We start from the raw sequence: 144,179 nt of genomic DNA, 5'->3' as shown, positions 1-144,179 counted from the left end.
TAGTCTCGAAGTACTTTGGGGAAAGTATATCAGTAAAAGCCAATGCTCTTTGATTGAATTTCACAAACACAAAGTTTGTGCAGATGTGGAAAGATCTCAGAAGGCAAACTGGAAGAAACTGCTTCACATTGTGTTAGTTGAGGGCAATGGCATCAATGAAAATATGTAATACATGTAGAGCAGGAAATGTTCATACCCAAGGTCAAGAGATGCAAAACAAAATAATAGATCAACTACATGGATTTGCAAAGATAATATATATATATAATAAATTATATAGATACATTTAACCATAGGGCATATGAAAATATGAGAGCTACAGTCAAGTGGGAAATTCAGATTGCCAAAGACAGATTGAGAAGGATATTGCTGATAATATTAAGACTGACCAAGAGATTTTATCAATACTTCAGTCACAAAAGACATGTTAAGTAGAAAGCTCAAAGTATGAGGAATAACAGTGGGATGTTAATTTATGTAGAGGAGGGCATAGCGGACCCTTAACTCTTATTTTGCGAAAATGTTCACCTGCAAATATGTTATAAATAAAGTTGCTTAAGCTGATACAAAGATCTTAGTAAGTCACGCCCTGCTTCAGCTGAAAAGGTCGAAAGTTAATAAATCTCAGTGTCGAACAACATATATTCAAGGGTACTTAAAGAAGTGTATGATTAAAAATACAAACACATAACATGAATATTTCAAAAGTCTGTGAAGATTGATGAAGTCTTTATGGACTTGAAATGCGCTAAAATTTTCCTGGTAGAAAAGAGGAGTGACAGCACTGACCCTTTTTAACTACTTACCAGTAAGCTTAACGTGTATCGTGGGTAAGATAAGAGAACCATTAATAAACATCGAGTTGGAAAAGCATACAATAAGAACAGGGAAGCAGCAAGCGGGAATAAATGATCCTTGGATGGTTGACTGCCAGTGACTACTGGTAGAATACGTACACAACGCTGGAAGAACTCAGCAGGCCAGGCAGCATTCGTGAGAAAATAGCCAAAGTTTCGGGCCGCGACCCTTCATCAGGAATGGGGGTGAGGAGCGGGTCAAAGCCCAGTAATAGAGGTAGGGGATGGTGTAGGGCCTAGAGGCGCCAGGTGGGAAACCAATCAGAGAAAAGATAAAGGGGGAAGGAGATAAGCATGAAATAACTGTATAGATAAAGAAGCAGAAATTTAAAAGTGGAGAGAGGCAGAGAGGGACCTGGGATAGGGGGAAGGGGAGGGGGAGGGAATTACCGGAAATTGGAGAATGTAATGTTCTTACCACCAGGCTGGACGCTACCTAGACGGTAGATGAGGTTTTGCTCCTCCAACCTGAGTTTGGCCTCACCATGGCAGCAGAAGAGTCCATGTATGGACATATCTAGATGGGAATGAGAGGCAGAGTTGAAGTGCGTGGCAACCGGAAGGTCCTGTCTATTGCGACGGACGGAGAGTAGGTGCTCGATGAAGCGGTCCCCCGATCTGCGTCGGGTCTCGCCGATGTAGAGGAGGCCGCACAGGGAGCACCGGATGCAATAGACGACTCCAGCAGACTCGCAGTTGAAGTGTTGCCTCACCTGGAAGGACGGTCTGGGGCCCGGAATGGTGGTAAGGGGGAAGGTGTGGGGACAGGTGCAGCATTTGCGCTTGCAGTGACTAGTGGTGTTCCGCAGGGATTGCTGTTGGGACCACTCCTTTTTTTGCTGTATGTAAGTGATTTAGATTATTTAAACGTTGGAAATATTTGGATTCGTTGCCAAGTTTGCAGTTGATCTGAAGATTGGTGGAGGGACAGGTAGTGTTGAAGATACAGGCAGGATGCAGAAGCACTTAGACAGATAGGAGAAAGGGCAATGAATTGTCATGCATTTGGTAGCGTTGATAAATATGCAGAATATTTTCTAAAAGGGGAGAAAATCCAAAAAAAAAATGGGAGGCAAAGGTATTTTGGAGTCATTGTGCGCAACGCCCTAAAGGTTAACTTGGAGTTTGAGTTGGTGGTGAGGAAGGCATGTGTAAAGTGAGTACTCATTTCAGAGGTCTATAATACCAGAGCAGGGATGTGATGCTCGGGCCTCACCTTGAGTATTGCGTACAGTTTTGTGCTCTTTATCCGAGAACTAATGTGCTGGCATTGGAGAGGGACCAGAAGAGGTTTACAGGGATGATTCCAGGAAGAAATGTCATAAGGGGGCATGAGACTGAACCCAAGTGGAGGACGCAGGCACTGAAGTACTAGGGGCAGGACGGGACAACTGAACGATCGACAAGATGTGGAGACTGTGGCGTGTGTGAGGAAAGTGGCTCCATCATGCAGGCGATGCTCTGTTCTGCATGCTGCCATCAAGAAGGAGTTACAGGACCCACAGCACCAGGTTCAGGAATAGCTATTACGCCTGAACGATCAGGCTTTGGAAGCAGAGGCGATAATGTCACTCAGCACAACAATGAACTCACATTCAAGGAATCCACAGCTCATGTTCTTGATAGTTACTGCAAATTTATTATCATTTCGCTTTGCTTTTTGTTTACTGACACACTTTATTCTCGCTGTTTTCTTTTCTACATTGGTATTTAGCCAGACTTTGATGTGTGCAGTTTTTCCACTGATTCCGTTGTGTTTCTTTGTGTTCACTATGCATGCCGCAACAAAATATATATGTTAACATTTGTACGTTGACAATACAGTTACTTTGAACATTGAACTTCAAATATTTTGTGGGGATAGGTGGAGTAAGAGAGAAATTTTCTCTTTGGCAGGAAGCAGGAAGAGAAATTACTTCATGGAAGTATACAAAATGATAGCAGGCTTCAAATGAAGGGACATCCAGAGAATGTTTCCCAAAGTGGAAGTCACTAAAAGAAGGACACGTAATTCTAAGGTGATTGGAGAAAAGTGTACGGGGTTGGGGATATTTGAGGTTCAATTTAAGCACAGAAACTGTGTGGAGTTTACAGCTGGGGATGGTGATAAAGGCAGTGATGCTTTAGGGACTATGAAGAGTCCTTGCACTGGGGCATGACCCCTGCAATTGATGAATTTCAGTGGGAAACCATTTTGAGAACAATCTTGAGGTAATTTGCTTAGCTTAGTGCAAGTTAATGATCACCTACCATCTTATATTTCATGCTCACCTTCTACAATCTTCTTATCCTGAACTTGCGTCTAATTTATTCCAGAGTTGTTAAAAAGACCTCAACCAGAAATATTACCAGTTTACTATTTTCCTGATGAGGATTTCCTCCAGCAGTTTGTGTGTGTTGTAAGCTAACGAGAAGTACGTTAGGCAGGACCTGGGGACAGTGGATACCGGGAGCATCTGTAACTCACAACTGACTTGTGAGAGTTATTGAGCTTAATGGTTCAAAACTCACAAACACGAGGAAATCTGCAGATGCTGGAAATTCAAACAACACACACACAAAATGCTACTGGAACGAAGCAGGTCGGGCAGCAGCCATTAGTCCTGACAAAGTAGCTTGGCCCGAAACGTCGACTGTACTTCCTCATATAGCTGCCTGGTCTGCTGCGTTCCACCAGCATTTGTGTGTGTTGGTTCAAAATTGAAATGATTTATAGAAACATAGAAACATCGAAAACCTACAGCACAATGCAGGCTCTTCGGCCTACAAAGTTGTGCCGGACACGTCCCTACCGTAGAAATTACTATGATTACCTTGAGCCCTCTATTTACTAAACTCCATGTACCTATCTAAAAGCCTTTTAAAAGACCCTCTCCTATCCGCCTCCAACACCGTTGACGGAATCCCATTCCACGCCCTCACCACTCTCTGAGTAAAAAAAAACTTACCTAGAGAGTTTATGTGAGGGGGAATGACGAGAATCCAGATCTAAGAACAATGCATGATCTGAGATGTTGCAAATGGAGTCAAAAAGGAAAAAGAACGATAACGAAAGTGAAAATTAGACAATGCCTTTGATGAACACGCAGCAATATTTCGATCAGGACAGGAACGGCGGCGTGAGAGCTGAATTCTGAAAGAAGGCAGTTTTTTAAAAATGTTTCTCCAAGCAAAAAAAGGGCGAGACTGCGCAGGCGCGTGTGAAGTAGACAGGACAACGCGGAGAGTTGAAAAAAAGACCACCGTATACAGCGGGCAGCGGAATGAGTGGCAGAAGGGTGTAGATCTTTTCCTCGATGCGCTTAGGCTGTAAACGGGAAGGGGCGAGTGCGAGGCATCGACTCTTTTTTCCCCTTGGCAAATCGGCCCGGACAGAAGGCGGAACAGCGGGCTCACTCATCTAACGGTACGAGCTAACGGTTTAAAAAGTTCGTGTGTTCGCCGAGGTAAGTGGGAGAGTAGACTTATTTTTTACTATTTCATTCCTGTAGAATTAGGTAGCATATCTGCAGGGTTTAGTGCTTATTTCACGGTGTCAGATGTGGCGATGCTGATGGCCACATCTGCGCCAGGTGCACCGTGATTCAGCTCTTCAGAGACCGTGTTAGGGATCTGGAGCTGCAGCTTAATACCCTACTGCTTATTAGGAAAAGTGAGGAGGTGATAGACAAGAGCTACAAGGAGGCAGTCATCCTTAGGCTACAGGGGTCAGAAACCTGGGTGACTGTCAGGAGAGGGAGGGGAAATTCCCGGATAGTGGAGAGCACCCCTGTGGCTACCACCCTGAACAACAAATATGTGGTTTTGGATGCTGCTGTGGGGGATGACCTGACAGGGGACGGTCTCGGCGACCGGGTCTCTGGCACTGTGCCTGGACCTGTTGTGCAGGAGTGAAAGAGGGAGAAGAGGAATGCAGTAGTCATAGGGGATTCCATAGTCAGGGGACAAACAGGAGATTCGGTGAGACTGACAGAGATGCCCACATGGTGTGTTGCCTCCCAGATGCCAGGGTACAGGATGTCTCGGATCGGTTCCAGAATATTCTGAAGGCAGAGGGCGAGCAGCCATCTGTCTTGGTACATGTTGGTACCAATGACAGAGATAGGAAAAGGGAGGAGGTCCTGAAGAGATATTTCTGGGTGTTAGGAAGGAAGTTGATCAGGAGCACCTCCCGGGTAGTAATCTCAGGATTATTACATATGCCACATGTTACCGAGGGCAGGAATAGTAGGATCCGGCATAATGAATGTCTGGCTGAGAGATTGGTGCAGTGGGCAGGGCTTCAGATTCTTAGCTCATTGGGATCTCTTCTGGAGGAAGTATGACCTGTTCAAAAAGGACGGGTTACACCTGAACCCGAAGGGGACCTATATCCTGGCGGGAGGGTTAAATAGAGCTGTTATGGAGGGTTTAAATTAATTTAGCAGCGGGATGAGAACAGGAATGATAGAGCAGAGGTGGCGGCAAACAGAAATAGATCTAATATAGTGAGCAGTAAATGATGTCAGAAAGGACAGGCAGGTGATGGTCAAATTTGCAGCCATTGGGATGAGTTGCAGTGCAATCAATCCAAAAAGTACCAAAAACTGGACTTAAGGTGTTATACGTAAATGCACGCAGCATAAGTAATAAGGTGGATGATCTTGTTGTACAGTTACAGATTGGCAGTTAAGATATTGTGGCCATCACTGAGACGTGGCTAAGGGATGGGATGGGAGCTGAACGTCCAAGGATACACGGTGTATCAGAAGGATAGGCAGGTAGGTAAAGGGAGTGTCGTGGCTTTAATGGTAAGAAATGATATTAAATCATTAGAAAGAGTTGACATTGGATCGGAAAGTACAGAATATTTATGGGTTAAGCTAAGAAATCGCAGAGGTTAAAGGTCCTTGATCGCAGTTATATAACAGGCTTCCAAACAGCTACAGTGATGCGAACTACAAATTATAACAGGAAATAGAAAAGGCTTGCCAGAAAGGCAGTGTTATGATAATTGTGGGGGATTTTAACATGAGAGTGGATTCAGAAAATTAGGACGGTACTGGATCTCAAGAGAGAGAATTTGTAGAATGTCTACGAAATGGCTTTTTAGAGCAGCTTGTTCTTGAACCCACTAGGGTATCGGGTGTACTGGATTGGGTATTGTGTAATTAACCAGAGGTGATTAGAGAGATAGTGGTGAAAGAACCCTTAGGAGGCAGTGAGCAGAACATGATTGAGTTCACTGTGAAATTTCAGAAAGAGAAACCGAAATCCAGTGTATTTCAGTGGAGTAAAGGAAATTACAGTGACATGAAAGAGGAACTGGCCAAAGTTAACTGGAAAGGGACACTAGCGGGAAGGACGGCAGAACAGCAGTGTCTGGAGTTTATACGAGAAGTGAAGACGGTGCAAGGCAGATATATTCCAAAAAAGAAGAACTTTTCGAATGGAAAAAGGATGCAACCGTGGCTGACAAGAGAAGTCAAAGCCAGATTAAAAGCAAAAATTAGTGGGAGGACAGGGGATTGGAAAGTTTCTTAAAAACTTACAAAATGGGACTAAGAAGGTCATTGAGGTAAAATATGAACTATGAAAGGAAGCTAGCAAACAATATCAAAGAGGGTACTAAAAGTTTTTTCAAGTATATAAAGAGTAAAAGACAGGTGAGAGAAGATATAGGACCGATAGCAAATGATGCTGGAGAAATTGTAATGGGATATGAGGAGATGGCGGAGGAACTGAACGAGTATTTTGCATCAGTCTTCACGGAGGAAGACATCAGCAATATACCGGACACTCAAGGGTGTCAGGGAAGTGAAATATGCGCAATCGCAATTACGACAGAGAAAGTACACAGGAAGCTGAATATTCTAAGGGTAGATAAATCTCCTGGAGCAGATGGAATGCAACCCTTGTGTTTTCTGAAGGAAGTAGCTGTGGAGATTGCGGAGGCATTAGCAATTATCTTTTAAAACTCGATAGACTCTGGCATGGTTACGGAGGACTAGAAAATTGCAAATGTCACTCCGCTATTTAAGAAGGGGGCAAGGAAGCAAAAAGGAAATTATGATTTCTTAGCTTGACATCGGTAGTTGGGAAGTTGTTGCAGTCGATTTCCAAGGATAAGGTTACGGAGGCATATGACAAGATAGGCAGAACTCAGCATGGCTTACTTAAAGGAAAATCCTGCCTGACAAAGCTAGTACAATTTTTGAGGAGATTACAAGAAGGCTAAACAAGGGAGATGCAGTGAATGTGTATTTGGATTTTCAGAAGGCCTTTGACAAGCTGCCGCACATGAGGCTATAAAACAAGATAAGAGCCCATGGAATTACAGGAAAGTTACATATGTGGATAGAGCGTTGGTTGATTGGCAGGAAACTGAGAGTGGGAATAAAGGGATCCCATTCTGGTTGGCTGCTGGTTGCCAGTGGTGTTCCACAAGGGTCGTTGTTGGGGCCGCTTCTTTTTACGTTGTATATTAACGATTTGGATTATGGAATAGTTGGCTTTGTGGCTAAGTTTGATAATGATACAAAGATAGGTGGAGGGGCCGGTAGTGCTGTGGAAACAGAGAGTCTGAAAAGAGAATTAGATAGTTTGAGTGAACGGTCATGCACTTTGGTAGAAGAAATAAACGGCCAGACTAATATTTAAATGGGGAGAGAATTCAAAGTCCAGAGATGCAACGGGACTTGGGAGTTCTCGTGCAGGATACCCTTAAGGTTAACCTCCAGTTTGAGTAGGTGGTGCAGAAGGCGAATGCAATGTTGGCATTTATTTCTGGAGGAATAGAGTATAGGAGCAGGGATGTAATGTTGAGGCTCTATAAGGCACTGGTATGACCTCACTTGGAATACTGTCTGCAGTTTTGGGCTCCTTATTTAAGAAAGGATATGCTGACATTGGAGATGGTTCAGAGAAGGTTCACTAGAATGATTCCGGGAATGAGAGGGTTAATATATGAGGAACGTTTCACCGCTCCTGGACTATTCTCCTTGGAGTTTAGAAGAATGAGGGGGGACATCATAGAAACATTTCGAATGTTGAACGGCATGAATAGAGTGGATGTGGCAAAATTTATTTCCTATCGTGGGGGAGTCTCGTACGAGAGGGCATAACTTAAGAATTGAAAGGCGCAATTTCAGAACAGAAATGTAAAGTTCTTTTCTTTAGCCAGAGGGTGGTGAATCTGTGAAATCTGTTGCCACGTGCGGCAGTGGAGGCCAGGTCAATGGGTTTACTTAAGGCAGAGATCGATGGTTATCTGAGTAGCCACGGCATCAAAGGTTATGGTGAGAAGGCGGGAAACGGAACGAAAGGGAAGATTGGATCAGCTCATGATGAAATGGAGATGCAGACTCGATGGGCCGCATGGCCGACTTCTGTTCCTTTGTCTTATGGTCTTCTGGTATAATATGCAATTTTAACAGATAATCTGCCGTGCTGAATGATGGCAGGAGAGAGGGAATGATTTTGCTGAGCAAGTCAGGAGGGAATACCTTGTACATACATCAGAAACATTAGTGGCAGTGCAGAGAAAGCAGAAATGTAGACACCTCAGTGGTCGAAGTGAAAGTATGTCTGGAGCCGGAATAAGTGACCAAATCACTAGATGAATATTTCATGTTCGTATTCACTAAATAGAACGTGATGGGGGAAATAATCATCACGAAGGATAGCCTTTATCAAATATCCTCTCAATCTGCCATGTTCTATTGAATAAAGTCCAAACCTCTTCAATCATTTCTCATATCTCAGTTCCTCCAGACCCGGCAACATCCTTGTCAAATTCCTCTATGCTCTTCCAACCGTATTTACATCTTTTCTGCAGGTAGGTCAGCTAAAACTGCGTACAAAAATGACAGATTACTCCAGGATCACCACGTGGTGAAGTGCCGGCCATTTTATCTGCCGCGGGAGATTTTAGCCATCATTTTGGTGGAGATGTACATTCCACCTCAGGGTCCAGACGATCTCTGCGATGTGATCAAAGACAGGAATAGTACATCCTGATGCCATCCCCGTCATTTCGCGGAGATTTGAACCAGGCCAGCTTGAAAAAGTCTCGAAATAATTATTACCTACAAATCATTTGTAGAATCAGAGGAGCTAACACCCTGGGCCACTGCCACACCACCATCAACATCGCTTACCGAGCTATCCCACGTCCACACTTTGGAATGTCTGATCACCTGGCCGTACGTCTTCTCCCTGAGCATCGGCAGACACCGAATACTGCAACAGCAGCAGTGAGGACCAAAAATATATGAACAAGTGAGGCGCAGGAGCACTTACAGCACAACTTTGATTCGGTGTATTCAGGGACTTATATTCAAGTGTGAGTGAGTACGGCACATCAGACACCGACTTCATTAAAACCTGTGCGGATGTCTGTGTGCCAACCAGAACTTACTATACACACCCCAGATCAAAAGCTGTGGATGTCCATGAGGCTCGTTACAGCTATGACATTTAAGTTTGACCACCCAGGTCTGTACGAATAAAGGAGGCATGAATTGCAGAGGGCTAATTCAAGAGCTAAGGAACAATTCCAAGGTTACAGGCGACATCGAATGCATGTCAATGCTGGCAGGGTTTGTACACCATTACTTCATATAAAGTTAATGTTCTGAAAACCAGAGCTGACGAATTGGCGGAGGTATTAAAGGACATTTTCAATCTCATTGCTATGGTTGGCAGCTCTCCCCCGCTTCCAAAGGGCTATAATTATACCAGTGTCCATGAAGAGCGGGGTGAACTCTCTTAATTACTGTTTTCACTAGCACTCTCATCTTAGGTGATGGAGTGCTTTGAGAGTTGGTCTATGGCTGAAACCAACACCTGATTCAGCAAGCACCTGGACCCACAGCAATTTGTCCATCACCCAATGCATCGCCAGTGCATTATAAAGATTTAACTATATATCCTTGCGTATATATTCTAGTCCTCATGAAATAAATGCATACATAGCATTTGCCTTCCTTTCAAACGACTCAGCCGACAAATTAACCCTCAGTGAATCCAGCACGAGGACTCCTAAGGGTCTTTGCAACTCAGAAATTTGACATTTCCCTCCATTTAGAAAATGGCCTTCGCTTTTATTATAACGTGTTGCACATTGATACACTTCCTATAATACTGTCAAAAAGAGTTCTGACTGACAATAAATTTTCTGTTGAAACTCGATGAAATTCATTGGAACTGGGGTGCTGAGAGCACACCAGTATTTGTCCACTGGAAGTCAGTTCTTCAACCCATTGATTTTGCATTGATTAACTACTTCTGTCACGATGTTGTGCATGTTATTGAGGGATAGTGCAGAGCATACCAGCACATCCGCATACAGGATATTCAACCGATTTTTATTGACAACCCTGCTTGTACAGTGTGTGAACTCCTGCCATGTCGGCGTGGCTAACTGAGTGAAAGAGGAATGACACTGTTAACTACCACTGCACTTGTATCAGTCCAGATAACTAATGAAAATACAATTGAGAAATAATACACATTATTGGAGAACATGTAAACTTTAATCGAACATTCGACCATTATGAGGACACTCATCAGTAGTATTCCAACATCAATCATTACCGAATATCTGTAAGTAAAACCATCAAGAGCAATTTCTGTACTTAACTGATATCCTGATATCTCCTCGAAATTCAACTTCTCTATTTCCCGTTTCATTCCAAGTTCATTTGGTGACGAACGTATCTCTTTCTCTCCTCCGTTGTCTCTGTCTATATTCAGAGGATGGAATAGATTGCCTTCATTTGATGCTGACTCTGAAGTGAACTACCTTTAGCTCTGGGTGCAAGGTGAAAGTGTTTGTCCAGCAGACTGAGGGGTCAACTGCTCCTTCACCGTCACCATAGTCGATTGGCTGAAATATAAGTCTAAGACTATCATCAACTCCATCCAGAGCATCCCATTGACGACGTGCGATAAGAACCTCATCTTCCAGAGAACATTAACTATCTACAAGTGGGTTCAAATGATGCCAACCTGAACTATTTGGAGCAGTCTGGATTTGATAGACTATTGGACTGGCTCTGTCCCTGACATGATATGTCCCTGCAAATCTCAGAGCTGTGATAGGCCCCGGCTGATGTATTGAGATCGTAACCTTCTGTCGCCTTTCCACCTCCCGATTTTTTATTCGCACGTCAACATCAGCTTTACTCTGCTGAGTTTTCTCTTCTAGTTTATGGTCTGCAATTTATTGGACTTCCTTTGAAGTGTTGATTAATTGCTGTAACCACTTGAACTTTACAATACCACCTGCTGTCTCGGTCGTGTACTGTGGACTGGTGACTCACAGTTTCGTCGCTGGCTCGTGCATTGAAATGCTGCGTTTCCCTGTGCTCACCCAGATGGCACGATTTCCAGCACTTTTGTCCCTCTAAGAGAAGAAAGATGAAGCAAAGTCATCAGCTTACAACTGGAAAATGCAAGACCATTTACACCGAGAGTCACAGATTTACATGGCACAAGAACCCGTCCACACCTTCTTCACCACGCTGTCTACGTGTGTCAGCACTTTCAGGGAACTCGTACTTACACCCCACAGCCCCTCTGTTCTACCACACTCCCTGTGTTTGGTATCCAGAAGGAAATAGAGAGCTCTGGGGCTTTCCTGTTGGGAGGTAGCGGTGCATACGGACTAAGTATCAGTAGTGGCAATAAGTTGATAGGGGCCAGGGAACTTGAAATCATTGGAAAGATTTTATTGTGTTGCTTGGATTTACAACATCTACTGATATTCGCTTGCTTGTGACTGGACAATGCCGTTTCTTTAAGACAGAGCGAATATAATAGCAAAGTGGAATCCAGGTGTAGAGCATTGGGTCTTTTTTGCGTAGAGCACGCCGCACTGGGACCATCAGATAGAGTAGATCAACCTGACAGGCACACAGGTGAAGTGTTACCTCAAATTGAAGGACTGTTTATGATCTACAATGGAGCTGAGGGTGGAAGTAAATGGGAGCGTATAGAACTTCACTTACCAGCAAGAAGTATTCGAGGAGGGAGATTAATGAGGAGAGGGTGTAAAGATAGGTAGGTAGGAAACGATTTAGTCAAGATAAATGTGCAAATTGGATGGTTATAAAAAAGGTCAGCTGCTGTGAATGTTTGGTGAGCCCTGACACCTGTCACAGTCAGTGTGTTTCTCGGGTCGGCTGTCACCTGACTGTGCGAGGGTAGATGGTGGTGGGTTTATAGGGATACCGACTGAAAGAGCTCTCCCCAGTGTGAACTCGCCGATGTTTGTTCAGTTGAGATGATCGACTGAATTCCTTCCCTCAGTCCGAGCAGCTGTACGACGTCTCCCCTGTGTGAATTCGCTGATGAACATTCAAGTTATATGAATGTGTGAATTCTTTCACACAATCTGAGCAGGTGAATGGTTTCTCTCCAGTGTGAACTAACTGATATGTCAGTAAGTGAGATGGCCGAGTGAATCTTTTCCCACAGTCTGAGCAACTGAATGGTCACTCCCCAGTGTGAACAAAATGGTGATTCAGAGCATGTGAATGGCCTGTTCCAGGTGTGAACTAATTTGTGAGTCAGTACATGAGATGACTGAATAAATCCCTTCCCACAGTCTGAGCAGGTGAATGGTCTCTCCCCAGTGTGAACTCTGATGTCTCTGTAGGCAGGAGGAGGGAGTGAATCCCTTCCCACAGTCTGAGAAGATAAGCAGCATCTTCTCAGTGTGAATTCGATGGTGCTCACTCGTTTGAGATGACTGCGTGAACCCTTTCTCAAGTTCAGAACAGGCGAATGGCTTCTCCCCGGTGTGAACTCACTGATGTTACTGTAATGTGGTTGAGTGTGTGAATGCCTTCCCGCCGTCCTTCTCACCATCTGAGCTGGCAATTTTTCGGATATATCTTTAGATTTAATTGAAGAATTAATTTCTTCTCAGAATCGGAGCAGGTGGAGCATCTCACTATGATGTCAACTTGATGATGTGTCTTCAGGCTGGATGACTGAACACAGAGCAGGTGAATGTCAGACATTTGAATCGCTTGTAGAATCAATGCAGTTGTAGAACAATTGCTGATTCTCAACAGCCTGGTTCCAGTGAATAGCACTGAGTTACAACAGAAAACTTCATTTCAGACACCACAATTTCCATTTTGGATGAGATACTTCTTCATCGCCAAAGATCGACAACAGATGTGTTGTTGTTGCAAAGAAAATATATGCTCACTCCTTAAATATCCGTTCAGAGACGTGCTGCTGTGTTTGAGATTCCAGTGCACAAGTGTTCTGGCTTTTTAAATCTGTAAACATATTTGCCAAAGATATCAGTGAGTGAACGACAATATTTCAGGTGAGATTTTAGTCTATCGTGAGCTCTAGCATCACAATGTTACAAAGTTTATCTCAAGTTGGAGACGAAGTTTTAGTAATGTACTGTAGATTTCTATGTATATCTATGAACTCCTCATCCTCTAACTGGGCAAGGATCAGACATTCTAACTGACTAGCAAACTCTCTGTATTCCTGTCTGCATGAAAATGGGCTATTTCTGCTTTCAATCAGTCTGTGACTTGGCTCAATTTGCCTCTGTCCTTTGGTGTTATTTCAAGTTAGGGTTATGTTCCAAAAGACTACACAGAGCCTTTGTGACTACATGTCTGATCCCGGAGATTTTCTAGTTCCTCGGATCACCTCTCACGATCTGATTGACAGTGATGAACCCATCGACGGCAATGCCAACAAATATGAAGGGGAGGACAGTAGTTATTCGAATGCGGCACATTTGTGATGTGAAAGCCACAAGTCACTTGTCATCGAGGACGAAGGTGTTTCATATCCTTATTTACTCAGAGAGAACTAAGACTGAGGGAAGGCTTATTTTCCATACAACACTAAATGAAATTTTCAGGTACTGGAATTTAGACTCTTCATCCCAGATTAACTGGGAACTATATTTTTGTTCCGAGTTCCTAATCTTCGGATTTACATAGCTGGAACTCGTCAGTGTGTGGGAGATACGTCTGCTCCCACCATTCCCTTCGCCTGTGCAGGGACAAGGATGGCCGCTTCAACCATGGCTGCCTCATTACCCAGAACGCCCAATGATCTGGAAACCTATCTACTCGCTGTCGAAGGAACCAGCGATGCGCATGCGCCGCAGGTGTTGCTGCAGCCCCAGCGCTCATCAGCGGAAAGATCCCTGGGGCCCGGGTACAGAGTGTATATTCTCTGATTACAAACGGAACGATTTGATCAGAAAATGCAGCAAATGTGAAGGTAGGTACATTCCAAAGATGTTTTCTGCTTATGGAAAGTCCTGCAATCATTGTGAAATGAAGCATCATTACATATGCCTCTTGAATTTCAGAACCTCGAGAAGGCTTACTGTGTCGTAATATTCTATGTTCTATCTAGTGTGTCGTCTTTAACTATTTAAGTCTAGTTGATTAAGTGCTTAAAGCTACGACGTCTTCCTTTTCCAGACTACTCTGAACGCGTCTGATAATATTGCAGGAGAATTTAACTACAATAGGCCTTCAATGACCGATGGTTGATGGTTGATATCGATAGTTTTGCTTGGAAGGGACTCGTCAAGTATTACGTAATGAGAAATTATCATTGGTGTTCAGACTACACTGGTCATGGTGTATGCAGGAAAGTATCTGGACAAACAGGAATATTAGCGATAGTCAGTATGTGCCAGTGCGTAGTAGGTAATGTCTAACCAATCTTACAGCTTTACAAGGAAGTTACCAGGAATGGTGTTGCAGGCAGGGCCGTGGATGCCGTCTACCGTGACTTCAGCAAGGAATTTGTAGGGTTCCGTATGGGAGGATGCTCGAGAAGGTCCAGTTGCTTGGCTTTCACGATGTGGTAGTAAATTGGATTAGACATTGGCTAAGTTGGGAAAGCTAGAGTGTGGTTGTTTCTCTAACTGGGGACCTGTGATGACTGGCGTGACACAGGGGTCGTTACTGTGTCCGTTGTTGTTTGTCATCTATATCAATGATCTGGATAATCGTGTCGTGAACTGGATCAGCAAATTTTCCGATGACACCATCGTTACAGGTGCAGCTGACAGCCAGGAAGATTACCGAAGCATGAAATGGGACCTGGATCAGCTGGAAAAATGGGCTGAAAAATGGCAGATCGTTAATCTCTGGGATATAGCTGACAAATATTTAGATGTTGCACTCTGGGAGGAATATCCAAAGTTGGTCTGATACAATGAGAAATGGGGCATCGAGGAGTATGATAGGACAGGTGAATCTAGGAATGGACGTCCAAAATTCAATTGGGGTTGCCGCACAGTTCGACAGGGTCGTAAAAATAGCTTTTTGCATGTTGGCCTTCATAGACCAAAGTAATGAGTACAGGAGTTGGAATATTATGTTGATGTTGTTTAAGATTTTATTGAGGCCTAATTTGGAAAATTGTTGCGGTTTGGCTCAAGTACCTACAGGACGTTTGTAAATAAGCTTGAAAGAATACAGAAAAAAAAACATTAAACGGCTATTAACGGAATTGGATGTTTTGAACTAAAAGGAAAGATTATGTATTTTGGCACTTTACCCCCTAGCGGGTAGATGACTGAGGGGAGATTTGATAGAGGTATACATCATTAAGAGGCGTATAGAGAGTATAAATGCAAGCAGGCTTTCTCCACTGATGTTGAGTGAGAATACAACTAGAGATCATGGGGGAAGGGTGAAATGTGAATTGTTTACGGGAAATACGAGGGGAAACTTTTTCACCCAGAGGGTCGTGAGAGTGTAGACAGTGTAACCAACGCAAATGGTAACTGAGATTCCAATTTGAACGTTTAAGAGATGATTGGATAAGTACATGGATGAGAGGGATATGGATGTCCGTGGTCCTGTTGCAGGTCGATGGGAGATGGGAGTTTAAATAATTCCTCACGGGCCTGACGGACTGAAGACCCTGTTTCTGTGCAGTGATTCCCTGTGGCTGTCTGACTGTATATCTGGGTTAGAAGTCTAGTGTCTCAGAGCAGCGACCAATCTAGAAAGTCGTTGACACTGTTCTATCCCTCTGTCCTTGAACACACTGAAGCATGGAGATTGCGTAAAATGGATGGTTATAGCACAGAGGACTATGTATTTTGGCACTTTACCTCTTTTGGAAGAGGACAGCGAGGCCTGAGAGGAAGTGCGGTGGCGGCCATTTTCAAATTGTCCAATTGCTTCTCAGATCGGAGTTCTGAGAGGCGGGACTGCGCAGGCGCGTGAAGGAGGCCCGGGAAGGAGGGAAGATATATAAAGAACGCCGCCTTAAGAAGCGGGCAGCTTCGTTTGCGGGCAGCGGAGTGAGCCGGGCGCAGAGTGTAGGACTTGGGCACAGAGGGCTTAGGCGGAAGAGGGCACAGTAGGCTTATCTTTTAGTTCTTGTATTTTCAGTTATTTGGGAGGTATGAATGTGAGGGCAGCTTGTTGTTCTCGGTGTCGGATGTGGGAGATCCTGGAGTCTCCGAGCCTCCCGGACGTCCACATCTGCGCCAGGTGCGCCGAACTGCAGCTCCTGAGGGACCGAGTTAGGGAACTGGAGCTGCAGCTCGATTACCTTCGCCTGGTCAGGGAGAGTGAGGAGGTGATAGAGAGGAGTTACAGGCAGGTGGTCACTCCGGGACCACGGGAGGCAGATAGGTGGGTTACAGTCAGAAAGGGGAAGAGGCAGGTACTAGAGAGTACCCCAGTGGCTGTACCCCTTGACAATAAGTACTCATGTTTGAGTACTGTTGGGGAGGACAGCCTACATGGTGGGAGGGACAGTGGCCGATCCTCCGGCACAGAGGACGGCCCTGTAGCTCAGAAGGGTAGGGTTAGAAGAAAGAGGTCCATAGTAATAGGGGACTCAATAGTCAGGGGCTCAGACAGGCGTTTCTGTGGAGGTGACCGGGAGTCCCGGATGGTAATTTGCCTCCCTGGTGCCAGGGTTCCGGACGTTTCTGATCGCGACCAAAATATCCTGAAGTGGGAGGGTGAAGAGCCAGAGGTCGTGGTACATGTAGGTACCAATGACATAGGAAGGAAAGGGGAAGAGGTCCTGAAACGAGAGTATAGGGAGTTAGGAAGGCAGTTAACAAGAAGGACCGCAAAGGTAGTAATCTCGGGATTACTGCCTGTGCCACGCGATAGTGAGAGTAGGAATAGAATTAGGTGGAGGATGAATGCGTGGCTGTGGGATTGGAGCAGGGGGCAGGGATTCAAGTTTCTGGATCATTGGGACCTCTTCTGGGGCAGGAGTGACCTGTTCAAGAAGGACGGGTTACACTTGAATCGTGGGGGGACCAATATCCTAGCGTGGAGGTTTGCTAGGGCTACAGGGCGGACTTTAAACTAGTAAGATGGGGGGGGGGGGGCGGGAGACTATTTGAGGAGACTATGGGAGAGGAGGTTAGTTCACCAGTGGAGCAAGTAAATAGACAGTGTGTGAGGGAGGAAAGGCAGGTGATGGAGACGGGATGCGCTCAGCCCGAAGATGTAGGGGAGAAGAAAGAAAACGATAATAAATTTGAATGCATTGTTAGTGATGGAAAGAGAGGAGGAGATGGAGAGTATCTTATATGTATCTATTTTAATGCTAGGAGCATTGTAAGAAAGGTGGATGAGCTTAAAGCGTGGATTGATACCTGGAATTATGATGTTGTAGCTATTAGTGAAACATGGTTGCAGGAAGGGTGTGATTGGCAACTAAATATTCCTGGATTTAGTTGCTTCCGGTGTGATAGAGCAGGAGGGGCCAGAGGAGGAGGTGTTGCATTGCTTGTCCGAGAAAATCTTATGGCGGTGCTTTGGAAGGATAGATTAGAGAGCTCCTCTAGGGAGGCCATTTGGGTGGAATTGAAGAATGGGAAAGGTGCAGTAACACTGATAGGAGTGTATTATAGGCCACCTAATGGGGCGCGTGAGTTGGAAGAGCAAATGTGTAAGGAGATGGCAGATATTTGTAGTAAACACAAGGTGGTGATTGTGGGAGATTTTAATTTTCCACACGTAGACTGGGAAGCTCATTCTGTAAAAGGGCTGGATGGTTTAGAGTTTGTGAAATGTGTGCAGGATAGTTTTTTGCAACAATACATAGAAGTACCGACTAGAGATGGGGCAGTGTTGGATCTCCTGTTAGGGAATGCGATAGGTCAGCTGACAGATGTATGTGTTGGGGAGCACTTCGGGTCCAGTGATCACAATAGCATTAGCTTCAATGTAATTATGGAGAAGGACAGGACTGGACCTAGAGTTGAGATTTTTGATTGGAGAAAGGTTAACTTTGAGGGGATACGAAGGGATTTAGAGAGAGTGGATTGGGTCAAGTTGTTTTATGGGAACGATGTAACAGAGAAATGGAGGTCATTTAAGGGTGAAATTATGAGGGTACAGAATCTTTATGTTCCTGTTAGGGTGAAAGGAAAGGTTAAAGGTTTGAAAGCACCATGGGTTTCAAGGGATATTAGAAATTTGGTTCAGAAAAAGAGGGATGTCTACAATAGATATAGGCAGCATGGAGTAAAGGAATTGCTCGAGGAATATAAAAAATGTAAAAGGAATCTTATGAAAGAGATTAGAAAAGCTAAAAGAAGATACGAGGTTGGTTTGGCAAATAAGGTGAAAGTAAATCCGAAAGGTTTCTACAGTTATATTAAAAGCGAGAGGGATAAAATTGGCCCCTTAGAGAATCAGAGTGGTCAGCTATGTGTGGAACCGAAGGAGATGGGAGAGATTTTGAATGATTTCTTCTCTTCGGTATTCACTAAGGAGAAGGATATTGAATTGTCTAAGCTGTGGGAAACAAGTAAGGAAGTTATGAAACCTATGACAATTAAAGAGGTAGAGGTACTGGCGCTTTTAAGAAATTTAAAAGTGGATAAATCTCCGGGTCCTGACAGGATGTTCCCCAGGACCTTGAGGGAAGTTTGTGTAGAAATAGCAGGAGCTCTGACGGAGATCTTTAATATGTCATTAGAAACGGGGATTGTGCCGGAGGATTGGCGTATTGCTCATGTGGTTCCATTGTTTAAAAAGGGTTCTAGAAGTAAGCCTAGCAATTATAGACCTGTCAGTTTGACATCAGTGGTGGGTAAATTAATGGAAAGTATTCTTAGATATAGTATTTATAATTATCTGGATAGACGGGATCTGATTAGAAGTAGCCAGCATGGATTTGTGCGTGGAAGGTCATGTTTGACAAACCTTATTGAATTTTTTGAAGAAGTTACGAGGAATGTTGACGAGGGTAAGGCAGTGGATGTAGTCTATATGGTCTTCAGCAAAGCCTTTGACAAAGATCCACATGGAAGGTTAGTTAAGAAGGTTCAGTCGTTAGGTATTAATGCTGGAGCAATAAAATGGATTCAACAGTGGCTAGATGGGAGATGCCAGAGAGTAGTGGTGGATAATTCTTTATTGGGATGGAGGCCGGTGGCTAGCGGGGTGCCTCAGGGATCTGTTTTGGGCCCAATGTTGTTTGTAATATACATAAATGATCTGGATGATGGGGTGGTAAATTGGATTAGTAAGTATGCCGATGATACTAAGGTAGGAGGTGTTGTGGATAATGAGGTGGATTTTCAAAGCTTGCAGGGAGATTTATGCCGGTTAGAAGAATGAGCTGAACGTTGGCTGATGGAGTTTAATGCTGAGCAGTGTGAGGTTCTACATTTTGGCAGGAATCATCCAAATAGAACATACAGAGTAAATGGTAGGGCATTGAGGAATGCAGAGGAACAGAGAGACCTAGGAATAACTGTGCATAGTTCCCTGAAAGTGGAGTCTCATGTAGATAGGGTGGTGAAGAGGGCTTTTGGAACGCTGGCCTTTATAAATCAAAGCATTGAGTACAGAAGTTGGGATGTAATGCTAAAGTTGTACAAGGCATTGGTAAGGCCAAATTTGGAATATTGTGTGCAGTTCTGGTCACCGAATTATAGGAAATATAGCAATAAATTAGAGAGAGTGCAGAGACGATTTAGTAGGATGTTACCTGGGTTTCAGCAATTAAGTTACAGAGAAAGGTTGAACAAGTTAGGTCTCTATTCATTGGAGCATAGAAGGTTGAGGGGGGATCTGATCGAGGTATTTAAAATTTTGAGAGGGATAGATAGAGTTGACGTGAACAGGCTGTTTCCATTGAGAGTAGGGGAGATTCAAACTAGAGGACATGATTTGAGAGTTAGAGGGCGGAAGTTTAAGGGAAACACGAGGGTGTATTTCTTTACTCAAGGAGTGATAGCTGTGTGGAATGAGCTTCCTGTAGAAGTAGTAGAGGCCAGTTCAGTTGTGTCATTTAAGGTAAAATTGGATAGGTATATGGACAGGAAAGGAATGGAGGGTTATGGGCTGTGTGCGGGTAGGTGGGACTAGGTGAGATTAAGGGTTCGGCACGGACTAGGAGGGCCAAGATGGCCTGTTTCCGTGCTGTGATTGTTATATGGTTATTTAGTTATATAGAATGGAAGCTTTACAAATTGTTTATTCTAAATTCTCCAGTTGCCTGCGATGTCTTTGAAGGAACACAAGTGTGAGCCCGGATATTTGCTTTGCCTTCGCTGTGTTTTTAGTTTGTGTAGTTTTGTATGGTTAATTTATTATTTATTTCAGAGGGAGATACGAATTCCACTCCGGCCATCTGGATTCAGGGTTAAATTGATCGAAACATGAGCGGATCTACACCCGTTACGATAAAACCGTGATTCAGAGGTAAGTTGGCATTAGGATCAATTTGTGTGTACTTGAATTGGGAATTTGAAATTGGCTGTTTCTTTTAATAAGGAGCAGAAGCTGCTGCTAAACACTTTCAAATGCCGGTTTTAAGTTGTAGGGTTCTATTGGAAAATATTGCTTTGACGTCATTGTAGCATCTGTCCTGCAATATGTAAATGGTGGGTCAGCTTAGATATCGTGCTGGTGCAGTCAATATCTCAGCGATTTGCTTATACTGTCTGTCATAATTCCATTAATTATCCAGCTACTGCTGGGTGATCAGATTAAATTGGTTATTTCCTCAGTCCTGTTTCTTGGAGCATGTAACTGCATTGTACAAATAGAGTTTAAAAATGTACCGGAATTCCGACCCCCCTTGCGGAACACTGCTGCCCGCTGTCTTACAGCCGGAATTCACTCTATGTACTACATCATCTGCCTTCTGTTCGGAAGCTAACTCTGAAGCAATGCAACCAGGTTTCCCAGGATCCCATGCCTCCTGTCTTTCTGAATGAGTCTACTTTGGGGAACTGATCAACCGCCTGATCAAAATTAATGCGCCCACATCGACTGTTCTGATTTCTCTGTTGGATTTATTTTCACTTTTTCACATAATTAAATCTGACTGAAATGACAATATGCCCCTCAAAAAGCCGTGTTGTCTCTCCTTAGTCAGGGTACGTTTCTCCAAATACTTATAAATTCCTTCTTCAATAATCTTTGCCAGTAGTTTACCCACTACTTATCTAAGACTCCATGGTCTATAATTCCAGGATGTATTGCTATTATCTTTCGTCAACAAATGAATAACATTTTCCACGCTCCAACCATCTAGTTCCACGTCCATAGCCAGCGAAGGCGCAAATATCCTGTCCCAAAGCTCGGCAATATCTTAGCTCGCTTTCCCAAGCCACCTGGACTATAGCCGTTCCAGCACCGGGAAATCACCTATCATAAAGTTTTCCAACTTTCCATCACATCCTCTTTTTTAGCGTTGCATGTTCGAGCTAATTTGCCTTTTGGTGCTGTGTTCACATTCATCAGTGTATTCAGTGAGGATCTGTACTGCCTCCTTGGTCTCCGAACACAAGTTTTCCTCTTTTACCTTTGATCAGCCCACACTCTCTCTGGTCATCCTCCTGATCCGCACTTACTTGAATGCAACTCGCCAAGGCATTCTCAAGTCCCTTTCTACCTCTTCTAAGTCCATTGTTAAATTCTTTCCTGACTATGTTGTGACTCCCCAAAGTCCTACCTGACCCTTTGCTCCTAAACATTAAGTATCTTTCTTTCTTCCTCTTGAAGGGTTGTTCCAATTTTCCTGTCGTCCAGGGTTACTTTACACTGTCATCCTTTCCCTGCATCCGTGAGACAATCCTATACTGAACTCGATGTCAGTGCGCCCTAAACAATCTCCTGATGTCTGTTGCGCATTTGCCTGAGTACATCATTTCCCAATGTACAATGTACAAAGTACCTGCCAGGTAGTACCATACTTCGCAAACCCCCAATAAATCATTCCGTGCTCCCTGGTCCTATCCCTGTACAAGATAAGTGTCAGTGAGTTCTGCCCTATCGTACCGACATGCTGACCCGCGGAGAGATCTGTCACCTGATCCGTTTCCTTTCCTAATATTAGATCTGGTATTGACTGCTCGCAAGGCTGTCTTTCTTCTTATAGTGACATGATTCCTTCCTAGACAGAATTGGCAAATTATGCTGCACCTAAACCTTTTACCCTGGGGAGGTGCCAAAGAATATAAGAAAAGTTTCAGTTGCGCGCGTCAATAATATGACACATGTCCACGTTTCTCTTCCGGATCGGTTAGTCACCGTTTCCGCTGCACTTTTTTTTTGTTAATTTGGTGCGCGGCTGTATAGAAGACTCCAAATGAGGTGATTGCGATCCCGCCCTTCATGTTTCTGTGTTAGCCTCACAGTCTATTAACAAATTAACTCTCCGCGTTGTCCTCCCTTCCTGCATCTGTGATACTATCCCTGGTTTGCCACTGTACTCCCTTTACATTCTCTTATCCGACACTGTCCAATTTTAACATCAAAAACCCGGAATTTCCTGAAGCCATTCCTGCCCTCATGGCAGTCGAGTGTCTGTGATACTTTGGAATATACTTCAACCAATGTGTCATTCACGCTAGCAGCATTGAACCCTTGTATTGCTACCTACCTGAATGTATGAAGTGACCAACCTTCTGCCAACTCTGCAATTTCCGGATGACCAGGTATATGATTGTTTGAATTGATGACATATTTGCCAACCCTGTTCATTGTAAAACGACCTTATGTGAAAACTCCATTGAATTCTCATTAGACGCAGGCGTTATCTACACAGATGGCCATTTAATGTAAATGCATACGTCATTCCACTCCTCAGCTCTTCTCTGAATTTCCTCTGTGTCAGTGTATAGATGCAAGTATTCGTGCACATGCTGAGAATTTGTAACATTAAACCAATTTGCTGTACGATGAATACTGGGGACGTCAAATATCTGTCCTGATAAAAATAGTTTTCCGCTTGCCATTTCATGGAATGAACTACATAGGGCATCCAAAATAATCTGAAATTAGCTGATATAGAAAACAGCAAAATAATCGACTTTCTGCGGTTTACCATCTCGGCATCTTTCTGGCTATCGCTGCTTTGCTGAAGCCTTCTGCGGACACTATTTGCCACAACGATATGTCTCACTGTTAACCCGTTAAACACTAATATTAAGCCGATTGGTAGCATTGGTGTGAAAATGCTCTCCAGTGATCCGTATCCACTCCACATGGGTGAAGTGGCGTATTCATACGTGCCGGTGCACCGCCACGGCGTGTTGTCAATGATGACATAAGGTTGAATAGCAAAGTAAAACGGGGCACATCTCCCGCAGCTCACAATAACCACAGCCACGATAACCACCCTTGCTGTTCTCTCGGTACAGTATCGCTCCCGCAGCTTTCGACAACATATTGCGATGAAGCGATCGAAGGTAAAACTGACCGTAAACCAAACAGAACAGTCCGTCGTTACAGCGACAAATACTAGTGTCAGAGCGCATACAGGAGTGATGAGCAGGGACCTGGAATAAATGTAGATATTGTTGGTCTGTTCCACTAAACCCACAATAATAACCACCACCAGATCCGCTGTGGCCATTCCAACCAGGTAACAGGTGATGCATTTGGAGAGTCCGCATTTTCCCCGAGATAGGATCACAATCGCCGTTAAATTAACTACAAGAAATTGGAGAAATAGATATATAAATATAATAAATGTATTGTTGGTCTGTTCCACTCAATCAACAACGATAACCACCATCAGATCCGCTGTTGCCATTCCAACCAGGTAACGGGTGATGCATTTTACCCGAGAGAGGATCATAATCGCCTTTAAATCAACTGCAAGAAATTTGGAAACAATATAGAAATATGGTCAGCAGCAATTCCCTGAATGCCCCCATTCTTCCGCTGCTATGCAGGGTATGGTTTGTTTGGAAGTGGAAAGCGGAAATCAAGGGTGTATGGTATCCGTCGCTGCACTCCGGCTGGAGGATCATGACGGATGGGAGTGTCAGTGGTTTGGCCACCTTCCGACAGTTTAAAGCGAGGCATCCCAGTTCCACGACTGACGTACGTTAGAACAATTGATCACCACAGCAAACAACACCATTTCCATTATTAGAAGTGAAAGAGCTGACGGGATTAATTGTAGTGGTGTCAAACTGGCATCAAGGAGATATAATGCACGAATTCACATTTACTGACTTACAGAAGAACAGACGTACGTGTCGAAAATAGACTGGACTGTTACTTAAATATGCTGCCACGTCGTTATAGGGTCTAAGTGTCTGCACTGACAGAGACTCGGTCCTAAAAAAGCGAAGGCCAGCATCACTTCGGAAAGCCTAGCGAGGTGAAATTATGAAACATTGACGATATCGGCACAAACTTAATAGACAAAAGAAGAAAACACTGCTATCGAAATATGGATAGTGAAAATAAAACCACTGAATGCTTTTCTCCTCCATTCCGGAAACAGTATTCTGCCGATGGTAGCATCTGTGCTTAGTATCAGTCTGGATACCGCAGCCGAGTAAAGAGGATCCCAGACTACAAGATTCTTAATATTACCTGCCTCATTGCACAGGACCAGATAGAACCATAGAACCATAAAATATTACAGCACAGAAACAGGCCTTTTGGCCCTTCTTGGCTGTGCCGAACCATTTTTCTGCCTAGTCCCACTGACCAGCACCTGGCCCATATCCCTCCCCACACCTCTCACCCATGTACCTGTCCAAGATTTTCTGAAATGTTAAAAGTGCGCCCGCTTTCATCTTTATCTGGCAGCTCATTCCACAGTACCACCGCTCTCTGCGTGAAGACCCCCCCATGTTCTCTTTAAACTTTTCCCCCTTCACCCTTAACTCATGACCTCTGTTTTTTGTTTTCTCCTCTGTCCTCAGTGGAAAATGACTGTTTGCATTCGCTCTATCTATAACCATCAAGTCTCCCCTCATTCCTCTACGCTCCGGGGAATAAATTTCTAAACTATTCAACCTTTCTCTGTAACTCAGTTTCACCAGTCCCGGCAACATCTTTGTAAACCTTTTCTCACTTATTCAACCTTATTAACATCCTTCCTGTAATTCGGGGACCAAAACTGCATACAATACTCCAAATTCTACCTCACCGATGACTTATACAACCTCACCATAACATTCCAACTCTTATAGTTAATGCTTTGATTTATAAAGGCCAATGTACCGAAAGCTCACTTTACTACCCTATCTACCTGTGATACTACTTTTAGGGAATTTTATATCTCTATTCCTAGGTCTCTCAGTTCTACTGAACTCCTCGGTGTCCTACCTTGTTTTTTCCTTCCAAAGTGCAACACTTGTCTGTGTTAATCTCCTTCCGCCATTTTTAGCCATTTTTTCCCGTCTGGTCCAGATCCCTCTGCAAACTTTGAAAACCTTCCTCACTGTCCGCTACACCTCCAATCTTTGTATCATCAGCAACTTTGCTGATCCAATTTGCCACATTATCATCCAGATCATTGATATCGATGACAAATAACAATGGACCCAGCACTGATCCCTGTGGCACACCAATAGTCACAGGCCTCCACTCAGATAAGCAATACTCCACTACCACTTTCTGACTTTTTCCATTGAGCCAATGTCTAATCCAGTTTACCACCTCACCATATATACCTAGCGACTGAATCTTCCTAACTAACCTCTCATTCAGGACCTTGCCAAAGGCCTTACTGAAGTCCATGTAGACAACTTCCACTGTCTTCCCTTAATCCACTTTCTTAGTAACCTCCTCGAAAAATTCCAATATATTTGTTAAACATGACCTACCACGCACAAAAACGTGTTGACTCTCCCTAATAAGTCCCTGTTTATCTAAATACCTGTAGATCCTACCTCTTAGTATTCCTTCCAGTAATTTACCTGCTACCAACGTCAAACTTACCGGCCTATAATTTCCCAGATTACTCTTAGAACCCTTTTAAACATCGGAACAACATGAGCTATCCTCCAAACCTAAACGCCTCACCCGTAGAAACGACATTTTAAATATATCTGCCAAGGCCACTGCAATTTCAACAATAGTCTCCTTCAAGTTCCGAGAGAATACCCTGTCAGGTCCTATGGATTTATCTACTTTGATTTGTTTCAGAAATGCAAGCACCTCTTCCTCTTCAATCTGTATAGTTTCCATGACCTCACTACCTGTTTGCCTTATTTCCATTGACTCCATGCCATTTCCTTAGTAAATACAGACGCATTTAAAATCCCGCCCCCCCCATTTCTTTTGGTTCCATACATAGCCGACCACACTCATCTTCAAGAGTACCAATTTTATCCCTTACTACCCTTTTACGCTTAATATACCTGTAGAAGCTCTTTGGATTGTCCTTCACCTTGACTATCAAAGCTACCTCATTCTAATTTTAGCCCTCCTGATTCCTATCTTAAGTTTCTCTTGCACTGTTTATACCCCTCAAGTATCCTATTTGCACACTGTTTCCTATAAATGTCATATATCTCTCTCTTCCTCTTTATCAGAGTTCCAATACCCCGAGTGAACCAAGGTTCCTTATTTTTATTCACCTTGCCTTTAATCCTGACAAAATCTTGGGAAAAAACCTTGCCCAGGCTTGCGCCCTGGAAACTATCCAGTGCGCAAATCCATGGACTACCGAGACTAACGGAGGCCTACTACTACTACTACTAATCCTGATAGGAACATACAAACTCTGCACTCTCAAAATTTCTCCTTTGAAGGCCTCCCACTTACCAACAACATCTTTTTCCAACCAACCTGTCCCAATCCACGCTTTCTAGATCCTTTCTCATTTCTTCAATTTTGGCCCTTTTCCAGTTTAGAACCTCAACCCGAGCACCAGGTCTATTTTCATCCATGATCAAGCTAAAACTAATTGTCATGGTCCGGTCCATGAAATGCGCATTTCGGTTCATGGTCCAGTACGTATCCCTTATTCCAGGTTTTCTGATTTTCTCCAGTTTCTGTTGAGGCAGCCGATTCTCGTTTGGGTTGGCTTCATAAATAGGCTCAGGATTCAGCCTCTGGCGGCTGGATTTTTCCTGTCCAATCCCCTTGTCTATATCCCTTCCCTTCACCTTCCTCCTGGAGCCTTGCCTCGTCTCACCTTGCCTTCCTGCAGCCTCGCCTTGCCTCACCTGGAGCTTTGTCTTGCCTCGCCTTGCCTCGCCTTGCCACTCCTGGAGCCTTGCCTTGCCTCGCATTGCCTCGCCTGGAGCCTCACCTTGCCTTGTTTTGCCTCGCCTGGAGCTTTGTCTCACCTGCAACCCTTGGCTTCATTGCTCTCAAGTTCAACCACCGGAGCAAGATAAGGAACTGTATTTCGTTGTTTTGAACTGTCTCTTTATCCACGTCTAGCTAGGTTGGTCCGACCGTTTGCCGCTACCTTGCGTTGGGTACCATCTTTGTGTCCTCACCTTCGCTACGTTAGTCCGGCCTTCTGCCGCTGTCTTGTGTTGGGAACCGTCTCGTCGTATTCTACATTCTGTGTAATGAGTCCCGGCCATACATCCTGTTTCCAAGGAGGGGTCCCGGCTCTGTTCCATGTTCCTATTCTTCCTTGACCAACGCTCTGCGTTCCTGTCTCTTCGTCGACCAAGTCAAGACTTTGGGGTCTTGTCCAGTCCTAGCTACGTCCAAGAACCTTGTCCTGTCCAATCCACGGTTTTGTGTTCTCGTCTTGTCCATGTGCCTTGCCCAGCTCTGGAGTACCTTGCCCAGCCCGGTGCTGGGGTTCCCTCGTCCTGTGCTAGCGTTCCCTTGTCCTGTCCAGAAGTCTCACGACCAGTCCTGTTGCCTCTCTTCGTCCTGTAGCCACGTCTTGTCCTCGCTTAGATCCGGGGTCCGAGCCCGAGTCAAGACCCAGGTTCTGGTCCTTGTCCAGTCTATGGTTCGGAGTCCAAGCCCAGGTTCCTAGTTCTCAGTTCCCTGTCCTGTTTGGGCTATCCAAGTCAAGTCCTAGCCCAGCCCGGAATCCTTGTCTCGTCCAGGGCCTGTGCCATTTCCAGCGTCCTTTCTTCCCCACTTTCCTTGTTTCCTTCTCACGCCTTGTCCTGCTCCTGGTAGTTCAGTGTCTGCGTCTTGCATTTGGGTCCGTTCCCGACACCCTCCTTATGACACTAATTGTGTTATGATCACTGGGACCAAGGTTTTACCTTAAACTCACTTCCGTGACCTGTCCTAACTCTTTTCCTAATAGGAGATCTAATATTGCATCCTCTCTAGTAGGTACCTCTATATATTGATTTAGAAAACTTTCCTGAACAAACTTTACAAACTCTAACCCATCTAGACCATTAACAGTATGGGAGTCCCAATCAATACGAGGAAAATTAAAATCCCCTACTATCACAACTTTATGTTTCTTGCAGTTGTCTGCTATATCTCTGCAGATTTGCTCCTCCAATTCTCGCTGACTATTGTTTGGTCAAAAATAAAACCCAATAATGTAGTCACACCTTTCCTGTTTCTCAGCTCCGTCCATATGGCCTCGGTAGACAAGCCCTCTAATCTGTCCTGCCTGAGCACTGCTGTAACAGTTTTCCCTGACTAGTAAATCCACCTCAACCCCCACCCTTCATCCCTCTGCGTATATCACGTCCGAAACATCGGATCTAAAATAGCATTTTCCCTTGTAGGTTCACTAACATGCTACTCAAGAACGCCGCCACGGATGCATTCTATGAAGTACTCCAAAAGACTCCCTCGACCGACCTGGTTCACCCAATCTTTGTGGAAGTTATAATCCCTCATGACCACTGCCGTTCCGTTCTTACAAGCCTCAATTATCTCTTAGTTAATCGCGTCTGCCACTGCAATATTTTATAGGTTGTCTGTAGATTTGTTCCCAGTGATGTTTTCCCTTTACTATTCTTAGTCTCAACCCAGATGGACTCAAGATTCTGCTCCGTAGATCTCAAATCCTCTCTCACATTCACCATGATCTCATCCTTAATTAAGAGAGCCACCCCACAGTTTCTCCTCATCTCCGTCCTAAATCTTCTCCACCGAATCCCCTAGTTCTAGTCTCACCTACCAATGGAAACAACTTTCCCACTTCTATCTCATCTGTCTCTTTCAAAATTCAGTATGTTTCTAAAGATTTCCATTCACTCTTCTGAATTCGGGTGAATTCGGGTATAGTCCCACGCGACTCAATCTCTCATCATTGTTTAACCAGTTCATCCCTGGAATCAACCCAGTCAATCGAGGAGCAAGAAGGCTACAAGTGAACGGCTGATATCCGGAGCGAAGGCAGTCTTTACGACTAGAGGTAAAACTGAGGCAAGATTGCGCATGCGCGTGGCGTCCGCCAGTTGAGCGCGAAAGTTTAAAAAGAATAACGCCATATCCAGCGGGCAGCTTTCGGAGCGGGCAGCGGAGTGACGGTGATAGGGCTTTGGCACAAAGGGCTTAGGCGGTAACGGGACGAGGCAAGGTAGGTTTACCTGTGTTAATTGTGGAAAGAAAGTGTGTGTGTGAGGCCAGTTTCTTGTGCTCGGCGGCAGATGTGGGAGGTCGTGGAGTCTCCCAGCCCCCCGGACGGCCATGACGCCATCAAATGTGTCGAGCTGCAGCTCCTAAAGGACCGAGTTAGGGAACTGAGGGTGCAGCTCGATGACTTTTGTCTGGTCATTGAGAGCGAGGAGCGACGGAAAGGAATTATAGGCAGGTGGTCACACCGGAGCCACGGGAGACAGACAAGTGGGTCACAGTCAGGAGAGGGAAGGGGAAGAGTCAGGTGCTAGAGAGTACCCCTGTGGCTGTCCCCCTATACAATACGTACTCCTGTTTGAGTACTGTTGGAAGGAACAGACTACCAGGGGGAAGAAATAGTGGCCGGGCTTCTGACACAAAATCCGGCCCTGTGTTTCAGAAGGATGGGGAAAGGAAGAGGAAGGCAGTAGTGATAGGTGACTCTATAGTTAAGGGGTCAGATAGGCGATTCTGTGAATGCAGGAAAAAAACTCGGATGGTAGCTTGCCTTCCAAGTGTCAGGGTCCGGGATGTTTCAGATCGCGTCCAAGATATCCTGCAGTGGGAGGCAGAATAGCCAGAGGTCGTGGTACATATTGTTACCAATGACATATGTAAAGGGGGATTTCTTCTCTTTCTTTTGTTATTGCGTATGTTAATCAAAATGGCTGTTTTGTTAAAAGTAGGACTGCTTCTTTGTTGCGAGAGGGTGCTGGAAGTTTGTTTGGTTTAAAATTTACTGATAACGAGAATTGTATTCCTTTGTTAACCAATTGGGATTAATGTTGTTCTTTCTTCTGAGTTTGAAAGCTATTGTTAGCAGGCGTTTTGGGGAGTCAGCGCGAGGGGGTGAGAGAGAGAGGACGTGATGTTCTAAGCTTGGCGAGGAACGGACCCCAAGCGGGGACCGACGCCAGAAGGTACCACGAGGAGAGGAGACGAAGATCGATGTATTTGGTTAACCACGTCGGGTGGTCCTGAGCTGCGAGTCGAGGATTTCAGAGGGGATCGAATGGTGGTCAGCAGACATCGGTAACAGCACCAACGGTTGTGCACGAAGTGCATTTGGACTTTGATAAGTTTGGCGCCTTTTCTTTATTTTCTTTTCCTTCATATATACTGTATCATTATTAATCACCTAGCTCTAGTAAAATCTATGAAGTGTTATTATTTAATCGCATATGGAGTACTGTCTGTTAATTGACGGGGTTGGGGACAACACATAGCATCCACCCAAGCTGATTTCCCAGTTTGGCAGGGCCGAAGGCTGCTCCGCATGGACAAAAGCGAGCTGAGCGAGCCTGAGGCGAACCAGGGGATTACACCGAGGTGGGAAAGGGGAACAGGTCCTGAAAGAAAAGTGTACAGGGAATTAGGAAGGAAATTGAGAAGCAGGACCACAAAGGTAGTAATCTCGGGATTACTGCCTGTGCCACGCGACAGTGAGTATAGAAATAGAATGAGGTGGAGGATAAATGCGTGGCTGAGGGATTGGAGCAGAGGGCAGGGATTCAGATTTCTGGATCACTGGGACCTGTTTTGGGGCAGGTGCGACCTGTGCAAAAAGGACGGATTCCACTTGAATCTCATGGGGACCGATATTCTGGCAGGGTGGTTTGCTAAGACTACTGGGGAGAGTTCATACAAGAATTGTTGGAGGGGGAGCTGGGAACCGAACTGAAGAGACTTGGGAAGAGGAGTTTGGCTTACAAATAGAGAAAGCTTGTAGACAGTGCGAGAGGGAGGACAGGCGGGTCAAAGAGAAAGGACGCGCTCACACCGAAGGTTTGCAATGTGTCTATTTTAACTCAGAGTATTGTGAACAAAGCAGATAAACTTAGAGCGTGGATCAGTACTTGGAGAAGATGTGGCGGCCGTTGGAGAGACTTAGATGGCTCAGGGACAGGAATGGTTTCTTCAAATTCCGGGTTTTAGATGTTTCAGAAAGGACAGTGAGGGAGGCAAAATAGGTGGGGTGTGGCACTGCTGCTCAGAGACAGTGTCACGGCTGCAGAAAAGGTTAATGCCAAGGAGGGATTGCCTATGAAGTTTCTGTGGGTGGAGGCTAGGAACAGGAAGGGGACAGTAACTTTACTGGGTGTTTTTATATAAATATATAGTCCGCCCAATAGTAACAGGGATATCAAGGAGTAGATAGGGAAACAGATCTTAGAAAGGTGGAAAAATAACAGAGTTGTCGTGACGGGCAATTTTAAATTCCTAAATATCGATCGGCATCTCCCTGAAGCAAGAGATTTAGATGGGGTGGAGTCTGTTAGATGTGTTCAGGAAAGTTTCTTGACACAGCGTGCAGATAAGCCTACAAGAGCAGAGGTTATAATTGATTTGGTATTGGGAAATTAACCTGGTCAGGTGTCAGATCTCTAAGTGGGAGAGTATGTTGGAGACAGTGATCATAATTCTATCTCCTTTACAATAGCATTGGGGAGAGATAGGAGCAGACACGTTAGAAAAGCGTTTAATTTAATAATGGGAATTAGGAATCAAAAAGAAAAGAAAAGCTAACAAACGGTTGAGAGAGCTAGGTAATGTTAGCGATCTAGCAGATTATAAGGCTAATAGGAAGGAGTTTAAGAAGGAAATTAGGAGAGACAGAAGGGGCCATGCCGGGCAGGATTAAGGAAGACACCAAGGCATAGCACAAGTATGCGAACAGCAGAGAATAAGTCGTGATACAACAGGACCTATCAAGTGTGACAGTGAGAAACTGTGTATGGAACCGGAGGAACTAGCAGAGGTACTTAATTAATACTTCACTTCAGTATTTACTATGGAAAAATAACTGGGGTGACTGCGGTGATGACTTGCAGCAGACTGAAAAACATGAGCATGTTGATATTCAGAAAGAGAATGTGCTGGAGTGTTTGGAAAGCATCAAGTTGGATCAGTGCCAGAAACGCATGAGATGTACGCCAGGCTACTGCGGGATGCGAGGTCGGAGATTGCTGAGCCTCTGGCGATGATCTTTGCATCATCAATGTGGACGGGAGAGGTTCCGGAGGATTGCAGGGTTCCGGATGTTGTTCCTTTATTCAAGAAAGGGAGTAAAGATAGCTCAGAAAATTATAGACCAGGTTGTCTTACCTCGGTGGTTGGTTAGTTGATAGAGAAGACTCTGAAAGGCAGGATTTATGAACATTTAAAGAGGTGTAATATGATTTGGAATAGTTAACATGGTTTTGTCAAGAGCAGGTCATGTGTCACGAGCCTGATTTAATTTTCTGAGGATGTAACTGAACACATTGATGAAGGAAGAGCAGTAGATGTAGTGTCTATGGATTTTAGCAAGGCAGTTAATAAGATATCCCATGCAAGGTTTATTGAGAAAGCAAGGAGACATGATATCCAAGGGGCATTGGTTTATGGATCCAGAACTGGCTTTCCCACAGAAGGCAAAGAATGGTGGTGGACAGGATATTTTCTGCATGGAGGTCGGTCAATAGTGGCGTGCCTCAGTGATCTATTCTAGGACACTTATTCTTCGTGATTTTTATAAGTGACTTAGATAAGGAAGTGGAGGGATTGATTAGTAAGATTGCTGATGACACAATGGTTTGAGGTGTTGTGGATAGTGTGGAGGGCTGTCGGATGTCACAGTAGGATATTGATAGGATGCAAAACTGGGCTGAGAAGTAGCAGATGGAGCTCAACCCAGGTAAGTGTGAAGTGGTTGATTTTGAGGTAGGCCAAATACGGTGGCAGAATATAATATTAATGGTAAGAGTCCTGGCAGTGTGGAGGATCAGAGGGATCTTAAATTCCGGGTCCACAGGACGCTCAACCCGCTGCGCAGGTTGACTCTGTGGATTGACCTTCATCAATCGTGGAATTGAACTTTGGAGCTGAAAGTTAATATTACAGCAATAAAAGACCCTGGTCAGACCCCAATTGGAGTACTGTGCTCAGTTCTCGTCGCCTCACTATAGGAAAGATGTGGAAGTCATAGAAAAGGTGCAGAGGAAATTTACAAGGATGTTGTCTGGATTGGGGAGCATGCCTTATGAGAATAGGTTGAGTGAACTCGGCCTTTTCTCCTTGGAGTGACGGAGGATGAGATGTGATCTGATAGAGGTGTATAATGTGATGAGAGGCACTGATCGTGTGGATAGTCAAAGGGTTTTTCCCAAGTCTGAAACGGTTTCTACAAGAGGACACAGGTTTAATGTGCTGGGGAATAGGTACAGACTTTAGGGGTAAGATTTTTTTATTCAGTGAGTGGTGAGTGCGTGGAATGGGCTGCCGGCAACGGTGGTGGAGACGGATACAATAGGGTCTTTTAAGAGACTTTTGGATAGGTACATGAAGCTTGGAAAAATAGAGGGCTATAGGTAAGCTTAGTTGTTTCTATAGTACAGACATGTTCAGCACAGCGTTGTGGGCTGAAGGGCCAGCATTGTGCTGCAGGTTTTCTATGTTTCTACGTTTAACTCCTCTCCAAAGCCAGTATATCCTTGCTTAAGTATGAAGATCAGAATTGCACACAGTTCTCCAAGTGCGGTGTCACCATTATCCTGTTTTGTTGCATCCTGACCTCCGTGCTCTTTAATCCCTCTACTAATGAAGCCAATATTCCGTTCGGGTTCTTAATAACATGGTGTACCTGCAAGCAAACATTTTTCGATTCCTGAACATGCACTCCCAAGTCCCCCTTCTGAACAGAGTGCTGCAATCTTTCACCATTTAAATAATAATCTGCTCTCCTATTATTCCTTCAAAAGTGGATGATCTCGCATTTACCAACCTTGTATTCCATCTGCCTGACCTTGGCCTAATCACTTAACCTATCTATATCCCTCTTCAGACTCTACACATCCTCGGTATAATTTGCTTTCCACTCAGTTTAGTGTCATCAGCAATTATTTCTACGCTACACTCAGTCCCCTCTTCCAAATCATCAATGTCAATGGTAAATAGCTGCGGGCCTAGCAGCGACCCCTGCCACACCCCACTCACCACCGACTGCCAACCGGATAAACACCCATTTATACCAACACCCTGCCTTCCATTGGATAACCAATTGACTATCCATGCCAATGCACTTCCTGCGACTTCATGCATCGTTATCTTATTAATAAGTCTCTTGTGCGGCACCTTATCGGACACCTTATGGAAATCCAAGTATACGACATCCACCTGTTCCACTCTATCCATTACAATCATTACGTCCTCACTCCAGTTTGTCAAACAGGACCTGCCCTTTCTGAATCCATGCTGTGTATGTCTGATGGCTCATTTCCTTTCTGAATGCTTCGCTATTTCTTCCTTAATGAGAGCTTCAAACATTTTCCCGACTACAGATGTCATGCTAACTGGCCTATAGTTGTCCGTCTTTTACCTACAGCGCTTTTTTAAAAAAAGTGGCGTGACATTTGCTGCCTTCCAATCCATAGGGACCCGCCCAGAATCTTGAGAGTTTTGATAAAACGCGACTATTATAACTTCCGCCAATTCCTTCAGCACCCTGGGATGCATCTCCTGAGGACCAGGGGACTTATCATCCTTCAGGCCTCCAGATTACTCATCACTTTCACTTTAGTGACAGTGATTTAATCGAGGTCCTCACTTTCCATTTCGTCCATTACATTATTCTTTGGCATGTTAGACGTGAAGACCGACAGAAAATAGTCGTTCAATGCCTCAGCCATTTCCTTATCACCCAACATCAATTTCCCCTTCTCGTCTTCCAAGGGATCTTCGTTGAATTTAGCCACACTCTTCGGCTTTATATGTGCATAAAATCTTTTGCAATCTGCTTTTATATTCTGTGCTAATATACTTTCATACTCTATCTTCCCTTTCCTTATTTCTTGTTTAGTTGTTCTTTATTGCTTTTTAAAGTTTTCCCAATCCTCCAGTTTCCCGCTGCTCTTTGCGACTTAGCACACATGAGCTTTCAATTTGATACTATCTTTTATTTCCTTTGTTATCCAAGGCTGGCTCTCCCTACACTTATTGTACATAGATTTGACTGGAATATACTTTTGTTGAGAACTGCGAAAAGATCCCTTTGAAAGTATTCCACTGTTCCTCAACTGTCCTACAAAATAGTCTCCCAATCCACTTTAGCCATCTCCTCCCTCATCCCGTTGTAGTCTCCCTTGTTCAAGCATAATACACAAGCTTTCAACCGAACTATTTGTTGGTTAGTCAAGATGACTGATACATACCTAACAAGAAGGTGAGGAGTTCATAGCTATATTTAGAAGTTTATAGTACATTACAGGCCCTTCAGCTCAAACTTGAGATGAACTTTATAACATTGTGTTGCCAGAGCTCATGACAGACTAAAATCTCACCTGAAATATTATGCTTCACACACTGATGTCAATTCAAATATTTTTACAGGTTCGAAATAGCAGAACACTTGTACATGGGAATCTCAACATGTCAGTTTTGCTCTCTCTGTCCGGATATATAAGGAGTGACCAAATATTTTCTTTTCATCACCAACACATCTGTTGCCAATCTTTGGAGATGAAGAGTTATATGATCCCAGCCGGAAATGTATTTTGTGTCTGAAATGAAGTTTTCTGTTGTAGCTCGGTGAAATCCACTGAACCGGGGTGCTGAGAACACATCAGCATTTGTTCACTGGAGATCAGTTCTTCAACTGCATTGATTGTACAACGGATTCAATCGTCTGACTTTCTGAGTTGTCAGAGAATCGATCGCAGTGACATATCATTCTGCTTCTCTCAGTGTGGGAAAAGACCCTCCTGTGAGTCTACCTGCAGAAATACCAGTGATTTCACAGCGGGGAGTGGATATTCACCTGCAGTCTGTGTGGGAGTGTAACTACTCACTTATCCAGCCTGTAGATACATCAGCATACGCAAACACATGCAGTGGGGAGTGAGGGCGGGGAGTAAGAAGGGAAAAAGGGAAAGAGGAGGATGGAGTTAGGGCTCCTTTACAAAGTCCCAGACTCACCCAACCCTCCCCATCTGGAATTGGTCCAATTCCCTACCCCCGGCTGTGGGTGGGCATTGAATTACCTTGCCAACATTTTTGTGAATTGTTCGATAACATCTGGTTAACACACTTTGATAATAAATTTACGTTGAAATTGAAAATTGAACTGTATTGTTTGTAAAACATGTACTGATGAGAAATGGTCTCAGTGGAGGTCCGTGAGTTGAAAATGAACTGGTGTTCAGCCTCACTGCTCCGAGCCAGACAAGAACCCCTATCTGAGTCTGCCCCATCTGTCTGTGCTTCACACATCTCACTCTAAAGTTTTCTCTTTCTGTACCTGTCCCTGTGTCTTTTATTTTTCTTCTCAACCCCTTTCTCCTGCCTTCTCCACATAATCTTTGACACCTTAACTAATCAATCACCGATCAACCTCTATTTTAAATAAACTCGATGACTTGGCCTCTGAGTCACAGTTCTAAATGCATGCTCTCTGGTATTGGAGTGAATCCCTTCCCACACTGAGAGAAGCAGGATGATATCTCACTGGGATCAATCTCTGGCAATTCGGAAAGTCTGACGTTTGAATCTCTTGTACTGATCTCCAGTGACCAAATGCTGACGTGTTCTCAGCAGCCTGGTTCCAGAATGGATAACGCTGTGTTACAACAGAAATTTTTATTTCAGAAACAAACACATTTCCAGCTGGGATGAGATACTACTTCAACTTTACTCCTTATTTATCCAGACGAGAGAGCAAAACTGTCATGTTGAGATTCCCGTGCACAAGTGTTCAGCCATTTGAAACCTGTAAAAATATTTGAAAGGACATGAATGGGTGAAGGACAATTTTTCAGGCGAGATTTTAGTCTGTGGTGAGAACATGAAAAATGGGAACACGAGAACGTCATCGGCTCGTCTCCACTTTCTCATCGCCATTAATATCCATACTATGCAAAAGGTAGGATAGGCATCAGCAAGTTCACACCATAGTGAGATGCTCCACCTGTTCTGACTGCGGGAAGCAATTCATTCTGTCGCCGATGATAAAGATATATCCGAAAATTCACCAATGAGAGGACGGTAACCTGCTTAGATGGTGGGAAAGCATTCACACACTAAACCACTTTGACACCAACGAGTTCACACCGGGGAGAAGCCATTCACCTGTTCTGTGTGGGAAAAGGTTCACTCCATCATCTCAACTTAATGAACACCAGCGAGTTCTCACGGAAAAGGTGCCGTTCACCTGTTCAGACTGTTGGAAGTGATTCACTCGTTCATCCACACTACAGAGACACCAGCGAGGTCACACTGGGGATAAGCCATTCACGTGCTCTGAATGTGGGAAGGGATTCATTCGGTCGTCAGAGTTTAAAGTACATCAATGAGTTCACAGTGGGGTGGGGGGTGTGACATTCAGCTGTTCTGAATACGGGAAAGAATTCATTGATTCATCCCAACTTGTGAAGCACTGCCAAAATCATTGTGGGGAGAAGTCATTCAGCTGCTCTGAATGTGGAAAGAGATTCACTGATTCAAACGCCCTTGTGAAGCACTGCCAGAATCACAATGGGGAGAAGCCATTCACGTGCTCTGAATGTGGGAAGGGATTCACTCGGTCATCAGACTTTAAAGTACAGCAACGAATTCACATTGGGGGACTCCACTCACCTATACTAAAAGTGGGAAAGAATTTGTTTAGAGATTTCAAATGAATAAACATCAGCGAGTTCACACTGGGGAGAAACTTTTAATCTGTTGTGACTGTGGGAATGAATTCACTCAGACATCTCACTGATCGACACACCAGACTGTTTTCCGCAGTGAGAGGACGTTGAGCTATTCAGACTGTGGGAAGGCATTCACACGCTTATCCACGCTGCAGAGACAGTGGCGGGTTCACACTGTGGTGAGGGCGGTAACCTGTTCTGAATGTGTAATGGGTTTGAATCAGTCATTCATCCTTGTGTCGCCCTACCGAGCTTTGACCCGTCTCTAAACGGAGAGATCAGAAGCTTGAGAAGACGTCATTCACTCAGGCTTACCGATCAAGTATTCATGGTAGTCATGCAGGGCAGGGTTTTATTTAGCTTTAGGCAGTGGCCAATCAGCATTCAGGATTAATTATCAACATGATTTTAAAGTCAGGCAGGACCAAGTGGAGCGTTATTGTTGGAGTGGACAGAGTTGGAGCGAAGACATTAGGGCTCCACCACTTTAAGGTTTCAGGGAGAAGAGCCTTCAATCAGAGAAGGCAGAATCATGACGGAACTAGAACTTTTATCTTAACATATGCTCAGTTGGAACTGTCAAGATGCCGGGCAGGGTAGTGGAAAGCTCCTCTTGCGGGATGTGGGAAAGCAGGGGACCCTCCTGTCTTCTTGATAACTGCACCTGTGGGAAGTGTATCCAGGTTCAGCTCCAAACAATTCACATTACGGAGTTGCAGTTGGAACTGTATGAAAAGCAGTTCATTCGGGAGGCTGAAGGGGTGATAGGTAGGACATGCAGAGAGGTAGTTGCACGCAAGGTGCACGGCACAGGAAACTGGGTGGCAGTCAGGAAGGGGAAAGAGTGAAACAGCGAATGCAGTTTATCCCGTGTCCATCCCCCTGAACAACACATTTACCACTTTAGATACTGTTGGGGACGGTGGGATCACCTGGCAAAGGAAGGTCTCAGCAATCGTGTCTCTGGCACTTAGTCTGGCTCAGAGACTGAGAAGGGAAGGGTGGAGAAGAGGAAAACTATAGTGTTATGTGATTCATGAGTTAAGGGAACTGACTGGCTGACCGGATGTTCTGTTGGTGAGAGTGAGATTCCCGGGTGGTATGTTGCCTCCTGTGTCCAGGGGTATGGGTCATCTCTGGTCGAGTGCTTAGCATTCCTCAGGAGGGTGAACAGTAAATATAGTGGTCTACGAGGGTAACAATGATGTAGACTGACAGAGTAACGAGGTTCTGCAAAGGGAGTTCAGGAAGTGAGGTGCCAAATTAAAGGTCAGCTCGAGCAGGGTAGAAGAATTAGGGAAGACTTGATAGAGGTATATAAAATTATGTTGGGTATAGATAGAGTGAATGCAAGCAGGCTTTTCCCAGTGAGCGTAGGGGGAGAAAAAAAACAGAGGACATGGGTTAAGGTTGAAGGGGAAAAGTTTAAAGGGAACATGGGGGGGGGGTCTTCTACACACAGTGAGTGGTGGGAGTGCGGAATGAGTTGCCAGAAGAAGTGGTAAATGCGGGCTCACTTTTAACATTTAAGAAAAACTTGGACAGGTACATGGATGAGGGAGAAATGAAGGGATATGGCTCAGGTACAGTTCAGTGGGACTAGGTAGAAAATGGTTGGACACAGCCAAGAAGTACCAAGAGGCCTGTTTCTGTGCTGTAGTGTTCTATGGTTCTATGGCTGTGACCTCGGGACTGTCATCTGTGTCACGTGTCAGGAATAGGAAGAATATACAGTTTAACACGTGGCTAACGAGTTGCTGCAGCAAGGAGAGCACAAGAGTTTTGGATAATTTGAGCCCACTAGGATTGCTGTGTGCACGGAAGTGTGAGTGCGTTGGGGGAGAGGGCTCATCGTTGATGGAGGGTGAAGTGGGCAGGCAGGTCTCTCTCTCTCTCTCTCACACACACACACACACATACACAAACATGCTGTGGATTGTGAGGGAGAGAGTGAGAAGGGGAAGGGTAATGAACTGGATGGAGTTAGAGCTCCTTTACGAAGTCCCAGATACACCCACCACTCTCCCTCTGGAATTGGTTCCATTCCCTGCCCCAGGCTGGGGGTGAGCATTGAGTTACTTTGGTGAATTATTCGATAACATCTGGTTATAACACTTAGATAATAAATTTACGTTGAACTTCAGTATTGAAATGCATTGTTTGTAAAACATGTGTTCTTCTTCATATGCATTGTACGTCACATGTTTGGGCGATCATGGCGTTCCACATCGAAAGATCCCATGCATCGGCAATGGTATCTCGCAGACTTTGATCTGTTAGTTCTTTCACAGTGTCCATAAATTTTCTTCTTTGCCTTCCTTTTACGCGTTTCTCAGGCATACAAACTTGTGATGTCAGGCATTGTATTTCTCCCTTTCTGAGGACATGGCCCAAGATTTTAAGTTTCCTCTCATTTAATGTTCTCATTAAAGATCTTTTTGTATGGGCACGTTGATGTACTGTCTCATTAGTTTCCCTATCTCTGAATGATACTTTCAGCATTCTTCTAAGAAGCCACATTTCTGTTGATTCTAAGTTTCTTTCAAGTTCTAGTTTATAGTCCCTGTTTCGAAAGCATAGAGCAACATGGACCAGATGTGACATTTTAATAGCCTAAGCTACTAAAATAGAAATATGTCATAGAAATATGTCTGTTCGTTGTTACGTATTCAGGCAACAATAAATATATGAGATCGGCAAGGGTTTCTTATAACAAACAACACGTTTATTAAACACAGAAAACAATCCCCCCAAAAGTAAACAAACACTACCGTAACCGGAAACAGGTGCTGAGCGGCAGCCCAAACAGTTCGCAAAGTGATATTCCAAAAACAGTTCTTTAAAGTGGTATTGCCAAAAGTTCGATATGCTCACAGTCCATTTAAAAGGAGAGACTTTATGAGACGATTTAGGTTCTCTTTCACGTCGCTTGCTTCGATCCCCGACGTCGAACTTCCCACGAAGAATTCACAAAACAGAACGGCTTAAAGGCACTGACCTTTCCTTCTCCACTGCCTTCAATCCTTTCTAGGTAAACCTAGGGATTAACACGAAGATAGTCAACGAAATCCTTCCAAATAAGGATCAAACAAAGGTCGCCCCCGTTTCACCGTAGAAAGCGATTCTCCTCGATCTTTAACTTCCAACTTCGAATCTTCACTCTCCTCTAATTTCGAACTAACAGAATCATAAAGAACCTGCTGGCAATAACCTTTTAAACTTTAGGCATTAAATAAAAACGTCATCCTTCAACTAAACCGCGTCATCTCTTAAAACACGCAGTGGCATGAAGTCAACCTGGCAAATCCAGCCACGAACTGCCCCTCCTCACAGGGTGGGGTCTACCTTTTATAACCTGTAAAAAAAACCCGTCACATGATCTCTACTGGCGGGAAAATGACGTCATTCCACCATCACAAGACCATCACCTCAAGTCCAGTACAGCTTCAACCCCAGTCACATGACAAGGGCTCCACTGTCATGTGTCACGAGTACGTAACATCGTAAAAATGGGTTTCATTTTTTGGAAGTTGGTTTTGGCAATAGCAATTGTTCTTTATATTTCTACTTTACTTCGAGCATCTTGTGATATAAAACTCACAAGATAGTTAAAACTGGTATTTTCTTCAGTCTCTTGGTTACTGATGCACAATTGGCAGTTTGGAGTATACTGCTGTTTTGATTACCATATATTTGTGTGTTTTTTTACAGTTGATTGTTAGACCAAAATCTGCAGTTGTTTGTACTGCTTTGTCTAGGAGGATTTGTAGGTCTTCTGAGCACCTGCTGTTAGGGTGGTATCGTCTGCATATCTTATATTTTTGATGTTAGAACCTCCAATTTTTATCCCGATTAGGTTTTCTATTTCTCTAAGAATCATTTCAATATAGATATTACATAATTCCAGTGAGGCAACACATCCCTGACCAACTTCTCTTCTGTTTTAGTCCAACTGCTCATATTATCATCAAATTTTACCGCCACCATTTAGCTCCAAGATGAATTTGAAGCAGCTATTGGTCCCTTCCATCAAAGTTTAGTTTAGCGAGAATTTGAAATAATTCAAAGAAGCAAAATATCTTATGGGATGTTGGGAGACACTCGATTGGATGATTTTAGTTAAATTAAGGAGTAACCCTTTTAACATTAGCATGATCCAAGCCTACGCGCCAACAAATGATACAGATGAAGACAATATCAACAAGTTTTATGAAGATCTCGACAGTACTTGTGCGCAATGTAAATATCGGGATATAAAACGCCATTTAACGCCAAAGTTGGCCAGTAAAGGATTGATAACGTCATAGGACCCTTTCGATTAGGGGAGAAAAATGCAAATGGAGAAAAGTTTACTGATTGGTGTGTCAGAAACAACCAAGTGGTCATCAATACTTGGTATAAAAACCATCCACGTAGATTGTGTACTTGGATTAGACTTGGAGATGGAACAAGGAATCAAATAGGTATCATTACCATCAATGAACGCTTTAGAAATTATATCACAAATTCTAAAGCCTACCCAGGAGCAAACTGAGGTTCTGATCACCATCAAAACAAAATTAAAGAAACAGAAACGTCCAAAAAAGAGAATGAAGCTTATGTTGGGAGAAGTTAAAAAAAGATAGCATACTTAGCAACAATTCAAGACAGCTGTAGAAGAACACCTCAACGACAACGTAAGAACGCCTATTTGGGACAGATTTAAACATGCTATACAGCAATCAGCAGATGAGATAATCCCAGTACAAGAAATCCAACACACCAACAAGGGGTGGATAACCCAAGAAATTCTAGATCTGATGGAACATAGAAGGTTAGTGCAGAATAATGAAGTGCAATACGGAGAGCTAGACAGACAGACCAGACAAGTGTGTAATATTGCAAAGGAAGTATGGCTGAATCATAAATGCAATAACGTAGAAGGTCATACTAACAACAGCAAAGAAATGCGCAAGAAAATACAGGAAATTACTGGAATAAAGAGAACCTCCTCTGCAGGATGCACAAGATCAGCAGACGGATCCACACTAACAGATCCAGATAAAGTATATGGAAGTTTGATTCAGTATATAGTGGAGCTGTTTGAGAATAATAGAGGGGGACCCCCAGATATTAAACATCTTAATTATGGCCCACCTATTATCAAAGAAGAAATAACTGAAACAATGAAAAGTATGAAACATGACAAAGCCATTGGACCTGATGAAACTTCAGTGGAAATGATACAAGGCCAACACGATCTCAGCATAGATATTATTTTTGAACTGTTCGATGGCAAATACGAGTCTGGTGTATTGCCTGATGATGTCTTGAAATCAGTAATTATAACTGCCAAAAATTCTTGGAACAATTGACTGCGAAAATTATAGAACAATAAGTGTGATGAGTCACACTGTAAAGATTTTGTTGAGAATTCTTCTGAGTCGAATTAAAAACAAATTAAGGGGAGAAACTTCCAGGTAGAACATGCACTGATGAGAAATGGTCTTAGTGATGGTCCGAGAGTGTCATATGAACCGGTGTCCAACTCCGCTGCTCCGTTGTAGACAAGACCCCCTATCTGAGTCTGTCCCATCTGTCTCTGCTTGACACCTCTCTCTAATGTTTCCTAACTGTGTACCTGTGCCAGTGTCTTTTATTTTTCTTCACAACCTCATTCTCCTGCCTTCTCCCCATAACATTGGACGCCTTTACAGAAAATATTTGGGACCAAATGCAATAAACATGTACAACAGTTCATCTTTCTGCGACAGGAGAAAACACTTCAGAGATCAACAGTCTCTGCAATATTATTTCATACATTATTGCTGCGCATTGGTGTAATTATTGTGTAATTTATTATTCTCGATTTTATTTTTAGTTAAGTCTGCACACTGCGAATTATGTTTTTATATGTTGCTGCTGTAACGAAAGAATTCTTCACTCGGGATCAATAAAGTACTTATTATTATTATTATTATCATCACATCATCATCATCATCATCATTGTTATTCTCCAGCCCTTGATCTGTTTCAGCAATCAACTTCCCAACTCGTTACTTCACCCCTGACTGATCTTCCGGTTAAACCTATCAACTCCCTTCCCCCCGACCATTCTGACACCCTCCCTTCCTTTCCAGTCCTGAAGAAGGGTTCGGTCTGAAACGCCGACTGTTCACTCCTCTCCATGGTTGCTGCCCGCCCCCCTGAGTTCCTCCAGCATTTTGTGGGAGTTGCTTTGGATTTCTGCATCTGCAGATTTTTCTCCTCATTAAACTAATGCGCATGCGTCGGGGTCGCAGCCAATCCCGAATATCGTGCATGCGCTCAGTAGGGGAGAGGCTCTCGGACAGGATGCAGGTGGGAGTGGGGCCGCGGGCGGGAACTTAATCACCGGCTTCTGAACTGCGATTGAAGGAAAATTACTATGAGCTCCATCCACACTGGTCCTGCACCCCAGGACAGTCCCAGACCTTTCCTCTCTCTCAGCCCCACGATTTACCCAAGCCATAGGGAGCTCCCGGCTGATGAGCGCTGGTGGTCCATAATTTCTGCGGCGCATGCGCACCGCTCGCTCTTTAGATGGTGGATTAATTGGTTTCTTGTTCGTGGGGTACTCTGCGTAAAGAAGCCGCCATGGATGACACTATCAGTGTTGTCCCCGTAGAGTAGTGGTCACCAACCTTTTTTTAAGCCCAAGATCCCCTATCTCAGCAGTAGTAAAAGGTGAGGTCGACCCCAGATCAATTAGTTACACGAATGCGCACCAAGGCAGAAAAGACCGGAAGTAAAACCCCGCAACCCGGAAGTAGAAATAATATATAAACATTGGGTGTACCCACTATTTTTTTGCACCGCGGACTGGTTTTACATCGATAAGACTCTTGCAGACCAGCCGACGGGTCGGGGGTGTGGTGTTAAACACGACCAGAATACAGCGATACTCGAAGCATGTTCCTTATTTCAGTCTATTCTAGTTTTCGCAGCTCTCGGCTTCTGTCCCGCTTGCTCACGTTTTTTTTTTCCGCTGAGAAAACTCAGCGGGTTAGTCTTCAAGTGCTGGGAGCTTGGACTTGGGGTATTGAAGCAGTTTTGTGACAATGCTTCATTAGACAGCCTCCGGGCCCGAACTCAGCGTCCCGCCCGCCCACCGCCAGACGCCTTGGCCAGGTGTGGCTGGTGGTGGGTGGGGTGAGAGGACAAGGTCAGGGCTGGGAGGACCCCGTACTGGGGCCGCGGCGGTCACAGTCCAGAGAGCGCGGCCGACCGTGCAGGGAGTGCGACAGAGCGCCCGCCCGCCCCCCTTGTAGGATATATCGGCCGACAAATGTTTGTTTCAGTAGATCGCAGCGTGGTAGCTGATCTAATTCTTACGAAACGCTGAGTCAAAATTAGGTTGTCTGTGAATATTTTAGCACCGGGTTCCCCACGAACATTCAATGTGCTAAACAGGTTGAGAGGCAGCGCTCCAGGCCAGTAGCGACGGCACTTCCCGCCGGCCGCCCGAGGCCAACCGGTGATCCGTAGCGCGAGGGTATCACTGCGTTCAATCGCCTGATGACCACGCGTGGGTTCAAGTTCAACAGTAAACATGACAGGGAATGAGGAAAGGTGCAGCTGACTCATATGTTTCCTCGCGACCCAGTGGTTGGGGACCACTGAATTACAATGCCGGAGAGCTACACGTATGCGCACTGGACAGAAAGAACGAAAATAAAACCCCGCAACCCGGAAACAATCTCTCAACAGTATTTGTGTATTTATTTTTCTTCTTTTTTTTCAGGATCATCTGGGAAAGTCTCAAAGATCGACTAGTCGATCGCAATCGATGGGTTGTCGACCACTACCGTGGAGTGTGTCCGAAACACTGCCAACCTCCAGCTATGTAAATCTGAGGATGAGTAACTTGGAACAAAAATATAGTGTCCAGTTACTCTATGGGAATACAGTCAGAATTTGATGGTCAGTTGGAATGCCTGATCCGTGCATTGTTGGAAGATGAGGAATTCATATATAAACACAGAAACAGAAGTCTGCAATATATTACAGGAGTTTCGGCCCAAAACGTCATGCTGACCATATAACCTACTCTAGAAACTGCCTGGAATCTCACTACCACATAGTACTCTATGTTTCTAAGCTTCACGTACCTACTTAACAGTGTCTAAAAAGACCATTAATGTATCCACCTCTGCCACAGTCACTGGCAGTGCATTCCATGCACCAGCCACTCTCTGTATGGAAAAATGTACCTCTGATATCCCCCTTGTAACTACGTCCAAGCTCCTTAAAACTATGCCCCCACATGTTAGCCAATTCAGCCCTGGGAAAAAATCTCTGGCTGTCCACATGCTCAATACCTCTCATCATCTCATACAGCTCTCTCAGGTCACCACTCCTCTTCCATCACTCCAAAGATTACTCAATCGATTCTCGTAAGGCATGCTCTCCAATCCAAGCAAAATCCTTGTAAATCTCCTCCGCACCTGTAGTGAGATGATTGGAATTGAAATCAGTGCTAAAAGTGGGATCTAATGCAGGACTTTTACAGGACTGTAAAAGTACCTCACGGCTGTTGAACACAGTCCCATGGTTGATGAAGGCCTTCTTAACAATATTGTCAACCTGCACTGCAGCTTTGCATGTACTGTTGACACAAACCCCAAGATCTCACTGATCCTCCAAACTGCCAAGAGTCCGATCATTAATATTGTGTTCTGTCTTCAAATTGGACCTACTGAAATGAACCACCAGGTTGAACTCCACCTTCCACCTCTCAGCCCAGATCAGCATCCTATTGATGTCACGCTCCACTGTGACAACCATTCAGACTATCGACAACACCCCCTACATTTTTGTCATTGACAAACTTACAAACCCACTACAAACCTACTTCCTCATCAAGGTAAGAACAGATCACTGCAGAATATCACTGGTCACTATCAATAGACAATAGACAATAGGTGCAGAAGTAGACCATTCGGCCCTTTGAGCCTGCACCGCCATTTTGAGATCATGTCTGATAATCTACTATCAATACACGGTTCCCACCTTGTCCCCATATTGCTTGATTCCCCTATCCATAAGATACCTATCCAGCTCCTACTTGAAAGCATCCAGAGAATTGGCCTCCACTACCTTCCGAGTCAGTGCATTCTAGACCCCCACAACTCACTGAGAGAAGAAGATTTCCTTAATTTTGTCCTAAAATACCTACCCCTTATTCTCAAACCATGCCCTCTGGTACTGGACTCTCACAGCATCTGAAACATATTTCCTGCCTCTATCTTGTCCAATCCTTTAATAATCTTATATGTTTCAATCAGATCCCCTCTCAATCTCCTTAATTCCAGCGTGTACAAGCCCAGTCTCTCTAACCTCTCTGCGTAAGACAGTCCAGACATCCCAGGAATTAACCTCGTGAATCTATGCTACACTTCTTCTACAGCCAGGATGTCCTTCCTTAACCCTGGAGACCAAAACTGTACACAATCCTCCAGGTGTGGTCTCACAAGGGCTATGCACAAATGCAAGAGGATTTCCTTGCTCTGGTACCCAATTCCCTTAATAATAAAGGCCAACATTCCATTCGCCTTCTTTACTGCCTGCTGCACTTTCTCATTCACCTTCAGTGACTGATGAACAAGGACTCCTGGATCTCTTTGTATTTTTCCCTCACCTAACTCTACACCGCTCAGATAGTAATCTGCCTTCCTGTTTTTACTCTCAAAGTGGATAACCTCACAGTTATTCACATTAAATGTCATCTGGGAAGTATCTGCCCACTCACCCAGCCTATCCAAGTCACCCTGAATTCTCCTAGCATCCTCATCACATGTCACACTGCCACCCAGCTTAGAATCATCAGCAAATTTGCTGATGTTATTCTCAATGCCTTCATCTAAATCGTTGACGTAAATTGTAAACAGCTGTGGTCCCAAAACCGAGCCCTGTGGCACCCCACTAGTCACCACCTGCCATTCCGAGAAACTCCATTCACCGCTGCCCTTTGCTTTCTATCTGCCAACCAGTTTTCTATCCATGTCAATGTCTTCCCCCCCTCTCCCGATGCCATGAGCTTTGATTTTACCCACCAATCTCCTATGTGGGACCTTATCAAATGCCTTCTGAAAATCGAGGTACACTACATCCCCTGGATCTCCCCCGTCTAACTTCCTGGTTACATCCTCGAAAAACTCCAACAGATTAGTCAAGCATGATTTATCCTTGGTAAATCCATGCTGGCTCGGCCCAATCCTATCACTGCTATCTAGATATGCCACTATTTCATTTCATCCTTTATAATGGACTAGCATCTTCCCCACCACCGATGTCAGGCTGACAGGTCGATAGTTCTCTGTTTTCTCCCTCTCTCCGTTCTTAAAAAGTGGGATAGCATTAGCCATTCCCCAATCCTCAGGAACTGATCCTGAATCTAAGGAACATTGGAAAATGATTACCAATGCATCCGCAATTTCCAGGGCCACCTCCTTTAGTACCCTAGGATGCAGACCATCTGGACCTGGGGATTTGTCAGCCTTCTGTCCCATCAGTCTACGCATCACCGTTTCCTTCCTAATGTCAATCTGTTTCATTTCCTCTGTACCCTATGTCCTTGGCCCATCCATACATCTGGGAGATTGCTTGTGTCTTCCTTAGTGAAAACAGATCTAAAGTACTCATTAAATTCGTCTGCCATTTCTCTGTTTCCCATAGCTTTTGCTAACCTCCTTTATATTCCTGGCTAGCTTGCGTTTGTACCTCATTTTTGCTTCCCGTATTGCCTTATTAGTTAAGTTCTGTTGTTCCTTAAAAACTTCCCAATCATCTGTCCTCCCACTCACCTTAGCTCTGTGATACTTCCTTTTTTTTTAATGCTATGCAATTTCTGACTTCCTTTGTCAACCACTGTGGCCCCTTTCTCCCCTTTGAATCCTTCCTTCTCCGGGTGATGAACTGATTTTGTGCATTATTCCCAAGAATACCTGCCATTGTTGTTCCTCTGTCTTTTCTGCTAGGATATCCGTCCAGTCAACTTTGGCCAGCTCCTCCCTCATGGCTCCATAGTTTGCCCTGTTCAACTGCAACAGGTGCCCTTATCCTTCTCAAATTGCATGTAAAAACTTATCATATTATGATCTCTACCTCCTAATGGCTCCTATACTGCAAGATCACTTATCAAATCCTGTTCATCACATAACACTAAATCCAGAAAAGTCTTGTCCCTGGTCGGCTCTCGTACAAGCTGTTCCAAGAATGCATCCCGTAGGCACTCTGCAGACTCCCCATCCTGGGGTCCAGCACCAACCTGATTCTCCCAGTTCACCTGCATGTTGAAATCCCGCATAACTGCTGCGACATTAGCTTTGCCAATGTTAACACCCTATTCAACTTGTACCCATTATCCATGCTACGGTTTGGTGGCCTGTAGACAACAACCATTTGGGTCCTTATGCCCTTACTGTTCCTCAGTTCTATCCACACAGACTCTTACTTCTCCTGATCCTATGTGCCCCTTTGCAAAGGACTAAATCCCATTCCTCACCAACATGCATCCTTCATGCAGAATACAAACCATTAACAACCACTTTTTGCTTTCAGTGGGCAAGCCATTTCTGGATCCACAAAGCAAGTCTCCTTGGATCCTTGTCTCATTACTTTCTCAATGAACCTCATATGGGGAACCTTATTGAAAGTCTTACTGAAAACCATATACACTACATCCAATGTTCTGCCTTCATCAATGTGTTTTGATACATCCTCAAATAATTCAAACAGGTTTATAAGGCATTACCTGCCCTTGACAAAGCCATGCTGACTACACCTAATCAGGTGTTCATAAGTCCTCCCTCTTAGGGTCTTCTCCAACAAATTGCCCACTACTAATGCAAATCTTATTGGTCTCTAATTTCCTGGATTACCTCCACACCCTTTCTAGAATAATCCTCAGGTACTTCTCCATCCCTAATGATAATACAAAGATAATCGCCAGAAGCTCTGCAATCTCCTCCCTCGCTTCCCATGGTAGTCTGCGGTATATCTCAACTTCAGTTGAACTGGGTAATATTAATATGCCAAATTGCAAATTGAGAGAAAATGAAACATGAAAAATTATGAAAGGGATAGATAAAATAGAGGCAGGAAAGTTGTTTCCACTGGTAGGTGAGACAAGAACTAGAGGACATCAGCTTAAAGTTCAGGGCATTTGGGATGGAGATGAGGAGTAACTGCTTTTCCCTGCGGGTGGTCAATCTATGAATTTCTCTGCTCAATGAAGCAGTGGAAGCTACCTCGGTAAATGTGTTTGAGACAAGGTTGGATAGATTTTTGCATAGTAGGGAAATTAAGGGGTTTGGGGAAAAGGCAGGTTGGTGGAGATGAGCTGACAATGTTCTCGTGTTCCCACCACAGACTAAAATCTCACCCGAAAATTTATCCTTCACCCATTGATACCTTTTCAAATATTTTTACAGGTTTGAAATGGCTGAGCACTTGTGCATGGGGATCTCAACATGTCAGTTTGGCTCTCTCTGTCCGGATATATCAGGAATGACCAGATATTTTCTTTGCAAGACCAACACATCTGTTGTCGATCCTTGAAGATGAAGACGTATCTCATCCCAGACAGAAATGTATTTTGTCTCTGAAATGAAGTTTTCTGTTGTAACTCAATGTTATCCACAGGAACCAGGGTGCTGGGAACACACCAGCATTTGTTCACCGGAGATCAGTTCTTCAACTGCATTGATTCTACAAGGGATTCAAACGTCTGACTTTCTGAATTGCCAGAGCATTGATCGCAGTGAGATATCATTCTCCTTCTCTCAGTGTGGGAAGGGATTCACTCACAGTCTACTCGCAGACACGCCAGTGAGTTCACCCTGGTGAGAGGCCATTCACCTGCTGTATGTGGGAGGGGAACTACTCAGTCATCCAGTCTGAAGACACATCAGCGAGTTCACACCACAGTGAGATGACCTGTTCTGACTGTGCGAAGCAATTCATTGTGCCGTTGATGCTAAAGATATATCGGAAAATTCACCAGTGAGAGGATGGTAGCCTGATTAGATGGTGGGGAGGCATTCGCACAATCAACCATGCCACAGAAACACCAGCGAGTTCACACTGGGGAGAAGCCACTCACCTGCTCTGTGTGGGAAAGTTGATTCAATCATCAACTGAATGGACACCAACGAGTTCACACTGAAAATATGTCGTTCACCTGCTCAAACTGTGGAAAGCGTTTCACTCGCTCATTCAGACTATAGAGACACCAGCGCGTTCACAGTGGGGGGGGGGGGATGTCATTCACTTGCTCTGAATGTGGGAAGGCATTCACTGAGTCAAATCATCTGAAGGTTCATCAGCGAATTCACGCTGGGGAGAAACCGTTCAGCTGCTTTGAATGTGGGAAAGGATTCACTGAATCATCTCAATTGAAGGTACGTCAGCGAATTCACACTGGGGAAAAACCATTCATCTGTTCTGAATGTGAGAAGGGATTCACTGGCTCATCTCAACTTCAGAGGCACTGCCGAATTCACACTGGGGAGAAACCGTTCACTTGCTCGGATTGTGGAAGAGGATTCACTGACTCATCCAAACTTGTGAGACACTACCGAGTTCACACTGGGGAGAAGCCATTCAGATGTTCTGAATGTGGGAAGGGATTCGCGCAGTCATCCAGTCTTGTGAGTCACTGCCAAATTCACAGGAGGGAGAAACCGCTGACCTGCACAGATTGTGGGAAATAATTCACTCGGTCATCAGACGTCAACGAATTCACACTTTGGAACGCCACTCACCTGTTGTGAATGTGGGAATGGATTCGCTCAGACATCTCAATTGAATGAACATCAGCAATGAACATCACACTGTGGAAAAACTGTTCAACTGCTTAGACTGTGGGAAGGAATTCACTCAGGCATCCTACCTACGGACACACCAGACAGTTTTCAGCAGTGAGAGTACGTTGAGCTATTCAGACTGTGGGAAGGCATTCACACGCTGCAGAGACAGTGGCGGGTTCACACTGTGGTGAGGGTGGTCACCTGCTCTGATTGTGGGATGGGTTTCAATCAGTCATTCATCCTTGTGTCGCCCTACTGAGCTTTGATACATCTCTAATCGGAGAGATCAGAGGCTTGAGAGGGCGTGATTCACTCAGGTTCACCATTCGAGTATTAAAGGCAATGGTTCAGGGCAGGTTATTTCTAGCTTTCAGTAGTGGCCAATTAGCATTCAGGATTGATTATCTAGAAAATCCTAATGTCAGGCAGGAGCAAATGGGACGGCCAGTGTTGGAGTGGACAGAGTTGGAACGGAGACTTCGAGGCTTTACATAGAGCATAAAACAATACAGCACAGATCAGGCCCTTCAGCCCAAATGTTGTGCCGACCCTTAAACCCTGCCTCCTATATAACCCCCCCCCCACCTTAAATTCTTCCATATACTTGTCTAGTAGTCTTTAAATTTCACTAGTGTATCTGCCTCCACCACTGACTCAGGCAGTGCATTCCATACACCAATCAGTCTCTGAGTAGAAAACCTTCCTCTAATATTCCCCTTGAACTTCCCTCCCCTTCCCTTATACTGTCCTCTTGTACTGAGCAGTGGCGCCCTGGGGAAGAGGCACTGGCTGTCCACTCTGTCTATTCCCCTTAATGTCTTGTATACCTCTATCAAGTGTCCTGTCATCCACCTTCTCTCCAGATAGTAAAGCCCTAGCTCCCTTAATCTCTTATCATAATCCATACTCTCTAAACCAGGCAGCATCCTGGTTAATCTCCTCTGTAGCCTTTCCAATGATTCCACCTCCTCCCTATAGTGAGGCGACCAGAACTGGAAACAGTGTGGCCTAACCAGAGTTTTATAGAGCTGCATCATTACTCCACGACTCTTAAATTCTATCCCCCGACTTATGAAAGCTAACACTCCATAAACTTTCTTAACTATCCTATCTACCTGTGAGGCAACTTTCAGGGATCTATGAACATGTACCCCCCAGATCCCTCTGCTGATCACACTACCAAGTATCCTGCCGTTTACTTTGTACTCTGCCTTTGGGTTTGTCCTTCCAATGTGTACCACCTCACACTTCTCCAGGTTGAACTCCATCTGCCACTTCTCAGCCCACTTCTGCATCCTATCAATGTCTCTCTGCAATCTTCGACAAACCTCTACACTATCTACAACACCACCAACCGTTGTGTCGTCTGCAAACTTGCTAACCCACCCTTCGACCCCCACATCCAGGTCGTTAATAAAAATCACAAAAAGTAGAGGTCCCACAACAGATCCTTGTGGGACACCACTAGCCACAACCATCCAATTCAAATGTACTCCCTCCACCACAACCCTCTGCCTTCTGCTGGCAAGCCAATTCTGAATCCACTTGGCCAAACCTCCCTGGATCCCATGCCTTTTCACTTTCTGAATAAGCCTACCGTGTAGTACCTTGTCAAATAGCTTACTAAAATCCATGTAGTTCACATCCACTGCGTTATCCTCATCTATACGTCTGGTCACCTCCTCAAAGAACTCTATCAGGCTTGTTAGACACGATCTGCCCTTCATAAAGCCATGCTGACTGTCCCTGATCAGACCATGATTCTCTCAATGGCCATCGATTCTATGTCTAAGAATCTTTTCCAACAGCTTTCCCACCACAGACGTAAGGCTCACCTGGATTATCCCTACTACCTTCTTTGAAAAAGTGGACAATATTCGCCTCCCTCCAATCCTCCGGTACCATTCCCATGGACAATGAGGACAGAACGATCCTAACCAGAGGCTCAGCAATCTCTTCCCTCGTCTCGTGGAGCAGTCTGGGGAATATTTCGTCCGGCCTTGGGGACTTATCCGTTCTAATGTATTTTAACAACTCCAGCACCTCTTCTCCCTTAATATCAACATGCTCCGAAAAATCAACCTCACTCATATTGTCCTCACCGTCGTCAAGTTCCCTCTCATTGGTGAATACCGAAAAGAAGTATTCATTGAGGACCTCGCTCACTTCCAGAGCCTCCAAGGACATCTTCCCACCTTTATCTCTAATCGGTCCTATCTTCACTCCTATCAACCTTTTCTTCTTCACATGATTGAAGAATGCCTTGGGGTTTTCCTTTACCCTACTCGCCAAGGGCTTCTTGTGACCCCTTCTGGCTCTCCTCAGCCCCTTCTTAAGCTCAGTTCTTGTTACTCTATAGTCCTCAATAGACTCATCTCATCCTTGCTTCCTAAACCTCACGTACGCTGCCTTCTTTTATCTGACTAGATTCTCCACCTCACTTGTCACCCATGGTTCCTTCACCCTACCATTCTGTATCTTTCTTGCTGGGAGATACTTATCCCTAACATCCTGCAAGAGATCCCTAAAGTTCGACCAAATGTCCATAGTACATTTCCCTGCAAAAGCATCATCCCAATTCACACCCGCAAGTTCTAGCCTTATAGCTTCATAATTTGCCCTTCCCCAATTAAAAAATTCCATCCTTTTCCATGAGAATGATAAAGGCCAAGGAGCGGTCGTCTCTGTCCCGCAGATGCTCACCCACTGAGAGATCTGTGACCTGACCATGTTCGTTACCTAATACTAGATTTAGTATGGCATTCCCCCTGGTTGGCCTGCCAACATACTGTGACAGAAATCCGTCCTGGACACACTTAACAAAATATGCCCCATCTAAACCCTTGGAACTAAATAGGTGCCAATCAATATTAGGGAAGTTAAAGACACCCATGATGACAACCCTGTTATTTTTGCAACTTTCCAAAATCTGCCTCCCAATCTGCTATTCGGTATCTCTGCTGCTACCAGGGGCCATATAGAATACTCCCAGTAGAGTAACTGCTCCCTTCCTGTTCCTGACTTCCACCCACACTGACTCAAAATAGGATATTGCTACATTACCCACCCATTCTGTAGCTGTAATAGTATCCCTGACCAGTAATGTCACCCCTCACCTTCCCCCCCATCCCTTTTAAAGCACTGAAATCCAGGAATATTGTGAATCCATTCCTTCCCTTGTGCCAGCCAAGTCTCCGTAATGGCCCCTACATCATAATTCCTTGTATGTATCCAAGCTCTCAACTCATCACTTTTGTTCCTGATGCTTCTTGCTTTGAAGTACACACACTTTAGCCCTTCTACCTAACTACCTTTACACCCTTTATTCTGTTTCTCTTTCCTCAAAACCTCTTTATATGTTAGATCCGGCTTTACTCCATGCACTATACTTGCAATCTTGCATGACCTTTATCCTCATCCACCTCACTATCTGCTCTAACACTCTGGTTCCAGTTTCAGTGAGAAGAGCCTTCATCAAAGAAGGCAAAATCATGACGGAACTAGAACTTTTATTTTCACATTTTCTCAGTTGAAAATGTGCAGATGCCAGGCAGGGTAGTGGAAAGCTCCTCTTGCGGGATATGGGAAGGCAGGGGACCCTCCTGTGTCCCTGATAACTGCACCTGTGGGAAGTGTGTCCAGGTTCAGCTCCAAACAATCCACATTAAGGAGTTGCAGTTGGAACTGTATGAACTGCAGTTCATTCGGGAGGCTGAAGGGGTGATAGGTAGGACATGCAGAGAGGTAGTTGCACGCAAGGTGCACAACACAGGAAACTAGGTGGTAGTCAAAAAAGGGAAAGGGTAAAACAGCGAGTGCCATGTGGCCCTGTGTCCATCCCCCTGAAAAAAAAACATATATCAGTTTAGATGCTGTTGGGGACGGTGCGATGATCTAGGAAAGGAAGATCACAGCAAGAGTGTCTCTGGCGCTTAGTCTGGCTCTGAGATTGACAAGGGAAGGGTGGAGAAGGGGTGAGTTATGGTCAGAGGTGATTCCTTAGCAAAGGGAACTGACTGGATGTTTTGTGGGTGAGAATGTGATTCCTGAATGGTATGTTGCCTCCAGTGTGCTAGGCTCTACTATGATATAGGCTGGCAGAGTAACGAGGTTCTGCAAAGGGAATTCAGGAGTGAGGTGCTAAGTTAAAAGGCAGCTCGTCCAGGGCTGTGATCTCCGCACTGCATCTATGCCAATTGCCAAGAATCAGAAGTTACCCTTGCCTGGGAGTGGTATTTCATTGAAGAAGGTACTCTTGTGGCAAATCTCTGTTGGAGTTACTTTGTATGTCGTAGAACTGGATAAGTGGCTATCACGTTTTGTGATTTGGGTAACCCTGTGGAATCTACCTGTGTGTGATAGCCCTTGCCTGGGTGGTAGTTCTATTGAAGACGGTACCTCAGTGATGAGCTACTGTTGGTGATAATCCATACGTGGATTCCGTTTGAGTGTCCAGTGGCCACCACTTTGAGATGACCCGTAGCAGAATTCGGGTGTGGTATCATGGTAACCACTTGTGTCGAAAGGATATTCGGTGAAGATCACTGTTGGTGATGCTTCGTGTGTGAATCTGGGAACTTCAGAGATAAAATTTAAGGCTATTGTTATCCTGTATTGCAATTGTGGACTCAGTGGAATATCGACGTAATTGCCTTCGGTCGACATTCATCTTTGGAGCACAAATATCTCTCATCAATTAACCTGAAGATTGAACAGAACTTTCTTACGTTACCATCATAAGACTTCTCTTGCCACCCGAGCTTGAACGAGTTTGGGAAATATATTGACACACACAAATAAATAAATAAATAAATAAATTCAACGCATAGCTAACTTTTGATTTACCTGATTTAAATTACCTTATTAAGTAGTTACTAATAAATAGTGGTTTTAACATCAAAACCAGACTCCATTGCGTGTACGTAACATCAGCATCCTCCCTCCCTCCACCGCCCATTTCTGCGCAAGGCGTCAGGGCCCACCACCTAACAACAGGAAAGCACCCAAAGAGAGACCACAGCACCACACACAACATGTTGGAGGAACTGAGCTGCTCAGGCAGCATCTATGGAAAAGAGTACATCTGCAGTCAACAAAGACTATTGTCTGCCCGACAGCTCAACATGTGAAAGGCTCCCGCTCTCACGAGCAAGGCACAGACAGATATCACTCATTTTCACAGCGAAAGGGAAGGTTGACAATCGCTGTTATTATACTCTGCCGAGTCAATTTCCAATACATTTGCAAAGTCCTGATATTCCATATCCAGCGATGGCTCTGTTGGCAATGCCAGCCTGAAAATGGTCATCCACAGGGCAGCGCAGGTTTGCACCCTGGAGGCGCCATCTTCCGAGCAGGCCTGGAGAATGTCAGAAACCAAAGATCACCAGGAACCGGAACTCATCCACAATAAAGGAAAATAAGTTGCGAGTGCCACTGGCGGATTGGGACCTCGATAGAACCCAAACAACCCTGAAAAGGGGAAAATGGGGTATTAAAGAACGGAATTAAGCTGTTTTTGCAGATGATCTCCAAGAGGTAACCACTTGACTCCATCTTAATTCTGCCCCTATTTTTTTGCTTCCTGTTGCTTTGGGTAACACATGAGTTCTGCCCCTACCCCCAGTTTTCAAAGTATGCACTATTATGTCGGGGCTGTGCAGTTCCCCAACTTGTGCTCGTGTGGTCTCTGCTGTCTCAACCGCTCAGTCGTCAAACTCCAACTTCCCAGATCCATGCGCATTCATCCCATGTTCCACGTCTCCCAACTGAAACCTGTGTCTGTTAGCCCCTTCTGCCCTCCTGCTGAACCTCCTCCACCCGCCCGGGTCATCGACGACTACCCAGCTTACACCGTCCGACGAATACTGGATGTGCGCCACCGAGGCAGGTGTTTCCAGTTCCTCATCAATTGAGAGGGATACGTCCTGAAGAGCGCACCTGGGTGCCCCGCTCCTTCATCTTAGACCCTCTGTCTGAGACTCCCATCGTGGCAATCCGCGCAAGCCTGGAGGTTTGCCTGGAGGTTCATGTTGAGGGGGCACGGTACTCTCACGGTCCCAACTGTTAATACCCCATATTCTCCTAATTCCCTTTGATTGCGACACACCTGAGTCTCATGTAAACCTGAAGCATAAATATGCCGGTTTTGCATCCACTCATCGGCAGATCATTGTTTTAGCCAGTGTGATAATTCACGTTCCCGGCCGCTTAGGATTGTGTATTCAAGTGTTACTTCAGTACCGGGTTTTACCTGTGCAACTCTGTCTCTCCGTGTCAAGATAAGTATTGCCTGCCACATGCTTTTCCATTCACCGTTCAGCTCAGCACCGCTCCGTGTCAAGATTAGTTTTGCCTGCCTCCAGCTTTTCCGTTCACCCTCCTGTTTGCCGTTCAGCCCCAGCCATGCTTATGCTCTCGTCTGCATCCTAACTCTATCTCCGTGCCAGTGTCCTGCGTTTGGGATCGCCCGTTCCTTGCCACAGTCCGACACATATCCACAGGCCACGTCAAGTATTTTTATTTTAGTGGAGCAATCTTTCTCTGAGCCCAATATCTGTGATTCCACAAACTATTTTGTTCCCATCAAGTAAGTCTGTCAAATCGCCAAACTCACAGGACTTATTCAGTGTGTGAAGCCCAGCTAAGTATTGGTCTCAACTAACAACTTGTTTCTGGTCACAGGAAAAAAAGGTTATATCGCTCATTTGTGATGTTTTAGTTGGAACAAAATACACCTCAAATTCTGTAAAGGCTGTGTCCACAATTTGAAAGCTCTTTTAGATATCCGAAGCATCTTCGCCAATTACATGTAGAAAGATAAATACTTTCAAAAGCGGGAGCTCCCGCTTTTTATGCCACACAGAGTGAAGGTGCTCAGTGAAGCCACCTCTCAATCTACATTGCATCTCACCAATATAACAGAGGCCACACTGGAAGCACCGCATACAGTATATGACCCAAGCACTCTCGCTGGTGAAGTGCACCCTGACCTGTAAGGACTCTTTAGTGCCCTGAATTGTAGTGACAGAGGAGGTGTAGGGGAATGGGTGGCAATTGTTCAGCGGCAAGGAAAAGTATCAGGAGGGAGATCAACGGTGTGGGACGAGCAGACAATGGATTCACGGAAAACACTTCGACAAGGTCCTTTCTTCTGTCCGACAAGTGTGGGATCCCTTGAAGGCCTCCCATTTCACTACAGCTTCCCATTCGCATTGCCACATATGAATCTCCTTTGCAAGCACAAACTTTCCTTCACCCACGGTAAGCCCAAAATGATGGCTGCCAATTCTGCTGAGTCTGCTAGTGAATGTGTAGTAAGTCATTTCTTTATCGTTATCTATAATCTGGGCACAAAAACAGCCACAACAAATTTTCCAGTTAAATTATCCTTTGATCCACCTGTAAAAATGGTTCACCCATCATAATAATTGTGCTTAATATATGATCAAACAAGAGACTCTCAGGCAAAACAGAATACTTAGACGTTACTAAGTCATGTAAGCTAAAATCAGCTAAAGGCTTTGGAACAACCGAGATGGGGTTACGGAGAAAGTTTTGCGGACAGAGAAGTGAGCCGGGAGCAGAGTGAAGGCTTAAGGGCGTTGGCTCAACGGGCTTAGGCAGAAACGGGCGAGGCAAGGTAGGTTTAGGTTTCAGTTTTTCCTGTTATTTGAGTAAAGGGGGAAGTATGAGTGTGAGCAAACACGAGGAAATCGGCAGATGCTGGAAATTCAAACAACACACACAAAATGCTGCTGGCAACCAGCAGGCCATGCAACATCTATAGGAAGAAGCACTGTCGACGTTTCGGGCCGAGACCCTTCGTAAGCATGAGTGTCAGGGCAGCTTGTTATTCTCGGTGTCGGATGTGGGAGGTCCTGGAGACTCCTAGCCTCCCGGACGTCCACATCTGCGCCAGGTGCGCCGAGCTGCAGCTCCTCAGGGGCCGTGTTAGGGAACTGGAGCTGCAGCTCGATGACCTTCGTCTGGTCAGGGAGAGTGAGGAGTTGATAGAGATGAGTTAGAGGCAGGTGGTCACACCGGAGCCACAGGAGGCAGACAGGTGGGTCGCGGTTAGGAGGGGTAAGGGGAAGAGTCAGGTACTAGAGAGTACCCCAGTGGCTGTACCCTTGACAATAAGTACGCCTGATTGAGTACTGTGGGGGGGACAGCCTACTTGGGAGAAGCCACAGTAGCCGTGCCTCTGGCACAGAGTCGGGCCCTGTAGCTCAGAAGGGTAGGGAAAGGAAGAAGAAGGCAGTAGTAATAGGGGACTCGATAGTTAGGGGGTCAGATAGGCGTTTCTGTGGACGCGATCAGAAGACCCGGATGATAGTTTGCCACCCTGGTGCCAGGGTCCGGGATGTTACTGATCGCTGCCAAGATATCCTGAAGTGGGAGGGTTAGGAGAAAGTGGTCGTGGTACATGTCGGCACCAATGACAAAGGTAGGAAAAGGGAAGAGGTCCTGCACGGAGAATATAGGGAGTTCGGAAGGCAGTTGAGAAGAAGAACCACAAAGGTAGTAATCTCGGCAGTATTCCTATTCATTGAGAGTAGGAATGAAATGAGGTGGAGGATAAATGCGTGGCTGAGGGTTTGGAGCAGGGGGCAGAGATTCAAGTTTCTGGATCACTGGGACCTCTTTTGGGGCAGGTGTGACCTGTACAAAAAGGACGGGTTACACTTGAATCCTAGGGGGACCAATATCCTGGCGGGAAGGTTTAATAGAGCTGGAAGTAAGGCTTTAAACTAATTTGGCAGGGGGATGGGAACCGGAATGATGGAGCGGAGGAGAGGGAAAACAGAAATAGATCTAAGTTAGTGAGCAGTAAGGATGTCAGGAAGGACAAGCAGGTGATGGAACAAATTTGCAGCCACTGGGATGAGTTGCAGTGCAATCAATGCAAAACGTACCAAATTCTGGACTTAAGGTGTTATACTTAAATGCACGCAGCATGAGGAATAAGGTGGATGATCTCGTTGTACAGTTACACATTGGTAGGAATGATATTGTAGACATCACTGAGACGTGGCTAAAGGATGCATGTCTCTGGGAGCTGAACGTCCAAGGATACATGGTGTATCGGAAGGATAGGCAGGTAGGTAAAAGGGGTGGCGTGGCTTTAATGGTAAGAAATGATATTAAATCATTAGAAAGAGTTGATATAGGATCGGAAAGTACAGAATCTTTATAGGTTGAGCTAAGAATCGCAGGGGTAAAAGGACCCTGATGGCAGTTATCTACAGGCCTACAAACAGCTGCAGTAATGTGGACTACAAAGTACAACAGGAAATAGAAATGTCTTGCCAGAAGTGCAGTGTTATGATAATTGTGGGGGATTTTGACATGCTAGTGGATTGGGAAAATCAGGTTGGCACTGGATCTCAAGAGAGAGAATTTGTACAATATCTACGAGATGGCATTTTAGAACAACTTGTTGTTGAGCCCACTGGGGGATCGTCTGTACTGGATTGGGTATTGTGTAATGAACCAGAGGTGATTGGAGAGATTGAAGTGAAGGAACCGTTAGGAGGCAGTGATCACAACATGATTGAGTTCACTGTGAAATTTGAGAAAGAGAAGCCGAAATCCGATGTGTCGGTATTTCAGTGGAGTAAAGCAAATTACAGTGGCATGAGAGAGGAACTGGCGAAGGTTGACTGTAAAGGGACATGAGCGGGAAGGACGGCAGAGCAGTAGTCGTTGGAGTTCATGCGAGAAGTGAGGAAGGTGCAAGACAGATATATTCCAAAGAAAAAGAAATTTTCGAATGGAAAACAGATGCAACCGTGGCTGACAAGAGAAATCAAAGCCAAAGTAAAAGCAAAGCAGAGGGCATACAAGAAAGAAAAACTTAGTGGAAAGACAGAGGATTGGGAAGTTTTTAAAAGCTTACAAAAGGAAACTAAGAAGGTCATTAAGAGGGAAAAGATGAACTATGAAAGGAAGCGAGCAAATAATATCAGGATACTAAAAACTTTTTCAAATATGTAAAGAGTAAAAGACAGGCGAGAGCAGATATGGTACCAATAGAAAATGATGCTGGAGAAATTGTAATGGGAGATAAGGAGATGGTGGAGGAACTGAACGACTATTTTGCATCAGGCTTCACTGAGGAAGACTTCAGCAATATACCGGACATTCAATGGTGTCAGGGAAGAGAAATATGCGTAGTCACAGTTACGACAGAGAAAGTACTCAGGAAGCTGAACAGTAGATAAATAGTAGATAAATAGATAAGTAGATAAAGGGTAGATAAATCTCCTGGACCAGATGGAATGCACCCTCATGTTCTGAAGGAAGTAGCAGTGGAGATTGTGGAGGCATTAGCATTGATCTTTCAAAAGTCGATAGATTCTGGCCTGGTTCCGGAGGACTGGAAGATTGCAAATGTCACTCCGCTATTTAAGAAGGAGGCAAGGAAGCAAAAAGAAAATTATAGACCTGTTAGGTTGACATCGGTGGTTGGGAAGTTGTTGGAGTCGATTGTCAAGGATGAGGTTACGGAGTACCTGGAGGAATATATGACAAGATAGGCAGAACTCCGCATGGTTTCCTTAAAGGAAAATCCCGCCTGACAAACCTAGTGCAACTTCTTGAAGAAATTACAAGTAGGCTGGACAAGGGAGATATAGTGGATATTGTAAATTGGATTTTCAGAAGGCCTTTGACAAGGTCCCGCACATGAGGCTGCTAAACAAGGTAAGAGACCATGGAATGACAGAAAATTTGGTTGATTGGCAGGAAACAGAGATTGGGAATAAAGGGAACACATTCTGGTTGCCTGCTGGTTACCAGTGGCGTTCCACAGTGGTCCATGCTGGGGCAGCATCTTTTTATGTTTTGTATCAACGATTTGGATTATGAAATAGATGGCTTTGTGGCTAAGTTTGCTGATGATACAAGGATAGGTGGAGAGGCCGTTAGTGATGTGTAAACAAAGAGTCTGCAGAGAGACTTGGATAGATTGGGGGAATGGGCAAAGAAGTGGCAAATGAATTACAAAGTCGGAAAGTGTACGGTCATGCACTTTGGTAGAAGAAAATAAACGGGCAGACTATTATTTAAATGGGGAGAAAATTCAAAGTTCTGAAATGCAACGGGACTTGGGAGTCTTCGTGCAGGATACCCTTAAGGTTAACCTCCAGGTTGAGTTGTTGGTGAAGAAGGCAAATGCAATATTGGCATTCATTTCTAGAGTATAGGAGCTGGGATGTGATGTTGAGGCTTTATAAGGCACTGGTAAGATCTCACTTGGAGTACTGTGTGCAGTTTTGGACTCCTTATTTAAGAAAGGATGTGCTGACGTTGGAGCGCATTCAGAGAAGATTCACTAAAATGATTCCGGGAATGAGAGGTTTAACATATGAGGAACGTTTGACCGCTCTTAGCCTGCACTCCTTGGAGTTTAGAAAAATGAGGGGGGACCTCAAAAACATTTCGAATGTTGAAAGGCATGGATAGAGTAGATGTGGCAAAGTTGTTTCCTATGGTGGGGTATCTAGTACGAGATGACATGACTTAAGGATTGCAGGGCGCCCGTTCCGAACGGATATGCGAAAAAGTTGTTTTTTAGCCATGGAGTGGTGAATCTGTGGAATTTGTTGCCATAGGCGGCAGTGGAGGCCGGGTCATTGGGTGTAGTTAAGGCAGAGATTGATAAGTATCTGAGTAGTCAGGGCATCAAAGGTTATGGTGAGAAGGCGGGGGAATGGGCTAAAGGGGAGATTGGATCAGCTCATGATGAAATAGACAATAGGTGCAGAAGTAGACTATTCGGCCCTTCGAGCCCGCACCGCCATTCTGAGATCATGGCTGATCAATTCCTATCAATACCCGGTTCCTGCCTTGTCCCCATATCCCTTGATTGCCCTATCCATAAGATACCTCCCTAGCTCCTTATTAAAAGCAGCCAGAAAACTGGCCACCACTACCTTCCGAGGCAGTGCATTCCAGACCCCCACAACTCTCTGGGAGAAGAAGTTTTTCCTTAACTCTCTCCTAAATGACCAACCCCTTATTCTCAAACCATGCCCTCTGGTACTGGAGTCTCCCAGCATCTGGAACATATTTCCTGCCTCTATCTTGTCCAATCCCTTAATAATCTTATATGTTGCAATCAGATCCCCTCTCAATCTCCTTAATTCCAGCGTGCACAAGCCTAGTCTCTCTAACCTCTCTGCGTAAGACAGTCCAGACATCCCAGGAATTAACCTCGTGAATCTACGCTGCAATTCCTCTGCAGCCAGGATGTCCTTCCTTAAACCTGGAGATAAAAACTGTACACAATACTCCAGGTGTGGTCTCACCAGGGCTCTATACAAATGCAAGAGGATTTCCTTGCTCTTGTACTCAATTCCCTTTGTAATAAAGGCCAACATTTCATTAGCCTTCTTCACTGCCTGCTGCACTTGCTCATTCACCTTCAGTGACTGATGAACAAGGACTCCTAGAGCTCCTTGTATTTTTCCCTTACCCAACCCTACACCTTTCAGATAATAATCTGCCTTCCTGTTCTTACTCCCAAAGTGGATAACCTCACACTTATTCACATAAAACGCCATCTGTCAAGTATCTGCCCACTCACCCAGCCTATCCAAGTCACCCTGAATTCTCCTACATACGCAGCACATGTCACACTGCCACCCAGCTTAGTATCATCAGCAAATTTGCTGATGTTATTTTCTATGCCTTCATCCAAATCGTTAACGTAAATAGTAAACAGCTGTGGTCCCAATACCGAGCCCTGTGGCAACTCACTATTCACCACCTGCCATTCCGAGAAACACCCATTCACCGTTACCCTTTGCTTTCTATCTGCCAACCAGTTTTCTATCCATGTCAATGCCTTCCCCCCGATGCCAAGAGCTTTGATTTTACCCACCAATCTTCTATGTGGGACCTTATCAAATGCCTTCTGAAAATCGAGGTACACTACATCCACTGGATCTCCCCCGTATAACTTCCTGGTTACATCCTCGAAAAACTCCAACCTGACTCTATGTCCCCCCTTGCAAAGGACTGAATCTCATTCCTCACCAACAGGGCCACCCCACCCCCTCTGCCCACATTTCTGTTCCTACGATAGCACGTATACCCTTGTACATTCATTTCCCAGGTCTGATCCCCCTGCAGCCTGTCTCCGTTATCCCAACAACATCATTGTTACCCATTCGCACCTGGGCTTCAAACTCATCTGCCTTATTCCTGACACTTCGTCCATTCAGATATAGAATTTTTAACCCATTTCTTCTCTCTCTGTTTGAATCGCTGCCTATTGTGCTTAACCCAGCTCCCCGAACTCCCATCGGGCTATACGCCCCTAGAATTTTGTTGTCCTTCCTACATTTACTTATTCGTTCAACACATTTAACTACATGTTCCGTCAGACCATCCCTCTGTACACGAGTCCTCCTTATCACTTGTTCCGCCCCACCTTCCTCTACTACACACTTAATATTCTGGAACTGTGTAGTCCCCACCTGTCCTTTATTCTTCCTCTCGCTATCCTCTCTCACATTCTGGATCCCCGTTCCCTGCAAATTTAGTTTAACCCCCCCCCCACAGAATTTCTAGCAATCTTCCCTGCAAGAATGTTAGTACCGCTCCAGTTCAGGTGTAAACCGTCCCGTCGGAACAGATCCCACCTTCCCTGGAACAAGGCCCAATTATCTACAAACCTGAAGCCCTCCCTCCTGCACCATCCTCTCAGCCACGTATTAATCTTTATAATCCTCCTGTTCCTTGCCTCACTCGCACGTGGCACAGGTAGCAATCCTGTGATTGTTACCCTGGAGATCCTGCTCTTCAGCTTCGTACCTAACTACCTGAACTCCCTACGCAGGGCCCCCTCACTCATCCTACCCACGTCATTGGTCCCTACATGGATCACAACATCTGGATTCTTGCCCTCCCTCTCGTGAATAACCTGCACCCGATCTGAGATGTCTCGGACCCTGGCACCAGGGAAGCAACATACCATCCGAGACTCCCGATCTTCCCCACAAAATCTCCTATCCGTCCCCCTGACTATAGAATCCCCTATCAATACCGCTCCCTTCCCTTGTACATACCCTTCCCTCGTCCCCTTCCTAGTCGAGGGTCCAACCTCAGTGCCAGAGACAGGGCCACTGCAGCTTGTTCCTGGTAGGTCATCCCCACCAACAGTATCCAAAACAGTATACTTATTGATGATGGGAACGGCCACAGGGGTGCACTGCTCTCTCTGTCTGCTCCCCCTGCCTCTCTTGACTGTCACCCATTTGCCTACCTCCTGTCTTTTCGGTGTGACTGCCTCCCGATAACTCTTATCTATCTCTCTGCCTCTGCCTCCCGAACGATCCGTAGTTCATCCAGCTCCTGCTCCAATTCCCTAACTCGGTCTGATAGGAGCTGCAGCTGGATGCACCTACTGCAGGTGTAGTCATCAGGGACAACTGTGTTGACCCTGAACTCCCACATACTGCATACGGGTCACACCACTGCTCTAACCGTCTCCCACATTACCTGATCCCAGATTAGTCAGAATAATTGAAAAGCAGGCTTCTTGTCGAAGTCCTCTTGCGCCGAAGCCCGCTAAGCCAAAGCCCAGCACTCTGCTCCTGCGCACCCGCTGCCCGCACCGACGCTGCCCGCTCCTGAAAGTGGGTCGCATTTTAAAGCCCGCGCTCGCCACTGACGTCACCCGCGCTTGCGCAGCTTTACCTTCCTCCTCAGGTATTCTCCAGGTAGGTCCGAAGGTCTCGGCCTACCTTCAACGGCTGATCCTCCGATCTCCAGTCGTATGTCGATCACGAGCACGCCTTACTCTCGCTCCGCTGCTCGCACCGACAGCTAACCGAAATGGCGGAGCTAACTCGATGGGCCGAACGGCCGACTTCTGCCCCTTTGTCGTATGGTCTTATGGTCTAAGCTGTGCGGTGAAAAAGGCACAACAGCACCTTTTACAACTCAGACGGTTGAGGAAGTTTGGTATAGGCTTTCAAATCCTAAGAACTTTCTATAAGGTCACAACTGAGAGCATCCTGACTGGCTGCCTCACTGCCTGGTATGGGAACTGTACCTCCCTTCATCGCAGGATTCAGCAGAGAGTGGTGCGGACGGCCCAGCGTACTTTCAATGAGTCAGGAAATTTACAAAGACAGATTTGTAAAACAGGGTCCGCAGGATCATTGGGCACCTGAGTCACCCCGATACCAATCTATTCCAGCCGATGCCATCGGGGCAACGCCACCACAGCATAGAAGCCAGGACCAACAGGTTCTGGGACAGCTTCTTCCACCAGAAATCAGAGTGATTAACTCACGCTGATTTGAGTGTATTTCTATGTTACATTGACTGTTCTACTTATTACAAATTACTATGATTGCACATTTAGACAGAGGCGTAACGTAAACATTTTTACTCCACATGTATGTGAAGGATGTAAGACATAAAGTCAGTTCAGTCCACCTTTCTGCAACAGATCGTAGTTCAATAGTCTCTGCAATATTGTTTCGTACATTATTATTGCACATTGGTAATGTATTATTGTGTATCATATTATTCTTACTTTATTTTTAGTAAAGTCTACTAAATTACTGATTAGTTTATTTTTAGAATCTGGTGGCATGGTGCGAAGACAATAACCTATCCCTCAACGTCAGCAAGACAAAGGAATTGGTTGTTGACTTCAGAAGGAGTAGCGGACCGCACAACCCCATCTACAGCGGTGGTGCGCAGGTGGGACAGGTCAAAAGCTTTAAGTTCCTCGGGGTGAATATCACAAATGACCTGACTTGGTCTAACCAAGCAGAATCCACTGCCAAGAAGGTCCACAGCGCCTTTACTTCCTGATAAAGCTGAAGAAATTTGGCCTGTCCCCTAAAACCATCACTAATTTTTATAAGTGCACCGAAGAAAGCATTCTCCTAGGGTGCATCACAACCTTTTATGGAAGTTGGCCTGTCCAAGACTGGAAGAAGCTGCAGAAGATCGTGAACATAGCCCAGCACATCACACAAACCAATCTTTTAACATTGGACTCACTTTACAACGCACGCTGTCGGAACAGTGCTGCCAAGATAATCAAGGACACGACCCACCCAGCCAACACACTTTTTATCCCTCTTCCCTCCGGGAGAAGGTTCAGGAGCATGAAGATTCGTACGGCCAGATTTGGGAACAGCTTCTTTCCGACTGTGATAAGACTGCTGAACAGACACAAGGAAATCTGCAGATGCTGGAAATTCAAGCAGCACACGCCAAATGCTGGTGGAACACAACAGGCCAGGCAGCATCTATAGGAGAAGAACTGTCAACGTTTCGGGCCGAGGCCCTTCGTCAGGACTAACTGAAAGGAAAGATACTAAGCGATTTGAAAGTAGGAGGGGGAGGGGGAATGCGAAATGATAGAAGACCAGAGTGGGTGGGGGGAAACATCTCCCGCACCTCTTCGGAAAACACCCCTTCAGATTCATAATGGTCAACTATGGCTCTCTGTATCTCCAACTTCCTCATTGCCGGTTTCACCCTCACAAGTTTCAACCGTTTCACAATATTAAACAATTCCAACTTTCTGGCATCCTCTGAGGCCTCTGAAGTTGGTTCCGTTAAAAACTTGTCAATCTCCATTTCTGCTGTTTTCCTTTCTGGTTTCCCACACAAATAGATCAGATAAGGGAATTTACCCCGATCAATTTAACAACCAATTGGACTGCTGTTCAAAATCCCAATTCGAGGTCCAATTGAAATTCAAATCTCAAGAGGAGGCCCCAATTTGAAATTCAAATCCCGAGACGAGCCCCCAATTTGTCACGTACACCATGACCGGGTTACCAAACCAGCAGAAATGGAATGATACGTTGGAGTCTGGTGGTACCGTAACTAAAAGTGTTTACTAGTAAATCGAATAATATAATACCAAAAAAAATGCTAGTATACATATAAAGCGGGTTAGCAATGATAAATACAGAACTGTAGGAATAAGAATCAGAACCAAACTCTATCATAGTCTAGGGGTAAATGAATAGTCTTAAGATAATACAGAGTTCAGTTCGGTTCAGATTAAATTGAGGTAGTTGATTTTGTGTCGTTGCAGAGGGAGAGAGAGAGTGAGCGAGATGTGAGCAGCTGCAGCAGGCAAACCTTCCGTTGTCTTCTTGTTCCGTTGTACTGATGTGGTCTTTCGGTTATGACCCCTCCATTCTCGGCCAGACCGTTCTTCTGTGGTGGACTCCTCGCTCTAGCGTGAGTGAACACACACACAAGCCCTGACCTGTCCTGCCGTCACACTGTGAGCTTTGTGACCGATCTCCTGACTCGGTCCTCCAAGCCCCCACCTTCCTGTGGGTGCACAACACTCGATCAGTGTCCAAGGGCGTATCTCCCTGTGTCTTAGCAGACCCGTCTTTTATCTCCCCTGCCAGGGGTACCAGCCATCAATCAACTGACCATGTCCATGTCCATCAAACTGGCCACACCCTCCTGTCTCAGCAGGCACCTGACATCACACTGCTGTGTCAGCAAGGATTCACTCAAGCAGGCAGAGTCCTCGAAAGTAAAGTCAACAATCAGCAAATAAACCATAATTTTAAATCATTGTGTCTCTCTCATTAACAGCATGTGTAGCATGGCGCCTCTCCCCCCTTTATCTCTCTCTCTCGTTAGCAGCATACTCTGGACCCCATCTCCCCATGGTTTCCTCATCACACATAAGAGGTAGGAGGTGGAAATGGGAAGTGTTGGGTATGGGAACTATGAGGTTGGTTGCAGTGAATGGGAGATCCTCAGAGCTGATATGGTTGGTGATGATATCGGAGACAGTGGCCTGGTGCTCCTTAGTGGGGTCATGATCAAGGGGTAAATAAGAGGAGGTATTCGAGAGTTGTCGTCGTGCCTCGGCCAGGTAGAGGTCAGTACGCCAGACAACAACAGCTCGCCCCTTATCAGCGGGTTTTATAGTGAGGTTGGGATTGCTGCGGAGGGAGCAGCGAGCAGAGCATTTGGAAGGAGTGAGGTTGGAATTGAAACACGGTGTGGTGAAGTCGAGACGGTTGATGTCCCGTCGGCAATTAGCAATAAAGAGATCCAGAGCGTCCCTTGTCCTCACCGACCACCCCACCAGCCTCGAGGTCCAACATATAATTCTCCGTAACTTCCGCCACCTACGCACTACCAAGCACATCTTTCCCTCCCTCCTCCTTTCTGCTTTCCGTAGGGATCGCTCCCTACGTGACTGGTTGGAGGAACAACATATTATATACCGGCTGGGTAGCCTCCAACCTGATGGCACGAACATTGACCTCTCTAACTTCCGTTAATGCCCCTCCTCCCCTTCTTACCCTATCCCTGACATATTTATATGTTTTTTTTTCTCTCTCTCTGCCTCTCACCATCTCCCTCTGGTGCTCCCCTCCCCCTTTCTTTCTCCCTAGGTCTTCCGTCCCGTGATCCTTTCCCTTCTCCAGCTCTGTATCCTTTAGCCAATCACCTTTCCAGCTCTTAGCTTCATCCCGCTCCCTCTGGTCTTCTCCTATCATTTCCCCTCCCCCTCCTACTTTCAAATCCCTTAGTAACTTTCTTTTCAGTTGGTCCTGACGAAGGGTCCCGGCCCGAAACGTCGACAGTGCTTCTACTATAGATGCTGCTTGGCCTGCTGTGTTCCACCAGCATTTTGTGTGTGCTGCTGAACAGATTCTGACCCGGATCTGGGCCGTACCTTCCAAATATCCGGACCTGACTTGCACTGCCTTACTTTCCCTTTTCTATTTTCTAATTATGATTTATAATTTAAATTTTTATTATATTTAATTCGATTTGTACTTCAGGGAGCTCGAAGCGCAGAATCAAATATCGCCGTGATGATTGTACGCTCTAGTATCAATTGTTTGATGATAATAAAGTAAAGTAAATAAGTAACTAAGTCTGCACACTACTAAGTGTGATTTTAAATATTGCTGCTGTAACCTAAGAATTTCCCACTCGGGATCAATAAATTATTTATATTATTATTTTTCTCCAGCACTGTATCTCTTTCACCAATCAACTTCACAGCTCTTGACTTTACTCCTCCCCCTCTCCCGTTTTCACCAATCACCTCATCTCCCCCTACATTATGACTCCCTCCCTTCCTTTCCAGACCTGAAGAAGGATTCGGTCTGAAACGCCAACTGTTCACTCCTCTCCATAGTTGCTACCTGCTCACGTGAGCTCCTCCAGCATTTTGCAGGTGTTGCTTTGGATTTCCGCATCTGCGGATTTTCTCCTGTTTGAACCAATGCGCATGCGCGGTCGGCGCGACCAATCCCGGATATCGCGCATGCGCTGAGTAGACGAGAAGCTGACAACATTCGGACGCAGGTAAGAGCGGAAACCGGATGGCTCTTAATCACCGCCGTCTGAAACGCGACAGTAGAATTACTGTAATTTCCAGGCACACTGGTCCTCAATCCCAAAACAGTCCTGGTCCTCTCCCTCTCTCTCAGCCCCCAAATCCGTACTCGGGTCCCAGGGAACTCGTAGGCCCTGGTGCCAGTGTCAGCAGTTTTGCGGTGCATGCGCATTCCTGTACCTTTCGATGGCGGGCAGGGAGGTTTCTCTTCGTGAGGGCTTCTGGGTAAATAGGCAGCCATGGGCAGTGGTACCGGTGTTGTCCCAGAAGTCGAAGGAAGTGCGAGCGGATGTATCTACCAAACACTGCCGAGCTTCAGCTATGTAATTCCAGCGATTATGAACTCGGAACAAAAATATAGTTCCCAGTTAATATCAGTTGACCTTCCAGTCAGTGAAAATGTCAATTACTGTGGTATGGAAATAAAACCTGTCAGATTTAGCTCTGTATGGGTAAATAATGACATGAAACACCTTTGCCTCGATGACGAGTGAATTGTGGCTTTCACATCACCAAAGTGCCGTACTTCAATGAGAATAACCACTGCCCTGCACTTTATATTCATTGGCATTGCCGTTGATGGGTTCATCACTGTCAATCAGCTGGTGGGAGGTGATCCAAGTAATTAGTAAATCTCCAGGGTCGTACATGTAGTAACAAATGCTCTTTGTAGTATTGTGGACCATGACCAGAACTTGAAATAATACCAAAGGACAGAGGCAAATTGAGCCAAGTCGTTAGTTGATTGATACAGACAGGAATAAAGTCAGAGAATTTGATGGGTCAGTCAGTCTGATCCATGCCTTGTTAGAAGATGAGTGCATATAGAAATCTACAATATATTACAGGCCCTTCGGCCCACAGTGTTGCGCCGTCCATGTAACCTATTCTAGAAACTGCCTTGGATTTCCCAACCATATTGCACTCTGGTTTTTGAAGCTCCATGTACATGTCTGTGATTCTCTTAAAAGACTCTATGGTATTTGCCTCTACCATCATCGCTAGCAATGCATTCTATGCACCTACTACTCTATGTGAAAAACCTACCTCTGGCATCCCCTTTGATCCCACTTCCAAGCACCTTAAAACTGTGCCCACGTGTTTGCCAATTCAGCTTTAGAAAAAATCCTCCGGCTATCCACACGATCAATCCTTTTCATCACCTTATACACAACTGTCAAGTTACCTCTCATCTTCCGTTGCTCCAAAGTTTGCTCAACCTATTCTCATACAGTGTGTTCTCCAATCCTTGCAACATCCTTGTAAATCTCCTCTGCACTCTTTCTATAGTATCCACATCCTTCCTGTAATCAGTAACTGAACACAGTACTCTAAGTGGGGTATAAATAAAGTTTTATGTAGTTTTACATTACCTCACCACTCTTGAACTCAGTTCCATGGTTGATGAAGGCTTTTTTAACAACAATGTCAATCAGCACTGTAGCTTTGAGTGTAAAATTGACATGGACCCCCAAGATCTCGCTGATCCTCCACGCTGCCAAGAGTCCTAACCTAATACTGTATTCTGTCTTCAGATGTGACGTACCCAAATAAACCACAGCACACTTATCTAAGTTGAGCTCCATCTGCCAGTTCTGCATCCTATCAATGTCCCGCTGCAACCCCTGACAACTGTCCAGATTATTCATAACACCCTAAGTTAGCAAATTTACTCACCCACCTTTCTACTTCCTCATCAAGATAATTTATAAAAATCACAAAGAGAAGGAGTCTCAGAACAGATCCCTGCGGAACACCACTGGTCACCGTCCTCCATGCAGTACACAAACCATCTACAATCACCTTTTGGCTTCTGTGGGCAAACCAATTCTGGATCCACAAAGCAAGATCTACTTGGATACTTGCTTCGTTACTTTCTGAATGAGCCTCGCATGAGGAATCTTAGCAAAAGTCTTACTGAAAGCCATGCACACTACATCCAATGCTCCACCTTCATCAGTGTGTTTTGTTACATTCTCAAAGAATTCAATCAGGTTCGTAAGGTAGGATCTGCCTAGACCGAGCCATGCTGGCTCTCCCACATCAGATTATGCTTCTCCAAATGCTCATAAATACTGCCTGTCAGGAGCTTCTCCAACAACTTGCCCTGCTCTGAAGAAAGAACCACTGGTCTGTAATTTCCTGGCTTAACTCTACTCCCTTTCTTGAACAAGGTAACAATGACTTCCAATCCTCTGGTACGTTTCCTGTCCCTATTGATGTGCCAAGATCATCGCCAGAGGCTCAGCAATTTCCTCCCTCACTTCCCACAGTTGCCTGGGGTATATCTCAAGTTGAATATCCCCAGCTTGAGTTGAAATTGGTAAAATTGTGATGCCAGAGCTCACATTCAGTGGAAATCACATAGAAACATGTAAGATTATGAAAGGAATAGATAAGATAGAGGTAGATAAGTTGTTTCCACTGGTAGATGAGACTAGAGCAAGAGGACATTGCCTGAAGATACGGGGGAAATTGGGATGGAGATGCGGAGGAACTGCTTTTCCCAAAGGGTGGTGAATCTGTGGATTTCTCTGCCCAATGAAAGAGTGGAGGCAACCTTAGTAAATATGTTTAAGACAAGGTTGGATAGATTTTGGCATAGTAAGGGAATTAAGGGTTATGGGGTAAAGGCAGGGAAGTGGAGATGAATCCAGGGCCAGATGACCTACTGCTGCTCTTATTTCTTATGTTCATAAGCTCTCACCACAGATGAAAATCTCTCCTGAAATATTGTCCTTCACCCATTGATGTCTTTTGCAAATATTTTTACAGGTTTGAAATGGCAGAACACTTGTGCACGGGAATCTCAAACCCAACAACACATCAGTTTTGCTGACTCTGGATATTGAAGGAGTGACCAGATATTTTCTTTGCAACACCAACGCATCTGCTGTCGATCCTTGGAGATGAAGAATTATCTCAACCTGATTGGTAATGTATTCTTTGTCTGAAATGAAATTTTCTGTTCTAACTCTGTGAAATTCGTTGGAATCGGGAGCTGAGAACACACAAACATTTGTTCACTGGAGATCTTCAACTGCATTGATTGTACAAGGGATTCAAATGTCTGACTTTCTGAATTGATCGCAGTGAAATATCATTCTCCTTCTCTCAGTGTGGGAAGGGATTCACTCACAGCCTACCCACAGACACGCCAGTGAGTACAGGGCATTCACCTGCTCTGTGTGGGAAGGGAACTACTCGGTCATCCAGTCTGAAGATACGTTAGCAAGTTCACATCATAGTGAGATTTTCCACCTGTTCTGCAAGCGGGAAGCCATTCTGTTATTGATGGTAAAGGTATATCAGAAAATTCACCAGTGAGAGGACATTGACCCACTCGGACGGTGGGAAGGCATTCACACACTTAACCACACCACAGTGACACCACCGAGTTCACACCGGGGAGAGGCCATTCACCTGCTCTGTGTGGGAAAGGGTTCACTCAGTCAGGTAATCTGAAGTCGCACCAGCGAGTTCACACCGGGGAGAAGCCACTCACCTGCTCAGGCTATGGAAAGTGATTCACTCACTCCTCCAGCTTACAGAGACACCAGCGAGTTGACATTATGGAGAAACCATTCACATGCTCACACTGTGGGAAAGGATTCATTCAGTCAAATCAGCTGCTACAACATCAGTTACTTCACGTTAAGGAGAGGCCATTCACTTGCTCTGAATGTGGGAAGGGATTTGCTAGGTCATCTGAACTGAAGTTACATCAGCGAGTTCACACTGGGGAGAAGCCGTTCACCTGCTCTGAATGTGGGAAAGGATTCACCAGTTCAGGTAATCTGAAGGAACATCAGCGAGTTCACACTGGGGAGAAACCGTTCACCTGCTCTGAATGTGGGAGGGGATTTGCTCAGTCATCTAAACTGAAGTTACATCAGCGAGTTCACACTGGGGAGAGGCCGTTCACCTGCTCTGAATGTGGGAAAGGATTCACCCAGTCAGGTAATCTGAAGTCGCACCAGCGAGTTCATACTGGGGAGAAGCCATTCACTTGCTCTGAATGTGGGAAAGGATTTGCTGGGTCATCTGAACTGAAGTTACATCTGCGAGTTCACACTGGGGAGAAACCGTTCAGCTGCTCTGAATGTGGGAAAGGATTTGCTAGGTCATCTGAACTGAAGTTACATCAGCGAGTTCACACTGGGGAGAAGCCCTTCACCTGCTCTGAATGTGGGAAAGGATTTGCTAGGTCATCTGACCTCAAGTTACATCAGCGAGTTCACACTGGGGAGAAGCCGTTCAGCTGCTCTGAATGTGGGAAGGGATTCGCTCAGTCATCTGAACTGAAGTCACATCAGCGAGTTCACACTGGGGAGAGGCCGCTCACCTGCTCTCAATGTGGGAAGGGATTTGTTCGGTCATCTGAACTGAAGTTACATCAGCGAGTTCACACTGGTGAGAGGCCGTTCACCTGCTCTGAATGTGGGAAAGGATTCATCCAGTCAAGCCAACTGCTACATCATCAGTTAGTTCACACTGGGGAGAGATCATTCACCTGCTCAGACTGTGGGAAGGGATTCATTCACTTGTCCAGCCTACAGAGTCACCAGCGAATACACACTGGGGAGAAGCCATTCACCTGCTCAGATTGTGGGAAAGGATTCACCAATTCATTTCATCTGAAGGAGCATCAGCGAGTCCACACTGGGGAGAAGCCATTCACTTGCTCTGAATGTGGGAAGGGATTTGCTCGGTCATCTGAACTTAAGTTACATCAGCGAGTACACACTGGAGAGAAGCCATTCACTTGCTCTGAATGTGGGAAGGGATTTGCTCGGTCATCTGAACGGAAGGTACATCAGCGAGTTCACACTGGGCAGAAGCTGTTCGCCTGCACTGAATGTGGGAAGGGATTTGTTCGGTCATGTGAACTGAAGTTACATCAGCGAGTTCACACTGGGGAGAGGCCATTCACCTGCTCAGACTGCGGGAAAGAATTCAGACACTTGTCCAGCCTACAGAGTCACCAGCGAGTTCACACTGGGGAGAGGCCGTTCACCTGCTCAGACTGTGGGAAAGGATTCATTCTGTCAAATCAGCTGCTACAACATCTGTTAGTTCACACTGGGGAAAGGCCATTCACTTGCTCTGAATGTGGGAAAGGATTTGCCCATTCAGGTAATCTCAAGTTACACCAGCGAGTCCACACTGGGGAGAAGCCGTTCACTTGCTCTGAATGTGGGAAGGGATTTACTCAGTCATATAAGCTGAAGTTACATCAGCGAATCCACACTGGGGAGAGGCCATTCACATGCTCAGACTGTGGGAAAGGATTCACCCAGTCAGCAAATCTCAAGTTACACCAGCGAGTTCACACTGGGGAAAAGCCATTCACTTGCTCTGAATGTGGGAAGGGATTTGCTCAGTCATATAAATTGAAGTTACATCAGCGAGTCCACACTGGGGAGAGGCCATTCACATGCTCAGTCTGTGGGAAAGGATTCGCCCATTCGGGTAATCTCAAGTTACACCAGCAAGTTCACACTGGGGAAAAGCCGTTCACTTGTTCTGAATGTGGGAAGGGATTTGCTCAGTCATATAAACTCAAGTTACATCAGCGAGTCCACACTGGAGAGACGCCATTCACATGCTCAGACTGTGGGAAAGGATTCACCCAGTCAGCTAATCTCAAGTTACACCAGCGAATTCACACTGTGTAGAAGCCGTTCACCTGCTCAGACTGTGGGAAAGGATTTACAAAGTCAGGTGATCTGAAGATACACCAGCGAGTTCACACTGGGGAGAAGCTTTTCATCTGCTCTGAATGTGGGAAAGGATTTGCTAGGTCATCTGAACTGAAGTTACACCAGCGAGTTCACACTGTGTAGAAGCCGTTCACCTGCTCTGAATGTGGGAAAGGATTCATCGAGTCAAGCCACCTGCTACATCAGTTAGCCACAAGCTACAATGGAGAGGCCATTCATATGCTCAGAATGTGGGAAGGGATTCACTCGCTCGTCCAGCCTACAGAGACACCAGCGAGTTCACACTGGGGAGAGGCCATTCACATGCTCCGACTGTGGGAAAGGATTCACCCAGTTAGGTAGTCTGAACTTACACCAGCCAGTTCACGCTGGGGAAAGGCCATTCACTTACTCTGAATGTGAGAAAGAATTCATCCAGGGAAGCCACCTGCTACAACATCAGTTAGTTTACACTGGGGAGAGACCATTCACCTGCTCAGTCTGAGGGATGGATTCATTCACTTGTCCAGGCTGCAGAGACACATGCAAGTTCACACAGGGAGATGCCCTTCACTTGCTCTGAGTGTGGGAAGAGATTTGCTTGGTCATCTGAATGGAAAGTACATCAGCGAGTTCACACTGGGGAGAGGCCATTCACCTGCTCAGACTGTAGGAAAAGTTACATTCTGTCAAATCAGCTTCTACAACATCTGTTAGTTCACTTTCAGGAGAGGTTATTCACTTGCTCTGAATGTGGGAAAGGATTCAAGTTAGGTAATCTGAAGTTACATCAGCGAGTTCACAAAGGGGAGAAGCCATTCACTTGCTCTGAATGTGGGAAAAGATTTGCTCGGTCATCTGAACTGAAGTTACATCAGTGAGTTCACACTGGGGAGAGGCCATTCACATGCTCAGACTGTGGGAAAGGATTCAGCAAGTCAGGTAATCTGAAGTTACACTAGTGAGTTCACACTGGTGAGAAGCCGTTCACCTGATCTGAATGTGGGAAAGGATTTGCTCTGTCATCTGAACTGAAGTTACATTAGCGGGTTCACACTGGGGAGAAGCCGTTCATCTGCTCTGAATGTGGGAGAAGATTCATCTGGTCAAGCCACCTGGTACATCATCAGTGAGTTCACACTGGGGAGAGGCCATTCATTTGCTCAGACTGTGGGAAAGGATTCACCCAGTCAGGTAGTCTGAAGTTACACCAGCGAGTTCACACTGGGGAGAAGCCATTCGCTTGCTCTGAATGTGGGAAGGGATTTGCTCTGTCATCTGAACTGAAGGTACATCAATGAGTTCACACTGGGGAGAGGCCGTTCACCTGCCTTGAATGTGGGAAAGGATTCAACAGGTCAGGTAATCTGAAGGAACATCAGCGAGTTCACATTGGAGTGAAGCCGTTCACCTGCTCTGAAATTTCAAAGGGATTTGCTCTGTCTTCTGAACAGAACTTACATCAGCGAGTTAACACTGCCGAGAATACCGTTCACCTGCTTGGACTGGGAAGGGATTCATTCACTCGTCCAGCCTACAGAGTCACCAGCAAATTCACAGTGGAGTGAAGCCATTCACTTGCTGTGAATGTGGGAAGGTATTTGCTCGGTCATCAGCAAGTTCACACTGCGGAGAGACTGTTCACCTGCTTTGAATTTGGTAAGGAATTCACTGGGTTATCTACTCTGAAGGTGAATAAGCGACTTCATAGCAGAGAGAAGACATTCATCTGATCTGAATGTGGTTCTCTGATCTAAATGGATGTACTTTAATCCTGAAGTCATGTTTTCTTCTCCAAATCTCCCCTACCATGGGAAATAACTTTCCCATATCTAATCCCTTCAGTGCTTTTAGCATTCAGAATGTTTCCATGAGATCACCATTCCCCCCCACCCCACCACATTCTGCTGAAATCCAGGGAATACAATCCAGGAGCTGCCAGACGCTCTCGTACGGTAACTCTTTCATGTCTGGAATCATTCTTCTGAACACTCTCCAATGTCAGTACATCCCTTCTAAAGTAAGGAGCCGAAAATTGCACACGATACTCCAAGTGTGGTCTCACAATTTCCTTATAGAGCCTCAACATCACATCCTTTGTCTTATAGTGTATACCTCTAGAAGTGAATGACACTATTGCATTCGCCTTCTTCACCACCAACTCAATCTAGAGGTTAACCTTTAGGGTTTCCTGCAGAAGGACTCCTAAGTTCCTTTGCATCTCTGCATTTTGAATTCTCTCCTGATATAAATAAGCATCTGCCTGTTTATTTCTTCCACCAAAGTGCATGACCATACTCTTTCCAGCAGTGTATTTCACTGGCTACTTCTGTACCCATTCTAACTAACTAAATCTCTCTGCAAGCTCTCTGTTTCCTCAGCACTACCCACTCTTCTACCTATTTTTGTATCATCAGCAGATCTAGCCACAAATCTATTAATCACATAGTCTAAATCATTGACATACAAAGTAAAAAGCAGTGGTCCAAACACCGACCACTGTGGAATTCCAGTAGTAACTGGCAGCCAGTCAGAATAGTATCCCATTAATCCCATGCTCCATCTATGCTGGTAACTTCCCTCTAATTCCAAAGGCTCTTATCATGCTGGCAGCCTGATGTGCAGCATGTTGTCAAAGGCCACTGAAAATCCAAGTACACCATATCTACTACATCTCCTTTGTCTACCCTGCTTGTAATTTCCTCAAAGAATTGCAGTAGGTTAGTCAGGCAGAATTTTGCTTTTAGGAAACCATGCTGGGTTTGGGCTACCTTGTCATGTGCCTATCGGTACCCTGTAATCTTGTCCCTAACAATCGATTCCAACAACTTCCCAATCACTGAAGTCAGGCTAACAGGTCTATAATTCCCTTTCTGCTGCCTCCCACCCTTCTTACATAGCAGAGTAACATTTACAATTCTTCAATCCTCCAGTACTACGCCAGGATATATTGAGTCTAGACAGACCGTTGTTCATGCCTCCACAATCTCTCCAGCTACTTCCTTCAGAACCAGAGGGTGCATTCAATCAGGTCTGGGAGATTTATCCACCCTCAGACCATTAAGCTTCCTGAGCACCTTTTCAGTTATAATTTTCACTGGACATACTTCATTTCCCTTACACTTCTGAATGTCCAGTATACTGCATATGTCTCCTGCTGGGAAGACTGATGCAAAATATACATTCCGTTCCTCTGCCATCTCCGTGTCTCTTATTACAATATCTCCAGTATCGTTTTCTATTGGTCCTAAATCTACCCTGAACTCTCTTTTACCACTTACATACAGGTGGCCCCCGTTTTTTGAACATTCACTTTACGACAGCTCGCTGTTATGAAAGACCTACATTATTATCTGTTTTTGTTAACCAAAGAGAATTTTCACTTCTACGAAAAAAAAGACGCCTACTTTATACATGTGTTTACCCCTACGAAGACTACAATGACCATGAAGCCTTGTGTGGGCAGTTGTTTGCACATGCGTTTATGTGCCGAATTGTTTTCTCAAATCGATTTTGGTTCACTGTCTTCAGGAGTTTGATAAGTGAAACTACACTGTACATACAATATTTCTACTTTATATAGGGTGTATGTTTATCATATCATTCCTGCTTTTACTGTATGTTAGTGTTATTTTAGGTTTTGTGTGTTAATTGGTTTGATTTAGTAGGTTATTTTTTTGGGTTTGGGAACGCTCAAAATTTTTCCGATATATACTAATGGTAATTGCTTCTTCATTTTACAACATTTCAGCTTACAAACGGTTTCATAGGAATGCTGTACCTTCGGATAGCGGCGGAAACCTGTATTTGAAAATGCTTTTAGTATCTTCTTTGATATTAGTCATCAGCTTCCTTTCATAATTCATCTTTATCTTCCCAATGACCTTCTTAGTTTCCTTCTGCAAGTTTTTAAAAGCTTCCCAATCCTCTATCTTCCCACTAGTTTTGGCTTCCTTGTACACCCTCTCTTTTGCATTCACTTTGGCTGTGACTTCACTTATCAGCCACGGCAATGTCTGTCTTCCATTTGAAAATTCCTTCTTGAGTAGAATATATCTGTCTTGCACTTCCCACATTTTCACAGAAACAGTAGCCATTGCTGTTCTGCTGTCATTCCTGCTATTGTCCCTTTCCAGTCAACCTTGGTCAGTTCCCCTCTCATGCCATTGTATCTTCCTTTATTCCACTGAAATACCAAACATTGTAATTTAGCTTCTGCTTCAGAAATTTCAAAATGAACTCAGTCATATTGTGATCACTGTTCCCTAAGGGTTCCTTAACCTTACGCTCTCTTATCACCTCCACATCATTGCATATCACCCAATCCAGTACAGCTTATCGTTAGTGGGCTCAGCAACAAGCTGTTCTAAAAAGCTAACCCTTAGACATTTTACCAACACACTCTCTTGACGTCCAGTACTGACCTGTTTTTCCCAATCCACTTCCATGTTAAAATCCCCAGCGATTAACATGACATTGCCCTTCCAACATGCAATTTCTTTCTCTTGTGGTAATTTGTAATCCACATCCCGTCTGCTGTTTGGAGGACTGTATACGACTGCCATTTCTTACCTCCAACATTTAGACTCCAAACTCTCCGATCTTATCTCTACAAATCTCTGGTGAGACCGCACTTAGAGTGTGTTGTGTTCAATTCTGGTCACCTCATTATTGGAAGCATGTGGAAGCTATGGAGAGGGTGCAGAGGAGATTTACCAGTATGTTGCCTAGTTTGGAGAACAAGTCATATGAAACAAGGTTAGCAGAGCTGGGACTTTTCTCTTTGGACCGTAGAAGAATGAGAGGGGACTTGATTGAGGTCAACAAGATTATGAGAGGCATAGATAGAGTGGATAGTCAGTCCCTGTTTCCCAGGGCACCAATAGCAAACACCAGAGGGCATATGTACAAAATTAAGGGCGGGAAGTTTATTACATCGGGTAAGTTTTTAACAAAGAGGGTTGTGAGTGCCTGAAATGACTTGCCAGGGATGCTGATGGACGCTAAAACATTAGGGGCATTTAAGAGCCTCTTGGACAGGCACATGGGTGAAAGAAAAATGGAGGGTTATGGGGTAGTGTGAGTTTAGTACTTTTTTTTAAGGATTATATGGGTCGGCACAACATGTAGGGCTGAAGAGCCTGTACTGTGCCGTAGTGTTCTATGGTTTTATGTCATCAATTTCTAATGATTTAATATTGTTTCTTATACACAGAAACACACCACCCCCTCTGCCTGTTAACCTATCTTTCTGATGCACCATATATCCTTGGACATTCAGCTCCCAATGGCAGCCATCCTTTAGCCAAGTTTCAGAGATATGCACAACGTCATACTTGCCAAGCTCTAGCTGAATTTCAAGATCATCCATTTTAATTTTTATGCTGCATGTATCCAGATATATCACTTTCAGTCCCATATTGAATTAACTTCAGCGAGTAAACACTGGGGCCAAACTGTACAACTGCTCAGACTGCGTGAAGGAATTTACCCAGTCATCCCAACTGAATGAACATCACCGAGTTCGCACGGAGTAGAAACCGTTCATCTGTTCCAACTGGGAATGAATTCACACTTCCATCTCGCCTGCCTACGCACCAGACTGTTTTCAGCAGCAAGAGAACTTTGACCTGCTCGAGACTGTGGGAAGGCATTCACACACTTATCCACGCTGCAGAGACAGTGGCGGGTTCACACTGTGGTGAGGGTAGTCAACTGCTCTGAATGAGGGATGGGTTTCAATCAGTCATTCATCCTTGTGTTGCCCGATCGAGCTTTGTCACATCTCAAATTGGAGAGATCAGAAGCTTGAGAGGACGTGATTCACTCAGGTTTGCTGAACGTGTATTAATGACAGTGGTTCAGGGCAGGCTATTTTTGAGCTTTCAGCAGTGGCCATTCAGCATTCAGGATGGATACTCAAAAAGATCTTAAAGTTGTTCCCAGTGTCAGAGTGGACAGAGTTGGAGTGGAGACTTTCAGGCTTTACCTCTTTAAGGTTTCAGTGAAGAGAACCTTCACTCAGAGAAGGCAAAATTATGCTGGAGATGGAATTTTGCTGCCTTCTTTACATTTGTTCAGTTAGAACAGTGGAGATGCCAGGCAGGATAGTGGAAATCTCCTTTTGAAGGATGTGGGAAGGCAGGGGACCCTCCTGTGTCCCTCATAAAAAGGGGTGAGTTGTGGTCATAGATGATTCGTTAGCGAAGGTAATTGACTGGATGATCTGTGGGTGAGAATGAGGTTCCAGGGTGGTATGTTGTCTGGGACATCTCCGATCGAGCACTCAGTATTTCGAAGAAGGGTGAACAGTGAAGGTTGTGGTCCATGTGGGTAACGATATGGGCTGGTAGAGTAACGAGGTTCTGCAAAGGGAGTTCAGGGACTGAGGTGCTTATTTAAAGGGCGGCTCATCCTGGCCTGTGATCTCAGGACAGCCACGTGCTTGGAATAGGAAGAATATACAGTTTAACACGTGGCTAAGCAATTGGTGCAGGAGAGAGGGCATAAAATTTTTGTATTATTTGATCCCGCAAGGGTTGTTGTGTGCACAGGAGTGTGAGTGTGTTGTGGGAGCGGGGCCATCATTGATGGAGGCTGAAGTGGGTTGACATGTCTCTCTCCCTCACATATGCAAACACATGCAGTGGGGTGTGAGGGAGGGGAGTGAGAAGGGAAAAGAGGAATGAGGAGGATGAAGTTAGTGCTCCTTCACAAAGTCCCAGACTCAACCAACCCTTCCCCCTCTGGAATTGGTCCCATCCCCTTCATCAGGCTGGGGGTGGGCATTGAGTTACCTTGCCAACATTTTTATTGATTGTTTGATAGCATCTGGTTAACACACTTTGATAATAAATTTATGCTGAACTCGAGAATTGAAGTGCACTGTTTGTAAAATGTACTGATGAGAAATGGTCTCAGTGAAGGTCCGAGAGTGGAAAATGAACCGGTGCTCAGCCCCACTGCTCCGTGCCAGACAAGAACCCCATCGGAGTCTGTCCCATCTGTCTGTGCTCGACACATCTAGTTTTAAAGTTTCCTCTTTCTGTACCTGTCCCAGTGTCTTTTATTTTCCTTCTTAACCCCATTTTGCTGCCTTCTCCCCATAACCTTTGGCACCTTTATTGATCAAGCACCGATCAGCCTCTGTTTTAAATAAACCTGATAACTTGGGCCTCTGAGCTGTGGCAATGAATTCCACAGGTCCCTCATCTCTCCAAATTCATGCTCTCTGGTATTAGACATTGTGACCCGGAAGGGAAAAAAATGGCAGCTATCTACGCTCTCTATTACTCTCATAATCTGATCAAGCTCTTTCGGGTCACCCTGATCCTCCTCCACTCCAGAGAAAACAGCCCAAGTTTGTCCAAACTCTCCTGACACAGTAGCTCATGCCTCTAATCCAGACAACATCCTGGTGAACTGCTTCGTTGCTGCCCTAAGCACCAGCGGTGTAATGGGCTTTAAATAAGTAAATGGTGGGTTGTTGATTAATAAGGGTGTCAGAGGTGACAGATAGAAAGCAGCAGTATAGAGTTTAGAGGGAAAATAGATTAGTGGAGAAGACTCAATGGATGGAATGGGTATTTTAGTTCCTATGACGTGTGGTATAGTGGTGAGATGGCAAAGCTATTTGGAGGAAGCGGTGGGTGCAGGTAAGAATGGGTGTCCAGGTAGGAGATGGTGTTAAGCACCTTTTTAATATGTCTTCCAACCAACAACAATTAACTCAGAGTGGATCAATCATAAGTGCTTTTTACTTGCAGAAGGGACGATTAGCAGTGCACAAGAACTGGTAATAGCTTTGTCCAAAAACCAAACATTGACAGTACAGTCACTCCAATTGACACAATTCCAAGGACAGGGTGGATTCTGTTGTCTGCTGACTCAGTGTATTTGGCATTCTTCCAGTAACACTGCTGCGGGTCTGCAGTCAAGTGCTCAGGTACCATTAGCATTGTGTTGCCCGAACATCATTAGCAAAGCACTCTGGTACAATACAGGTTCCAGCATGTTACAGACAAAAAGTGTCATTTTGGTACAAGTGAAGTACTTTTCCCCAGTGTGAAGCATTCACACACCCCTCGCCCACTGTGAAAACTCTTCCAACCCCTACACTAGCCCCCATTTCTGTTAATACCTGCGTTCCATGCAAACCTCACCATCCGTGAAAACCCTTATAACCCTACACCAATTACCATTTTGTAAACAAGCCTGAACCCTGTGTGACTTGTCATCCCTGTAAAACCCTCCATCATCCACCCTGGTGCATTCTGGTGACAGGTGGCAGGGCTCACACAACACTTTCACACTAGCTGACTTTTTTTAAATAAACCTACCGATTTGCAAGGTGATCTTCACTAAACCCCTTCCTATCTTTAGCTTCCCCCCTCCAACTTTCTGCTTTCCACAAGGATTCCATTCATCTTTTCTCACTGATCTCCCTTCTGGAACATATCCTTGCAAGCGAGGGAAGTTCTATATGCTCCAGTTTTCTTCCTCCCTCAGCTCTATTCGTCCTTCCAGGTGAGGCACCACTTCACCTGCGAGTCTGTCAGGTTGATCTACTGTAACTGATGCTCCCAGTGTGGCCTCCGCTACATCAGTGAGCCCCAATGTAAATCGGGACCCACTGTGTCAAGTACCTTTGCTCCGTCCACAACAAACAGAATTTCCAGATCACAAACAGGCGAAAATCTGCAGATGCTGGAAATCCAAGCAACACACCAAGAATCTTTTAAACGATTTCAAGTTCCCGGGCCCCAATCATCTTATTTTCACTGTGGATCCCCAGTCCATATACACTGCCACCTCCCACTAGAAAAGTCACTGAGCTCTCCATATCCTTCTAGACACCAGACACAACAACTTCCCCTCCACCACCACTCTTCAGCTCTTTGTTTTGTTTGTCTTCTTTGTTTGAGCTGAGCTTTACCGTCACTTCCTGTCATCTTGCAGTGAACTGGGGTTTGTCACGTGTGTGCATGATTTGGTGAAGAATGTAGGTCGAACAGTTAGTGAATTTGTGCATGTCACCTAAACTGGTGTGTGCTGGAAGTGAGAGTTGTCTGAGGGAAGTGGGATGGAGACCAGCTGGGGAAGTTGGCATAGGATAGGAGGCGGAACTTTACTCAAAAGCATGTCTTCAGGATGTCAAAAAAGACCATTATTCAGGTGAAGATACAGCTTCCCTTGGGGCTCTGGATTCAAATAGACAAGACTGGTGAACTACAGTTCAGTTCATCAGGATTTAGGGTACAAAGCAGAATATAAGGTGTTGCTCCTCCATCCTGAGCGTGACGTCATCTATTAGGGGATCAATTTGTCGAGTAGCTTCACACCATCTATCACAAGCAGAACTTCCCAGTGCCAAACATTTTCATAGTGATTCCAATTCCCGTTCTGACCTGTCCATCCACGACCCCCTCTTGTGTCGGGATGAGAACACCGTCAGGGTGGAGATGCAACACCTTATATTCCATACGAATACTCCAACCTGATGGCATGATTATTGATCTCGCCTTATGATAGACCATCCCAACCCACACCCCGCCTTCCTATATTCTGCCCTCTGACCTCTTACTTCTCACCTGCCTCTTACTTCCTCTGGTTTCCCTCCTCCTCCCTCTCCTCTGGTCCACTCTCCTCTCCTATCAGATTCTTTCTTCTCCACCCCTTGACCTTTCCCACCTACCTGTCACCTTCCAGCTAGCCTCTTTCCCCTCCGCATTTTTATTTTGGCTTCTTCTGGTGACACCCAGCGCCCAGGGCATGCCCTTTTCTTACTGTTACTGTAAAGTACGAGGTACAGAAGCCTGAAGGCACACACTAGGACTAGCCGATTCAGGAACAGCTTCTTCCCTTCTGCCATCCGATTCCTAAATGGACATTGTACCCTTGGACACTTTATCACTTTTTTTTAATATACTGTATTTATGTTTTTGCACGTTTTTAAAATCTATTCAATATATGTGTACTGTAATTGATTTACTTATCCCTGACTATTATTTTTATTTCATTTATTTTTATAATTTTCTATATTATGTCACATACCCCGTGACCGGGTTACCAAACCAGCAGAAATGGAATAATACGTTGGAGTCTGGTGGTACTGGAACTAAAATTATTTATTAGTGAACTAAGTAATATAGTACTATAAAAAGCAAATATACATATAATACAGGTTAGCAATGATATATGCAGAAGTGTGGAAATATAAATCAAAACCAAGCTCTATCAAAGTCTAGGGGTAAATGAATAGTCTTAAGATGATGCAGAGTTCAGTTGAGTTTAAGTTTAAGAAGAAGCCATAACACTAAATTATGTCTCTCTCTCTCTCCATCTCATCTCCACCCCGCCCCCACCTTCTCTCTCTCTCTCTCTTGTTAGCAGCATAAACAGTGTCCAAAAGCCAGACTCATTCTCCCAATATTTTAAAGTGTTTGTCCCGAAGAAGGCTCTCGGTTTGTTCACTCCTCTCCATAGTTGCTGCCTGATCCCTGAGTTACTCCAGCGTTTTCCGTGCGTTGCTTTGGATTAACATATCTTCAAATTTTCACACTGTGGTGAACTACGTCTGCCTGTCTGGACATGCCCCCTGCTGACTGCTCCTGTGGCTCCGCCCACAGACCCCTGTATAAAGGCGATCTGAGGCCTATGCTCTCTCTCAGTCTCCAGGACGTAGTATGATGGTCACTCACTCCTGGTTCCTTCTTCCAGTCAATAAAAGCTGATATCTCGCCTTACGTCTCAGAGTGAGTTACTGATGGTGCATCACACACAAAGTACACTGCAGATGTTGTGGTCAAATCAAGACTTACAAAAAAGCAGGATGAACTCAACAATAGACAATAGGTGCAGAAGGAGACCATTCGGCCCCTCGAGTCTGCACCGCCATTCGTCAGGACTTGGCCCGAAACATTGACTGCTTCTTTCAACGGATGCTGCCCGACCTGTTGAGTTCATCTGGCTTTTTTTTGTAAGTCTTTAAATTTTCTCCTATTTACTCCATGCGCATGTGCAGAGGTAACACGGAATCCTAAATATTGCGCATGCGTTCAGTAGACGGGCGCTCTCAAGGCTTGGCCGCAGGTAGGAGGGGTCTCCGGGCGGGAGTTAATCACCGGCGTCTGATTGTAGGGTTACTATTGTGATCTCTTGCCACACTCGTCCTGTACCCCAGGACAGCCCCTGTCTCACGAGCCGTACCCGGGCCCCGCGGGGCTTTCGGCTGATGAGCGCTAGAGCCGCCGCCATTTTTGCGGAGCACTCGCATCGCTGGAGCTTTCGATGGCGGACAGATAGGTTTCTCGTTCGTGGGGCCTTCTGGGTAAAGAGGCAGCCATGGGTGACATAACCAGCGTTGTCCCCGTACAGTCAGAAGAAGTGGGAGTGAATGTATCTCCCAAACACAGCCTAGCTCCAGCTATGTAAATCCGAGGATTAGTAACTCGGAACAAAAATGTATTTCCCAATTAATCTCGGATGAATAGTCTACCGTCTAGTCAATAAAAATGTCAATTAGTGCTGTATGGCAAAAAAAAGTCCTTCCGTCAGCTTTAGTTCTCTCTGGGTAAATAACGATATAAAACAGCTTTGTCCTCGGTGACAAGTGGCTTGTGAGTTCACATCACAAAATTGCCACTCTCCAATGAGAAAAACCCTACCCTTCAGGTTCATTAGCATTGCCATCAATGGGTTCATCACTGTCAGTCAGCTGGGGGGGAGGGGATGAATATAATTAGAAAATCTCCAGGAGCATGCATGTAGTGACAAGTGCTCTTTGTAGTGTTGTGGAACATGACCAGAACTTGAAATAATACCAAAGGTCAGGACAAATTAAGCCAAGCCACGGGCTGATTGAAGGCAGAAATAGCCCATTTTCATACAGACAGGAATACAGTCAGAGAATTTGATGATCATTCAGGATGCCTGATCCTTGTGTTGTCAGAAGATGAGGAGTTCACATAGAAACATAAAAATCTACAGTAGATTACGTGCCCTTTGGCCCAGAATGTTGAGCCAACCGTGCAACCTAACTGAGAAACTGCCCAGAATTTCCCTACCACATCGCCTCTACTTTTCCTAGCTCCATGTATCTATCTGAGAGTCTCTTAAAATACGCTCTTGTATCCGCCTTTCCCACCTTCGCAGTGTATTCCACACACCCACCACTCTCTGTGTGAAAAACTTACCTCTGACATTCCCCCGTACCTATTTCAAAGCACCTTAAAACTATGCCCCCTCATAGACAATAGATAATAGATGCAAGAGTAGGCCATTCGGCCCCTCTAGCCAGCACCGCCATTCACAGTGATCATGGCTGATCATACACAATCAGTGCCCCATTCCAGCCCCCTCCCCATATCCCTTGACCCCGCTATCTATAAGAGCTCTATCTAACTCTCCCTTGAAAGCATCCAGAGACTTGGCCTCCACTGCCTTCCGGGGCAGAGCATTCCACATATCCACCACTCTCTGGGTGAAAACTTTTTTCCGCATCTCTGTTCCAAATGGCCTACCCCTTATTCTTAAACTGTGGCCTCTAGTTCTGGACTCACCCATCAGTGGGAACATGCTTTCTGTCTCCAACGTGTCCAATCCCTTAATAATCTTATATGTTTCAATCAGATCCCCTCTCATCCTTCTAAATTCCAGTGTATACAAGCCTAGTCACTCAAATCTTTCAACATATGACAGTCCCGCCATTCTGGGAATTAACCTTGTGAACCTACGCAGCACTCCCTCAATAGCAAGAATGTCCTTCCTCACATTTGGAGACCAAAACTGCACACAATACTCCAGGTGGGGTCTCACCAGGGCCCTGTACAGCTGCAGAAGGACTTCTTTACTCCTATACTCAATTCCTCTTGTTATAAAGGCCAGTATGCCATTAGCTTTTTTCACTGCCTGCTGTACCTGCATGCTTGCTTTCATTGACTGATGTACAAGAACACCTGGATCTTGTTGTACTTCCCCTTTTCCTAACTTGACTCCATGTAGTTTTTAATCTGCCTTCCTGTTCTTTCCACCAAAGTGGATAACCTCACACATCCATATTAAACTGCAACCAAATCTCCCTGCATTCTCATAACATCCTCCTGACATTTCACACTGCCACCCAGCTTTGTGTCATCGGCAAATTTGCTAATGTTACTTTTAATCCCTTCATCTAAATCATTAATGTATATTGTAAACAGCTGTGGTCCCAGCACTGAACCTTGAGGTACCCCACTGGTCACAGCCTGCCATTCCGAAAGGGACCTGTTAATCGCTACTCTTAGTTTCCTGTCAGCCAGTCAATTTTCAATCCATGTTAGTACTCTGCCCCCAATACCATGTTCCCTAATTTGACCACTAATCTCCTATGTGGGACTTCATCAAAGGCTTTCTGGAAGTCCAGGTACACTGCATCCACTGGCTCTCCCTTGTCCATTTTCATAGTTAAATCCTCAAAAAACTCCAGAAGATTAGTCGAGCATGATTTTCCCTTTGTAAATCCATGCTGACTCGGACTGATCCTTCTATTGCTATCCAAATGTGTCGTAATTTCCTCCTTTATAATTGACTCATGTGAGCCATTTCAGTCTTGGGAAAAATCCTCTGGCCCTCATCATCTTATTCACCTTTCTGAATTGCCAGAGAATTGATTGCTGTGAGATATCATTCTCCTTCTCTCAGTGTGGGTAGGGATTCACTCACAGTCTACTCGCAGACACACCCGTGAGTTCACAGTGAGTACAGGGCATTCACCCGCTCTGTGTGTGGGCAGTCATCCAGTCTGAAGATACATCAGCAAGTTCACACCACAGTGAGATGCTCCACCTGTTCTGAATGTGAGAAGCAATTCCTTCTGTCATTGATGCTAAAGATACAGTGTATGGGGTCCTGGTGAGAGCGGACATGGAACCCTGTGCACAGTTCTGATATCCCTCCCCGAGTCAGCCTTCAGGATGAAGGGAATGAAGAGAAGCTTTCCAGATTCACTGATGGGGTGGGGGTGGTTGTGTCCTCGGAGAGATTACACAGGCTGGGACTGTCTCAAAATTAGAGAAATAGGAGGTGGTCTGACTGAGACAGACACTGTCTCACAGGATGGAGATGAGAAGAAATTTCCTCACCCAGAGTGCAGTGCATCTTTGGAATTTTCTCCACAAGGTTTCTAAATTCAAAAGGCAAATTTTGGAAACACTACGGGAAAGTGGCGCTGAGGTCAAAGTTCAGGCATGTTTTGAATGAAGGGCAGAGAAGGTGCGAGGGGCCGAATGGCCATGCCCAGTCATGTTTATTTTCTAAAGCACAAGTTTACCTTCGCACTTTTTTCCTTTGGCCATCAGCCTGTCGGATTGCACAGAGAACCGGTGAGGGCTTCAGAGATCCATCGACAGCTACTGCAGAGCATCTCCCGTCTCCCAGCAACAGGGGACCGGTCTGGGAGGCAGCTTCAGACAACAGACTCCGATCCACGGCGGGAAAACGCCAGGCACCCTCCGTGTAGCTGAAACGTCACGTGAAATCTCGGCCAGTCTCTTCACCTCTGCCATCTGAAGGAATTAAGACCCCAGCCGGTGTTGCAGACTTTATCGGAAGTATTGCTCCCGATCTCCGACTTCTCAGTGCCTCCAGTCGCTTCCGGTTCTAAAGTTTGGTCCGTTTTGAGCGCTCAGCGTCCCGCCCACTGACACGCTCCACCAATGAGAGCATGTTTGTTCCCGTGGTGCTCTCTGAGACAGGCTGCGGCCGGGAGCTGGAGATGTCAGTCTCAGTTTGTTCTCAGAATCAAGGGGAGTTCCCGAAGCACAAAGTTTAAAGTAAATTTTATTATTGGAGTACAAATAATTCTCAGCATACAACACCCAGATTCATTTTCCTGCCCACATACAAAAAAAATTCTGTAGAGTAGTAATTATAACAGCATCAAGGAAAGATCAACTAGAGTGCAGAAGACAACAAACTGTGCAAATGCAAATATAAATAAATAGCAATAAATAGCGAGAACATGAAACAAACGCAGCAGCTGCTGATGGATCTCTGGAGCTCTGACCACTCCCCTGTGCAATCCGACAGGCTGCAGGCCAAGGGAGAACAAGGTGCAAAGGTAAACTCCTGTATCAGAAAATAAGCAGCAGGTGCAGGTGTTGCCATTCGGCCCCTCACTCTGATTCTGTACCTCATTCAGAAAATGCCTTATCTCTTTCCTGAGCACTATTTTCCTGCAACATTCCTGTCATCACCGAGCCCCAAAATATGTCTTTTGACTTTAGGAACCTTGTGGAGAAAATTGCAATGGTTGTCTGCACTCAGGGTGAGGACGTTTCCCCTCATTTCTGGAGTCTTGAGGTGACCTTGGAATTTGAGTCTGTGGTGCGTGGCTCCACACTCCAGCCTGAGGAAACATCATTCCTGGCCCAGCCCTGTGAGATTGTGTCTGTCTCTTATTTCTCTCATTCTGACACAGGCCCAGTGTGATCATTCGTTGTGGGAGCATCTCAATGGATGGGCAACTCAGCATAGTTATCTTTGATTTGTTCAAGAGCCTGATGATGGGGTAGTAACTGATCCTGAACCTGGTGGTGCAAGTCCAGAGTCTCTCCTAGCTTCTACCGGACTGCAGCAGTGAGAAAAGAGCCTGGCCCGGGTGGTGAGCATTTCTGATGATGGATGCTCCTCTGCTCTGACAGTGTTTCATGTAGCTGTGCTCAATGTTTGGGAGGGCTCCACCCATGATGTATTGGACCGAATCCAATACGTCGTGACGTAGAATGTCCCGTCCTGTGCTTTTTCCTGCAGCCACAGGTCGGTCATCACTGCTGCATCTGTCTGCTTACAGCACAATATCCTCCACATCCCCACTCGCATGGTATGAACTGATTTAATAATCGTTTTAAAACACGGTGTTACACCCCAGCCTGACACTCTTTATACCTCGAAGAAAGTAAAAATGAGCTGCTGGAGTTGCACAGCTCATCAGGCAGCATCTGTGGAGGGAAATTGCGAATCGACATTTCAGGTTGAGACAGTCCAGATGAAGGATATCGACCCAGAAAGTCGATTGTACATTTCTCTCCACAGTTGCTGCCTGACCCATTCCAATCCTCTGTCGTCACGTTTCTTACTTGAAATTCCAGCATCTGAAGTCTCTTGTGTCTCTCTTTTCAGAACTTACCGCTTTCAGTACTGTGTCAGACTGAACCAGGCTCTTCTCTCCGGCTTCATTTCTGTTCTGCTTCTTCTTTAGCCCTTCACACCTACTGGAGTACAGGCCGCCAACAGCAGCTTGCCAGAGTCCCCAGTCCAGGGCTGAGGGTTGATCGGTCCTGTTGCTTCTCCTTTCGCCACACGATTTCAATCGTCTTCCAGGGGAAGGTCCTTCTGATCCCAGGGATGAGGCCTTTAGAGGTTCAGTTGATGTTTTTGTGGCACTAGGTTTTTACGGGATGGGGTTGCATGGCCGAGTTTTCATTTCTGTTCTGACCTGTTTAATCTGTTTCTGATCCCCCCCCCCCCCAATATAGATACCACAATTCCTTCCCACAGACATCAGTATAATTCTAATTCCCTGACACTGCTGCACGCGTAGTGGACAATCGTGGTACTGCAGGGATCAGCAGCTCCCTGAAAGTGAAAGCATTCTGAATCAGGAAGCGCCAGGAGTTAACATGGTTTCGGAAGGACCGGCCGAGAGTTGGACTGAGGAGGCAATTGGTCCCACCTGCTTGGATTTCTTCACCGATCCGGTATCACTGGAGTGCAGGCACAACTTCTGTCGCTCTTGTATCACACAGTGTTGGGAAAGGGAGGAGAGAAACTCCAGCCCGGAATGTAGAGAGGTGTTTGCTGACCGCACCCTCAGGGTCAATCGGGCCTTAGCAAATCTGGTTGAAAAAGTTCGAAATCTAAGCCTGAATCTGAAAGGTAAGGAAAGTAAACATCGCTGCGAGGAACATGAGGAAGAACTGAAGCTGTTTTGTGAAACGGACAAGATACTGGTCTGTCTGATCTGTAGAGAGGTGCAGGAACACAGAGCACCGTTTTGTGATGATTAACGAAGTCGTTAAAATATACATGGTAAAACTAACGTTAATTTGATACTCAACCCTTTTTCTCTTGTCCTACATACCATCACATGACTCTAAAACAAACACATTATTCTCTGCAACTTCCGCCATCTCCAATGGGATTCTACCATCTCTCCATCCTACAGCCCACAACTCTCTGCTCTTTGTAGGGATCGCTCCTCGTACTGTATCGCCCTTATCCACTTGCTCCTCCCGACTGATCTCCCTCCTTGCACTGACACCTGCAAACGGGATAAGTGCTACACCTGACTCCTACATCTCTTCCCGCGGCACCGAACAGTCCCAGTTCCTCCCGTTTCTTCCGTGGTTGATTGCCCTGTTGTATCAGAATCCTCTTTCAGCTCGTTTCCTCTTCCACCTGTCCCCTGTCAGCTTCTTACTTCATCACCTCCCCCACATTCCCCCTCATGTTGTATCAGCCGTCACCTGTCAGTTGGTTCTCATCCCCAAACTTTTTATTCTGACATCTGTCCCGGGTGTAATGAAGGGTCTCATCTTGGAACACCGACTGAATATTTCCCCTGCACAGAAGCTGCCTGACTCACTGAGTTCCTCCGGCATTTTGTGGCGATAATCGGGTTTGATCACCTTCTTCTTTTGTTGCATCTTTGTTTCTATTTCCCTCACTCTCTGACTTCCAGGATCAGATAATATCTTCCTTAGACTCTCCGACAGAAAAGAAATCAGACTTCCAGGAAAAGGAGCAACACCCAAAAGAGAAGATTTACGGAGTGAGGGTTCCTGAGAAGAATTTCTGATATTAGTGTATCGTTTTGCTCCCTTTAATGCAGAAAAGCAGAGTATTGCTGCTCCAGTGACCTGGGTTTGATCCTGACATCTGGTGCTGTCTGTGTGGAGTTTGCATGCTCTCCCTGGGAGAACAACAGTTTCAGACCATCCCAAGAATGTGCCGTATGAATGGTTAATTACAATTAACCCTGTGAATGTGGGGGAGGATGTATGTGAATCATCCTACCCTACACACATAATGTGAATCAGGTGGGAGTTAATGGGTCAATGAGGGAGAATAAGTTTCAGGAAAACATGAGGGAATGGGGTGGACAGGATTGTTTCAGAGCTAGCATGTGCTTCAATGGACCGAACACAGCACTTCAGTAAACACATCTTCACCTCTCATTTGACAGGAACAGTCACACAGCGTTCAGACCCACATCACATCCCAGTTTGCTGAACTGCGTCAGATTTTCACTGAGAAAGAGCAGAGCTTACTCAGGGATCTCAGGGAGAAAGAGGAGATGATTCTAAATCCAATGGTGAAAAATCTTCAAGAGATTCAAGAGAATACAAGGTTAATTCAGGAGGAAATCTCAAAGTTAAAGGAACAGATGGATCAATAAGACGAGTGTGATATTTCTCAAGGTGAGGGATTATATTTTGATTTGATTCTGTCAAAGGTCACTAAACAAACTCGTATATTTGAAATAAACACAGCACAACGGCCAATTCTAACAAATTGTCGTTGCTGGCGAACTTGCACAGATTGGTATACTTGTATGACGCACCCTCCAATCACTCCAATAATGATGTTCAAAAAGGTTGAAGATATTTATTTGATCCATTTTTAGCAACGCATAATCTTGAAGCATTGAAACATCGAAACATAGAAAACCTACAGCATAATACAGGCCCTTCGGCCTGTGAAGCTCTGCCGAAATTTCCTTACCTTAGAACTACTTAGGCTTACCCATAGCCCTCTATTCTTCCATGTACCTATCCAGGAGTCTCTTAAAAGACCCTATGGTTTTTGCCTCCACTGCCGCCACCGGCAGCCCATTCCATGCACTCACCACTGTGCGTAAAATAAAACTTACTCTTGACATCTCCTCTATACCTACTTGCAAGCACCTTCCAAGATATGCTTTCTTTCATCCCTGGGAAAAAGCCTCTGACTATCCACAAGATCATTGCCTCTCATCACACCTCTATCAGGTCACCTCTCATCCTCTGTTGCTCCAAGGAGAAAAGGCCGAGCTCACTCAACCTGTTTTCATAAGGCATGCTCCTCAATCCACGCAACATCCTTGTAAATCTCTGCACACTTTCTACGGTTTCCACGTACTTCCTGTAGAGAGGCGACCAGAATTGAGCACAGTACTCCAAGAGCTGTCTGACCAAGGTCCTGTATAACTGCAACATTACCTCGTGGCTCTTAAACTCAATCCCATGATTTATGAAGGGCTATGCTCCGTATGCCTTCTTAATTCTCTGCCCAAAACAAACTACGAATATGTAAGTTATTCACTTTGCTTTCACCACGCCCTAACTCACGTGAGTAGTTACCATAATAAACATGCAACACAGAATACAGACAGAAAACAGATACGTTGCTCCTGCACACAGCATTTAGAAATGGCAATAAACCGTTTCTCTCCAGACAATTGCCTAAACTATACAAGAGCTGCTGATTGTGTTCTTAATTACCACATTAGGTATCCTCTAAAACTCCCGTTAAGACCCAGTTCCAGTCACAGGCTGTGTGTGTGTCTGATGCGGTGGGTGTGAGGGTCTCTGTCAGTCATTAAGAACAAAGAACGTGACCCACACATCAGACTTATCCTCCCTATCCTGTTTCCATCAAATTTGGGAAACTGGGGTTCCGGTGATGTCATCTTCGAGAATGGCAGCTTATTCACTAGCTCCTCCGGAAAAACGCGTATTAAGCCCCGTTAACCCATCAAATATAGTATATTTCGAAAGTATTTGAATTGATAAGAGGGGCAAGAATGGGGAAAAAATGGAAATAAAATAAGCGATACTGTGGAGCCTGTGTCCGAGAGGAGTGCAGGGAGCGGCTCTCCTACCCAACCGCGTGCTAGTGAGGCGGACGCTGGGCCTCGTTCAGCTGAAGCGGCAAATATGATCGAAATATTGAAAGAGATAAGGGAGTTTCAGAACGATATAAAACAGCAGCTACATGATATTAAGTCAGAGCTCACCAATGTCAATTAAAAAATAGCGGTGGCAGAGACTCGAATTGAGAAGGTGGAAGATCGCGTTCAAAACGTGGAACGGATACAAAGTAAGACGATAAAGATATATCAACAAGAAGGTAAACTGCTTGACCTGGAAAGAAGATCACGGCGGAAAAATATCAGAATATACAACATTCCCGAAGGAGCGGAGGGCTTGTCTATGATGGAGTTTGTCAGAAAGTTGCTGCGGGACGCACTGGAGCTTCCCTCGACTATGGAGTTGGAAATTGAGACGGCGCATCATGCACTCGTCTGGAAGCCTACCCGAGATAGAGCAGATAAGCCACGCTCAATAATAATAAAATTCCTTCGAAGCAGTACCAAGGCGGAGATTCTACGCAAGGCCTGGGTAAGAAGAGGGTGTTTTTAGATGATAAGTTAATATACTTTGACAAAGATTAGCACCCCCCCCCCCGCGGTCCTGCAGAAACGTAAAGAATACTCTGAAGCGAATACTAAAGCAAGAAAGGATTAGATTTCAAACTCCGTACCCTGCTAAACCGAGTGTTTTATCAAGATGGGATCCAACTGTATCAGACAGTGGAAGAGGCTACTATAGAAATGAAGGCCAGAGGGTTGCCCATCAGCATGATCAAACTGAGGGAAAGCCTGACAGAGGAATTATCCCGCTCCGCTTGGGAAATAGTGCGAGAATCGAGAAGGCAGGAGACGGGAGGAGGCTGAGGGAAGTATATCAGGAAGAGACTGGGAATTTTCCAAAGACAGCCCTCACCCCCTCCAGGTGAGCCATAATGGCTAACTTTAAAAATGTTGAGAAGCTAAACGGAAGCAAAAGTAGACGGTGATATACCTTTCTCGAGAAATACTTATTATAATGTGTATTTCATATTACTTAGTTATTCTTATTTATTCGCTCACTTACTCCTCTTTCCCCACCAAAATGAGGATATATATGTGTGTGCGTGTGTGTGTATATATATATATATATATATATATATATATATATATATATATATATAGAGAGAGAGAGAGAGAGAGAGAGAGAGAGAGAGAGAGAGAGAGAGAGAGTAGGAGTACACAGGGAAATCTTTTCTGTGTAATAAATTTGTTATCTGAATTTTATGAAGACTGCAATGGCGGCCCTCAACTCACAAGTAGGATGGGTTATCCCCCACGGCTCGGCATTTCCTCTAGCTCAACGCAGGATCATCTACCAGAGACCTCAGCCTTGGAATCACACGTTCATTGCCATTTTTGTTGTTATTTACGTTTCTTGGTTCTTATTTGTTCAGGGAGTAGATTGATTAAGTTTCATTCTGCTAATTTTATTGATACATTGACAGATAAATACAGATAGCTAAGGACAAAGTAGAATTCATTTATTTTAATGTCAATGGGCTATTAATTCCATTCAAACGTTATAGAATTTTATCCAAAATGAAAAAAAAAAAGAACAAGCCCATTTAGTATATTTACAGGAAACTAATTTAAGTGATAATGAGCATAGAAAACTAAAGAGAATGGTCTTCTCTGATTTGTTTTTCTCCTCATATAAATCAGGTCATAGGAGAGGAGTTGCTATTCTTAACTCAAGTAAGCTAAATTTTGAAATAGTATTCAAAATGGGAGATAAAGAGGGCAGATATTTTCTGGTAAGGGGGAATATAGATGGAAATTCAGTTACTCTATCGAATATGTACGCACCCCTGGGAAGTGATATTGGTTTCTTTCAGAAAATTACTGACATTATGGTAGTAGAAACAGAAGGTCTCCTGATATGTGGGGGAGACTTAAATTTACAATTACAACCAAACTTAGACTCTTCCAATAGAAAAAGCTATGAAACAAAATCCTTACATAAGAAAGTTAATGCACTTTTTGAGGATGTTGGTTTAATTGATATATGGAGGGACCTTTTCCCTGACAGAAGGGATTACACTCATTATTCTGCTCCACATTCTGTATATACAAGAATAGACTATTTCATAACATTTGGAAAAGACAAAGTACAAAACAAACACCTGTGGAATTGGGACAGCAGATGCACCTATATATTTATCTGTTGATTTTGACCTACAACCGAAGAATACTATTTGGAAACTAAATTCACGTTTACTCAATGATCCGTACTTTAAGGAACAAATTAAAAAATAAATAGGTCTCTACTTAGAATTTAATGATAATGGAGAGGTTTCACCTCCCATTTTATGGGATACTCTGAAGGCTGTCTTAAGAGGGAAAATTATAGCGATATCTTCATATAAGAAAAAAATAAGGAATAAAACATTAGAGGAATTACAAAATAGGCTGAAGGAACTAGAGAAAAAACACAAATTGAATTTGGCACAGGATACATTAGGGGAAATTTTAAAAAATTAGGAATGAAATTAATAGTTTGGCTACGCAAGAAATCAGGAAACATTTAATGTTTTTGAAACAGACATTCTGAAAGTGGATCAAAGTTTATGAAAATACTGGAGTGCAAACTGAAAAAAAGATAGCAGAAAATACAATTCATATAATTAGGGACTCAAGTACAAAAATGATAAAAAATAAGCTGAGTGAAATTCAAGAAGCTTTTGAAGTGTTTTACAAAACTCTATATTCCAAAGCTCCAGGGGGAAGCATAATCCAAATTGACATCTTCTTGAATTCTCTGGAGTTACCCACTTTAAGCGAAGAACAAAGTAGAACGATGACTGCTGACATAACTGAAGTTGAATTAAAAGCTGCAATTAGTAGCTTAAATTAAGCAAGTCACCATGATCAGATGGGTATATGGCAGAGTGGTACAAATAGTTTAAAAATGAGTTAATTTCTGTTTTACTTCCCACACTGAACTGGGCTCTAAAAGAGGCACAAATGCCAGCCAGTTGGAAGGAAGCGGTATTCTCAGCTATACCGACAGAAGGCAAGGATAAAATGGAATGCGGGTCATTTAGATCAATTTCCGTTCTTAATGTAGATTATAGATTATTGACCTCCATCATGGCCAAACGATTAGAGGAGTTTCTACTCATACTGATACGTTACAATCAGACAGGTTTTATACAACGCCAAACACAAGACAATATACAAAGAACACATTGTGGATCATATACAGAAAAAATAAAATTGAAGCAATAGTGATAAGCGTGGACACTGAAAAGGAATGTGATTCGGTTAATTGGAATTTTCTTTACAGAGTTTTACTTAGATTTGGTTTGCAAGTTACAATTATTAAAACTATACAGACACTATATGACAACCCTACTGCTAGGATAATCAATGGATATTTATCAAACAGCCTTACCCTAGAAAGGGGCACGAGACAGGGTTGTCTCGTGCCCACCACTACTCTTCTCATTATATCTGGCACCAATGGCTCATTACATCGGACAAAATGAAGATATCAGGGGAATTACTATTAAAGGGACAGAGCATAAATTGGCTACATGGATGCCATTTTGATCTATCTAGGACAACCAACATACTCTTTACCTAAATTGATGCAATCCTTTGAACAATTTGGTCAATTATCAGGATACAAGATCAACATAGATAAAACCCAATTACTTTCATAAAACCATAGCCCACCAAGAGAAATTGAAAGTAGATATCCCTGGTCATGGCACACAGTGTCTTTCAAATTTTTGGGCATCGTTATGCCAAAAGATTTGGCAAAATTATCAGAATGCAATTATCAGCCTTTATATAAAAAAAATAAGGAAGATATGGCAAGATGGAACCTGATTCCTTTTTTCAGTCTCAGTTCAAGGACTGAGTCTATTAAAATGAATATACTGCCCAGACTGTTATTCTTTTTCAGACCCCACCAATAGAGATGAATCAAAATCAATTCAATGAATGGACCAAGATGTTATCGAGGTATATTTGGCAGGGCAAAAGGCCTAGAGTTCGTCTCAAAACTTTGCAATTAGCAAAGGAAAAGGAGGGATGGGGCCTACTTTCTCTTAGAGATTATTATTTTGCAGCGCACTTGAGAGCTGTGATATGTTGATACAACCCATCACATGACGCTCAATGGAAAAACATTGAGGAGCGGGTGCTTTCCATCCCCATACAAGCAATTTTGGCTGATAACAACCTGCAAAGGTACATAAATACTATTGATAACCCATGGTTGAAATTGACTCTTAAAATACAGAAAACTACTATAAAAGAATATAATCTAGAGGGAGATATTGCAATTCTTAAATGGTGTGCTTATGACTCGGATTTTACACGAAATCAATTGGATGCTAGATTTAAGGACTGGACAGCTAAAGGAATAACATTTATTTGCAACATAATGAAAGAAGGAACACTGTTCAGTTTTGAAATGCTTAATGAGAAACATTTATTAGAAAAACAAGATTTTTATCGGTATTTACAGATGCGACAATACGTTGATAAGACGCTTAAAAATGTAACCAAGGCAGGTACATGCTTGGCAGAGCTATTTAGAAAAGCATATAATTCAGATAACGGTAGTAGAATCATTTCAAGCCTGTATAAGGGGTTGTCAAATCTTAAAACACATTCGACTTCATACATTAAAACAAAATGGGAGAAGGAAGGAGGGATAATTATATCTGAGGAAGAATGGACAATAATATGGAGGTATCAATGGAAGTGTACCAGTTCACAGAAATAGAGGGAGTTTGGATGGAAAAACTTGATGAAATATTTAATTACACCCTCTCAGAAATCCCATTATGATAGTAACCTCCCTGTTTGCTGGAGAAATTGTGGAAATCAAAATGCAAATCTTTATCGTATTTTTTGGGACTGTCCTGTTATCTAAGTACAATGCCCTACAAGACATCTTAAATGTGAAATACCATTAGCGAATAAGACGATATATTTCGGATAGATACCTCAAGAATAGTTGAAAAGAGATAAATATTTAATAAATATACTGTTGGCGGCTGGTAAAAAGACTCTCACTAGGAAATGGTTATTACAGGAGAGCCCAACTTTAAATACACGGATGGAAATTACAATGGACATTTGCAAAATGGAGAAGATAACAACATCTGTTAATCATAAGCTGGAACAATTTGATTCATACGGGGAAAAATGGTTTAACTAAATGCCTCATAGGGCTGATTTTATTCTCACAAATCAATGAATATGTTGTAAAAAAAGATCACTCCCTACTTGTACATAGTTTTTTCCTTTTGCTTGTTTTTTTCTTTCCACTCTTAATGTATAGAACCATAGAACATTACAGTACAGAAACAGGCCTTTTGGCCCTTCTTGGCTGTGCCAAACCATTTTTCTGCCTAGTCCCATTGACCTGCATCTGGGCCATATCCCTCCAAACCCCTCTCATCCATATACCTGTCCACGTTTTTCTTAAATGCCAAAAGTGAGCCCGCATTCACCACTTCATCTGGCAGCTCATTCCACGCTCCCACAACTGTCTGCGTGAAGAAGCGCTCCCCCCTTATGTTCCCTTTAAACTATTCCCCCTTCACCCTTAACCCAAGTCCTCTTTTTTTTTCCTCTCCCCGAGCCTCAGTGGAAAAAGCCTGCTTGCATTCACTCTATCTATACCCGACATAATTTTATGCACCTCTATTAAATCACCCCTCATTCTCCTACGTTCCAGGGAATAAAGTCTGAACCTATTCAAACTTTCTTTGTAACTCAGTTTCTCAAATCCCAGCAACATCCTTGCAAACCTTCTCTGCACTCTTTCAACCTCAACTAAAAGAGAAATTCGAAGGAAAAGTCGACTCTTTGAGCCTTGATCTTAAAGAAGTTATTCGAAATGCTGCAGACCTTTCTTCTCGTTTGGAGAAAATCCAACAACGGATCATTGATCTCGAAGCTCGATCACGTCGGAATAATCTTTGAATTGTTGGATTAAAAGAGAAATCAGAAACGGCCGACACACTGGATTATTTCGTAAAAATGTTTCAGTCTTTATTTCCGGAGGTTTGTTTACAGCATTCAGATATCGAAATGGCTCAGAGAATCGGCACTTTAAAATTTTTGGATCAAGGTATAAACAGAAATATTGTGCGTTATCTACATTTCAGAGACAACGATCATATTATTAAGCTTGTGAGAAAAAAATAATTTTTCAATATCAGAATTCAGACAATCGCTTTTTTGAAGATCTTCCACGAGAAATTGTTAAGAAGCGTGCTGGATATGCATCTGTTATGAAATCAGCGTCTGAAAAAAGGCTCTTTCCATTGCTTCAGTATCCAGCAAAATTAAGGCACTTTGTCAAAAAGTCTGGCTTTCATATTTTTGATGATCCAGTGGTAGCACTGAGTTTTATTAATTCGTTATCTGACACATCCGATGCCGAATCTGAAGCTTGAATGATTTATAATGGCTTGATTGTCTCGTGGTGTAAAGAGTGATGAGATTGGAAGATCTAATGGTTACAGTAGTCTTTAGAATACATTTTTATCTCTGAAAAAGACAAGTTTGGATGGCCTCAATTTCAGAAGACAGAGAACTGTTAATAGACTGTAATGAGTTTGAACCATTTAGAATTTTTTTCTGCAGCATTTAAATGAATTAATTGTTTTTTTTTTTCTGTTTCGTATGCTTTTGTAAAGTTTTATTTTTTAAAGTAATTATTTGGATTTCTTTATGTTTTAAAGGTAGACCAGACAATTTAAAGATGGCCCACCACCAACCACATTTTCCCCTCCCCCCCACTCTCGGCCTTCCGCAGGGATCGCTCCTTACGCGACTCCCTTGTCCATTCATCCCACCATCCCTCCCCACGGACCTCCCGCCGGGCACTCATCCCTGCAAACGGAAGAAGTGCTACACCTGCCCTCACCCTTCGTCCCTCACCACCATCCCAGGCCCCAGACAGTCCTTTCAGGTGAGGCACCACTTCACCTGCGAGTCAACTGGAGTGATAGACTGTATCCGGTGCTCCCTATGTGGCCATTTATACATTGGGGAGTGTCGCCGCAGACTGGGAGACTGTTTCGCTGAACACCGGCGCTCAGTCCTCCAGCAGTGATGGGATCTCCCTGTGGCCACACACTTCAATTCCACAGTCCACTCCCACTCCAACATGTCTGTCCATGGCCTCCTCTACCATCAAGATGAGGCCACACGCAGGTCAACGGAGCAATACCTTATCTTCCGCTTTGTTAGCCTCCCTTCCGCCGGCATGAACATCCAACTCACTGACCTCCGTTGATACCCCTGCCCCCCACCCTTACCCGCATCCCTATCTATTATTTTAGTCTGGTTCTCTTTCTCTTTTTCCCCCCTCACTATAATCTCTCCCCCCAGCCCTACCTTTCTTTCTCCTTTATTTCCCATAATTCTCCACCTTTCCCCGAGCCCATTTCCCTCCAGCCTATCACTTCCCAGCTATCTACTTTATCCCTACCCCCACTTCTTATCCCCCCTCGACCATCCCATGTTACTTTACTCCTGACGAAGGGTTTCGGCCCGAAACGTTATTACCTCCTCCCTTCGATGCTGTCTGGCCTGCTGAGTTCTGCCAGCGTTTTGTGTTTTTTATTTAATTCCAGCATCTGCAGATTCACTCGTGTTGAATTTAAAGATGGCGATTGTTTTTCTTCTGTGCAAATATTTCAAGAATTGTTGTGTATGTGTTTTTCTTCCCGTATCTAATGTTATGAAAGTTACTTTCATTGAAGGCCATTTTGTTTTGCAAGAAAAAACACTTTCCTTCCAAGTTAATTATATTGAGATATATGTCAACTGTAATGAGTTTTATGTTCAGTAGAAGGAGACAGAGATTTTTTTCTTTCTCTTTTTTTTAGTTAGGTAGGCGAGGTTTGTATTTGTATTTGCATCTATGCTTTTCTTAGGGATTGATATCGACTTGTTTCTGGGCTTTGTAGTTTGGGTGGGATTTTTTTCTTTTTTCTCCCCATTATGGAATCCCGGAGCATACGCCAATTATTTTTATTGTTGTTCATCTCCGCCATTTTCGACTACCCTATCCTGACATGCATCTAACTATTGTTTTTAGATACAAAGTTCCATGATGATATCGAAACAGCTATATGTTTTAACTTGGAATGTTCACGGTTGGAATCATCCTATTAAGCATAAGAAAACATTTAAAGTTATAAACTGATTCCAGCCTGATATAATCTTTGCTCAAGAGACGCATATCAGCTTATGTGATAAAAATCAATTTTTCAAATTTTGTAAGGGTCCTCAGTTTCACGTAAACTCCCAGAGTAAAACTAGAGCTGTATCTATTTTTATTGATTCCAATATTGAGCATGATGCGATCGCTATTTCTGATCATGCTCCTTTAAACTTAATATTTGAACTGAAAGATGTTGTTTCTACCAGACCATTTTCGCCTTTTCCAGAACATTTATTACAAAGTTCAGAATTTGTTGAGTTTATCAAAACTAGATAAAAGAGTTTTTTTTCTCTTTAATAATATAGGAAACATCTGTAAGTTAGTAATTTGGGATACATTAAAAGCTTATTTACGCAGTCAAATTATTTTGTATATAGCTAAACTGAAGAAACAAACAAGAATGAAATTAGATAAAATCTCTAGACAAATTAAAGAATTAGATAACATCAATGCAGTCTCTCCAAATGTTTCATTTAGAAGAAGAGTAGAATTACAATCACAGTATAATTTATTGCTAACATATCCTATTGAAGGATATTTGCTTAAATTTAAAAGTCAGTTTTATATTTTGGGGGATAAAAATAAAAAGCTCTTAGCTTCGTAATTAAGACAAATCTTAAAGATTCGTAAAAATATTGGCGATATAACAAGTAATCATGAGGACATTAATAATACTTCTCAAGATTTTTACTCTGATCTTTATAGATCTCAATTTCCTGCATTCATCTAAAATGAAGGCTTTTTTACATGATTAAATTTCCACAAATTTATTTTCAAGATCAACAGATGCTTGATGCTCCAATTACCGAGCATGAAATTGAGAAAGCTATTTTATCAATGCAATCAGGTAAAGCATCTGGATTTGATGGTTATTCAATGGGATTTTACAAAAAAAATGTAAGATTACTTTATCTGTATCTTTTGGAAATATTTCATGAATCCTTTGAGAAGGGAAATTTACCTTCTTTTTATGAGGCATCTATTTCCTTAATTCTTAAGAAAGATAAATATCCTGTTGAATGTTCATCTTATAGACCTATTTCGCTATTAAATGTGGCTGCAAAATTCTCTCTAAAATAATGGATAATCGCTTGTAAAATATTTTAAATAAATCATTTCTATGGATCAAACGGGCTTTATTAAAAGCCGTTATTCTTTTTCTAATGTTCGGAGATTGATGAACATTATATATTCATCATTATCTAAGCAAACTCAATGTGTTATCTCTCTCAATGCAGAAAAGGCATGTGATAGAGTGGCCATATTTGTTTAAAGTATTAGAAAAATTTGGTTTTGTTAAAAATTTCAACAGATAAATTGAAATGATTTATAAGAATCCTATTGCCACATTAGTCATTACTAATAACTGCAGGTCTTCTTTTTTCTCACTTCCTCGTGGCACTAGACAGGGATGTCCATTAAGTCCTTTATTATTTAATCTTGTATTGGAGCCTTTAAGTATAACACTACGTGAAGCTAAAAATATTCATGCTATCTCTATGAATGGAACCATACATAAGATTTCTCTTTATGCTGATAATCTTTTGGTTTATATTTCAAATCTAGAGGAATCAATTCCTAATCTTTTTGAAACACTTGATGATTTTGGAAAATTTTCAGGATATAAACTTAACTTCAATAAAAATGAATTGTTTCCATTAAATGTCCATGTTTGTATATATAATGATATTCCTTTTAGAATTGTTAATACATTTAGATATTTAGGTATTATAGTTACTAAAAAAAATAAGAATCTCTATAAAGCGAATATAGTTCCTCTAATGGACTCCATGAAACAACTATTTTCTAGATGGAATCCTCTTACTTTTTCTTTAATAGGTCATATTCATGCTGTGAAAATGATGATTTGACCTAGACTTTTATATATTTTTCAAAATATACCTATCTTTTTAACTAATTTTTTTTTTCGATCAAATTGACTCTCTTATTTCTTCTTTTATTTGGACCAATAAGAGACTAAGAATTAATAAGTATCATTTACAATTTTTTTTAAATGGTGAACTTGCACTTCCTAATTTAAGACTGTATTATTGGGTTGTGAATATTAGATAACTATGTTTTTAGTTATATTGGCTTGATAAAAACCAAAAACTATTATGCGTTGATTTGGAGTTAAAAGCTGTTAAACTGTTTCATTTAACTTCAATTTTAGGAGCTCCATTAACTTCACAGCTCTCTAAAATTCCAAATTTAAATCTCTATCTGGTTATTAAACAATCCCTACGGATTTGGGTTCCGTTTCGTAATTTTTTTAAAATTTTAAACAATCTAAGTTGTCTAGTTTTTTGTATAGAAACTTTTCATTTAAACCTTCAACAACTGACCCTATTTTTCTTCTATGGAAAAATAAATGAATCCATTCTGTTACAAATTTATTTTGTGATGGTCGATTGATTACTTTTGAGGAGTTAATTAATACATTTTCTCTTGCTCATACACTTTTTTTGCAATATTTTCAGTTTAGAAATTTTTTACAACAATATTTACCCAAGTTTCCATATTTACAAGAATCTGATTTGTTGGATACCATTTTGAAATTGAATCCCTTAGTGAAGATTGGATTGGGAGAGAGAACTTGATATGAACTTCGTTAATGAAGATTGGCTTTGAGTTTTGTAAAACATAAATTCTTCTTCTGCATGTGCCAACCATTGTTTAATTCAATTTTGAAATTGTTCACCGTTATTATTTAACAGACTATCTAAAATATTTCCTTGTATAGACAACTGTTGCGATAGATGTAAAACTGAAGTAGCTACTTTGTTACATATGTTCTGGTCATGTTCTTCATTAAAATAGTTTTGGAAATCTTTATTTTCTACAATTTCTAAAGCTTTGAAAATTAATTCACAACCTAATAGATTGACTGGGTTTTATTTGGAATAGTTCCACATCATATTCAGGGTATCTCATCTTCAGATCAACATGTAATTGCATTTGTTACACTACTGCCAAGAACGGTTATTTTATTAAAATGGAAAGATATTTCTTCCCCTATGTTAATTGAATGGTTTTCTCAAGTGATGTAATGTCTTAGTCTGGAAAAAATTAGAAGTAGCACTTTTGATCCTCGATTTGAGTTTGAGAGAAGGTGGGGTTCTTTGGCCAACTATTATCATATAATTTGAATTAAGTTATATGGTTTCCTTCCAATATTATTTATTTTATAAATATGAAATGGCGGTTGATGATTTTTTTAATATATATTTAGATTATGGTCAAACGTATTGCTCCGGAGGTTGATTCCTAATTTTTTTTTTATTTTATTTTATGTAGTTGGCGTTTTTTTCCTAGTTAGATGGGGTTCTGTGGCAACCCACTTCCCAGCGCACTCGAACCGGCTCACAAAGTGACGCGCGCCGGCATAGAGGCCAGTTCCAAAGAGGGCGCCAAGCCTGCTTCCCCAGCAAGGGGAAAAGCCCACGCGGGGGACGGGACTGGGAATACGCGCCCCCTACAGCATTCCCGCCCGGAGAGGGCGGGAAGAGGAAGGCTTTAAAACGGGGCCGCGAAGTTTGAATAAACCTTTTTTGCAACTGCAGCTCTTCGACTCCGTGTCATTTATTGCAGCGCTGCGTGGAGCCACACCGCTACAACTGGTGACCCCGAGAGCCCAAACGATATTTGGGCCGAAGATGAACGAAGCCGCATCTGTTCATGCAGTTTTGTTAAAACTGCCAAGCTTCTGGATGCTGCGACCTCAACTATGGTTCCAGCAAGCAGAAGCCCAATTCCACATTCAACAGATAACCTCGGATGACAGATGTTAGTACTATGTGATGAGCTCCCTCGACCAGGAAACAGCCGCCCAAGTTGAGGAGTTAATACAATCGCCATCAGCGGATGGCAAATACACAGAATTCAAAGCCTCGCTCATAAGGACTTTCGGACTCTCACGGCGCGAGCTAGCTGCCCGCTTACTGCACCTGGATGGTTTGGGAGACAGATCGCCATCGGCTTTGATGAATGAGATGTTGTCCCTGGCCGGAGGACACAAGCCCTGCCTCAAGTTTGAGCAGGCATTCCTGGAGCAGCTGGCCGAGGACATACGCCTGCTGCTGTCCGACGCGGATTGCAGCGACCTCCGGAAAGTGGCGGCCCGGGCGGACTTGCTGTGGAAAGCCAAGAAGGAGAGTGGGGCGTCTGTCGCAGGGATCACCAGGCCACGCTCCCAGCAGCAAACCAGCCCAGGCCCGGCCGCAGAACCCGTTAACCCCAGAGGCAGGGGTGATGAGGCCAGTGAACAATGGTGCTTCTACCACCAGCGGTTGGGCGCAGAAGTCCGCCGCTGTAGCCCACCCTGCAAGTTTCCGGGAATTGCCAGGGCCAGCCGCCGCTGATGGCTATGGCGGCTGGCCATCGGGATAGCCTCCTGTATGTGTGGGACAAGCGGTTGGGACGCCGCTTTTTGGTCGACACCGGAGCCGAGATCAGCGCCTTACCTCCGACGAGTTACGACACCCGCAACAGGGCACCAGGACCCACCCTCAGGGCCGTGAACGGTAGCACAATAAGGACCTACGGCACCCATACTGTGCGTCTACAGTTCGGCTCCAGCCGGTTCATGTGGAACTTCACATTGGCCGCCGTAGCCCAACCGCTCCTGGGCACGGATTTTTTTGCGGGCTCACAGCCTACTGGTCGACCTGCAAGGGAAGAGACTGGTCCACGCCGAGACCTTTCAGACGTTCTCTCTGGGTGAAGCCCAGTTGCCAGCCCCACACCTGGATTCCATCACGCTGTCCGACAACGACTTCACCAGAGTCCTGGTGGATTTCCCATCGGTTCTGGCACCGCAGTTCACGGCAGCCATGCCCAGACACGGCGTACAGCACCACATCCTGACACAGGGACCACCCCTCCACGCCCTTGCTCGAAGGCTTCCCCCGGACAATCTCCGACTGGCGAAGGAGGAGTTCAAGAGGATGGAGGAATTGGGTATCATACGGCGGTCCGACAGCCCATGGGCCTCCCCCCTGCACATGGTGCCCAAAAACATCAGGGGGCTGGAGACCATGCGGCGACTACCGCAGGCTGAACGAGGCTACAACACCGGACTGCTACCCTGTGCTGCACATTCAGGACTTTGCAGCAAACCTGCACGGCGCACGGACCTTCTCCAAGGTGGACCTTGTCCGAGGATATCATCAAATCCCGATGCATCCGGACGACGTCCCCAAAACGGCACTCATCACCCCGTTCAGCCTTTTCGAGTTCCTCCGCATGCCGTTCGGCCTACAGAATGCCGCACAGACGTTTCAGCGGTTAATGGACGCGTGGGATGCGATTCTGGACTTCGCTTTTATCTATTTGGACGACATCCTCATAGCCAGCAGCAGTCGTCAGGAGCATTTGTCCCACATCCATCAACTCTACGCCCGACTGAGTGAATACGGCCTGACAATCAACCCGGCCAAACGTCAGTTCGGGCTCGACACCATCGATTTCCTGGGCCACAGGATTACTAAAGACGGGGCAACCCCTCTGCCCGCTAAGGTAGACGAAGTCCGCCATTTTCCCCTGGCCCAACACTATCAAAGGCCTTCAGGAATTCGTGGGTATGGTAAATTTCTATCTCCCTTCCGCTGCCCAAATCATGCGCCCCCTGTTCGCCCTCATGTCGGGTCCGGGCAAGGACATTATCTGGGACAAGGAGTCCGCCGCCGCTTTCATTAAAACCAAAGAAGCCTTAGCAAACACCGCGATGCTAGTGCAGCCCAGAACGGACGTCCCAACCGCCCTCACAGTGGACGCATCTAACACGGCAGTCGGTGGGGTGCTGGAACAACTCATCGAGTGTCGCTGGTAACCCCTGGCGTTTTTCAGGAAACACCTACGACCACCCGAGCTCAAATACAGTGCTATCGACCGGGAACTGTTGGCGCTATACCGGGCAATCCGGCATTTCAGGTACTTCTTGGAAGGTAGGCCTTTCACCTCGTTCACAGACCACAAACCGCTTACGTTAGCGTTCACGAAAGAGCATCCGACCCCTGGTCGTCATGCCAGCAGGGACATCTGTCCTACATCTCCGAATACACGACGGATGTCCGGCATGTCTCGGGAAAGGACAATATCGTGGCGAACGCCCACTCCCGCCCGAACATCCAAGCCTTGTCCCAGGGGGTAGACGATGATGCACTGGCGGAGGCGCAGCAGGCAGACGAGGAGATCCCTAGTTACAGGACTGCAATCTCCGTTTTGCAGCTCCAGGACCTCCCCGTAGGCCCAGGTGAGATGACCCTACTCTGTGACGTCACCACCTGCCAACCCCGCCCCGTCGTTATGGCAGCCTGGCAGCGGCGCGTTTTCGACTCCATTCACAACTTAGCGCACCCCTCCATCAGGTCAGCCGTCCGGATGGCAGCCAACAGGTTCGTTTGGCAGGTCAGTGAATGGGCCAAAACGTGCTTGCACTGCCAAACGGCCAAGGTGCAGCGGCACACCAAAGCACTGCTGCAGCAGTTCCACCCCACCCACCGGCATTTTGACCACATTCATGTGGATATCGTGGGCCCCCTGCCGAAGTCGCGAGGAGCGCGGCACATCCTGACTATCGTGGACCGGTTCACAAGATGGCCAGAGGCAGTCCCGCTTACCGCCACCACTTCCGAATCTTGCGCCGGGTGCTGATTGCCACCTGGGTATCTCGCTTTGGTGTATCGGCCCACATCACCTCCGACAGATGCGCCCAGTTCACCTCCAGCCTGTGGTCAGCTATGGTCAGCGTTTTGGGGACACAGCTGCACCACACAACTGCCTACCACCCACAGTTGAACGGACCAGTGGAGCGTTTCCACTGTCACTTGAAGTCGGCTCTCATGGCCTACCTCAAAGGGCCTAACTGGGTCGATGAGCTTCCCTGGGTCCTGCTCGGAATCCGCACGGCGCCAAAGAAGATCTGCGCACCTCGTCGACTGAGTTTGTGCAAGGCGCACCCCTGGTCGTCCCAGGAGAGTTCATACCAGCCCCAAGGGGGCAAGAGGAAGAACCCGCAGCTGTCCTGAACAGACTACGCGAGAGGCTCGATAACCTGGCCCCCATACCCACTTCGCATATTAATCTGTTGATGTTTTGTATCATTTTATAGCTGTTGAAGATTACTTACCAATAAAAAGATTCTGAAAATGAAAATGAAGATCTCACCAAAAATAGGTACTTTCTCCACACACTCCTATCAAATCCATCACTAATATTAAATCCCTTCATCCTATCAACCTAACATCTTATCCAGACAAAAATGCACAACCTGTCCTGTCTTTCCTGTAGGTTTCATCCTCACAGTTATGGTCTAACTTTAAGAAGCATTCTTTGTAATTTACGCTGTGATTCTGTATTGTCCGTGTGTATGAGTGACTGTGGGAGTGGGAATTTTTATCACCTTGTAATGATTTGGATGAAATTCAGGATGTGAACAGTAAGTCTAAGTGTAAACAAATCTGTGTTCTTATTTATTTCAGGAGGAAGCTTGTCGGAACAGAAGGTAGGACATGTTCGTTACTGAAACCCTGTGTGGATTTGGAAAATAGTTCAAAATTGCAGTTCATAAGCTGCAGTTTAATATTTACAGGATTACTGACGAAGTCTAGGAACTGACAGTGGCAGATGATGCCCTCCCAGTTGGAAAATTCGATCACCCCTATTTGATGAACACCGTGCTGACAGAAAAACTTGATGCCATTAATCGAGTTAAAATTTACATAGATTCGTTTTCCTTGTTTATGAGACACAATTAAGTTATAATTTGAAGCAAAGATTGACTGTAATACTGGGCTGAAGTGGAACGGAAATTAATTCCACTTCAACCCCACTGACTGGGAGGGAGCCCTGTCACATGGTCAGCTGGAGATATCAGACCCCTGAACACACCAGCACAGGACTACGGTACAACCAATACACGGGACTGGTACCCTTATCCTTAACCCAGGCACACTGCAATAACAAGCCAAGGTATCAGTTTGAATCTTACCACAGGAGCTGGGAAATTAATACCGACGATGATATTGTAGGGAATAAAAGCGGGTATCAGTGTGGTGACCCAGTTTGTCAGAAAAATGGACAAGACCCTGGTGCGCTGCTCACCCAGACTGACCTGTCTGAAATTGCAGTCTCTGACTGATCAGGTCTGCCTCCTGCTGGACTCGCGAGTCAGACAGACATACTTTATTGATCCTGAGGGAAATTGGGTTTCGTTACACCAACCAGAATATCGCAGAAATATAGCAATATAAAACCATAAATAATTAAATAACAATAAGTAAATTATTCCAAGTGGAAATACGTCCAGGACCAGCCTTTTGGCTCAGGGTGTCTGACACTCCGAGGGAGGAATTGTAAAGTTCGATGGCCACAGGCAGGAATGACTTCCTATGACGCTCAGAGTTGCATCTCAGTGGAATGAGTCTCTGGCTGAATGTACTCCTGTGCCTAACCAGTACATTAGGGAGTGGATGGGAGTCATTGTCCAAGATGGCATGCAACTTGGACAGCATCCTCATTTCAGACACCACCATCAGAGAGTCCAGTTCCACCTCCACAACATGACTTGCCTTACAAATGAGTTTGTTAATTCTGTTGGTGTCTGCTTTGTCTGCTACCGTCAGCCTGCTGCCCCAGCACACAACAGCAAACATGATAGCACTGGCCACCACAGACTTGTCGAATATCCTCAGCATCGTTCGGCAGATGTTAAAGGACCTCAGCCTCCTCAGGAAGTAGAGACGGCTCTGACCCTTCTTGTAGACAGCCTCAGTGTTCTTTGACCAGTCCAGTTTATTGTCCATTCGTATCCCCACCACAATGAACCAGCACATTGAAACATTGTGTGACTAAGCCTGAACACACAGACCAGCAGTGACATCGACAAGATTAAATTTTGGGAGATGCACATGCAGCACAACCGGCCTGGGAAAGCACCCCACACAAATACACAAGAAGGATTGGCAGATTGCCGTCAGAGCTTCAACAATGTACGTTGTTATTTGCAAATCTTACTCCGTTACTTAATAAGGCTGAAAGGCAGCAGAAAGGAAATTATAGACGTGTTAGCCTGACATCAGTGGTTGGCAAGTTGTTCTAATCAATTGTTACGGATGAGATTACACAATACCTGGAGGCACATGACAAGATAGGCCAAAGCCTGCATGGTTTCCTGAAAGGAAAATCCTGCCTAACTAACCTGCTGCAATTCTTTGATGAAATTTCAAGCAGGGTGGACAAAGGAGATGCAATAGACGTGGTGGACTTGGATTTTCAGAAGGTCTTTGACAAGGTGCCACACATGAGATGGCTTAGCAAGATAAGAACTCATGGAATTACAGAGAAGTTACTAGCGTGGGTGGAGCATTGGCTGGTTGGCAGAAAACAGAGTGGTGTCACGTACATGCAACCCTGTAAAAGTATTAGAAACAATAGAACACACCTGGAGTCTGGTTTTGCTGCTAACAAAACACTGTTTTATTAGTACGTACGTCATATAGTAACTTAAATCAGGTAAATCGAGAGTTAACGGTGTTGTGCATATATAGGTGTAAATATATAAATCCCCAAACTTCCTCAAACTTTGGAGGTAAGCGAAACAGTCTTACAATGGTACCTGAGAAAGTTCAGTTCAAATGCACAGGTTAATTCATGCCAGATGTTTGTAATCCAAAGGCTAATGTTGTGAGAAGGCAGTTACATTGGTCACTTCTGCAGCCTTCATTGTCGTGCTTCTTGTGGGCGGGATAAAGTTCACTGTCTGCGCTTGTCTCACTAACAGCAGGCCGGCTTGTTAGCTGTAACCCTGGGTGTACATCTTTTCCTGCCAGGTCATTTCCCGACAAGACGTCCACGTTAGCTATCAGTAATTTAGGTCGTATCCCTATCTCAACTGGTCCAGACACTAAGTCACATATAAAAATTATTTTGCGCAAAATCACGACCTCTATTCCCTTGCCAATACCTTCCAGAATATTCACTTAGTCTGTTTTTGTCTCGTTACCAAATTCTAAGACATCACTTAACATCAGTGACTGAAAGTCTACACTATCGCGCCAGATTCTCACTGGAACTAGGGGTGACCCCTCCTTCACAGACACAAAACCCTTGATAATAAACCACTCAATCCCTTCCTGAACTCGGCCAGACCCCACCTTCCTTCGTGTGGTCTCAGCTGCCGGCGCACACGCGTCGGGGGTTTTCCCCTTCTCCTTTCCTATTTCTTTCTTCCGAATAAGACAGTTAGACGCCACATGGCCAGACTTCCTGCAGTAGTAACAGGTAAAACTGGAAAACTTATCTTTGGTTGGTTTCCCCTCCTCTTTACCTGCCTTGTTTCCTGTGTTACTTGGTGGATTATCCCAGTAACTCTTCTGATAACCTTTGCTCGGGAAAAACTTAATCTTGTGAGTCAGGGCAAACGCATCTGCTAACCTAGCAGCCGCGGAAAGAGTCTCAACCTCTTTCTCTTCTAAGTATGTCCGTATCTCACCAGGGACACACTCTTTAAATTCCTCGATCATCATCAGCTGTCTCAGTTTGAGGTAGTCTTCCTCTACCTCTTTCGAGGCACACCACCGATCAAAGTACCTCTCCTTTTCACGGGCAAACTTTACATATATCTGGTTCCCAGACTTCCTCAAACCCCGAAACTTCTGTCGGTACACCTCTGGCACCATTTCACAGACCTTAAGCACAGCCTCCTTCACAGCATCATAAGTAGTCGACTCAGTCACAGACAAGGCAGAATATGCTTGCTGCGCCTTCCCGTTTAACAAACTTTGCATCAATACTGCCCAGTCCTCCCTCGGCCACTTCCTGTTCTGAGCCACTTTCTCAAAATGTAGGAGGTACCTATCAAAGTCTCCTTCAGCAAACGGAGGTACCAACTTAATTTCCTGACTGACAGTAATTGATACTCCCTCTCGCCACCACGGCCTGACACTTGACACTTTTGACGCCGCATCTCCCTCTCAAATTCCCTCTGTTTCTCTGGCTCTGCAGCCTTGAACTTATGTCTCTCCATTCTTAACTGTTCTAGTCGCAACAGAGTCTCCCCGTCTATGATGACAAAGTCTATGGAGCCGAGGGATGGACAAGAAAACAGTAACGACCATGAAACTGAGAGGTGACACCATTTGTTTGTCTTCGAGATTTTCCAATGTCGTGTCAAGCTAACCATGCTTCATCACAATTGGGAATTTACAAGAATGACATCATAATTATTTTTAACCCAGCTGCGGGAGGACACGCCAGCTATGTGTACTATTGAATGTTCAGTGTGTTGGAGCAAGTATATACGAATGACCGTGGAGACTCATCAGCTCAGAGCGTCTTCAGGGAAATCGCGGCAGCTGGAGTCCAGGCGGAATCTCACACAGCATGTTTGAAACATTCTACACTATGAGGACGATATATTACATGATCGTTGCCGTTATTAGTGTTCCCGGTAAGAACACAGGAGAATCAGCATTTGTCCACAGTTTTTGGGCGCATTCAATTACCGACAGCGTTGTGATGCCGCTGTATCAGTGAATGCAGTAGAGACACTGTGACAAAACTCTGTGCTCGTTCAGAAATTCCCTGCAATTTAATCCGTAGCGTCGGCTGAAAGTACACCGGAAGCTGAACCAGATGTTTAGAGTGAGATCGAGGATATGAATCATTTTGTGGATTCATAGCAGGCAGTTTTGATTTATCAACGATAAACCGCTGTCAGAGTAAACACCGATACTCCAGTGCGCTCGGCATCTTTACCGGTTACTTGGTATTATTCCGCATCAAAAGTGGAAAATGTTTTACATTAAAATCTCAAGGTATTGCTACGTTTTAAGAAATTGATCCAAGTTTGAATGGAATTCGGGAAGTGAAACTCCGGTGACATTAAGGAGAGAGAAGTGGACATCACTCCTGAGTTAGACTCCGATCCGTGGGCAATTTTGAAAATCCAAATAGCTGTCTGTTTTTCAGTGTACCACGTCCCTACCGGCCGTGAGGTGAGGGGGGAGTTAAGGACCCATCTAGCGGTTCATGCGATTCTCCGCTTTGGGACAACAAGCATTGAAACAATTATACTTGTGGTGCAGTAATGTGGAGCATTCCCTGAAAGGCTCAGATATTTTTGAAGTATCTAAGTTGTCTTTCCTTTGGAATTTGGATGCTTTCAGCGCCAACGAGCACAATACCCGAACAGTTCAGTGGATCAGACAGAAACTTTAACCACGAAAATAAGATCTTTCTGATCGGAGACTTTGACATAATGTGAAAGAATTCGTCCAAAAATATTTGCAAAATCTAAAAGAAGCCAGCCAGCGGGGTCCGTGTGGTCGGCTGACATAAGTGGAGTGGAGGAGACGAAGACATGCGAGTGGGGAAAATAAGTCTGTTTTGAAATGCGAACTCTGTAAATGTACAGAGGCGGAGGGAGCGCGTCCTTGCTCTGTGCTGAGAGTGCCAGAATGCGGATGTCCGGGACACGGCCATCACCATCGAAGGTTGCTGAGGTAACCAGGCTTTAGACATGAATGAAAAACCTAGTGGTGGGAGATTTATATTGAATTCTCCAGAGCGCCCTCCGTGATCAGCTGACAACGCCTCCTTCCCAAACAATGTTCCTTTTTCAGTCCTAAGTGTCGTACAACTTCACCCACCATGCATGCACACAGTTAGCGCTTTGCGACTCGCGCTTTACACATTTCAAATCTCCAGAATTGAGTTGTCTGCACAGTTTGATAGTTCTCCATTTATTCCGCCCTGAGACAAAGTGACCTGCGAGACGGTAATTAACTCAATATTGTTGTTGTTCCCCCACTGGATTTAGTGGCGATTGTGTTCTGTCCAGGGGAAAATGCGGCCTCCCTACCTGCACCATCCGCTACCTGGTGTCCATGGCAACGGCGGATCTACTGACCATCATCTTTCACGTTATAGTGTGGCGGATCCGTAATAACTATTTTCCCGGACATTACACCATGCAGTGTGATCAATGCCGTGGGATTAGCAGCGATGCAATTTTCTGACTAGTTCAGTGTCATTTTCACATTTTATCGGTTTGTCGCCATACGTTGCCAGAAGCTGAAAGCTAAGTATTGCACCGGGAAAACTGCGGCTGTGGTTGTGACAACAACCGGCGTGCTCCAAAGCTTTAAAAGCGTTCCCTACTTCTTCAAATTTCATCCAGTGAAAGTGATTGACGATGTACCCTGGGACTGTATTGTAAAATCTGCTTACTATACAGATCCCGGGTGGGTGGGATTTAGATGGTTTACGGCCGTTCTGACGCCGCTACTCCCGTATGTGTTAATACTACTGTTCAATGGTCTGATGGTGAGGCACATTTTAGTCACTAGTCGTGTCCGTGAGGGGTTGAGGGGACAGAACAAAGCGGAGAACCGTACCGATCCGGAGATGGAGAGCAGGAGGAGGTCTGTGATCTTACTTCTCACCATCTCCGGAAGCTTCATCATCCTGTGGTCGGTGAAGTTTGCCGAATTCCTTTATCACGCCTCTGCTGGATTGGATCGAAATAATTACAACGATCCGAATACATAGTTGAGCAATCCAGATTCATGCTGATGATGTTAAGTTGCTGCACAAACACGTTTATTTATGAGGTAACTCATTCCAAGTTCAGAGAGCAGTTCATCAGCGCAGAGAGACAACCGCTCATTTCAATTATCCAACTAATTAACAAACAATATCGCTAAGTTCTTCTCAGAGCTGGTCGCAGTGTTGTCCATTTGACACCGCTGAACTGGCGGTCATCGGATAACGTAGCTGCGGGGGGAATAAAAATGTCACATCACAGGAACAGAATGTCCGGTTCCACTAAACGCGACACCCACCTCCTACCAATTATTACCCTGACTGTCACTTGTTTTCACCGTATTTCCGCTCTCGTCACCGCCACGGCCCTTTCGATAATGACGGAGCTGCTCCGAATATGTGGACGTTCAAGATCAAATCGGCGGAAGTACCTTTCATTCGTTACTTAATCTTTTGCCTAAGAATGAAATGAGAAAAGAAAATCAGCAGCCTTCAACTACGTTCAGTAAACCTTGCACTTGTCTTTCCCATGAGATAAATGTGCTATGGAAAAATGGTTAACACTGCAGATCTCATACATACAACTGTGTAGATTTCTATGGAACCCCCCACCCACCCACCCACCCGCCACCGCGATGCTCACTGTTCTTCATGGAAGGAATGGCATCTCACTTCCTGATTTCTAATAAATTCCCATCCGAGCAATGTGCACGTTGCATCCACTGCATTCACTCCAGTAGAATCGCATGATTACTATTATTTATATTTCCCAGCTAAAACGAAAATAGGTGCAGCTTGTGTTCAGTAGGTTCAGATAATGGGAATCACCGGGGAACATAAGAACACCGAGCCTTCATCACTTACACCTTTACACAACCGATATGTTTTTCTCTGATGTCTCATACCAGAAACAAAATAGTGAATATAGAGGTTAAAATACATTGTGTACATGTAACCATACTGTTAAGATACTTAACTACTGAAGAAAAATGTGCTAGTGCTGGGAATAAATGTGTATGCTTTTTTTGTTTCAATCGAGCTGCGCAATGACAACGAGGGAGAGTTACCGCACATCACTAACCAGATTAATCACAGACAAAGTGAGGTGCAGTTAGCCTGTTAAAGTTCGGCTCTTACAGAATTCCAGAATACGCTCAGGTGTCTGTTTTCTGTGGGAGGAAAAGAGCAAAACCGTTTAAGAACTATTTTGTAATAATTTGCAAATATTGATAGAATGAAATAAAACATTTCAAGGAACAGAATATAACAGTCTTTGCAGATGAGCAGCAATGTGAAATAAAATTTGCTGAATGTGCACTAACTCCCACTAATCACACTCACGGTCATCTGTCTGAGCTACTGGGGGTCCAATACCTAGACTTCGACTGGACGACAGCAAACAATAAGCAGAAACATTGACTGTGATACTGAAAAGTCTGAATGATTATGGGCCTGGCTTATAGTTCAAAGAGGCACTTCTGTTCAAAATGTAAAATGGTCTGTGCTTTCATTAACATGTCACTGACCACGCTGATGTTATCACTGCTTCTCCTGAACCATCACCGAGCTGAAATGATAATATCACCGCTGGCCAGCCTGAGTGCAACATTACTAATCTTAGTGTCTATCGTTAACCCGACTGATAACGTTGTTGGTTCTGCAGCCTCAGATGGTCAACGTGCTGACGTCACGGATGCTGCCTGACCTGCTGAGTTCTTCCAGCGTTGCGTACGTACGAAAGTAGAAATGTCTGATCCTGCTCGGCCCCCGTTAGAGGGGTGAGCGTTGGCTGTCCAATCTTCAGGGAGGGGTTTAGACAGGTGTGCCGTATCCGATGCCAGGTTTCCTGTTTCCCTTTGGGGGCAGAAATTTTAAAGACAAGTTGCTGTCGTTTCTGCGGAGCGAAGGGAAGGGGCGGTCGGATTTGGAAAGTGTGAGTCCTCCGGCGACGGATGAGCATTATGAGTTGGCCATAAATTCTCTGGCAAATAAATTGGCCAGTTCTACAAGCGCAGAGTCCTTGTTATCGGAGGATCAGCATGTTCTCGGGAATAGCACCGAAGGGTAGCAGCCCTATGAGACGGGCCGAGCGGCCCTGATGAGTGGCTGTGCTCTGATAAAGCGGGAAGACAGCAAACGACAGACCGCTAGATAGTTTGAAGGAGGCGTCTCCGGACGTATGGAGATCCTTAAAGACACAGAACCGCTTTGCTACTTCTGCGGGCGACGTGCAAGCGCCAGAAAATGTTTTCGACGCGAGAAGTGCAATGGAGCTTATGACGGGGTTCAGGAACCTTTTTCAGAAGAATGGAAAGAAACTTCCCGCCGACATTCGTCGACGAGAGAGACATCCGCATTACTCGCAGCGCTTGGGGGAACACTCAAACGGCTGAGGTGATTCAGTTAGAAATGCACATTGCGGCGAAAAGCTCACAGTCCCCGGCCATGATCGCTTGGCGTCTCCGAATGTCCCGTAGGGCTCCAACGCTCCCTCGTTTGTTGAGCAGATCAGAGAAGTAAGAGAGGAGGAGAATGCGATGGAGTACACACCACTCGGTAGTTCACGTTGCTGGAGTGACCCCGGGCAGCACACAACGGGGGTGTTAAACCAGATCGTTGCAGAGTTTAGAACTGAGATTGTTTACGGCGTGTGCGCCCACACCGCATGACAAATTGAAAGGTAATCGGACCCCTAAGGAGACGGACTAAGCAGAGGGGTGCAAGCGAACGTGGTCGCGCTAGATGGCAAGCAACCGTTATTGTCTGCTATAACAGAGGAACACTTCAGGCGGGAGGGCCAAAGACCGGAAAGCCTTCAGAAGGTGAGCCCCAGGGTACTAAAGCAAAGAGAGACGGCGGGAAGAGAGCCAGTGAGGGAACACCCTGCCGTCTCAGGGTTGGGTGTGGAGGAACGCGTTCCATTCAATATATCACGGAAGATATCACTGAAGCAAATAAAAAACAAATCCTGAACGTTTAATGGAGCCGAACTCCAGTGTAGCACTACGAATCAAGGGTATTTATACTAGATGCATACATGGCCTACCTAGGCTATCAAGTGACTGCTGTACCGTTCTTTTGACGGTAGGGCTCATATGAAGACAACGTCACCAGCCACTGAAGGCCTGTGCCATCCATTTTCGCCCTGGTCAAGATATAAGTTATTGTGTTGTTTTTCGTCCTCACCTCGAACTTGGCTCCATACAGACAGTCGCTTAACTTATCTACCACAGCAAAATTCAATGCCAAGACCTCAAATTTTTGCATGGGGTAGCTTCACCCGCGGGATGACGGACTCCAGCTGATAATCGCGACAGTTGTCTATTCTTGGCCAGATCCTGAACTAAGCCCTCACTGCTGGCATCAGTATGCATTACATACGGAAATCCGGGGTCTGCAAAAAAAAAAAACACACACAGGCGTTTTCGTCAGCAGCTCCTTCAGCAATGAAATGTCTCTCACATTTTGCATCCCATCCCGCTCCAAAAGGCTCCGAAGGGCTAAGATAATCTTTATCATCTTCTCCTTTCATCCTCCTCCCTTTCTTCCCCAATGGGGGGTAACCGCACGGTTGATCAGAAGAGTGACTTACTGTAGAGAAGCTCTTCACCATCTTCCGATAGCATCCACAGAATCCAAGGAACAACACTCACACCCTATGGCCTTGGCCATGTGGTCACTGCCTCTGTGTTTGACGGGTGAGCGACTCCATCCCGAGAGGCTATATGCTCAACATAGTTGATTGACGTCTTTCAGAATGGCTTTCGCTAGAGAAAATTTTAACGTTTCAGCTTTCAGGCGGCCTAACACTTTCATTAACCTCGCTTGATGCTATCAAACGTGGGCCCGATCTCTATCATCCAGGCAAACCAGCATTTCAAGCACTTTCCTACCCCACAATTCTCTTTACGACAGGCTGGAAAGTAGCCTGGTCTCCCGATGTTTCCTGGGGCATCTTTACAAGCTGGTAGAATCCATGTAGCATATTAATGCCGTTTTTATTTGCCTTATCAGCCTCTCTTACGTTTATCTCATAATACCCACTGCTCAGATCCAGCACACTAAACTTGTTTTCACCACTGAGGCAGCCAGCGTGTCCTCGATTCTTGGGACTGTATACTGGTCGCAGACTCTATGTTAGCACAGAGTTCAATAGTCAACACACATTCTTACTTTTCCGTTCTTATTCCTCGCCAGCACTCCTGAACGCATCGGGCCTCCTTAACTCGTGATGATCGCCACTTCTTTCAGCTACTGCAGGCACAGCCGGACGTCTTCACATCAGCGGGTGTCTGTCGCCACAACCTTTCTCTGAACGGAGCAGCCATCATCACCGGATGTTTCTGAAACAAACCCGTAAGTAGAAAATAGGTTTTCTAACTTCAACATCTTCTCTGTTGATCTCCTCCTCCAACCTCCAGGTACAGGGGCGTCACCAACGTTGAATGAGCTGCCTGTCAAATTTCTCTCTACAGGAGAGGGCTTCTTCCCTGCTTGTTTCACAGGAACACTGGACATTGTATTCGCCACAAGATCGTGCGCCAATGGCAATCCCCTCCTGCGAGTGATGTCTCTCTCCGAGGTGTTCCTGACAATTTCTGTCATCCTGTTCACATGTAGAGCCAACGGCCTCTGCAGTTCGGCCCTCATCAGCACCCCAGGCGCTAAGCACCCCTCCTCTTCGTGGTCTTCCCGAGCATCCACCAGAAAAGTTTCGGCATCATGCATTTGATAAAGTCCCACACAGGAGATTAGTGGGTAAAATCAGAGCTCATGGCATTGAGGGGAAGACATTGACATGGTTAGAAAACTGGTTGGCAGATAGAAAGCAAAGGGTAACGGTGAATGGGTGTTTCTCGGACTGGCAGTTGGTGACTAGTGGGGTGCCACAGGGCTTGGTATTGGGACCACAGCTGTTTACGATTTACATCAATGATTTAGATGAAGGCATTGAGAATAACATCAGCAAGTTTGCTGATGATACTAAGCTGGGTGGCAGTGTGACATGTGATGAGGATGTTAGGAGAATTCAGGGTGACGGATAGGCTGGGTGACTGTGTAGATACTTGGCAGATTTTCTACGTTTCCAATTATCTACTTTTCCTATTGGTCCTGATGAAAAAATTATTGGACGATCTTTTAAATTTAAAATCTTTTGTTAATGGTTCTATTACCGGTATCTATAACTTGTTGATTGATTCTAGACAAGACTTTTTAGATAAAATAAAAAAAAGCTTGGGAGGATGACCAAAATTGTCAGATTTCTGAAGAGAGATGGAATAAAATTCTTAAACGGGTTAATAAATCATCTTTCTGTGCTCGTCATTCACTTCTACAATTTAAACTGGTTCATAGAGCTTACATTTCTAAACAGAAGCTCTCCAGTTTTTACCCGAATGTTTCTCCACTTTGTAATAAATGCAACTCTGCTGATGCCTCTTTAATTCATATGATTCCGTTTTGCCCTATAATTGAAAAGTTTTGGTGGGGAGTATTTCATACCTTCTCTCAACTTTTTAGGGTCCAATATGACCCAAATCCTCTTTCTGCCTTGTTTGGTATTATTGCAAATGAAGATATAACTTTAAATACTCCTAACCAACAGGTTTTAGTTTTAACCTCTCTATTAGCAAGAAGAGCAATCTTGCTTAACTGGAAGGAGCCTAACCCTCCTGCACATCTTCAATGGCTACGTGATATCATGCCGTATTTAAATTTAGAAAAGATGCGCTGCTCAGTCTTAAATTCGAAGCAAACTTTTTATGATATTTGGGGACCTTTCCTAAATTACTTTTCCAATTTATAAAGTTTAACAGTGCACAGACTTTTATGTATATTTTTATCTTCTCTTCTTAAGTGAATATGTTTTTTTTTCTAATTATCTATTGTCATCCATCAGCTTTTTTCTTTGTTAGTTGGTAGGTGGTTGACTTTTTTTAGATATAAAAAAAATTCTTTTATGATGTATAACCTATCTTTATTTTTTGATTACTGTGGTATACATTTATGTGTTATGCTATAACATTTTGATCAATTTTATTACAATATATGAATGTACACAAGTTATGTTGAGATGTATCTATGTGTTGCACTCTGTAAATCTTTTTTTTCTTCTGAATAAAAATATTGTAAAAAAATCAAGATACTTGGCAGATGACGTTTAGTGTGAATAAGTGTGAGGTTATCCACTTTGGGAGTAAGAGCAGGAAGGCAGATTATTATCTGAACGGTGTAGAGTTATGTAAGGGAGAAATACAAAGAGATCTCGGAGTCCTTGTTCATCTGTCACTGAAGGTGAATGAGCAAGTGCAGCAGGCAGTGAGGAAGGCTAATGGAATGTTGCCCTTTATTACAAAGGGAATTGAGTACAAGAGCAAGGAAATCATTTTGCATTTGTACAGGGCCCTGGTGAGACCACACCTGGAGCATTGTGTACAGTTTTGGTCTCCAGGGTTAAGGAAGGACATCCTGGCTGTAGAGGAAGTGCAGCATAGACTCACAAGGTTAATTCCTGGGATGTCCGGACTGTCTTACACAGAGAGGTTAGAGAGACTGGGGTTGTACACGCTGGAATTAAGGAGATTGATAGGGGATCTGATTGTAACATATAAGATTATTAAGGGATTGGACAAGATAGAGGCAGGAAATATTTTCCAGATGCTGGGAGAGTCCAGTACCAGATGGCAAGTTGTAAAAATAAGGGGTAGGTCATTTCGGACAGAGTTAAGGAAAAACGTCTTCTCCCAGAGAGTTGTGGGGATCTGGAATGCACTGCCTCGGAAGGCAGTGGAGGCCATTTCTCTGGATACTTTCAAGAAGGAGCTAGATAGGTAGCTTATGGATAGGGGAATCAAGGGATATGGGGACAAGGCAGGAACAGGGTATTGATAGTAGATGATCAGCCATGTTCTCAGAATGGCGGTGCAGGCTCGAAGGTCCGAATGGTCTACTTCTGCACCTATTCCGGGAAAGTTTGGGATTCCCGTCACTCTAGCTACTTCCGCAGTGAATGTAAAACACAGTCCCTCGTTTATGCTCCTCATCTAGCCCCAGTGCGGCCACGCGCTTCCTAAAAAGTAGCTCTGAACCAATCGAATGGACAGTGTTTTCTGGAAGCTCAGTCCAACTTTCTCTTTGCAGGTTCCAACTAATCTCCTAAGAATATGAGTAACTGTTCCCACAACAATTGAAGCTTCGCCCTTCTCGACGAGGTCCGGAGAAACAAACACTAATGTATCACCAACCTCAGCTATTCCCACAGCAGCTTCAGAAACGTCCAGCTTCAACGACAAGTAACCATCATACAGGCAGTTTTCAGTACGAAGACCCCAGATCTCTAGCGCACTAAGCTGCCTCAATACTAGTTGTCAAAAGAACGGTATAGCAGTCGGTTGATAGCCTAGGTCACGCATGCCTCTCGCATAAATAACCTTGATCCGCACTGCCACACTGGAGTTCGGCTCCATTAAACGTTCAGAAATAGTTTGATTGTTTTGTTTTGCTTCAGGATGTTCCTCGATATATTGATTGGAACGCGTTCCTCAACACCCCACCCGCAACCCCGTGATGGCAGGGCGTTTCCTCACTGGCACGCTTCCCTCCGTCTCCTTTCGCTTTATAATTAAACAGCGAAATGTGCACGTGCTAGAACTCAACTTTTCCAGAAGTAATATTTACCGTTGAATCACGGTCCCCCGCTGGTCGAATCCTAGGAGCGGTTCACTCCAGCATCTTCCCACTTCACTTCCAGCCGAACAAAGAACGCTCACATTCCACAGCGCCCGCTATCTCTCTCGATAACTCAGACTCTGCTTTGTAAGAAAGACCATCACGTTAGCAGTGAAAACTTTTCCAGAGTGTTACAGATATGAGGAACAATTGGTAGCTTTCTCCTTGTACTCACCGGAATTTAGAAGAATGCAGACGGATCGAATTTAAAACTTCAGAATGTTGAGTGAACCTGTTGGGGTGGATATGGAGCAGATGTTTCCGATAGTGGGGATAATTCACATATATGACTATACACTCAGTTAATACAAGGGCATTAAACCTCCCGAAATCGTAGAAAATACAAATATAATCACAGAAAAAAAGAAAATTAGCATAACAAATGAGAAAAAGGGAAAAAAAACTATATATATATACACATCCCTCCAAAAGACTAATCTAACCAATACTAACTAATGAATAAAAAGAAAAAGAGAAAAAAAGAACATGGGTTGTTTGTAATATTTAAAAATAAGAACCATTAGTGTCATTAACTCCGATCCGCTCTACATATATAAAACAAGAAAAAAAAATAGGTTTGGAAAAGGTCAAATTACATCATATGCAAGTGTTGAATAAATGGCTTCCAAGTCTTTTCAAATTTAATAGAAGGATCATATATGACGCTTATAATTTTTTCTAAGTTTGAACACAACGTAGTTTGAGAGAACCAATGAAATGTAGTAGGAGGATTGATTTCTTTCCAATTCAGCAAAATAGATCTTTTAGCCATTAATGCAAGAAATGCAATCATCCGACGAGCTGAAGAGGTTAAATGATTTAGTTCTATCATTTTCAAAGAAGGACATGACCAAAATATATGAGTTAAAAAAGCCTATCTCAGAGTGACATCTATCACAAACAGGATTTATATGGGAGTAATAACGAGCGAATTTATCCTTGGATATATGGGCCCTGTATACTACTTTAAACTGTATCAACGAATGTTTGGAACATATCAAGGATGAGTTAACGAATTGAAGATTTTTTTCCCATTTTTCAATAGTTAAAGAAAGCTTAATTTCCCTTTCCCAATCATTCTTAATTTTATTAGATACGTCTGAACGGATTTTCATAATTATAGCATAAACAGTTGCTATTACACCTTTCTGAAAAGGATTTAAATCTTTTTTTTTCCAGAATACCCATAGAATCCAGATTCGGGAAGGTAGGAAGAACAGTATTTAAAAAGTTTCTAATCTGTAAATATCTAAAGAAATGGGATCTAGGCAAATTATATATATATTAGATAATTGTTCAAAAGCCATGAAACATTTATTCAAAAATGAATCAGAAAATCGTAATATACCTGTAGTTTTCCAAGCCAAATATGTTTGCTCCATGATAGAGGGATGAAAAAAATAGATATAATAGGAGTTACTGGAATAAATTGATTCAACCCAAAAGATTTCCGAAATTGAAACCAAATTCGTAAAGTGCATTTAACTATTGGATTACCCATTTGTTTGTACAATTTAGAAAGAGCGAAGGAAATCCCTAAAATGGAGCCCAATGAAAACCCTTGTACAGATTTGCATTCAAGATTTACCCGGTGAGGACTTAAAGTTATATTCAAGTCTCATAACCAAAATTTCATGTATTGGATATTAATTGCCCAATAATAAAATATAAGATTCGGCAATGCCAGACCACCCTCCTTTTCAGACTTCTGTAAATATCTTTTACCTAACCTAGGATTTTTATTCTGCCGTATATATGAAGAAATTTTAGAATCAACATTATCAAAAAAGGATTTCAGAATAAAAGTCATAAAAGTTAGTACCACTTGAAATAAATATAAAAATTTAGGTTAAATAATCATCTTGATAGCATTGATCCTACCTATCAGTGACAAAGACATTGGTGACCATTTGATAAACAAATGTTTAATCTGATCGATTAATTGTGCATTAATATTTTTGTTATTTTCAATATGTTGATATTAATAAAAAGATTAAAAAAGTGGGGATGTCCAAAACTAGAGGGCACAGCCTCAAAATTGAGGGTGGTCCTTTAGAACAGAGATAAGAAGAATAGTTTGTAGTCTGAGAGTATTTAATCTGTGGAATGCGCTACCTCAGAGTGCTGTGGAGTCCAAGACCATGGATATACTCGAAATGGAAAAATATAGTTTCCTGATCAGTCAGTGCATCAAAAATTAAGACGGGAAGGTAGGAGTATGGGTTGAGTAGGATCCATGATTCACTAAGATGGAATGGCAGAACAGACCTGAACTGAATGCCCTAATTTTGCTATTTTGTCTGTGGTCTTATAGTAGACGTGAATGACATCAGGTTTTCACCTTGTCCCTCTCTGCCACATTTGAGCTTCGTCTCAGATCACACAAGAATGTTTTGGATTTGAGCACAGCTCCAAAAGCTCGAATTACTGAGAGGAATACTTCCTGGAAGTTCATTCTAATTTACGCTGACGGCAGTGACAGATGCTTAGAAGACAACTTGGTTGTTCAACATTAAGTGTCTCAGACTCTTGGAGATTTCAGCACAATCGGAAAAGTTCCACTCCTCAACCCTGTCTCACCCTAACGATGTACTTTTGTGATTGAAGTCTGCAAAACTATTCTTTTCTCTTTGTTTGTTTTATTGTCTACGTCTGTTGATTTCCAAAAGTAAAGGACACAGTGAGTCATCAACTAAAGGACCCATTCATGAAACACCCACTGCCCAATAGGCAGAAACATACTCAAGTATTGTGTGTGTGTGTGTGTGTGTGTGTGTGTGTGTGTGTGTGTGTGTGTGTGTGTGTGTGTGAGTGTGAGTGTGTGTGTGTGTGTGTGTGTGTGTGTGTGTGTGTGTGTGTGTGTGTGTGTGTGTGTGTGTGTGTGTAAAATGCAAACTGCTACGGGGTGTTCCCCAAAGAAATCAGGATCAGATTACTGCTCCAAGGATTCTGAAAGTGTTCACTCCGCAGTACGTTGTTTTAAAAGTGTGACAACATATGGCAGCATATCGGTCAAAGCGGAAGGGGACTGTAGATTATCATCAAACACAGCATGGCGACAAGGAAGGGCGTGCAATGCAGAAAGTTACTTTGCAGGCGGGGAGTTAAAATTTCTTGCAGAAAGACAGTGATTATGATGGCAGATAAATTTAACACTGTCATGATTAGCATGCAGACACAATACATTCGGAAGGACCGCAATTCCCTTGGGAGAGAATGATCATTGTCAGCACGTTTGCTGTTGAAAAAATGAACAGACGTCATTCACGCAGAAAATATTCGCCTGCCCTTCTTCCTGGACCCATACAGACCTGTCCACTAATCCCGGTACTAAGAAAGAGGCATTGTGAAACCAGTGACGTGTGGGCAATTCCTGGACCCATACAGACCTGTCCACCTATCCCTGTACTAAGAAAGAGGCATTGTGAAATCAGTGACGTGTGGGCAATTGCTGGACCCATACAGACCTCTCCACTTATCCTGTTACTAAGAAAGAGGCATTGTGAAACCAGTGACGTGTGGGCAATTGCTGGACCCATACAGACCTGTCCACTAATCCCGGTACTAAGAAGGAGACATTGTTAAACCAATGACGTGTGGGCAATTGCTGGACCCATACAGACCTGTCCACTAATCCCGGTATTAAGAAGGAGACATTGTTAAACCAGTGACGTGTGGGCAATTGCTGGTGGGACAATGTTCAAGTGAAACATCGAGTTCAGACGTCACAACGGTCAGAGCGAAACAGCGTGTCTTCTTGGAATTGTTGTTGGATCTTGGCAGTCCAAGGAAGGAATACATATTTATGATAGAAGACGAATTACTTGTGATTTATTTGTTATTCTTTATAGTTGGGCGTTTTCGGCGAGGCCTATTTGTTCTGACAAATGTTAGAGGTAGTGATGGGCCCAGGGTGATGTTGGGTATCGTTTGAAAACCAGCCTGATAAGGGATCTGTGCTACTTCAGTGTACAGTACTGAAGAGATTGGTCAGCGTTGGGTTGTCCGTCATGACTATTGACGCTAATTACTTCCACCTATCAAAATGAATACAGTGGAAAGTAAAGTTATTGGAGTCTGTGGGAATGCCTATTAAAAAAAAAAACATCGGAAGGATTTGGCAGCCATATGCAAAAGCTCTCCCCGAAAAAGCCCCTACTGTCTTTTGGCATTTCATAAGGAGGCATTAGATCCAAGGAGACCTTACTTTGTGGATCCAGAATTGGCTCGCAAAGGGTGTTTGTGGATGGTTCGTATTCATCATGCAGGTGGGTGAACAGCCACGTTCGTCACAGATCAGCTCAAGGACCCGTCTACTTTGTGATTTTTATAAAAGACCTGGATGAAGAAGCAAAAAGGGGGGTTAGTAAGTTTGCTGATAACGCAAAGTTTGGGAGTGTTGTGGACAGTCTGGAGCGCTGTCAAAGGTTCTAGCGGGACATCGATAGGATGGAGAACTGGGCTGAGAAGCGGAAAAATGGACCGCAACCCTGATAAGTGTGAAGTGTTTCATTTTGTTCGGGCCAATTTGACGACAGATGATGATATAAATGGTAAGACTCATGGCAGAGTGGAGGATCTGAGAGATCCTCGTGTCCACGTTGATAAGACACACAAAGCTGCAGCCCGGGCTGACACTGTTGTTAAAAGGCGTACGGTGCGTTGTCATTCATTAACCGTGGATTCGGCTCAAGAGCCGTGAGGTAATTTTGCAACTATATGGAGGCCCATATGGAGGACGGTGTTAACAGGATGGATGCTGGTACTGTAGAGAGAGTGCAGAGGGGCTTTAGAAGGATGTGTTCTGTACTGTGTTAACAGGATGGATGCTGATACTGTAGAAAGAGTGCAGAGAAGCTGTTACATAGATTGGAGGGCGTACCTTGAGGATAGGTTGAGTGTATTTGGCCTTTTCTCCTTGAAGCGACGGAGGACCAGCGGTGGTCTGCTTCGTAACCTGTTGTATCTTTCCTCTCAAATCACACCACCTCACACATGCCTGTGTTAAATTCAATCTGCCATTTTTAACCCATTTCCCAGCCAGTGAACACCAAGCTACACACTTGGATGGAGTTCCTGGCTGTACAGTACGCCAGCATCTTAGGATTCGCCCGAAATCTTCTGATTCACTTTTCTACATCAAAGTCATTAACATTCATGGTAAATAATAACAATCCTGCAGTTATATTTTGGTTTAACTTGAAACATCCCTTGAGGAAACTAGTTCATAGCACAGCGACAGAGTGAGAGAAAAAATAACCTTTCATGTCAGTGTTTCTGTGGCTGGTTGTCATTAATTGCCTCAGTGGAATTACCCTGGATTGCATATAGCATTGTAAAACCGATCACCGGTCCATCTGAGCAGTTGAAAGGTTTCATACAACTGAACGCTGCTTCTGACGGAATATGGGATATCCAGTGATTTACTACATCGCGGCCATTTCCTATCCTGCGATTGTAGCGATTGGTGTTCCTGGTAAGATACTGGAGCTGGTCACTATCTGTATGGTGCCGTCGTCTTCCTTTTGTTCCCCTGCAAAATACGGACTTTTACCCAGTACAAATTCCACACTCGTCTGAAAACTTTTCCCAGAGTGGAGGGTTTAAGCATCAGATAGTTTTGCTTTCATCTTCCTTATTTCTTTTTTTCGACGTGGTATCATTTTCTTTCCAATTACATTGGTGCCGATACTGACATAATCTCATAATTTCACCCTGCTCGTATTCCTGAAGCGCTACTGGTGTATGGACTACGGGGTCTGAGTCTCTGTCAATACAGACACTTCGACTTTACAAAAACAACATGACAGCGCAGGTCATTTTTCCCATATGTCAGGTAAAGATAACGTGCTTTGTATTTCAGTGATTCCACTTTGTTCCCACTGCTTATAATACCTTCAGGTATTTCACCTCTCATAATGGGAATTATGAGAGCGATCGACCGTTCACGTGAGTCGATCTAAGCTGTCGGGAGGTCGCCGACCCACTGCCTCTCCAGTCCATTGTAGTCAACTCGCTGGAGTGCACTGACGGAGCCCGCGCAGACCGGATTTCTGCTGTCCGCTTCAAAAAAAAAAATACATATATATATACATACATCCCTGCGTAGCGTGGAAGAATGGTGGGAAATCAGACATTTACAGGTAATATTATTTTTGTTCTTTCACCCCTACCCCAAATTTCTTGCAGTTAATTTAACAGCGATTGTGATCCTATCTCGGGGAAAATGCGGACTCTCCAAATGCATCACCCGTTACCTGGTTGGAATGGCAACAGCGGATCTGATGGTGGTTATCGTTGTGGGTTTACTGGAACAGACCAACAATATCTACATTTATTCCAGATCCCTGCTCATCACTCCTGTGTGCGCTCTGACATTTCTCTTTGTTGTTGCAACGATAGACTGTTCTGTTTGGTTTACGGTCAGTTTTACTTTCGATCGTTTCATCGCAATATGCTGTCGAAAGCTGCAGGAACGATACTGCACTGAGAGAACAGCAACGGTGGTGATCATGACCGTGATTGTAGTGGTATGCGGGAAATGTGTCCCGCTGTACTTCGTCATTGAACCTTACGTCATCATTGACGACATGCCGTGGCGTTGCGCCTTCACACACGAATACGCTACTTCACCCCTGTGGAGAGGATACGAAACACTGGACAGCATTTTTACACCGTTGCTACCGATCGGTTTAATTTTACTGTTCAATGGATTAACAGTAAGATTTATTATTGCCGCAAACAGTGTCCGCAGAAAGCTTCGGAACAGCAGCGATAATCAGAATGACGCCGAGGTGGAAAAGCGCAGAAAATCGATGATTTTGTTGTTTGCTATATCAGCTAATTTTATATTATTGTGGATACCCTTTGTAGCTCGTTCTCTGAAATGGCAACCGCAAAACTATTTTTATCAGGATAAATATTTGAGTTCCCCAGTATATATACTACAACAATTTGGATACATATTGCAACTGCTCAGTGTGTGCACCAATACTTGTATCTATACATTGACACAGCGGAAATTCAGAAAGGAGCTGAAGAATGGAATCAAATATGTGTTTACATTAAATGGCCATCTCCCTATGTAACGCCTTTATCCAATTGTAATTCAGCTGAGTTTTCGAATAAAACAGTTTTAAAATGAGCAGCTTTGAAAATTAAGGATAGATTGCATAAAGCTTGTAGCTTAGCCAGGGAAAATGTAAAATCGGCTCAGGAGGAAATGACAACCTGGTATGATAAGGAAGCTAGAATGAGATGACTTAAGCCTGGAGATTAGCTGTTGGCTCTTTTCCCGGTGCAAACGAACCCTTTACAAGCTAAATTTCATGATCCTTATGAGATTGTATTTAAAGCTAATGATGTGGATTATGTGATAAAAACTCCACATCGAAGAAAGTCAACACAGCTTTGTCATATGAATATGATAAAACCATGTTATGAGAAACAGTCGCTACTATGACTGTGCGGTTAATAAAAATACGTCTGATCCCGCTGGGAAATTAATGGCTGATTCATCTGAAACTCATTTTAAACCCAACATTATTTCTGTCAGTTTACCAAACTCAACAATTTTGCAAAATATTGATGATAAATTAGCTCATTTACAGCCAGAGCAGAAGCAATAGATGAAGCAGTTACTTTTGAAATATAAGGATTTATTTCCAGGCGTTCCTAAAAGAACCACAGTAGCTTCACATGATATAGATGTTGGAGATGCCAAACCCATAAAGCAACATCTGTATCGGATGAACATGGAAAAAAGTTGACTTGCCGAACAAGAAATTAAGTATACGTTAGAGAATAATATTATTAGTCCTTCTAACTCCAATTGGAGTTCACCTTGTGTTATGGTCCCTAAGTCAGAGTATTCGGTTTTGTACTCAATACAGGAAGGTGAATGCTGTATTATTATTTTTATTTGCAAAATTTGTCCTCATTTGCATATCAGTTGTCAGTCTTTATTTGATATATATTCCTTCATAAATTCTATTGTAATTCTTTATTTTCCTGTAAATGCCTGCAAAAGAATGTACCTGAAGTTCTTATATGGTGATATATGTATTTCAATACGAGTTTTACTTTGTCTTTGACTTTGAAAGAATGGGACAAACAAGACAAATCTACTCAGAGTTAATAGGGCAAATGCAGTCCTCTTGTGCTTCAACTATTTTATGATTATGTCCTGGTTTCAAAATCTTCAATTAACGTGATCTATTGCTTTTGAGGAGATGGTTTCAGATGATCAGAACCTTGCGAAGTAGTACATCCTAATCATTCGCAAAAACAGCCCAGCAGAGTTGTCTCAGTGGGCCTAATGGCCTAGTTCTGCTCCTATAGTCCTCTGGCCACATGTTAAGCTCTACCACCCGAGAAAACAGTCATTGTCAATATCAAAGTCTCTACGCATCTTAAACACAAACTACTGTATGAATGCTTTAGGAACCAGACTTTAACCACTGCCAAGGATAATTAACAAATGAAGAAAATAGCAGCTGATTTTATTTTTAGAAGTCAGTCAGGAAGAGCCAGGCTAACTGCAGACCAATAGCCCCCTCTTGTGGTATGGTGCTGGCTGGGAAATGCCTAATTACATTTAAGGCACATGGAAGTAGAAATTTATTTCTTATGGCTTGTGTCAACTTAATACTGGAATCCCTGCTCATTCTAGAAAACTCCTCAACAAGAGGTTAACAAGCTATATGCCTAAGATAAAATGTAAATTGTTGCAAGTACACAAAGGAGGTACCATCAAACTCTTGAACTGACATAGAGAGCCTCAACTCTGAAGTGATTCCACAAACTTTGGATTCACTTTCAAGGACTGCAGAGCTCATGTTCCCCACATTATTTATTTATTGGTTTATCTATCCATCTATCTATCTGCGTGGCTAAGCTCCAAATCCACATTCAAGTTTGCTGATTACAATACCATCATAGGCCGTGTCAAAGGGGGTGATGAATCAGCATACAGGAGGGAGGTTGGAAATCTGGTTGAGTGGTGACATAACAACAAGCTCTTATTCGATGTCAGCAAGACCAAAGAGCTGATTATTGACTTAATGAGAAGGGAACCAAAGGACCATAAGCCAGTCTTCATTGGAGGATCAGACTCCTCACTGGAGGATAAGAGGTCGGCAACTTTAAATTCCTAGATGTTATGACTTTGGAGGATCTGTCTTGGGCCTAACACATAAGTACAATAATGAAGAAAGCACAGCAATGTCTCTACTTTTTTAGGGGTTTGTGGAGATTTGGCATGGCATCTAATACTTTGACAAACTTCTACATGTGTATAGTGACTGGCTGTATCACAGTCTGCTCTGGAAACACCAATGCCCTTGAATGAGAAATCATGCAAAAAGTAGTGAATAAGGCCCAGTCCATCACGGGTAAAGCTCTTCCAACCACTGAGCACATCTATATGAAACGCTGTCACAGGAAAGCAGCATCCATCATCAGAAACACCACCTCCAAGGACATGCTCTCTTCTCACTGCTGCCATCAGGAAGAAGGTACAAGAGTCTCAGGATTCACACCACCAGATTCAGGAACATTTACTACCCCTTAACCATCATATTCTTGAACCAGAGGATATAACTTCAATCAGCTTCACTTGTCCAACCATTGAAATGTTCCCACAACCAATTGACTAACTTTCAAGGACTCTTCCACTCATGTCCTCGATACTTGTTGCTTATTTATTTCCAAACAAGATAAAATCTGTAGATGCTGGAAATCCAAGCAACACACACAAAATCATACAGTTCTTGGCCCGAAACGTCAGCTGTACTCTTTTCCATAGATGCTGCCTGGCCTGCTGAGTTCCTCCAGTATTTTGTGCGTGTGGCTTATTTATCTATTGCTATTGTTTCTTCTTCTTGAATTTGCAGCTTGTTGTCTTCAGCACTCTCGTTGAATGCCTTAGTTGGGAGGTCTTTCATAGATTCTGTTGTAGGCTAACGTAATTAGGGGACTCGTACAAAATTCACAGCCACTGACATTGGCTTGGGGTTCACTTTAAGAGGCTGGTCTGTCATGATGAGGTAATTACATAAAGGACTTTTACAGTGCTTCGAGTTCAGTTTTGGTGTTCAACATAAGTGTTGTTACAGTTTTCAAAGTTAAAATGCCTCACTTCATTTTATTTGTGAAAATCTACAGTTATGGTTATTATTCAATAGCTTTATTGAGTAAATCTATTGGCGCCAGAGGGCAACATCCCCCAGCTTATCAGTGAAACAGTTAACTTCTTACTATTCTAATGTCTCTGTTTTCTGTCCTGTCCTGTCGGAGTCTTTGATCTACAGTACACCCAAACTGCGGTTCTGCAAGGTGTTGTGTTCCCATTCCTGGAGCTTACCAATTGGCCCCGTTTCGATATGTCAGAGGCCTCTTCTCTCTCTCTCTCTCTCTCTCTCTCTCTCTCTCTCTCTCTCTCTCTCTCTCTCTCCCTCTCCCTCTCCCTCTCCCTCTCTCTCTCTCTCTCTCCCTCTCTCTCTCTCTCTCCCTCTCTCTCTCTCTCTCTCCCTCTCTCTCTCTCTCTCTCTCTCTCTCTCTCTCTCTCTCTCTCCTCTCCCTCTCCCTCTCTCTCTCTCTCTCTCCCTCTCTCTCTCTCTCTCCCTCTCTCTCTCTCTCTCTCTCTCTCTCTCTCTCTCTCTCTCTCTCTCTCGTTTGCTGTCGATTCTCAAGTTGCGGAACTCAAATAGGAAAGCAAGGCTTCAGACTGACACATTGAAACAGCAGCTGTTTGTCTCTTTTCTCAGTGGAACAAGCGATGTCTGTCTATCCCTTGATAGTGAGAGGAAGGAAGCCTGTGGGATGTCGAAATGTTGGAGTGAATAGTTAGTTTTTGATGTACTGTAGACCAAGCTTTACTGTTGCTTGTATGGTGGGTGGTAGAACTGCTGATGCTTTATGCTAGAGTAAGAGGGGAGGAGAGGGGGAAGGTTGATGCTGTTTGTGTGTGGGAGGGGAGTAGAGGGCTTTGGGATTCTTATGTTTTTTGTCTGTCATTCATTCTTTGGGTTTTTCTTCAGTTTTGAGGATGTCGGCGGAGAGAGAGAATTTCAGGTTGTATACTGTATATATTTCCTGATATTAAATGGAACCGTTGAGTATGCCCACAGAAAAATGAAGCTCAGAGTTGTCTATGGTGATATAGATGGACGTTGACAATAAATTTACTTTGAACTTTATTCATTCATTTATTTATGTTTTTTTTCTCAGCTCAAGCTGATAAAACCTGACGTACAGGCATAGCCTAGCATACTCATTTCTCAATTGACATGAACTCTCAGGCTATTCTAGTGGTGTTTAGTATTGTGGCTTTTTGAAGATTTACATAGATATTGCTGTCTAGGCCTAATTGTTTAATGCTACTGTTTAGTGAGTTTGGGATAATACCAGTTGCAGATATTACTATTGGGACAATGTATATACCCTATTCATGTTCCATAGTCTTTCATTTTCCGCTTTTAATTCAGCACATTTCTGGGGTTTTTCACTTACTGATCTCAGTGTGTTGTGTGTGTTTGGAATGGCGACATCTATTGACTACATTGTTCTTGCTTGTTTACCTTGTAATATTGTTTCTGTTCAGTTATTATAGATTGCCATATCTGTAATAATGTATTGATTGTAATATGATTTGTGGGCTTTGGCTCTAAAACCGGATCAGGCTTGTATTTATAGTAAGGTATGATGTCTTTTAGGAGTTTGTATTTTAAAGCAAGATTTCCGTGGATGTTGTCTTTTCTACTTGATTGTGCCTAAGTAAGTGATCAAATTAAATTGATTTGCTGCAGGATCCTGTAATATGTTGGATTGTTTCTGGTTTCGCTTGGCATTTTCTGCATTTATCATCTTGAATTTATTGTTTTTTATTATACATTTTTGATTTATTTTTTGTGTTAATCACCTGGTCCTGTATTGCCACAAGGAAACCCTCTGATTCTGGGAAGAAGTATTCACCTCTGAGTTAGGCACGTAATGCTTCCTTGTGGATATCTAGTTTGTTCATATAATGGGGATATCTTCCATGAGAGCCATGGTCTTCCATTGGAAAAGAATGGAAGAACTTTTCTTCTATAGTGAAGAAGTCTTCATTCTTCTGGGTTGTGTTTTCGTTCAGGTTAAGTGGTGTGCACGTCTTATCAGAATTGCGTATGCTCACAGGGAGTGTTGAATCCTGTTCCTGTTGATGAAAATATATCCTTATCCGTTTCAGCTGACAGTTGTGTGATATTTGTTATTCATCTTCCTCCTTCTGTCCCTTGTGTCAATCTGTGTGTTTGAAGGTACATAGTGTTTTCTAAAATTTGTCATTTCCGCTCTTAATTTTCTTTTAATTTTCTAGATCAGTTTCAGACCAAGATATTACGACAAAAGAATACGATAATATGGGTATAGCAAAGGCGTTTATTGTCTGTTAAATTTTTACTATTCAGCGCTGTTCGGCAGATTCTCTGAAACCTTGAAGTAAGTTCTGCCAAAAGTTTTCCCGTTATTGCTCTGTGATCTATTTTCTTTGCTGGTTGATCTCCCAGATTCATTGTGTTTTATGTTCATCCATTGGTTGTCCCGTATCCTGTTCTGTATTCTGTTAGCTCTATTGCACCGTTCTTTATGTTTAATGTTCTGCAATGATCTAGTCCAAAGGTCGTGTTTATTTCTTTAGAAAACATCTCTACTCTTTGAATTAATTGCTTTAGCAATAATAACCGTATAATTTCAAATTATCCATGTGTAGAAGGTGTGTCAATGTATAATTCACTTGCTGGTTTATGATTTGATGTCCCATTTTCATCTGACTCATTAAATGAGCAAGCGAATTTAAAGCTGTTCCGTCTGTTCTGTCAGTTGTTCTTTACATCCTTTCATACCCTTACAGCTCCCCTCCTGCTCTCCTGTAGGTATATTGAGGTTATCTGAATGAGTGACGATTAGTTGCCAGATGCATCGGGTTATATATAGTTTTTAAACAAAGAATGGGATGATATTTTGACAGGTCATTTGTGATTTCTCCTTTAGGTAAAATATATGTTTCACTTTCTGTCAAAAATTCTTGCAGTTTTTCATGATTTTTTTAAGAAAACTACTGATACGTATTTATAGGTACAGATGAAGGTAAGTAAATATTTTATACCAGCAATTGTGAATATTACCACTGCCAGTACTTTTCCAGTAAACCGGGAACTTGTGATGTCTCAACCTCCCATAACCCGATCTGTGGAAGTACTGACAGCATGCAATTAGCCGTCAGCACGAAATAGCAGATCGTACACTGCATACAGTTATAAAGAAAGTATATTTATAAATGTCAACTTAACCAAACCTTTATGAAAGACGACAAAAAGAAAGAAAAACAAAAGGGCCCATTATAATTAAAACAGAAAACTGTGCTCAAGATCGGAGCTCTGATCTTCCAAAAGCTGGAAATGTCCTTTTACTCACAGCACCAACTCGTACTCACTGATCACTGGTGGAAATTCCCATGTTGGACCCGTTGAATCATGCATTCCAGTTGGATCAAAAGATCACAAGACATAGGGGAGAAATTAGGCCATCTGTCCCATCGAGTCTGCTCCGCCATTCAGTCATGGCTGATCCTTCTTTTTATCTCCTCCTCAACCCCAGTTCCCAGAATTCTCACCCATAACCTTTGATGCCACGTCCAACCAAGGAAATCAGGGAAACAGTGTTGAAGGAGGGGACAATTCAGCCAACAATGACCTCCTATAATAGCTTGGTGTGGCCAGTGCAGAACGAAGACAGAATACAGCAACTGACGATAGACTTCAGGCAAATAAATAAACACAGCCCGCACCTCACCATGGCTGCCCCGAATGTAGTGACCACTGGGGGTAAGGAGAGAACCCATGGTATGTGTACTGGATTCAGCAAATGTTTTTGTTTCCATTCCCCTGAGCTCCGTGTCCCAAGAACTGTTTGCCTTAATGTTGGAAGGCAGACAATATATCCTCTGTCATCTTCCACAGTGATACGTGCACAGCCTGACCTTCTGTTATGGCATTATCGATCGATACCTACAAGGGATCTCACTCGACCTAACCATCTCATTATCCCACTACAGAAATGATATCCTGTTGCTGGGACCCTCAGAGGAGACAGTGGGGAAGGCACTAGACAAGGCGGTTACCTCCCTGAGGGAAAGAGGGTGGTCCATTAATCTCAACAAGATCCAAGGCCTTAGCCAGAACGTGTTGTTCCTGGGAATACAATGACATTCTGTACAATAGGAAATAACGGAAAAGGCCAATCAAAAAATATTGGGGACTGAGGACCCCATCTCCAAAGAGGAGACCCAACAATTTGTGGGCTACCTGGGTATTGGCAACAACATATTCCCTGCCTAATGATAATACTGAGACCATTATATCAGGTATCCCAGGAAAAGATCCCTTCCAGTGGGGTCCCAACCTGAAAACTGACTCTGAGACCACCAGGCAGGCAGTCCGCTCCAGCTCTGAAACATCATGGGGTACCTTTTGAACTACTGGTCCATGTGCCTCTGAAGAATCTGCGGTAGCTAATTAAAGGGCTTCCGCTCCTCTTGTAGTTTTGCACTGGGAGCATTCCTGAGGCTGCAACCAGATATTGCCCTTTTGAGAGACAGCTGTCCTGATACTGGGCCCTCTTGGCCTCCAAGCACCTTCCTGACTTGGAAACGATGGTCTGGAGACTCCACCTGCCCATTATGCAAGCTGTGAAATCTGATCATGTTCGCCACAGTAAAAGCCGAGCTCAGTGAATGGAAATGGCACATAGCAGATTGGGCAGGGAAAGGCCCCAGTGGGGTGAGCCACCTCCATGACCCGAGCTGTCGATGACCACAGCACCCCTGACCAGGTTGCAGCCCTCGCCCCGTCGACTATACGATGGGGCAAACTGTACGATGAGCTAAACCCAGAGGAGGAGCAACCATTGGCAGTGTGTCAGACAGGGGTAGAAGGCCGTTGCCCTTCACCCTGCAATGGAGAAAGAGGCATCAGCTTTGGGGGATGGCTGACAGAATCGGTGGCCATAACCCTGCGCACAGAGCCGTTGCTAATGAGCCATGGTGAATGGGGTGGTCGTATGGATGCCTCAATCGCATGAGGAAAGTTGGAGATACATAGATGGCCCCTTTGGAGGCAATAATAATAGGCATTGGTTAGTCTCACGAGACCATGGATTTGTGCCTTGGAAAGTTTCCAGGGTGCAGGCCTGGGCAGGGTTTGTATGGGAGACCGGCAGTTGCTCATGCTGCAAGTCTCCCCACTCTAGACCACCAGCTTTGTCCAAAGGAGGGCATTAGGACCCATACAGCTTGGCACCGGTGTCATCGCAGATGTGTGATTAAATGCCTTGCTCAAGGACACAATACGTTGCCTCAGCTGAGATTCGAACTAGCGACCTTCAAATCACTAGATCAACACCTTAACCACTTGGCCATGTGCCAACACCTTTCGAGGCAAACCTATTGGGAAAACATGGGACAATGCCCAGCACTGTCTACCATGCAGATACCCACACTCCTCGAGACAGCATCTTATGCTGCTGTTAACAGCTTTAATGGGGGTTAGAGTTTTTCTTGTCATCATTTACCACCCCATGAGCCTCTGCAACTTCAACAGGATACTGCCACCACCACCTTCTGCAAAGATCGCTCCCTCCATGATCCACTTCTTCATTTGTCCCTCCCCCCGCACATAACGTATCTCTGCAAGTGTCAGAACTGCTCCGCATGCCTATTCACATCTTCCCTCACCTCTTTTCAGAGCCCCGAACAGTCCTGCCTGGTGAGGCAACACTTCACCTGCAAAACTGTAGAGGTCACCCACTGTATCAGTGCTCCCAGTACAGCATTGGTGAGGCCCAGTGTAAATTTGTCTAGCACCTCCGCTCCACCCGACAAAATAGAATTTACTAGTTGCCCAACATTTTAATTCCTATCCCTCTTCCTATTTCAACATGTCGGTCCATGGCCTCCTCTCTTGGCATGATGAAGCCACTTTCAGGGCGTAGGAGCCACACCTCATATTCCATCTAGACAGCCTTCAAACTCCAGAATTCTCCCTAACATGCTCTCCTCTTGGCCCCTGGACAGAAATCTATCTCAGGAAGGCCAGATTTTAAGGAAGATCTAATTAAGCAGGACAGAAAATTGCCCTTCAGTTCAGATCCTTCCTCAGTTACTAAATAATCATGTTTCTCTGTGTATCTACATCTGCACTATCATCCTTAACTGTCTATTTACAAAACTAAGCAGAAATGGCAATAAAATGTTCCAGAAATGCGATTTCATCCTCTTCTTGACATGATTCTCACTGTCTCCTGCTCCTGCTTGAGGCTGCTGTCTCTGTGTGGACCGTGTTGTCTGCTAAATGGACCATACACGTTCACTCTCCCTGTCCTGCCCATGTTAGTTTTCCCTTTTCCTGAGTCTCTGATAGGACATGCTCTACTCAGTGTGTCCATCCCCAGGAGAGTGTGTCCAACCTCTTGCATACGTCAGTGCGTAATCACATATGCTAATGGAGATAGCCATCAACCACTTGTATGACCTGGATGCTGTCCTCACTGGCTCGATGATTCGGTTGACAGTCAAATCAAATAGAGAGAGTGCTGTCATTTCTGCCTGTTCTGGTGAATAACTCACACACCTGTTTCCCTTTTTAGAACACTGCCTCCAAATACGGCCTGAGAGCCCCCAGCGATACGATATCATCTCCTTCACCCGGCCAGGTCTATTCTGGCAGTTCCTTGATGGGTACCCTGCTTGTTGGCAAGTCCTCTGTCTTCACAGAAGCTACATCCACTGCAACTAGTTGGTGACTTATCTTCCTCCACTGGCCCATGATACCGTCACTGCCGTCCCCAACTCTAAAACTGCCTGGAGGCCACACCGGGAGCACCGGACAGAGTACTCCAACAGACTCACAGGTGAAGTGTCACCTCACCTGGAAGGGCTGTTTAGGGCCCTGAATGATAGTGAGGGTAGAGGCTAGGGGCAGGTGTAACACTTGCTCCACTTGCAAGATTAAGTGCCACGAGGGAGATCTGTGGGGAGGGACGAATGGACAAGAGATGCTGTTGAGGGCAGTGCTGCTGGTGGAGGAACGGAAGCCATTTACTTTGAATAAAGAAGACATCTCCTTCATTCTGGAATGAAAAGTCTCGTCCTAAGAGTAGATGCAGTGGAGGCCGGGGAATTGCGAGAGGTGGATGGCGTTTTTACAAGTAATAGGGCAGGAAGAGATATAGTCCAAATAGTTGTGAGAGTCTGTGGGTTTATATAAACATCAGTAGATGAAAGGCTAACTTTGAGGAGATGCGAAGGGATTTAGAGAGAGTGGATTGGGTCAAGTTGTTTTATGGGAAGGATGTAATAGAGAAATGGAGGTCATTTAAGGGTGAAATTATAAGGGTACAGAATCTTTATGTTCCTGTTAGGTTGAACGGAAAGGTTAAAGGTTTGAAAGCACCATGGTTTTCAAGGGATATTAGAAATTTGGTTCGGATAAAGAGGGATGTCTACAATAGATATAGGCAGCATGGAGTAAAGGAATTGCTCGAGGAATATAAAGAATGT

At 44.2% G+C, this 144,179-nt stretch overlaps 2 protein-coding genes and 1 long non-coding RNA gene across 5 annotated transcripts; 2 read left to right on the top strand and 1 right to left on the bottom strand.

Moving 5' to 3' along the window:
• The first annotated feature begins 71,172 nt into the window (after nt 1-71,172).
• Nucleotides 71,173-87,545, top strand: LOC132401310 (zinc finger protein 721-like). The gene is made up of 3 exons (XM_059983433.1): nt 71,173-71,447; nt 74,254-78,839; nt 82,396-87,545. The coding sequence occupies exon 2, from the start codon at nt 75,051-75,053 to the stop codon at nt 77,154-77,156; it is 2,106 nt and encodes a 701-aa protein (XP_059839416.1). The 5' UTR covers nt 71,173-71,447; nt 74,254-75,050; the 3' UTR covers nt 77,157-78,839; nt 82,396-87,545.
• A 679-nt stretch (nt 87,546-88,224) lies between these two features.
• LOC132401311 (uncharacterized) lies at nt 88,225-95,755 on the top strand. Its single transcript, XR_009514547.1, has 3 exons — nt 88,225-88,271; nt 91,517-92,277; nt 93,695-95,755. It is a non-coding gene; the product is annotated as an uncharacterized LOC132401311 (long non-coding RNA).
• A 19,052-nt stretch (nt 95,756-114,807) lies between these two features.
• Nucleotides 114,808-126,623, bottom strand: LOC132401309 (uncharacterized). Of its 3 annotated transcripts, XR_009514546.1 has the most exons (3): nt 126,533-126,623; nt 119,937-120,024; nt 114,808-119,312 (listed from the first exon to the last, which is right to left on the bottom strand). XR_009514546.1 is itself a non-coding variant. In XM_059983430.1 (2 exons), exon 2 carries the CDS (start codon nt 116,095-116,097, stop codon nt 115,291-115,293), a length of 807 nt encoding a protein of 268 aa, XP_059839413.1. In that variant the 5' UTR covers nt 116,098-119,312; nt 119,937-120,384; the 3' UTR covers nt 114,808-115,290. The 3 variants fall into 3 exon arrangements, 2 of the variants coding, with proteins under 2 accessions (XP_059839413.1, XP_059839415.1); XM_059983430.1 differs by lacking the exon at nt 126,533-126,623 and having other exon boundaries at nt 119,937-120,384; XM_059983432.1 differs by lacking the exons at nt 119,937-120,024; nt 126,533-126,623 and having other exon boundaries at nt 114,808-119,086; nt 119,194-119,203.
• Between the last annotated feature and the right edge of the window lie 17,556 nt (nt 126,624-144,179).

The sequence above is a fragment of the Hypanus sabinus genome, chromosome 10, assembly GCF_030144855.1.
Source record: "Hypanus sabinus isolate sHypSab1 chromosome 10, sHypSab1.hap1, whole genome shotgun sequence".
Classification (NCBI taxonomy): Eukaryota; Metazoa; Chordata; class Chondrichthyes; order Myliobatiformes; family Dasyatidae; genus Hypanus; species Hypanus sabinus.
This window is presented reverse-complemented; position numbering and strand designations above follow the sequence as displayed.

What these genes read in the sequence shown, in the direction of transcription:
- LOC132401310 (XM_059983433.1), top strand. Translation starts at nt 75,051, where the DNA reads ATGGAGAAACCATTCACATGCTCACACTGTGGGAAAGGATTCATTCAG.
- LOC132401309 (XM_059983430.1), bottom strand. Translation starts at nt 116,097, where the DNA reads ATGCAAAGTTTGTTAAACGGGAAGGCGCAGCAAGCATATTCTGCCTTG.